Genomic DNA, 144,179 nt, shown 5'->3' with positions numbered 1-144,179 from the left:
GTGGCTATAAAGCCATCATTAAACACCTGCAAAAAAAAGACCACTACGATGAAAGCAACACCAAACGGAGGAACATAGAGCAACCAAAGACTACTAACAGAGAGCAATATACAAAAACAAAAGAAAACAACCAACAACAGAAATAAAGGAAAAGAAAGGAGAGAAGAACTTACCCTCGGAGAGCCCAAACGTCGCCGGGAACTGTCGGTAACCGAAGGTAATCTTCGGTTTATTCTATATCTAGAGCTATTAAGGAATTTCTAGGGGTAAATAAGGGTGGATTCAGTTTGAGGATCGAATAAGCTTCGATTTGGGGGATTTTGAAAATTTTCGACCACCGGTAGTGGCGATCAGAGCCAGAGCCGGAGCACGGTTGCCAGCCGGTAGCCGGATTCCTCCGGCGAGGGAATTTGTAGAGAGAAGGCAGAGCTTTTCTCTCTTTAGAGAGAGAAGCAAAATAGGGAAATGAGGGAGACCGACCATTTTAGGCCGGTTTTTGGGTTTAAATACCCCTCTCCGAACGACGTCATTTTGGGGGAGGGGTTTGTGTGTAATTTCCCTTTTGCAAAAAACATGTCCGCAAACCTTCAGGTTTTGTAATCTTTTATTTCAGTCACTGAAATCAATTGTTGAGTCTTTTAATTCGGTCATTCAAGTTTAGTTTATTATAATTTAGTCTTTGACATCATTATACATGTTTTAGGTAAAATAACAGATTTAGCCCTGTAATTTTATTAGTTTATATTTTAACCCCCGAAATAATTAATTAAGTCTAAATTCAAATTAGGGCCTTAAGTTTTAATATTTTACATTTTAATTCTATTACTTTAATAATTTTATTTGTTTTAGTCACTATTTAATTGTAATTTACTTTTATTTTTATCATTATCCTTTTAATTTTAATACGTTCAAATTATTAATTATTATTTTATTCATATATATATATATATATATAATAATATTTATTTATTTTAAAATATTAAGAAATGACGGTCTTAAAATAACTAGACATCCTATTCGGGTATTTTAAAAATAAATAAATATCCTACTTATAAATATATATATATACTTCATTTTTATTATTTTTAGGAAAATTTATCATATTTATTTATTTTTTAATATTAAGAACTGGCAATCTTAAAATAACTAGATGTTCTATTATGGTCTTTTAAAAATAAATAAATATCATGCTTATTTAATTATTTTAACTAATTTTATTAGGAAAAATTATCATATTTATTTATTTTTTAATATTAAAGAAAGTGGTTGTCTTAAAGTAACTAGATATCATTTTCTGATATTTTTAAATAAATAAATACCCTATTTATGAAACCCTAAGTATATATATTTATTTACTTATTTACTTTAGTTTTATAAAAATCACTTTAATATTTTTTTTCTTTAGAATTATTCGATTGAATTTGAAATAAGAGGATCATAAATTAAATTTATATTTGAATTCTTAAATTCACTATTAAAGACAATATATAATCGACAAGGACCAATTTTGGGCGTTGTGAGAGTGTTAATTCTTCCCCAAACGTAACCGACCATGAATCTCTTTCTATTATTAAAAAACAAATTTTTGGTTAAACGTAGACCAATTTATCTTTTAACTGATGTTTTCTTAAAAACTCTTTTAAAATATGATTTTTAGGTATTCGACCTACCTAATCCAAAAGGTCGATGGCGACTCTAAAACATTTCATTAAAACTATTCACATTACTTTTCTCGCCAAGTAAAAATTCGCACCCGGACGAAAACCGGTTACGACACTGAACATGAAACATAGCAATCCCCAAATTTAATTACAACCCACTTTCATGACTTTGTGAAAGCACCAATAAAAATGGAAACATAACCATGAATCAATCATAGTGATCATATCTAATTAGGGTATAAAAAATAACAATTTTAAGTTTTCTTACTTAAGATATCATCAAATCAAATATGTCAAAAAGGGTAAACAATGTATTTAGTCACTTAATTACCACTTTAATTCTATTTTGGTCACACAACTACTTTTTTTAGATTATTACTAACATTACGTTTTAAATTCCTTTTGATCACCATTTGTTAAAAGTTAGGATAAATTACACGTTTAATACATAAACTACTAGTTTTAGTTCATTTTAGTATATAAATTTTCAAAAATCATACATTTAGTTTTTATTTCATTTAAGTACCATGCCGTTAAAAACTTTAGCTTTTGTCTCATTTTAATACTCCCGTTCAAAATTTAACGTTAAGCTTTGAAAATAATTGAAAGTTTAGATACTAAAACGGAACAAAACTGATAGTTTAGGTACTAAACGAATTAAGTTTTTAACGACGGGGTACTAAAATGAAATGAAAACTAAATGTTAGGTATGATTTTTAAAAAATTAAAAGTTTAGGTACTAAAGTGGATCAAAACTAATAGTTTATGTACTAAATGCTAGTTTACCCTAAAAAATTAATGGTGATTTTAATGTATCACCGTAAGATAATGTCATGTCTTCATTGAAAAAAATAAAAATGCTACATCAATAGTTCTGTTAAATTTTTATCGGTTGGTGATTAAACTAAAACTAAAGCTATAATTGAGATTAAATACGTAGTTTATCCTATTAAAAAAATTGTACCAATGAGGTTGATTTAATTGGTAAACAATTTAATATTGTTTAAGTAAAATCTCGAGTTTGAATTATTGTGTATGCAAAAAATATTCACTGAGAAACATGCATACTAAAATCAAGTGTGACGTGAATTAATCCGAATTAGTGAGATAAAATCTTGAAACCGAGAGAGTAATAAAAAAGAAATAAAAAAATTGTGCAATAAAAATATAAACAAATACCCAAAAAGGAAAGTGCAAGTGTTGGCTATGCTACCTTCACTGTTAACACGTTCCTATCCCCTTTATTTTCAGTCTTCTCTTCCTTTCCTCTTCTTTGTCGCCAATCTCTTACTCTCTTGAAATCAAATTCTTCTTCTTCTTCTTCTGTTTTTTTTTCTCTCTTCACAGCCCTTTTTTTTTCTACTTCAAAGTTCAATTTTTAACACATCTTTCTCCAATGCATTCTTGTTGATGTTTTCTTTCATCATCAAAAAGAAAACCATCTTTTTAAAGCTCGTTTCCTTGAAGAAATTCTGTGAATTTTCTTTTAAAAGAAAGGTTTTTTGCTTTGGTTTTTGTTTGTTTCGAGGGAAAACATGTTGGATCTTAACCTTGATATGGTCTCGAGCGAGTCATCTTGCGATGAGAACATCAACGACGACAAGAACGACAAGATGACGTCAACTCAAGTGGAAGATTCGGGTTCTTCGAATTCTTCGATCATCAACGACGACGACGTTCCGTTATCGAATGCAAAAGACGAGAACTCTTCGAACGATGATGGCTCGCTGGCATTCGTTTTCGATATCTTAAAGAAGGAAGAAAAAGACGACGGCGACGATGATGCCATCATTGTTAAAACTGTCCAACACCCTTCGCCGGAATTCCTCACCCGACAGCTCTTTCCGGTTGCCGGAGAAAAAGTGGGTCTAGAGTTGGAGTTCGGAGCAAAAGCCTCGGCGAGTAGACCCCAATGGTTGAACTTATCTTGCTCCGAGTCCACCAGCAAGGCTGAGCTGACAACTGTACAGATAAAGCCTCAGCCGAGGAAGAGCCGCCGAGGCCCGAGGTCCCGGAGCTCTCAGTACCGCGGCGTCACGTTTTACCGGAGAACTGGCCGGTGGGAGTCACATATATGGTAATATTCATGTACATATATCTAATGTTTTAAACTATTTTTTTACCGGTCGGAGTATTATTTTTAGGATAAATTACTCATTTGACACCCAAATTATCAGTTTTGATCCATTTTAATACCTTAACTTTTAAGTTTTTCAAAATCATACTTCACGTTTAGTTTTCACTTCATTTTAGTACATTGTCATTCAAAACATATTGTGTTTAATACCTAAACTATCAATTCTTATCCATTTTAATATCTAAACTTTCAATTTTTTCTTCAAAATTTAACGTTAACTTTTGAATTAATACTATCTTGTAATCACTAAGATCATTACAAATAATTGGTAATAATCAAATGTAAAATTAATCTAATTTTTTGTTTTTGTTTTTTTTGTGGACAGGGATTGTGGGAAGCAAGTATATTTAGGTAATTTAAATGATTTATTTGAAGATTTTATTAATAATTTCATGGAATTTTGGATTCTTTTCTGATAAGGGTATTACTTCTTTTTGTGTTGTCAGGAGGATTTGACACTGCCCATGCTGCTGCCAGGTTAGAATTTATATCATATTTGGTCAAAAAATAATGAATTAAATCAATTTTTTTAATAAATTTTCGATCTTATTTAGAGCTTATGATCGAGCTGCAATCAAGTTCCGGGGAGTTGATGCTGATATCAACTTCAATTTGAGTGATTACGATGAAGACATGTCACAGGTAAAATGATACAGCACAATCATATGAATTCTCAGCTTTCTTTTTCTCGTTTGTTGCTTGATTCTGGTTCTTTTTGATCTGCAGATGATGCACACGAGCAAAGAAGAATTCGTGCACAGTCTCCGTCGGCAGAGCAACGGGTTCTCGAGGGGGAGCTCCAAGTATCGAGGGGTATCGTTGCATAAATGCGGTCGATGGGAAGCTCGGACGGGACAGTTCCTCGGAAAGAAGTGAGAATCCGGTTCACCATACCCTTCTTGCTTATGAGTTATGACCTTTTGATTGCAATTGTATTGTGTATTAATCGGTGACTGGGATTAGGCTTTTAGCGGTAAGGGGGGAAGAGATTGTATAGGGTGTGGAAAATTATGATCCTTGCTTGCACGTGTACTTATCTCGGATTGTTCGAGTCCGAAGCAGACGCTGCAAGGTCCTACATGATCGTAGTGTTATGTTTCGAGATATCGAGTATGGTTGTGATCCGGTTTTCGGTTTTTGGATGCAGGGCTTATGATATGGCTGCCATGAAATGTAATGGAAGTGAAGCTGTGACCATCTTTGAGCCAATTACTTATGGAGGGGAGGCTACAAATAGTGGAGGTATCTGCAGATTTCTTTGAGTTTTAAAACAAGTTTTTGATTGCTTTGATCTTGAATTTTCAGTTTTCTGATGCACTGAATGCAGGCAATTGTCATCACAATCTTGATTTGAGCCTCGGGATTTCGGCCCCTTCCGCTCCTCGAAACGGGAGCAACGGTGCAGCGGATTTCATTTCCGTAACGCGGCCGGCAGTTCCACACCTGTGGGAGTACAACCTCAACACGGTCCAACAATTCTAGCTAAGCTCCCTCCGATGTTGTCCAGTGTTTACCCGGTCACTCTTTTACCACACGACGAGGTACTTCCCTTCGTTTCATCGTCTCCTCACTCGTTGTTTTCGCGATCGTACAATTTAACAATCGAACGGTGTTTATGATATGACAGGGAAGGGCAATGCCGAAGAGAGCCGAAGCTGTTTCATCGACTGGATTCCCGAACTGGGGATGGACAATTCAAGGGGACGGTCAAATAGCCCCAACCCCGGTGTTTCCTATAGCAGCATCATCAGGATTCTCTTCGTCCAATGCCGTTGCTCCATCGACTACTCTCCCGTTCAGCGATCCCGGCCAGAACCTCTACCCCGTGACACCCGCTACGTTCGCCAACAACACTTCCCGTTACTACAATTACAGGAGCTGAAATCAGAAATGGCTTTTACAAACACAAGCGAAGCTGTAGCAATTGTGTATTGCAAAGTGTGTAATACAAGAATATCTTGTATTTGTTAATGTTTCAAAACTTTAAGTTCATGCTTTCGTAACATATTTACACGGCGGTCGTTACACGACGTTGCGATCGTTATTTTATCGTTCCGAGTTTCATTATCAGTGCCGAAAATCGAACAACTTCACGGGATTATTCGAGTCGAGTTAGTTCAGGGTGCAAGGTAAAGCGTCTTCATAACAACTGTCACGGATGTTGAAGTATTTATTCTAAAGATTCTAAACCAATTAACGATGGTACTTGGACTCGGAACATCTAAAGACGACAATCATCCATTTAACCATTGAATTAACTTGGTTCATGAAATATTTGTAAAATTCTTTAGTTTTTAACTTGACATATTAAGTCTATTATTAACCGTTACGAATTCTATTTGAGTTATTATCGAGTCGATGCGAGTTACATGATATCTGACTCGAAAAGTTTGTAACTCGAAAAAAATAATATATTAAAATTTTAGTTTTTCAAATTAAATTATTGATAATATTAACATTCATATGCTTTTTAAAATACGCAATATAAGGTTCATGTTTGATTCAAGTTCTAGCTATAACCAAACTTGAGTTCGAGCTTCAATTGAGTTAAGTCCGATAATATTTCGAGTTTAAGTTTTTTTGAGTTCGAGCAAAGCTTCATTTTTTTTTAATTCAAGTAGAGCCTGACAATTTTAAGTTCATGAACTTTCGATTTAAGTCGAGTTCAACTTTAAAATTTTCAAATCGAGTTGAACTCAATAATATTTAAACTCGACTAATCTTATTTACAACCATAATTAAAACAACTAACATTTTATAACTTATAAAGTCGGCACCTTTGGAAGAGATGGGGCTAGAAACATTATCTAAATCCTAATCTCTCACCAAACTTATAAAAAGTTGGTTTGTTGCAAGTTGCAAAAAGGTCCTCAATTTATTTATTGTATTTTAAAAGAGTCCCCTCTACTCCAAGCTTCCCCATTGGTTACTCTGCATTAAATTCAACCTACATGGCCCAACTTGCATCTTGGGTTGGGTTTTTGGTCCATCCGACCCGAGAACATAAGATCCTCCACTCGAGACCCGACCCAACTCGACCAAAATAAAATTTCACCTGACTCGAATCCGACCCGACATATAACTTAGAAATCCGACCCGAAATAATAATAAAATATTTATTTTTATTCAATAAAAACAGTTATTTAATTGAAAAAAATTATATATAGAGGGGTATTATTATAATTATTCCTAAATATATAAGATAAAATTATATATTTTTCGGGTCGGGCCGGATTATGTATGTTTCACCCTAAACTCGAACTCGACCCGACCTGAACATCACACTTAAAAAACGGACCCGACCAGATTTGTTTTTTAAAAAACCTAAATTTCGGAGTCAGTCGAGTCGAAATCCATCGGGTTTGGATCTAATGCTCATCCCTATCTCCAATATCTTATTGTTCAGTGAAGATTTGATGGGTATATGTAGGCTTAATAACATGCATTCCTAAACCCAATAAATACTAAGGGACTGTTTGTTTGGCTCTGAATGGAATTATTTAGCGCTGAATATTGAACCATTCAACATTCAGATTGTTTGTTTCTCACCTCTGAATGATTCAGTGTTGACTGATTCAACAAAATAGTGATGAATGATTCACTACAGAAGTACATTCTGAATGATTCAGAGCCATTATCAAACATTATGTCACATTCAGAGCCAATTCATACAGAGTCTCTAAATCATTCATCATTTGAATCATTTAACGCTTAATCATTCTGAAGTAAACAAACAACCCATAAATTTCTATTGCAGGCACAATGCGATCTGAATATTTAATTAAAACATTTATACTAATAATAAAAAATTGGGTAAAGTACATTAAATCGTACTCGACTATAAGACATTGCTTTGTTGAGTCACTCGACTATTAAAAGTTACAAAATAATTATCTGATTATTCTTATGTTTTAAACTTATCTTTTTTTTCTTTAAAAAATTGATCGACATCTGAGCCAGTGGCATAGCCACGGCTTGGTTCAGGGTGGATTCAAATTTTCTTTGATTAGTTACTTATTTTACTTAATGGTACCCACCCTGAAATTTTTCGTGTCCACCCTCATATTTGAGTTTCTTTGATTAATTATTTATTTTACGGATGGTGTCCACCATGAAATTTTATTTGTACCCGTCTCATTTAAAAATTTTATGAGTGCTCACCTTGAAAAATATTTATGGATCCGCTATTAGTCTGAGTTGTACGTTAACTTCCTATTTGTGATACTATAAAATATGATCCCAAAATTATTCGAAATGTATTTAGTGGATTAAGTCTTTGTTTACATTATATAAACCTACTAACTTGATTTGACTTGACAATATAATGTAAATAAAGACTCATTCCACAAAATACATCTCAATCAACTATGAGATCATGTTTTATCATATTCTAGTCAACAAGTTTACGTCCAACTCAGACAACCGTCAAATTTTTAATGAAAAATGATGAGTTTGGAATACATGAATAATCAAATAATTATTTTATAACTTTTAATAGTCATAAGACTCGACAAAACATCACCCTATAGTGGGGACACATTTATATATTTATTTGGAATTCATGTCAATAAATGTATAATTTGATTAGAGTAGCATCTATACTATTTAAGACATCTATAAATGTATTTAAATACCATCCCAATGCGTGAGGTAGCTCAAGTTAAAATTGTGGAGGGTATATATCCCAATGTATTTAACTCGAGCACTAAAGGTCAATATAAAAACCTTATGAAAGGTAGATAGGGGCTTTTTCATTTTCTTATTCTTTCTATCTCCCTATCAGGAGATTGTAAAAATCGTTTACCGTCTTTGACAGGCCATCGGTTATAAATCTATCAACCCCGATTTTTCATCCATACCAAAAGAAGTGAATCGTCAATAACTACGACCTAAATATTATCATCAACAAAAGCATTACCTACTAATTGCAAAGTTGCAAAGGATGCTAAAGATACTAATCAAGAATGTGTTTATGAGTTTATCAGTTTGTGAGTATATGCACTCTAAAGTTGCAAGGTTTACTTATTTTTCGTCAAGGATGGGTTGAGAGGGACGGATGAGGGTAGTCGCTCCCTGAAATTTAAAAAGTCTACATATTTTAGATTTTTATACGTATTTTTTTTTTGAAAATATGTTTTCGCCTTCCTAAATTTTATAAGTTCTCCCCCAACATAGAATCACGTGTCTGTCCCTGACTTCACAGTATCTTATTGTTCTTCTTGACTTTGTTTTTTTAACATTCAATAAAGACTCATACTGAATTATCATGATCTTCTGCATCTGTTGTGAACAAATCTTGCTGTTGCTTTGTTGGATTAAAATCCATAATTACGGACACATATTTTTAATATATATTGTTATCATCAAATATGATATAAATTAAGTGGTCAATTATGTTATAAAGTCATAATGTATTGAAATTATCATGGAAATAAAAGTGTAAATACTATTAAGATTGTATTTATAATTTGGTGAGGGGCAGAATTATAAGTAAAAACATAAATGATTCTTAAATCAGTTATATAAAGGGATTATGGTCCCCAAGAAATAATATTATATCGTATTTTTTCTTATCGTCGTTAGAGAGTTTATACTCAAGAGAACTTTATCTTCTTGAAAGATCACAACCAAATAAAGACTCGAGTATTTCAACCAAACAATTAATTCATGTACGCTTTCGCATCTAGTAATTTATTATTGACGATTTAGCATGATTAGATTCTGGTTAGTTTTGTTAGAACAAAACCATAATAATTATGAAGTCAAACCAGGATCTAATCATGTCAAACCATCATGAATAAAATAAATACTAGATTAGCGGAAGCGTACCTGAATTAGTTGATATGTTGAAATCCTTAAATATTTATTTGGTTATGATCTTCCAAGAAGATAGATTTCCCTTTAGTATAAACTCTCTGACGGGGATAAGAGTAAATACAAGAGTGTATATTTCTTGGGGACCATAACTCATTTATATGGCTGATTTAAGAATCAATTATTATTTGTACTTATAACTCCGCCCCTCATCAAATTATAAATATTATTTACACTTTTATTTTCATGACAATTTTAATATTTTATGACTTTATAACATAATTGATCACTTAATTATTTTATATTTTATGATAACAAAATAAATTATAAATATATGCCCGTAATTATGGATTTTAATCCAACAAGTTTTTCATATTTGTTATGGTTCTGTTCTAACATTCTTATCTTACAATTTCAAATTATCATATATTTAATCGTCTTTTATATTACTTCCCGGTATGACATATGGCAGTGTGTCTGTCCAAAAAGATTGAGATCTAAATGTACATGTTTTTATGTCCCAATTATTATAGACGGACAATTATATCGAGATGTGAATTTAAGAAATTATATAAAAAAAGTTAAAAATAAAAATTTAAAAAAACTTTTAAAATTATGAAATTATATCAATAAAAAAAATATTTAAACTATATAATAATTTAAAATTTTCTAAAAAAATACGATCGTATACGGGTTTACTTAAATCTTTTGCAGGCTCAAGGACATTGCGAAGCCCACACCTTTGGGCTACAACATAGAGCGTGTTCCACTCGAGTGGGCCAAATCAGCCTAATATGGTATGCGGGTTAATTATTTAGCCCAATAAGATATAAAATAATTTATTTAGAGATCTACGACATTTTCTACGGTGATTGAAACTCGTCACGTCGATATGATGAATTTAAATAAAAAATATTTTTTATTGAAACTCGTCACGTCGATATGATGAGTTTAAATAAAAAATATTTTTTATTTAAACTCGTCACGTCGAGGTAACGAGTTCCATAAACACTACAGAAAATGTCGTGGATCCCAAAATAAACTTCTACTTGTCTTTATTTTCCAAATAATTTACCCGTTCTGCCTATTGGGCCAAAAAAACCCTCACGTGAAGCCTCCACTTTCCTCAAATGTGCACAACTAGACTCCAAGACGAACGTAGGAATTTATATGAAGAGTGTAAACTTAAAAAAATTGTATTAAAAATTATAGGGGTGCGGAGTTATAAAATTTTAGGGGGGTGCGAAATTATATAATCAATAGACAATATAAAGAAAAAACCTAAATATAAGGGAATTTAAAATTTCTAGGACCCCAACATCCCCTCGACGCATCCCTACATAGATTGTTGCCATTGCCACCCAAATTTCAGTTGACTCGTTTACTGGCTATTTGAGAATATTTATGGAAGTGTTTTTGGTCCAAAATTATATTTAAAACCTAAAAGTATTCTCAAATAACTCATTTTCAGTTAAAAAATCATTTGACTCAAAATTATTCTCAAAAAATTCAATTGACTCATTTTTTGTTGACCGACCGCAACCTAAAATGTTAATATTCATATATATATATATATATCATATTTTCGGTTGCTTCTATTCTTTATCGTTCCTTAACCTTAAAATAGACTGTTGTTCCTTAGGCTCTCTCATCTCTCAATATTATTTGTAATTGTCGATTGAATTTTAATTCAATTAACATTATTGTTATTACTCGAGGCGAAATTAAAAATAGTATAATAATAAGTACTCTAGCATCCTAATTGTTTCTCCTAATGATATTTTAGTCTATGATAGTTTGAACATTCATCAAATTCAGTCTCAATCTCTTAACTCTTAGATATAATCATTAAATCTCTGTTACTTTTTAATGTTAAATAATTTAACATATGTTAATGTTCGATTCTAATTTCATCCCTGATTAGTGTAACAATTAGAATTTTGTGAATTCAAGTATGTTGAAGTGCAACTGTGAATCTAGTAATAAAGAGATTTTGATTGAGGATGAAAATGAAAAACTTGAAAATGGACGTCCCAAAGGATAAGGGTAGTTAAGGGCAATAAGGGTTGATGGAAAGGAAGATGTCATAATATTTATTGTTATGTCCTACAATGTAATCATGTTGGCTGAAGCCTGAGGGCAATGTTACCTTTGCCAACTCAAACCCTAAAAGGCACCAACTCACACCACTATGGCACTATCCACCCCTAATTGATCCCTCCCTCTCTCTCTCATGTTCTTTAAATATATGGCACTCATTACGTGGTCTGTCATTCATAATTGCATTTGAAATTTTACATGTATTTGTGTATAGTGATCTGTACGTGTGATACGTTCTTTAACAAACGAACACAAACAAGAAACTTAATTCTTTTATTTATTTGTGTTTGTTAATTTGTTCGGTTCAAGTTCAACGAATGAACATAACATACATTTGTCTGTTTGTTCGGTTCATTTACATGCCTAAACAAAATGAATCTACATGCTGGGCATGGGACGTTGTTGCAAAGTTGATAACTTTTTAGGTGAACTACGAGTTTGATCACTTTTAAGGTTAAATTAATATTTTTGAAAGTTTAACGATTAGTTTAGAAATTAATTATTTTTTAACGTGTCACGTCAATTGAGATAACAACCCAGTAATCAAAATACGATAAATCAATAATATAAGTGATTAAAATATTTTTTTAAATCAATAATAAAAGTATGAGTTAATTGCATCATATGTGTCCCCAACTATGGCCTTCATTTTAAATTAGTCCTTAAACTTTTAAACATTCCATTTTTGTCCCAAAACTATGACTCATTATAAATTAATCCTTAAACATTTGAACATTTCAATTTCATCCCCAAACTATGAATATCATTCTAAAATGGTCCCTAAACTTTTGCATTTCCATTTTTATCCCCAAATTCATCCACATATGCAACTCATTTCAACCACAATTTAACCTAATTTTTTTATCCAAACATATAACAATATAACTTGGTCTAACGATTTTATTAACAAGGGATGTGATTAGTATATACATATAATTTAGGATTAAATTGAAATACTCAAAATGTTTAGGGACCAATTTAGAATAAAGATCATAGTTTGGGGATGAAAATTAAATGTTAAAAGTTTGATGATTAATTTAGAATGATAGCCATAGTTTAGGGATAAAATTGAAATGTTTAAAAGTTTAAGGACCAATATGAAATGAGGATCCTAGATTAGAGACGTATAATACAATTCTATAAAAGTATACAAACTGAAACGAAAGTTATCATTCTTATGATATATATATATATATATATATATATATATAAATACCATTATTTTAATTTATCATATCTACTTACACTAAAACTCTTTAGTTTTACATGAATTTAGATCGTTGGATGAGTAAAAATAGATGATTGATATTAACTCTTTATTTTTTTCCTAGTGAATATTTTCTCATCTCTTATTGTTAAAACGATTCAATTTTCTTTTTTCTAAACTCGATTTTCGGATAATCCATTTTTCAATCACATGGATTTGTAGTTAAGAGAGAGTGTTGCAACCAATCACTTTTGGCAATTAAAGATTCCCCCAACCCTAATTTTTAAAAAATAAACCCACATTAAAAAGAAGCCCTAATCACAATGAAATTTGCAGTTGCTTATATTCCCAATAATTTTTGTCCTCGAACTGGAACCTTAAAGAATAACAACAATTTATTTACCACCAAAGTCGTTCGGATCGTGCAACATTATAATTAATTTTGTATACGTAAAGGACTAAAATCATAGCTAAGGTAATAGATTAATAAGGGGTTAAGGAGTGGTTAAGCATTTTATGAGTCTAAATTGGAAAGTGAGACTCGTACCAATACTACTAGGAAAGATGTGGGTCTCCATGTGACCATCTTCATCGACTTTGGAGGAGAATCTCATCCCTCTTTGACTTTGACCACTTCCTTCTGTTAACCAACACTGACCAAGTAAGTCGCTGCAAACTGCAAGCAGTCCATACAAGACCTTTCATCTCCATCCATATTCGTCTCTTTCAATCCATTTCTACCCAAATCGATTTTCTCTTTGTTCTGCACATTTGCAGGCGAAAACAATCCCATAAAAGCTTGATGGGAACCTTAATACACCACCTTTTCTTTCTTCTTCACAACCAACACAACACAACACATCCCATTACTAACTCCACTACTCTTCTTCACACAAAAGATTTGAGCCTTATCATTCCTGTCACTACCTCTCAATCGGGCAGTCAATTCAACATTATTTCCTTCGTCATGTGAAGCTCCCCACCTCAAAGATTCCTCACTCTCTAGAACAAATTACCCTTATCTCTCTCCTTCTCTATGGAAGTTCAACAGAAAACCATCTACAACCTATCAAAAAATAATAAAAATCAAAAGCCAATTTGAAGAACCCAATCTTCAGCTAATCCAAAGGGTGACACGAGCCAATTTTACTACTTAAAACAAATAGAAAATAGATCCCATTTCAATAAACAACCCAAAAATCCTCACTTGTAAGTAAACTCAAAACGTGCACTTCTCTTTAAGGTTCAACAAATTCTCCACACCAATTAAAAAGATTCCACCAAGATAGAAACACATCTACAAGTCTACAACACACAAAAGAAACATTACAAATCAAAATAAAACCCAGAGCAAATATGCACTGAATGAACTCAAAGGAGATTTTACTTGGGGGAGGAGGATCCGTTGGAGAAACTTATGCTGCTTCCTAAAGCGAATCAGCCTTATCTGTACAGACAAAAGAACCGAATGGGTATTAGTTTTTTTTCCCTTCTTTTTTCGGTATCTTAGGGCAAAACTATTACTATTTCATTACCCAACTAACAATAGAAAAATTTTGGCTTTAAAATGGATTCTTCTGAGTGCCTCTTGAAGTGGCAACATATATATATATGCAAGTGAATCGAATTTAAGGGGTCTTTTTTAAATAAGAGTGAAAATGAAGGGATTAAATCGCTATTTTCGTCCTAAAAAATTTGCTAAATTTAGGTGTGTATTTCGGATAGATTTTTCTCTTGAAGAGAGCGAAAGTTATGGTGGTGGTAGAAAGCAAATGAAGTTCGTATCAACTATGGTTTCTTGAAGAATTGGTCGAACAATTACTTGTTCGAAGGGCGTATATGTAGGAGTATTTTGTCTGTGGGGGTGTATTGTGGGAGTGTATATGAACAACGGCGGCGACGACAGCTAAAGATCGATGATGGTGACACGGTAATTGAAGATGATAAGGGAATTTAAGGTGCGTTTGGTTCACGGAAATGTAAGATTACCAGTGAAAATAAAAGATTACCAGCAGGAATAAAAGATTAACAGAGAATAGGGTTGCTGGAATATTACATTACTGTGTTTGGTTAGTTTGACAGGAATGTAAGATTACAGTGTTTGGTTGAAGGAATAAAAGATTACTGGAATGTATATTTTACCAAATTGTCCTTGTTATATAATTTTTAACAAGTGAAATTATAAATATTTAAATAAAAAATATTTATATAAAAAAATTATTTGTTGATAATATATTACTTGAGTATTTAAATATATCATGTATTATTTTTATTTTAATTAATATTAAATTTTACATAATTTATGTAAAAATATATTAAAATTTTACATCAACATTTAACTAAATGTTTACATTGTGAAAATTCTTCATAGATATTCATAATAATAAAAAGATATAAATGAAATTTTTAAGTCAAGTCAAGCTCCATTTCAGAATTTTTGAATCGAGACGAGCTCAACAATACTCGAGCTCGACTCAGTTCGTTTACACCCCTAATATTAGTTGATAATATGGAATGGGTTTTGATGAATTCGTTTAATTGGTCCATTAATTAAGTTCAACTTTTCCATGCTCGATTTTGCACCAGAGACCTTAATTTCTATAAATATTTTAACTTTGGACATCCTAAAAACTGAAATTGAGGTATATAAATAATGTATTAGTTGATAAGACGAAATGGTTTTTTATGGATTTGTTTAATCGATTCATTAAGTAAACAAACTCAACTTTCCCATGTTCAGTTTTGCGTTAGAGACCTTATTTTTTATAGAAAAATTAACTTTGGTAACAATGGATGATGATATGATGCTTCAACAATCATTGTAGGAAAGCAGTGCTCATGACATCACAATGATTAAAATTGAGATATGTTAGGATATGTTTTGCTTCAACATAAAAATTGTTTTGTTTTTATGATAGCACACAAGAATTTGGTGCTACGTTTTTTTCCCAGTATGCACTAATATATGCCCACTTCTGTTCCAAAATCTAATTTGTAATAATTCTTCATCGGCAGACTTGCATAACACATGTATGGTTTCAATGCATATACTACATAACAAAGACAAGGTTTTTACTATCAATAAGTTGCGACACACATGAAAGCGATAATTATTAACTATCAAAGACAAGGTTTTTACTACATAACAAAAACTATCAAAAGTAATTAACATATTCGAAAACTAGCACATTACTTGCAAGTCATATACTACATAACAAAAAGAAGTATAACATTAACCATCAAAAGTTTGTACAATGTTCAGACTTACAAAAGATAATAGCCATGACATTATAAACGTAATCATATATGTTGCTATATTATATACACAAAAAATTCTTCAAGTCAAAACATTGACATATACTTGGCTAAGCTACACAAAAAAGTTGAGACCATATTCTAAAGTCATAATAAAAAGAGATCGACATAATTGTAGAAGACGACAGTCAAAATAATGGTCTAAATTGACGGCATTCAACCAATTGCTTAATCACATAATCTTGTTTGAATTCTTTTGGCAAAGAAAAGAAGAAATCTACCTTGTGCGCATCTTTGCTAATATACTCTCATGCAGTAAGCATTTCATCAGTGGGCAGGCCTTCAATTTTCATGATTTCAGTGAAAATCGACATTCTTCGATCATTTCCTTTTGCATTCTTTTCAATAAAGCAGTAATATCCTTAATTTCTTTGGCAGTTTCTCGGTATGCAGCACCGAACTTACTTATCTCCTGTACAAGCTCGGTTAACCCATCATCACTTCAAGACCTTTTCTTGCTAGCTACTTTTTTCATTGTAGGGGTAGAGGCAGTAGCATCAGATGTTTGGCAAGTTGAAGCACCAACATCATCTCTTGATTCAGAATCTCTTACTCCCTCTTCTTCAAGTAATATATCTATAAATGCATTGTCTTCAACATCAATATGTTCCACTGCATCAGCTGCTGTCTCAGTTGCTGTTCCTGTAGTTCTTTCTTTTCTAAATATATGTACAAAGTCATCAAAGAATGGAAATGACTTGTTTCTCAATCCAGCAGCAGTTAGATGACTTTACAATATAATAAAATTGCATATTTAATAAATCTTAGAATTACCTATGTAGATAACAAATAGTACATAAATAAGATAAATTCAATTAAAATACTTACTCTAACCCAATCATCAAACACATCCTTTGGTGCAGTTAAACATTTTTCTTTTTCATTCCAACCGAATCCACTTCCAATATTCAATTTTAGATAAAGCATTGTATTGTCTTTTGAGTAGCTTAACTATAGATTCAATATGTGGATGGGCTCTAATTTGTGATGTCGGAAGCTTGATTTCTAACATCTTTTCAAGATTAGATAGATAACCTTATCTAAATGTTCCATTATCAGCTTTCCAATGTGGGTCTTCAGCCAAAATGTGTAAACATTCAACAAGTGCATCCTCCTCTTTAGTCCATGTCCTTTTAGTTACTAAAGACTTACCCTTTCTAGATGTCGGTTTTTCCCCCCTTTGAGATTCCATATTTGATGTTGACATATTGCTCTTCGAAACAATCTAAGAAGATGTATATAAAAAATGTATAACATAACATAAAACATGTTATGTTATACATATTAATCATAAATGAAATTTAAAATAGTAACATAATATAAATCAAATGTAGTGAATGACATAAGTAATGAATGTCCATAACAAATAAAATTCGAATTTTATAGAAGAGAAATACATAAAATTTAATAAAATTTATGCCATAAAATATGAAGATGTCAAATACATGAAAGTAATGACCACTAACATTAGATAAAATAGAAGGTGAAAGTCCATACATAACATAAAATAACATCTATCCTAAAGTACGTGACGCCAACCAACTAGTAAACATATCTTCTGCTAATTTGTCTCTCCACTCAGTCCAAGCACTGCTTGGCTCACAATGTCTGATCATTTCTACTTCATTAATCTCTTCAACATGCCTACTATCTTCAGTATAGTTAGATTCAATAGGATCGATTGACATCTCAGATCTTATGAAATTATGGAGAATACAACAAGCAGAAATGAGTCTACATTGTGTTTTCACTGGATAAAAGGATTTTTCCCATGAAATTGCCCATCTCGCTTTCAATATGCCAAAACATCTCTCAATGCAATTCCTAGCTTGAGAATGTTTCATGTTGAAATATTCTTGAGGGGTGGTATGTTGGTGTCTTTCTCTCCAATCATTCAAGTGGTATCTTTGACCTCTATATAGTGCAAGAAATCCCTCTACATTCTTATATATATATATATATATATATATATATATATATATAAATGACCTAATAATTTACCTTGTGGAACATTTAAACCATTTCTTCTACTAATGGCGTCTCTGAGTATTCTACCATCAGCTGCAAAACATTTCCTCCCAGGTAAAACATAAATGAATTGCATGTTTGGTGTGCAAACACCAAGTACATTTGTCGCAATTTCATTTTTTCTTGATATGTATCTAGGTTTATCGATTGCAGCTACATTGACCTTAATATATGTTCCATCTAGAGCACCCAAACATCCCTATATTCATCAAATAAAGTTAAATTACATTATTACTATCCATTTATGCATTAAGCATTACTAATTAACTTAAAAGAAAGTTCAGAATTATGATACAATACCTTAAACCATTTCCATCTATCGTCTGTTGAATTATCTTGTATCGGTTTTGGTTTTCTAAAAAGGATCGGATGCAGTTTCAAGACTGAAGCTAACACTGTATGGAGAACTCTACTAATTGTTTCACCAGATCTTACTGTTTGACGTTTTAAAACTCTAATCTTAATATGGTGGGATATAATATGAAGGAAAGTAATAACCATTTCTTCTATAGACATATATCGACTCTCTTTTAACCCACCTTGACTTTGTAATAGGTGACACAATTTGAGAAATGCTCTCATATCTATTCGGCAATTATCAACACTTTGTCGATCACTTTCAAATATAATATTATGTAAATTAAGTGATCTAATATTATGTCTATGAAGTCTTTCATGTGCATAAGTTATTTTAGGTCGATTTTTATATTTTCTAAGAATAACTGAAATAACCATAAGCATATGACACACAATCTCCATCATTTGCAGTTGTAAAATAAGAATTGTGGCGATATGCGCCTTCTTTCGCATTGGTAAACGAGCTATAACTGTTATTATGAACAAACATTTTAATATTAGAAAATAATAATATTTAACAAGAACAATTGTTTGCCATCACAATAAAAATAATTGAACACTAATTTTTTAAGCCATCTAAAGATGATCCATTGAATTCAACATAGTATTTTTTAATCAGAGAAATCATTAAATGACAATAGAATCAATAGAAAGACGATATTTCAAGACTTTTATTTAACCTCAATTGAACCTAAACAAAGAATTAAGAGGAAAAAAAGGAATTATTCTATGATAAAGGAGATCGAAAATTTGAAACAGTTACTGTAATTAAAAATATACTTTAACATGTTATATCAGTTTTTTACGATAATAATTGTAATAATAACGAATTAAAAGTTTAGTGACTTTATTGCAAATTTCAAATGTTCGTTAACGAAAATACAAATAACCTAAAAGTTTGAACTACCAATATATTTTAGCCTAATATAACAAAGAGGGTGGCAACAACAAACTGGGAAGTTGAGTGAGTGCGTTGGCGTGCATAACTGAGCTAGACGTTGAGCGTGTTAATGGCATCCCCAAACCTAAAGATACATACCAAGCAACAACAAACCTAAAGTTTTATTTATGCCTATGATGGAGACAAAATCAGTAGAGGACCAAGTCCAAGATGTTAACACTATTTCTAAGGTTTCCATGGTTCAACGGAGCAGGAAAACTGTAAAACAGTTGCAAATTAAGGGCAAAACTGTCGATGTTGATGATAAAATTGTCACCGCCGAGCAGAAGAAAACTACTTGTGCTTCAGGTACTGCAGAAAATTTATTTATATGTAGCAGTAATGCTTATACTGTTCTTATTTACAGAACTATTCTTTTCTCACTTTAATTTGAGTATAAGGATGGTTATTGTTTTTTGAACCTTGATTTTACTAGGTAGGAAGACTTCTCTAACAAAGAGCAAGAATAGACCTGTGAAAACTGCAACCCCTGCTTCAAAAAAGGCTAAATTTGTAGTTTCACCCCAGAAGTCAGTAGATGGTAAGAAGGGTGGCCATACAACAACACCGCATCCAGGGAAGCAAGCTAGGAAATATTCAACAAAGACTCCAAAGTCTGGCGGTCTAGGATCTCACAAGAAGGCAAAACATGGTGGCAAATGAGGTTGGGTTGACATGCTCTAATTTATATGTCTAATTTTGAGGGAGTGAGGCATCTCTTGTCTCGTGTTTTTTATAGAAGATGGTTAGTCAATGGGAGATTTAAGGTTTAAACAAACTTTTGCGGTTGTGTTTCCCTTTAATGATTTTAAGAACATTATGTTTTATGGTGTACTGTTTGCCTCAATTTTTGTCTGATTTTACATGGGAGTTCTTCGAGATTAAGGTTTATGTTATTCAAGGGGAATTTTGAACTTCGTTAAAGTTTAGCTTATTTGTGTGTACCCCTTCAAAATATTATTCAATGTAATTCAAACTATATAGATTGAACATGGTTTAATATTAGTTCTATAAAAAAAAGACATTGATAGCAAATATGTTAGTGCTGAAAATGGAGTTACTCCTGTGAATCAAAGTGAACCATGGACTATTTTGGCCCATAAGAAGCCGCAAAAAGGGTGAATAACATATAATCCTAGAACTATGAGATGAACACCTCCTAAGGAGAATACAGAGTTTGTTAAGATTCTGTCTTGAAATATCAATGGGCTTACAACATTGTTGAAACTAGAAGGATTTTTTGCATTTATGGTTTAAACTTCTGGGTAAACTCTGTTTTTTTTTCTATTTCAGTCTTTTATATGCTAAATAAGATAAGATACGTCAACCTATGCTTGTTACCCTCGTTGTTAAGGGAACTAACCCCAATCTTCTAAGAAAAATGAAACTTGACATTAATGAAAAGAGACAAGCAATGGACATGTTACAGTTTACAACCCCCTCTTTAAGACTATTCAAATATCCTTGCTTTTACTTTACAGTTTACAACCCCTCTTTAAGACTATTCAATCTTCCATTAAAGCTCAAATATTGCACATTAACCAAAGACTTGGTCCCAGTTCTACGGGGAAAAGCAAGGAGAAAATTAGATTTGGGGGGGGAATAGAGTTGATGAACCCGACAAAGCTTCCACTGGTTTCCTTCCTTCTATGCAACCTATGTATACAACATAATTATATATTGATCATTCAACAAACATTTGTAATGATATAATAATAATCATCATCTTTTTTTTTCACTCCTTCAATCTCTCTTTTGATATTTCTGCAGGCAAATGTTTCCAACTCAGACTAAAAACTCATCACTCTCTTGACTTATACAAGGTTACCTTTATCTAAGCCTTGTGTTCTACTGCAGCTTCCTGTAATTAAAGTTTGGCTTGAACTGTATAATGTTTTAGTGTTTTTATAAGCTATGTTATTGATATATTGTCGAATGATCTATATTTAACTATTTTTTTAAAAAAATTACTAGCTACTAGTGATTCTCTTCAGTCTCTTCAATTTCAAAATCTAAATGAGAATTGTTGCAACAAATTCTGACAGAATGGATCCAAGCAAAACATCAACTATAATTATATTTCCAATCAAAAATGGGTTCGAAAACATTACAAGATTATAAAAAAAATGGCAGAATGGATCCAAGCAAAACAACAACTATACTAGATTAAGATAAACCCTAACCCGAAAGCATTTTTTTTGAAAAAAATGGGTTTGACCAAACAATACTAGATTAAGATAAACCCTTACCCGAAACCATTTTTCTGGAAAATTTAAACAAGTCAAAAATTGTAAAGAAAGGGAGAGGAGAAGAAATCTTACCAGGAGAACCGATGAATTTTTCGCAGAGGCAAGGGGAGAAGAAGATACAAAGAGGCAAGGGGAGAAGAAGATACACAAAGGCAAAGGGAGAAGAAGATACGCAGAGACAAACGAGGAAAAGAGGGTATTTTAGCCCTTAACACACGGAATAAAAGAATATCTAACATCTACGTGGGAATAACATTCTCGGAAATACACACACAATATTTACTGTTGGGAAATAAATATTACCCTCACTTGGGAATCTTACCCAACCAAACATGAAGTTCCTCTACCAGGAAAAGAATATGCCTACCAGGAATTCTAAATTCCTTGATCCAAACGGATCCTTAGGGATTATGAATTTAAGAGGTCTAAGGTGTATTTAAAAATTAAAAATATTTTAGGGTTTTTTAATAATAATTTTAAGTTTGTTTAAAATTTGATAGAAATATGATAGTTTTATTAAAAATAGAAAAAATATAAATTTATAATGAAGATTTATAACCATAACCGTAAACCTAAAATATAATTATTACATTTTCCTATTACCATTGAGACAAAAATTAGCCACATAGATCACATAATGACCAAAAAAGGGAAAAAGTTAAAAAAAGTAACAAAAAAATCGAATAAAATAAAGATACTAACAAATATGATTGCATCGGTAAACGTACCACAAAAGAGAATGAAGCTACTGAAAGACCATCGACAAATCGCAAATCAGAGTTAAGTGACGTGAGAAAACTATCCACGAACGCAAAACGCTTATCCAAATCAATTTGAGGGTCCAAAGCAGAAAAAATCATCATGATTACAAATAAGCGACATCTTGATCAGTCGTGCGATGTCAAATCCAACCCTGAGAAAAAAATAAACAAAAATTGACAAAAAACCGTAAGGTACCAAAAGACAGAGAAAACCAACTCACAAATGTGGAGATAAATGTGCCATAAAGGCAGAGAACATGTCACAAAGACATAATTTTTCTTATTAAAAAAATAAAAAAAATAGAAAAAAAGCTAATCGACGGACGGCAACCAGCAATACAATTGGTGCCATCGTCGGTTAAACAAAATTAAATAAGAAAAAGTTTGATTGATCATTAAAACTGATACAAATTGTAAAGAAAAAAATAAAAGAGAGGAGGATGAAGAAGAAAGTGGCTAGGGTTTAAGAGTATAAGACAAAACAATTTTATTTATATTACTAGTAGTTTAAATAAAAAATTTAAAATTTTATAAAAATATCACATGTCATATTTTGAGTGTTTGACAATTTTTTTTAACGGTTCATGTCAAATCAGACACTTAAAATGCTAATATTAAAAACGTTATACATCTATATTAACAAAAAAAATATTAGACACCTAAAAGGAAAGAGGTATAGTTTGAGTACTTTTTATAATTAAGCCTTCATTTTATTAATTTATGAAAAACTACAAAATAAAAATTATATTTAGGGTAAACTACACGTATAACCACTTAATTATTGAGATTGTATTTTGATCGACGACCTTTAATTTTTTTAATTAGACCATTTAATTATTTTATTGTTATCAATCAAATCACATATCGTTAATATTTAGAGTGATAGTTACAAATTTATATATTTATACGTATATATTCAATCTATTTAATATTAATTTTAATTTAACAAATTTAATTTTCTAATTATATTATTGGAATGTTCGATGAAGCTAAATTGACAACCGAATATTGCCGAGAGGGGTTGAAGTAGATTTTAAAAAAATAGGGATTAAGGAGATTTAAAAGATGAGAAAATTGATGCACAAGGATTTATAGTAGTTCGACTTTTCAACCAAGTCTACGTTCACTATTTTAGCTCATCGCTAAGGATTTTCTAACAAATTCACTAGTTTGTTCTTTTTTTTCACAATATAAAGATATAACCTTTACAAATCCCTGTATTTTCAATGGATAAGATAGAATCACTCCCCTTTTACAAAGGTAAAAAGAATGTAAACAAAAAACCTCACAAGTTAGATGTTTACAAAATTAAGCTCACTAAAACACTAATACTTATAAGAGAAATGAAAATAGGAATGAAAAACTCTTCTCTTGTGTATGATTGCTTGGATAGGTGTTATAACCCTTTTTCAAGTGTCCTCAACTTGTTTTTATAGGTTGGAATGTGTTTGTGGTCGTTTCTAGCCATTGGGGATGATTTGGAGCCATTGGGGATAATTTTTCTGCAAAATAAAACTGTCCGAGATAGGGAGTATCGATACTCCTTTAATGAGTATCGGTACTTCCTTTATAAATTTTAAATCAACTAGTCATTACTAGCCGTTGGGCTTGACCAGTATCGATACTATTCTCATGGTATCGATACTACTGTGTAAAGTAGTATCGGTACTCATTTTGAGTATAGGTACCTATTTGGCATTCTGAAATTTGAGACAATTGATAGTATCGATACTGTAAGAACATTATCATTATTACGTACCCAGAAAAATATTTTGTGCTCAAATTCTAGTTTAATAGACTTTGAATTATTTTTTAAAACTTTTAATAAATTCAATCAAGTCCAAAAAAACATTTTGCCAAAATTTGTTATATCAAAATATTATAAAACATGGTTCAACATATATAATCACACATTTTACCTTATTATTAAAAGATAAGAAATTGAAGAAGAAATAGCTCCAAGGGGTATTAAACCTAAAGCTAGAATAGACATAACTATACCTTTAAGCCAAATTCCATATTCATTCCGTCTTGTGATTTGTGTCTGATATTAGTTATGCACATATTTTTAGGAGATATATTTGATCAAGGGTAATGAAAAAAAATATTCTTAAAAGATGGTTGATAAATTCGACATATTTGTTTTAATAGGTGTAAAAGAGTGAAGCATATGAAGGTAAAAAGGAAAATATAAGTGTCGTCATTTATTAATTTTTCTAATAAAACATTTTGAATTAGACAAATTTAAAAACTAAAAGAGACATGTTTAGTAGCATGAAACGAGTATATATTAGTGAATTAATACATTTGTTATATATCTTGTTAAAATCAAAAGATGGAAAAAAATGAAATTCTTTATGGTTTTCTATGTAAAAAAGACACTGCCTCGAAAAAGACTTCTCGAAATGATAATGTCACGGGGATGTATTTTTATCATACGTATAAGAAATAGATATCATTATGAGAAGGATTAATTAGAAAATAAGTGTTTAAATTATATCTTTTTTTTAATTAAATGTTTGAACTTTTTTCGATTCATTCAGGTGTTTAACATTCTAAACGTGTTATAACTTTAGATGCATCGGTCGTAACAGACGTTAAATTCTTTTGTTAAAAGACACGTCACATTCTAGTAGTTTAAAATTTTATTTAAGTTTAGAATTTTAAAATAATATTATATTTTAAAAAAAACCCAAAAATTCTAAAAAACTTGAGAAAAAAAAACCAAAACTTTAAAAACTCTAATTTAACCCCTAAATTTATGTCGACCGCCGCCGTCTGAACTTCCACCTGACCTCACCTTCATTCGACGACCTATAACCCCATGAAAAGCCACCCGAGCAGGAGCAAAATTGACAACCAATCAACGTGTGCACCCATATGAAGCTCTACGTTGCAAATCACTATCCCATGAGATCTCGACAAACAATCGATGACAAGGATGCTGATGTCAGACTATGAATATGTCAAGGATGACATCAACGATGGTGATTGTGGTAGACAAAGATGGTGTCAACGAGTTATGGTCACGTATTAGATTTTTTTAAATGATTTAAGAGAAATTAGGATTACTTTTTAAAATATAATAATTTTTTATTTTTTTCAAAAAAAATAAAATTATCTGAATTACCAAAACATGACATTTGACATTTAATGGAGTTTTTTAATAGATGTTACGGTTGAGAGACCTAAAATGATAACGTTTGTAATGTTAGGCACTTTAATGAATCGAAAAAAAGTTTATAGACACCTACTTGATAAAAACGGTATACTTTGGACACTTATTTTCTTATTAACCCTTAGAAGAATCAAAAGTTTTTAATAATATTTTAATAAAAAATAAAAAAAATTATTTTAAAAAAATATCCATGCACTAAAATTAATCTGATATTAAGTACAATACTTAAGTGCCTCGTAGCAAACGATCCTATTTTACATATATCTCAGGGTTTTGTTTTGCCGTTGGATTAAATTCTTCCATTCTTAAGTTAATTTAGACCGTCAGATTTCGATGCATGATGATGGAAAAGATAACTTCAAGTCGGTTGGGAACTTGGGTTTTATTCTTATGGGAGGCTGACGGCGTTGGTTGGTGTGATCTTTTGTTATTTTTATTTTGTTCACTATCAATCTTTTGATTTTAATCAATTAGAACTATTTTATTTTAATCAAACCATTATCCGTTAACTTTTAATGGAAGAAGTGACGTGGTAGTTAAAAAACTTGGTATGATTATATATTTGGTCCTTAATATTTATATATTTCCTATCAATTTGATCATAATTTAATTTGATTAAAATAAAATTTATTCTCCAATTAAGCGGTGACTTATATCATTACTTGATTGGAGAATATTTTTATAATTATTTAATCTTATTTATATATTTTTATGATTGTATATTTGATCATTAATATTTATATATCCTATCAATTTAATTTGATTAAAATAAAATTTAGTCTCTAATTTAATGGAGACATGTGTCACTACTTGATCGGAGAATTTTTTTATAATTATTTATTTATTTAATCCAATTTATATTTTCTCTATTGAGTGAGGAAATTAAAGGGTGAAATAATGCACGAGAAAGGTTTGAATTTAATTTGACAATTAACACTCAATCATCCTACTGCAGTTGTTGGTGCTCGAACCCGTTGTCACTAGGAATAATAACGATTCATTTAATAGTTATATATAATATTAAGAATAAGTTATATAAAATATGTTGTGTTTTTGAACTAAATAAGTTGGTTAGCTCAGTGGTTCATGCATGTGTGTCACCCTATTGACTCAAATTAAAATCATGTTGGGTGCATTATTTCATCCTTTCATTTTCACTTAATAAGGTAGTGACACGTCACCATCTTATCGGAGTAAATATAAATTTGATTAAATAAATTTATAATTATGAAAATATCCTTCAATTAGATAGTGACACGTGTCATTATCTGATTGAAGATTAAATTTTATTCTAATCAAATTAAATTAAGATTAAATTGATATAAAATATAAATATCGAGGAACAAATATGCAATTATAACAAGTTTTTAATTGCCACGTCCCTTCCTCCGATAAAGTAAGCGGACAATGGCTTGATTGAAACATTTAAATAGTTGGATGATTTGATTGATTAAATCAAAACATCGATGATTAAAATAAAATCTGGCAATAATTAGGTGGTCACCAGTGTAGTTTACTCCCTTAATATTTTGGTATAAAGGAATTTTAGTCACCAAATTTAACAATTTTACCAATTTAATCTTTAAATTTTGTTTTCATCCAGAGTAGTCCATGGATTTGTAAACAAATTTTTATTTTGATCCTTTTATGTTGTGGCGTTTTAAATTGTTATTTTTTATGGGTGTTTGTATCATTGGAATGAATAAAGATCAATAAAATATCTATGTTCAAGGATTAACACAAACAAAAGAAGTTAAACAATAAGTTGGAAAAATATCAAATTCAGGAACTAAAAGTTGATTTATCCCCAATATTTATAGGGTAAATTTATATTTAGTACTTTAACTACCACTTTTATTTCATTTTGGTCACCCAACTTTTTTTAAATTACACCTAACATCTAATTTTGATTTCATTTTAGTTATATGCCTTTAAAAACTTAACAGTGACGCTAGCATATCACCATAAGGTAATGTCACATTAGCAGTCCTCTTACTTTTTAAATGATAGATGACTAAAATAAAATCAAAATGTAACATTATGTATGATTTTAAAAAAACAGTTGGGTGACCAAAATGGAACAAAAGTGATAGTTAAGGTACTATACGTGTAGTTTACCCATATTTATAAACCCTACTTATTTCTCAAAATTATAAAAATATCCCCCAAGTAATTCAAATTTAAAATATTGGTCCTTTAATCTCTCTGTTTAACTTAAAAGCCCTAAAAGAACTTAACCATCCCTCCGCCCTCGCCCCCAAAACTCAAAAATCACAACAAAGCCGCCATTGTTGCAGGTCCGGAAAACCTCCCGTTTTTTTTCTTATTGAATTGATAAAATAGTAGAAAAACTAAATTGTATTGCCTTCTGTTCTTAGGTGTTTCTCGAAATATTAGGGAAAATGGGGAAGTTAGGGAAAAAAGCGAGGAAATTTGCGAAGAAGAATCTTCAATCTGTGTTGAAAAGAAAACGGCAGTTGAAATCTATGTTCAAAAGGAAGGCTTCTAAAAGTAATTTATGTTTATTTTAGTAAAATAAAATGCGTTTCTATTGCTTTGTCTATGATTTTTTTTTTAGTTCGAACTGTGGTTTGTTCATCTAGTATTGGGTGTAATAGTTAAATTTGTCAACGAGAACTCTTATTTCTGGTGAAAATTTTACAGGAGATAAGAAGGAGGAAGCAGAGAACCTTGAAGAAGATCAAATAGGGAAGTCGAATGAAAGGTAAAATTTGGTTATGATCATCTGTTTCATTTATATTCTCTCCTTTGCTTTTTAAATTCTGCTTCTAATTGTGCTTCAACGATGCTGATAAGTGATAGTTTGCATTTTCTTAAAACATTTAAAATACATTTTCAGAGGCTTCGAAAGCAAAAATATAGAGGATACTGAGCTTGATGCAGTATTTGGTGATGAGAGCGATGTGGTTGAAGATGATTCCGGCAGCGATGGATATTTATTTGAGGTTTTGAAATATAAAACTTCTTAAAATCTTCAGCTGGCTTTCTTTTGAGGGAAGAAAGGGTTTCCCATATTGATGTTTGAAATTTGAATATATTGATTAGGACTCGAGCTGTCCGTCTCTGGATGAAAATGGAACTCAGAGTGATCAAGATGGTGAGGCACTATGAACAGTTACTCCTCTGTGTTCCCCCCTACTGTTATTGCGAATATTTCCAATTCATTTTCCTGTGCTTTCATAGATATTGATGTAGACAACGGTGGTACTGGTGATTTGTTGGAGCAGAACAGGGCAATTCATTTAGAGCTTGCACAGAAGAAGAAAAAATTAGAGAGGTTGCAGAAAAAGGTATCAGGTCTTATTGACATCGAATTGCAAATTTTGTGAGATTATATAGTGTTTTGAGTCAAAGATTGGTTTGTTCTGATTCCAACTAGGAGTTAAAGACGAACTTCATGCTGATATACTCAAATGAATGCCTCATTAGAATTGTATACTGCAAACAATACTTGAATTAATTACTTAATATAAATGCTTAGTCAGATTTATTTGCTCTTTCGTTCTGACTGAGCTTTGGATTGTATAGGTTTGTTGTTACATAAAATTCACAAATTGTTGCTACTATAATTTTTTTTCATTGATCATTTCTACTATGTTAATGTCAGGATCCTGAATTTTCTAAGTTTCTGGAAAGCTATGAGAACGGCCTTGGGAAATTAAAGAATGAGGAATATGTAAGTTCTTTAATGTCGTTTTTTGCCAACTAGATTATGTGTTAATTGTTATTAGATCGGAAATTGCGTCAATCTTTTTAGTTTTTTGTTTTCTCGGTATCATTTGCTCTTGATTTGCGTTTGTTTGCACTTAGGTTACAATAGGAAAGAACCTACAAGCTTTTCTAACGTTGATCCTAATTTTCTGTGTCAGAAGATTATGAAATTGTAAGTCTTGGGGTGAAAGCAACACTTACAATTAATATTTAGTGTTGCATGGTGCAAATTAAAACCAAAAAAAAATTAGTACCACCAAGGTTAGATACTGAGATGTATGATATATCTTGTATGGAGTAAAGGGAATATATTGACGTATTGTGCTCCTTTCTTTGCCTGAGATATTATGATTGCATGCTAATATGGCATGTTATTGAAGAATTATGAACTCGTGATCATTTGCTAGTATTTCAGAAAATAGAAGGAAAAGTAGTGGAATTCTTTGATTCCTCCCTTCTGCCCTTATTTTGTCCATCTGATGGCAGTGCCTTTCTGAACTTTTTATTTTTTACCTTTTGTGACAGTATTCCGATGAGGACAATACTAGTGAAGATGGCACAGAAAGTCCTGAGAAAGGCACTGTAAATTTAAGAAAGGACAAGTTGTTGACTAGCTCTGCTCTTAATTTTTTGTGCCAATTACTCAGAGAGCATCATAGTATTTCTGCACTTACTAGTTTATTGAATGGGTATAGAACTGCATGCCATTATGATCTTCATGATGTTGCCTCGTGCTGTGGACATCCAGACAGCAAAGCCTTTTCCAAGATTTTAATCTTCATGCTTCAGGAGGCTGATAATATTTTTCGAGAAATGCTTGGAATATCATGTTCTAGTTGCAAAAAGGAGACCGTTTTAGAGTTGAAGAATAGTTCAAAATGGAAAACTATGAAGCCACTAATCAAGTCTTATTTGAGAAGTACACTGTTTCTTCTGAATCAGGTTACTGACTCGGAGATACTCGCCTTCTCCTTGGTTAAAATCAGAGCCTCGGTAATATTTTTTGCTGCTTTTTGTCCGTTGCTGCAAAGACTAATCAAGGTATTGCAATCCATGAGATATGACACTTGATATATATATTGTGATCAGTTTTGTAACTTTTGTTAGTACTAGTAGTTTTAGGATATAGAGGAATGATAATATTGTTTATACTATTCAGTTGGTATATATGTGGGAATTAGGAGAATGCAAGACATGAGGAATCTTGTAATAATTCTTTTAAACTTTCATTTTTTGTTCTTATATTTCCATCAATACCTTCTTGCTATTGAATAGCTATCTAATTATTACTTTTTTCATACTCAGCAATAACACTTTAAATTGATTACAGATTGCAGTTCACCTATGGGTAACAGGTGAAGGGACTCTTGCATCACATTCTTTCCTGGTCATAAAAGATGTGGCTTCTGTGTTTAGCTCAGATTGTTTCGACTCATGCTTGATTAAAACATATAAGGCCTTCATTGGTCACTGCAAATTTGTCGATCCAGTATCTTCCAAACACATTCAGTTTCTGCGCAATTCCTTTATTGAGCTTTGCTCTCAAGATGTGCAAAACTCATCCAAAAAGGCATTTGTCTGTGTGGAGCACCTTTCTAAGATATTGCAGACGGGTCTACAAACAAAGAAGAAGGTATGCATGCTCATGTCTTTCGTGTTATCATTTAATTTGATGAGACACGATTGGACATTGTTTCATTATACTTTTAATTTGATCCTATGGATATATGTAGTTCATTATTACTCTGATGTTATTAGGCAAGGCCAAGGTTTTGATGTTGCTTGTTTGTTATTGCTTGTAAGCAGGAGGCTGTAAAAAGGATATGCAGTTGGCAGTATACAATCTGCGTTGATCTCTGGGTTACATTTATATCAGCAAACATACACGATTATGATCTTCAGCCATTGTTATACGTTATCATTCAGATTATCAACGGAGTAGCTGTCTTGTTTCCTGGACCAAAATATTTGCCTCTAAGAATCAAATGCATTCAGTGGTTGAATAACCTTTCTAGTGCAACTGGGGTTTTCATTCCTGTTGCATCATTTGCTATGGATATTTTGGAATATAAAACTGGAAAGGTCAATGGAAAACCCGGAAAAGATTTCAACTTCTCTTCCACCATAAAGGTTAGGATTTATCATCATTGTTACTCTGAATTGAAATGTCCTTTGCGCGCAAGATCTATGTAGTCTTGCTATAATTAACCTGGATGTTTTGATGCAGTTGCCGAAACATTTGCTAAAATCTCGAAACTTTCAAGACAAGTGTGTTTCGTCCGTCATTGAATTACTTGCAATGCACTTTGCTCAATGGAGCTGTCACATAACTTTTCCTGAGCTGGCTACTATTCCTCTCATCTGCCTCAAGAAGTTTGTTGAGACTACAACCACTGAGAGTTACCGGCGTGTGGTGAAGCGATTTATCGATCAGGTAAGGACTTTTCGGAACTTGCAGTTGTATGTTGTTCGAACCAGCTCTGTCTTGTTAGTGTTGAGCTACATAGGAATAGAAGAAAGTAATCTCAAACCTCCTCCCTGAAAAGAAAATGCAATCTTTTACATCGTGCTATGAAAAAAGAAAAAATAAGTGAAAATAGGAAGAAGATGATAAAAGTTCAGTTCTTTCTGATGTTTTAGGTGGAGCAGAACATTGAATTTATACAGAGGAAGAGAGATGAGGTGGCATTTTCACCGAAAGATCATCAATCTGTCGAATCATTTCTTCAGGTTTACCTTCCTTTACTTCAAAATTATATGTAAATTGTCTATAATTGTAGCGAAGGGATTTCCTGAACTTCATAAATGGTTGGGATGCAGTATGAAAAGTCCAATGCCAAGGCTCCATTCACACAATATTACAAGAGTATAATCGAGAAAGCGGCTTCCTCAAAACTGGTTATGAATCAGAAGATAAGGTGCCCTTCTTTCTTTCTCTCTTTCTTGGCTCTGATCTTTACACTTCTTCGGGTTTTGGGGTGGGGAAAGAGGGGATGCTTTATGATTCTGGCGCCATTTCAAGTTATTGTTTAGCAACATCATGAATGCCGAAACACATTGATGTTCATTTAGAACTAACCCGTCATTGGTACTGCAGTTCCTTGCCTCAATCGAAAAGACAGCTGCCAAACGACACCGTCCCTGTGAATGCCATTGATGAAGTTTTGGAGGGAAATAAAGTGGAGATGTCGACTAACAATGGAAAAGTCCGAAAAACGAGCAAGAAAAGGAAAACATAAGATAGACACCCTGCCATTGCCTCCGTCTACTAATTCGTAAGAGTAGGCAAACTTATTCTTCATTTTATAGATCGATTATTCAATGATTTGTGTTTGTAAAGCAGAAATGCGAAGGAAAATTTTGTTAGCAAAAGGTGGGTTTGAACATCAAGGCAAACAAGTTTTGCATGCGACATTAGTTATAGGAGAATCAAATCTTGGATTATCTGTTGGTTTAGATTCTGTTGATGGTGTTCTTCGTTTATCGGCGATAACGATCTGAACGAATTTTGCCGTTATTAAGATGAAACCTTTACAATTGATTTATGGTTGGTAAGTGGTGAAAGTTGTGTTTAATTGGAGAGGGGAAGACCAGGGTTTCAAATCGTAATCGCATTTTTGGTCATTTCGTGTTTACCGTGATTTCGGCCGTCGCGGGCGCCATTACGGGTGTAGCGGCTAATTCGGAAGGTGAAGCTACCGCTATTTCGCGGGCACTATCACGTTTTCGGACCACATTTTGAAACCCTGTGGACGACCCGCTCTTGCTCTCCCCATGGACGAGACGACAATGGTTTTATTTGATATATTTATTGTACAAATTACACATATAATCACTCAGCTTTTTTTCACTCTTATGTTGGTAACTAAAGTTTAAAAATTTTCAATTTAAATTTTTTTTATAAATATGTATAAATAAAAGGCGGTATATATTCAATATTTTTTCAATCATTTAATAATGAATGATCATACATCTGGCATTTGTAGTACTCGAACTTGAGATCTCGAGAGATAATAAGTCTCTTAATAGAATGATGACATGGCATTTTAACTCCAACTTTTTTCATTTATTTAACTTTTCAACTTTCTAATTTTTTATATATTTCATTCTTTATTTTATTTATTAAGCTTTGTCATATTCTATCATGTTGAAAATCATTGTGATCATGAATTCATCCATATCAACCATTTCATTGCCATTGGTGTTCATAATATTTGAAAGATACAGATTCAAAAAATTGGAATTTTATATGTTCAAATTTTGATATCGAAAGGATAGAATACATTTTTTGTGATATTTAATTAAAAATGATGTTTATTTCTATAAATTATTTATATTATCTATTAATATCAATAATCATTTCTTTAACAATGCGGATTTGATGAGAAACGGGTAATATAAACGATTTAATTTTATATAAATTTATCTAAATAAATATTTTTAATTGAATTAAATTAATTCTCAATAAATCCTTGGCGAGGAAGATAAATATTATAGTTTATATAAATATAAAATATTTAAAATATAAAAATCAAATTAAAATTTAATAGTTACACAATATTAAAATATAATATAAAGTAAAAATAAAAATATATTATTATAACTATATTACTATAAAAATAAAATTATACATATTTGTTTATCTATATTTTATATTTTTCCAATTGAAGAAATTATTTAATTAATAATAATATATAAAGTGAATGAAAATTTAAATTTAGTATGAACAATAAAGTTATCCATTTTTAGTTGTATCAATATTTTTTTTATTTTTTCTCTCTCTAAATTTTATCACGTTGTCGTTAAATATCCTTTTTAATTTTAATTTTTTAAAGTACTACAGATCAAGATATAAAATCAGTACCTCATTAAAATTTTAAAAATTATTTATATTTATTTTTTAAATAATTTGAGATAATTTAAACAAAGTAATTCAAAATTTAAGTTAATTTGAATTTTTTTATCTAATAACAATTCAAGTAATGACATTTTCATCCTTAAACTTTTTTTAAAAAAATATTTTAATCTTTTTTTTTTGGCTTTTAATCTAGGGATGGGCATGAGACCCAGATCCGACGGATTTCGACCCGACCCGATCGGGTCGTTTTAAAAAAAATAGATTCGGGTCGGGTCGAGTCGAGTTTTTTTTTTATTGTGATGTTCGGGTATGACCAGATTTGAGTTTAGGGTGAAAAATATCCGACCTGACCCCAAAAAATATATAATTTTACCTTATATATTTAGGAATAATTACAATAATACCCCTCTATTTTTTTCCAATTAAGCCATTGTTTTTATTGAATAAAAATATTTTTTTATTATTTCGGGTCGGGTCTGGTTTTTAAGTTATATATCGAGTCAGGTTTGATTTTTAAGTTATATATCAATTCGGGTCGGTTGAAAACTTGTTTTGGTCAGGTCTCGGGTGAATGACTCCTTGTTCTCGGGTCGAGTGGACCAAATACCTTACCCATGTCATCCCTATTTTAACCCTTAAATCTTTTTTTCTAATAAAAAGAAATTTCTTATTGATTATATCATATAAAGAGAAACGTATTGTGTAACATATTCACTATAAATAATATAAAAGAATATTATTTTCATAGATAATCTTTAATAAATCTTATAATCATAAATAAAAAATATATATTTAAATAATAAAATAAAAAAGTAAAACAATTAAACCAAAATATAATTTCCCATTGTTCTCGAAATCTTCCTTTTCTTTGTCCCCAAGTATTTTCCTATGCGCCATATAATTTTTCTATTTACCACGTCATCCGGGTCATCTTATCTGGAAACGACCCGGATCCGATACCAAAATAAAATCAATGCCACGCTCATCTTAAGCGCGTAACAACATATCACCAATAACAACCGTCCGTTCAAAGCACGTCAATCGTAAAACACGTGGACATGAAAGCCATCCGCCACTAGGAAACCGGAGAACTTACCTATCAAAAACGAATACGAAAAAGGGCATTTTAGGAAACGTAAAATAGGGAAACCAGACTATAAATAGATACGAGAGGCACACTCGAATTCCCTACTAGAGTCGCTCTCGTTCTCTCCTCCCTCCACTGTTTCGGCATTTGATCTATCCTTTGAAAGGTTCGATTCTCAGATCCTCAATTTCATGCTCGTTTTCGATTTTGTTTTGGAAGATCGATTTGTTGTTCTGTATTTCTCGATCCCGATTCTCATGTATCGGTTTCTGTTTATGATCTTATTTCCGTATTTGTTATGATTTTGAAGATCTGATGGCTCTGATTATTTATTGGGAATGCTTTTGTTTTTCTTCAATTCCCTTGCGTTTCGATTCGGATATTCTCTTCTTAGATTTGATGATAGAAACGATATTTTTATGTGAATTATTTTGATTATTTATCTTTAGATATATTTATAGCGTGAATAAATCATGAATAATTATAAATTAGATTACAGTATAATATCTCGATTTTTGTTTTAAATTAAAAATTATCCAGGATTTTTTTGTTATTAAGTCATTTCTATGAGAAACTCTGTTTTATTTTTTTATTTAAATCTGCGACTTTTATGTGGATCATTTGTTTTTGTTTTTATGTGAATTATTTTGTTCTTTTATCTTTAGATATATTTATAGCATGAATAAATCATTACTAGTTATAATTGTATTATATAGAATTAGAATCACTGTATGTTAGAATTAAAATTTACAGTAAAATATCTCGATTTGTGTTTTATAGAGAATTATCCAGGATTTTGTTGTGATTAAGTCATTTCTGTGAGAAACTCTGTTTTATTTTTGTTTTTAATCCGCGAATTTTATGTGAATCATTTATTTTTATTTCTGTGTGTAATTATTTTGATTTTTTATATCACGAATAAATCATAAGCGAGTATAGATTAAATTATATTAGAATATCATGAATTGTGTTTTAAGTTTAAAATTATCCTGGATTTTGATGTGATCAAGTCATCTCTGTGCGAAAATCTATTTTGTTTTTTAAATAAAAAGTTATCCAGGATTTTGATGTGATCAAGTCATCTCTGTGAGAATCTTTTTTGTTTTTATTTTAAACCTGTGACTTTTCTGTGGATAATTTGTTTGTTGTTTTCATTTGATTGTATGAGTTTAGGGGGTGTTTGGTTTAAGGAATGTGAGATTTTCATAGGAATGAAATTCATATTTCCATGTTTGGTTGGTCGGGAATCTCATTCTCGGTAATGTTTTATTACCAATAGTAGAATTTTTGAGATATATTACCGGGAATGTCATTATTTCCCTTTTCTTCGTACGTTTTGGACTAAATGCCCTTAAATTTTTTTTCTCAAAAATATTCTTCTTCTGTCATTGAATAATAAAAATTTTACGAAGGTTAAATTATAAATTTATCCTTAAATTATTTTTAGATTTACAAAAAAATATATATATAATTCAAATTTTATATGAAGTTCAGGGGTTAAAATAAAATTTTACCATTTCATTAAATCATTTTATATTTTTAATTTTGTAAAAAATATATATATATTTTATTAATTTAAATTTTTTAAATAAAATGTATAAATATTTTTCAACTTGTTAAAAAATCAAATAAATAATAAGGACAATTTGGTCAAATATATATTCTAATAATTTTTTATTCCTCTAACCAAACACGATAATCTTACATTCCTGCTAAATCAACCAAACATAAATACAACATTCCCAGTAATCCTATTAACTGATAATCTTATATTCCGTGAATCAAACGCATCCTTAATGTATTGTATTATTCTGGTTTGATTTTTTCCGGGTGACATAATTTGTAATTGTTTTATATAGAATTAAAATCATTGTATGTTCAATGTTTAAAACAGTTATTTAAAGAAACAATGAAAAAGGAACTGTCCGATTAATTTATTCGCTACTAATATTTTATTTTGAAATCAATTAGAAGAAATAATAGACAAATCTATGACTTTATCTGCTGATTGTTTGTACGGGATTTTTGTTTAGCCTTTTTTTTATTTTTGTGTACGCAGTTCCTAGTTAATACTCCGTGATGGGCAAGGAGAAGTCTCACATTAACATTGTGGTTATTGGCCATGTCGACTCTGGAAAATCGACCACCACTGGGCACTTGATCTACAAGCTTGGAGGAATTGACAAGCGTGTCATTGAGAGGTTTGAGAAGGAAGCTGCTGAGATGAACAAGAGATCATTCAAGTATGCCTGGGTGCTTGACAAGTTGAAGGCTGAGCGTGAGCGTGGTATCACCATTGATATTGCCTTGTGGAAGTTTGAGACAACCAAGTACTACTGTACTGTTATCGATGCCCCTGGTCATCGCGACTTCATCAAGAACATGATTACGGGTACCTCTCAGGCTGACTGTGCTGTCCTTATTATTGACTCCACCACCGGAGGTTTTGAAGCCGGTATTTCCAAGGATGGGCAGACCCGGGAGCATGCTCTCCTTGCCTTCACTCTTGGTGTCAAGCAAATGATTTGCTGCTGCAACAAGGTTAAATTTTGCTTAAATATAATGTTCTATGGCTTGAGTTTCAGCTTAGTTATTATTTAATTGGTTTTGTTCTAATATTTCTGTTAATTTCTGCACAGATGGATGCCACAACCCCCAAATACTCCAAGGCAAGGTATGATGAAATTGTTAAGGAAGTTTCTTCCTACCTGAAGAAGGTTGGATACAACCCCGAGAAGATCCCATTTGTCCCCATCTCCGGTTTCGAGGGTGACAACATGATTGAGAGATCCGCCAACCTGGACTGGTACAAGGGTCCAACCCTCCTTGAGGCTCTTGACCAGATCAATGAGCCCAAGAGACCCTCTGACAAGCCCCTCCGTCTCCCACTTCAGGATGTCTACAAGATTGGTGGCATTGGAACTGTCCCAGTGGGTCGTGTCGAAACTGGTGTTCTCAAGCCTGGAATGGTTGTTACATTCGGACCTACTGGATTGACCACTGAAGTTAAGTCCGTTGAGATGCATCATGAAGCACTTCAAGAGGCTCTCCCCGGTGACAATGTTGGGTTCAATGTGAAGAATGTTGCCGTCAAGGATCTCAAGCGAGGGTACGTTGCCTCAAACTCCAAGGATGATCCTGCCAAGGAGGCAGCCAACTTCACCTCCCAAGTCATCATCATGAACCACCCAGGTCAGATCGGAAACGGTTATGCACCCGTCCTCGATTGCCACACCTCCCACATTGCTGTCAAGTTTGCCGAACTCGTGACCAAAATTGACAGGCGGTCCGGTAAGGAGCTCGAGAAGGAGCCTAAGTTCTTGAAGAACGGTGATGCCGGTATGATCAAGATGGTTCCCACCAAGCCCATGGTTGTCGAAACCTTCGCCACATACCCTCCGCTCGGACGTTTTGCTGTTAGGGACATGAGACAGACCGTTGCAGTTGGTGTCATAAAGAACGTGGAGAAGAAAGACCCAACTGGAGCCAAGGTGACCAAATCTGCCGTCAAGAAAAAATGAACCTCGAGGGTTTTGGTTGATTCAACCGAAGTTCATCACGGTTACTACAATAAAGCATTGGTTGAAGCTGGTAGGTGCATCATGGGATTCTTAGTTACATGTTTTGATGGTTTAGTTGGGTGTTTCGATTTTTCGCCGTCGTGTCGAGGGTACTGTTCGCAGAACTGGGTTCTTGATCGGCGGTGGAGAGGTTTCATCTTTCAGAGTCAGTAGTGTGTCGTCGTCTTCAAACGTTTTTTTTTAGTTATATATAAAACTACAATGCTGTCCAGCCCAGGTCTGTTCCTGGGCTTTTTTCTCGAATCAATGGTATTTAAGCGTTTTATATTATCCCAGCCTTTATATCTTGTGTTATGATCTTTTCTGGTTATACCAATGATTTAATCAAAGTAATATAAAATTAAATTTATTTATTTAAAATTTAAATCAAATTAATAAAATATATAAATACTAAGAATTTAATGTATTTTTTTGGTTATAGGAACACAAGAAACTAGTCCCTAGACAAGGGAAAGACAAAAAAAACCGTCGATAAAATATAGATATATACAGATATAATTGCATCGATAAATGAATTACAATAAGAGATCAAATTATTGAAAGATCACCGAAAATCACAAATTATAGTCTAAAGTTGTGAGAAAGTAATCTCTAAATAAATTACTTTCAAGGTTGATAAATGAATTACAACAGATGGATTAAACTACTTAAAGACCATCGAAAATCGTAAATTATGTCTAACGTCATGAGAAATAAAAAAATATATAAAGTGATATATAAAAAAATAGATGAAAATCATGAAATGTCAACGAACCAACAAAGCAAACCTAGAGATCAATATATTTTTTCATCCTTCTATCATTTCCGTTTATAATGTGATGGCGAGTGATCAAATAACAATGTATAGTAGTAATAACTAAATTGAGAAGTATTTAAAATTGAATGATTAAAATAGATATTAATCAAAAGTTTGGTGACTATTCAGAGAATTTTCTCTAAACTAAAAGAGACAAACGAATCATTTTTCAGCTTTTACTTTCACTTCCAACACTTAAAAAAAAAAGTGAACGAACAAAGGCGAAGATCATCCGAACCAGCAAAGCTTGAAGGATTTTTCATTCCTTTCTTCATCATCATATCCGGTAATCCGTCTCTAATCTCATCTCTTTGGAGTTCATGGATTATGCTTTCCCCCCCTATTATTTGTTTAAAAAAGTGGAATCTTGAATATTGGCCATCTAGACATTGAGCTTTTACCTTCTTATGATGAAAACCCAGGAGTTATTTGATATGGGCTTTCTTCATTTTTGTTTAATAAGTGTTAAAATGACATTTGTTTCCCCTTTTTTTGGGTAGAAAATGGAAAACCCAGAGGCAAATCAACTTCCTGAAGTGGATTCGTTGCCTGATGGTTTTGTTGAGAGTCCTTCAGATCCTTTGGCTCCTAAAACTCCAGTTTTGGAACAGGAAAAACCTTCGGAACCTGATTATAAAGAAGATGGCTTAGTTGCCAATGAATTTGGAGCAAGAAAGGGCCTGAAGCAAAGAACTTTTCCTGTTCCATTGTCTGAAGTTGATACTTTTGATAGTTATTTGGATTCTGTTGACGGTAAATTAGTCGGTCACGTGGCGCCCAGCCGTTCCATTCCTGAGGCTGCAAAGGTTGAGGCGACAGAATTCAGTGAGATGAAAGGAGAACTTAAAGGGGAGTCCCAAACTACAGTAAGATGTAATTTCTCTAACTTTCAGATGAATAAGTGCATTTTTAGGCATTAGAACCCAGGACTTAAATTGCGATTAAGGTCGCATTTTCGGTTGCTTTGCGTTTATCGCGATTGTGGCAATAGCCGGTCCTATTGCGTGTGTTGAGGGTATCACTGTCGTATAATAACGGCTTCAGGCAACACCTTTACCGCTATACAACGGCCACTATTCCGATAGCGGGCCGCTATTTAAATCCATTGTTAGAACTCTTATATTGCATGAAAATTGAGAAGCTGAAAACAAATCTATTAAGAACATTTTGTATGTGTGCTTTTGTGTGTATGTCTATCCAGTGTGTGTGTGTGTGTGTCCAGTTGATCTACAGACTATAAGCAAATTTTCTTCTTCTATGGAAGGGTTTTTTCTTATAGTTTGATGTCTTTGGTTACCACTCAAAAAGTATTGAGAAGCAAAGAATTCGATTTTAACATACTATTACAAGTAACGGTATACCCGATGAAAGAAAAAAAATAAAAGAAATTGAAAATAACTTCTATGAGGTCTTTTTCTTTTCATATATGTCTTGTATAAAAAGCCTGCTTAAGTACATCAGACATGCTCCTGGTCAAATCTGCCTCATCCAAAATGATATGAGGTGATTTTTTTATCTAGTGCTAAAGCCCAATGCCTAGGCACATGCCTTAGTACTACTTTTTCAATTTTAAACTTGGATGGTTTTTAGGTTTTCTAGTGCTCATTAGTGTTTTGTTTTTCGCTGCAGGTGAAGGAGGATCAGAAACTAAATCTACTAACTTGAAGGAAACATATTCATCGGAGAGTGTGGATTCTGCGAAGAACAAAAAAACAGTTAGTAGATCATAGCACATGACTAAGTTCTTTCGAATTGTTATGTTTGTGGAACCGTCCATTCTCTAATTTTTTATCCCGAGGCTGTTGGTAACTTTGGCTGGTCGCGTATTTTTCTTTTCTTTTCTAGAGGGTACTCTTTATCGCAATTCTAGATGATTAAATAATGTTCGTTTCAAGGAGAATAGGAAAACCATTTGATCATGCATATTAGAAGAGGTCTTCAGTTGCAATGGTGATAGTTCATAAATATGTTAATGTTGCATTTTTCCAAGAGTATGACAGTCAGTTCATTGAGGTTCAGTTAATTCTGAGTTCACTTCTATATGCTTATTTTATATCATTTTCATCTATATAAGTGAACTCACCGGTTTATTTATTAGGAAACCATCGAAACCAAACGCAAGAATGCAAAACGTACATTAAAATCTGAAAAGGAATTTCTCGAGTTCTCTTTCACATATCAACAAGTTCTCGCAGAAAGAGATTCAGGTAAGTTGAAATAACATTTTATGATGCCCAAAAAGACACTATTCTCTGTATCAAATGATGTGATGAATATGTAGGTCTAGTTTACCTAAGACCAAAATTTATCGATCCTTCATGATAGTACGAGTTGTTTTGATGTGAATATACCTTTTGTTGCCAACAATGATACTTGTCCATTAAGTTTGAAAACTGGTTTTTATATATGCTATATGTTGGGTGTATACAATTTCTGCGTGTTCAGTTTGCAAATATAAATATAAATTTATTAATTAAATTTGAGTGTTCAAGTATGATAACTATTGCCACGATCTCTAATAGGCACGTATGGCACACTGGTGAATATTATAATCTCTCTCAATATCTTTGACATCACGGAACTGATTTTTGTTTCTGTGCGTACTCGTGTAGCTATTGCTGTCCGAGATAAACTTGAATCACTTTGTAGGGAGTTACAACGGCAAAACAAAATGTTAATGGTATGTTCTCTTTGGATGCTTTTGTCACTTTTTGATTTATTGCATCCTACTGAGTATTTGTTCTTGGTACACTTTGCACCGAGTATGTTGACCTTACAATTATGTTACAAACCAACCATAAAATGATATAAGTAACGGTTCTGATCTCAACTGTACTTCCTCTATAAAGTTGCACTTACAAACATTTTTTGAACCCCTGGTTTCTTCCGTAAGCGCTTGGCGTACTTTTAATCAAGTGACGGTAAATCTGCAGAACAAATTTAATTGAGGAAAGCAACACTCCTTTAGTTTTACCATTAATTTTGATATATTTGAGATCGTTAATGGCGAATTTTTTATAGCTGTCTTTTAAAAACCTTCAATTTCCACGTCAAATATATTATTATATATACTTGTCCTTTTTGAGCTATTTGTCTTTCTTTTAAGAAGCTGCTGATGAGTTTGTTCATGATTTCACAGGATGAATGCAAACGGGTATCAACAGAAGGGCAAGATATAAGATTAGATTTATCAGCGAGGTTCCATAATGCGATCAAGGTTTGATGCCCCCGTTTTGATTTTGAAAGCGATCTTGGTGGATATACTGACCTACATGCTGACTGGTCCATCTCTCTGTAGTTATATTACTTCCTAATATCATTTTCTTAACTGCCAAACATGATTGATACCATGAAAAGAGTTTGCATAGCATATATGTAGCATAGGTCAACAGAGATGATATGTTAAAAGCAAGATAAATGGTAAAGAGAACTGTGTTGTAACTCATCAAGATAGTACTGCAAGTCTATTAGTTGAATCGAGAGTTGAAAACTGCATCTCATGTTGGATGATTCTATGTTAATAGGACTCGAGCTTAAGTGCCGGGTACTGAAAGAGATTCACCCTAAACATATTTTACTGGTAGTTTCTTAATCTTCTTTTTTCCCCTTCATATAGGATGTGACCAATAAGATGGAAGAGCAGAAGAATGAGTGTCTATCTCAATTGAAGGAGAATGAGATGTAAGAAACAGGAATTGCATGTCTAATTATAACAAATATTGTCCTTCAAGATTGGTAACATCTATACTCTGAAAGTTATCCAAAACACCAAATTATACATGTTCTGTATTCTGGTTCTTTTGTTTTTTTTCCCTTTTCCCAATGATCATTTGATTCGGACATCTGATCTTACTTTAGGGGTTTTCAAATATATCGGCTTTTCCAAGTAAATTTCTACAGAGTTCCTGCTATCTGGGAAAGCATCGTCACACTTATATCATTTATTTTGATTTAACCTATTGTTTTACTTCCAGTTTGTCACCACTCAGAACTTTGGAATTCTTCATGTATAGGTTAAGAGAGAAGTTGAAGCAGTTTGCCGATCAATATGCTCTCTCTGAACAACATTTTGAACAAAAGGTACGGGTTAAATTTACCGGTATAATGAAGGTTTTCCATCTCAAAATAGAATCAAATTGTGTTGTCTAGAACCGTGAGATTAACCTATGTTTTGGACATTCAACACAGCTAAAGCAGAAAACACTAGAACTAGAGCTTGCTGATCTAAAAATTAAACAACATGAAGAGAAATTGGTTCAAGAAAAAACGCAGATGAAAGTATATGCAGAGCAAGTGTCACAGTTATTGGCAACTGAAAAGAACTTGCGCACTCAGTTGACAGCCGATGGAGAAAAATTCCAACAGTTTCAGGTCAGATTCTTTCCATGTCATTTACCATTTCGGTTTCAGTGGCAGTTTTTTCCTTTTTTTTCCTCTTTAAACTGATGAATACAGATATTAGGTATTGAGTGCTTATATCATTTGTCTTGGATGGCTGACACCGGATTTCAGTTAAGAGGTCTAAATGGAAGGTTTGTTGTCACATGCGCAATATCATGATTCAGTAGGAAACTACAATCCAAGTGATTTTGCTAACTGAAAACTAGTGAAGTATCTATGTCTAATACCTGTTTCCGATGCATATCCGAATGTAGATATGGGGATACGGCTCTTAAAAGATCCTACAAATACATTAAAAAGCTTTAAGAAATTGTGCTTTCGTTGTAGGAATAATAGTGGAAAGCTTTTTTAATACCTTTGTAGGCAACTAAGAAGTCATTCATTGTATGCACTTCACTGGTCCGACATCCTCTGCATATCGAATGCCAAGATGCAGCAATACTGAAATCTGATTAGTGTCTACATGCCCTTTTGTCTTACCGTTGGTATTTGAACCTATCTCATCTTCGTTATGTTTGAACTCTGCTTAATTTTGCAGGATGCCTTGATAAAGAGCAATGAGGTATTTGAAACATTTAAGCAAGAGATTGAAAAGGTACATTATTTGCCTTCTACCTTTAAGAGTCAACATATTCCTTAGAGCACAAGTTTTCTCAGTTTTTTGCATGGTTTGACTCATGCTATGTCAGTCCGGCTCTTCATATTTCTTGAAGTTCCCATGTCCAAACTTACGTACGGAGATATGATGCCCTAGTGACTCTTGAAATACATGGAAATATCGTGTAAAACGAACATATCAATGTCTGATACATAATCACGTTACACATTCGTACCCGAATCCAAGTCCCCATGTTGTGTTATGATTTCTGTTCAAGTCACCAACTATTTCCCCCCCTTTTGTATACAAATTAGATGGGAAAATCAATCAAGGAACTGAAGAAGGAAAATGTATTCTTGAAGAGCAAATGCGACAAATCCGATGTTACTCTCATAGAACTTGTGGAGGAGGTACACAGTTTAAGATCAGTTTTAAGCTTTCATTCTTTAGGAATCATAATCTGTTTCAACAAGAGTTTACCTGCTACTAATTGTTATTCATCTTTGCTCGAGCAGCGCGAGCTATTGAAGAAACAATTGGATAAGACAAGGAACCAGAAAGAAAAGCTCGAATCATTGTGCCGATCCCTTCAAGCAGAGAGGAAGTAAAGCTCCTCCGGAGGCAACAGCCTTGATTCCATGACAATTTGAATGCAAACATGTTATTTAACCGAATATGAATGCATGTCTTATTATTATTATTATGGTTTAAATTGTCATCTTTCCTGTTCATCAAGAAAAGGAAATCGATATCGTTCTCTTACGAGTTTTTCAAGTACCCTATTTCATGCATTTTGGCTATGAACTTGTGTGTTATTTTGGATTATGTTATCATGCTCTAGTGAATATCTTCTTATTTATATACGAGCGTTCCTAGTTGATTTGCTGATGAGTGTTGGAAGATTTTATTCATTGTTGAAGCTTTAGAGAGAGACTTGGTGGTGATAGCTGCTTCATGGTCATGTAATTGGAGGTTGAAATTGTTTGACGTACGATGTTAACCTCTTTTAATTTAGACAGAAGAATCACAATTTATAACAATGAGATAAAAATTATGGGTCTGAGCTCTTTATACATTCGGTCTCTTTGAGTCATGTAACATCGGGTAAAATTGGCCTAATAAACCAAAAAAAATAACTCATTAAGCCATCTCCAAAATTAATTTGGGATACAGTGAAAGGTAAACTCGTTACGCTCATATGATAAATTTGTCCAAATAATATTTTTTTAATCGTGCTCACCATGTCAAAGTGAGAAGTTCCCAAAATTCTAGACATAACGAGTTTCAAGTCGCCTAGACATGACAAGTTTTAAGTCACTGTAACGAATGTTGTAGTTCCCAAAATTAAAATTCTTATGCCGTAATAGACTAAACAATTAACCGCATATAGTATTAGGTCAAAATTGCCTGTAACATCGCCGTATGGACTGAAGGTTTACCAGTACGTACGGATAGGCACGGGCGAGCGGAGCTTTAGGCTGCCTCGGCCCCGACCTAAAATTATATTATTTAAACTCGACCCTATCCCATCCAATTTTTAAATTAAAAAAAATTCTAACCTAACCCAACCCAATATATTAATATTTTAAAATAATATATTTTAAATTATTATTATATTTTAAATTATTAAAATATATATAATAATTTTATATTTTTAATAATCAAAGAATATATTTTCATAATATAAAATTAAAAACCCCTTCCTAATTTAAATATATTACATAAAAAATTAATAATTTAAACCGAATCGGACCGATTGATTTTTTTCACCTTAAAACCAATCTTATTTTTAAAAAAAAAAAACCACCCTATAGGGTCGGGCCAAGACCTGTCGGACTCTTGACTTTTTGACCATCCCTTCTAATAGGTCGCTTGAGATTGTCTTCTCAGGACTATTCTGGATGTACAAGAAACAGCAAAATAACAGTATTGCCCCCTAAACTTTTGACAGATTATGTGTATTTTTCCATCAAATACAACTGCTGCAAATATTACAAAGGCCACCTGATATGTTTTCTTTCTTAGCCCCCCCCCCCCCCCAAAAAAAAAAAAAACTTTCAGGACTTGAGACTGCTTGCCCTTATCATCATGACTTTCATTAGAAAAAAAACCCTATTATACAGTGCAGCAAAGAGTCATTGCTGCTGAGGAATTTGGTTTCTACTACCTGCGTATGTTCATGTCCCCCTTACCTCTCCACGTCGACTCCTCTTCCCTCGTCCTGCTCCCACTCTGCCCACCATATGGTTCCGTTTTAGCAAACTGCATCCTAAGCACCGCTACGGGATCCGAAAGTTTTGAGCACGAGCCCCCTACGACTCCTCCTCCTCCTCCGGTCCCCATTACATTCATTCCAACCATTCCCCTTCCCCGCTGCTGTAAATTCGAGACTGCATCAAAACCATTATTTTGTCTTTGCTTCTCGGAGAACATTCCTTGTTGCTGCTTTACATCTGCGGTAAATGGTGCTACCTTGGTACAATCATGGCCCCTGTACGCTTGATAATCCGTCACAGTGCCATTGCTGTTTATTTCCCTAGGAGTAAAAACTGAAACACCATTCAAGTTTCTGTCGGTATTCCGAAAGGTCTGTGATGCCTGCTGCTCCATTTGAGATGATGATGAAGATGAATAATTAACAAATGCACCAGGATACTTTGCCACTAAAATAGCAGAGTCTGGCAAAGATGACAACCCAGTTTGTATCCTGTTGCCATCCCATAAACCATAACTTCTCCTGGGAACATTTTCCGGTGCAAAACTGATGTTCTCGTCGAACTTTGATAAAGATCCATTTCCACCAACATTTTTACATGATGTCAAGTTCAAATCTGAATACTTCGCACTTTTCGAGAAATGGACCACCTTTTCATCGTCTTGGGAGCTCGAATTGAGTATCTGGCCAAATAGCTTGACATTCCCATTCCTGCAAGGTTTTTCTGTATCCGACAGACTCCAAAAGTGGGATTTCTGCCTGCTGTTTGCTTGCTCTGATTTTTGTACCAGTCGTGGAAGCTCAGCAGCTGGCTTTGGACTATTGCATTTATGAAGATAATCATGAGCCAAAAATGAACCAGCCACACCCCTTTCCGATGGTGAACGCCTTTTAAGCTCAGCTAGCTGACTACACCCTACATCATCATTTATTTCTTTCAAATTTGAGATTTGCAGTTCAGCAAGATCCACCAAGGGCTCTCCAGAAAATTGCGCTGACACATGCCCACTAGCATCTTGTGAGAGTGTTTGTCTTTCTTCTCCGGATAAGCAAGGGTTGATGACAACTTATCTTGGTTGCATATGTTCTCACATTGAGAGGTATCAGAATCATGTAATACAGAAATTTTAGCGAAAGAGCTTTCATCAGGGAATAATAAGATAGAAGGCTTTCCGGCAGAACCCAAGTCAAGAGGGACTTGATGCAGAACTTTAGCGTCAAAATTTTTATCAATGGACTCATCACCAGTTCTATTTGAAACCGGCCTACATATAATTTGACTGCCAGTCTCCGCACTGCATTTTGCATCACATTCATTCGTACCATTTTTGGACAAAAATGTTTCTGTGCCTCCAAATTATTTTGAAACCCCTCAGTAGACAAAGCAGCATCAGATTTGGGCTCAACCGATGCATCTAAACTAGAAAGACAAGGACCAACTGACTCCCCATGAGATGCGGCTACAGCGAGAGGAACACCCCGTTCGACAACGTGCTTTCTTAGAGAGCTTAAATTGGCCAAGGCAACACTTATCTGAACCTGTAGTGATTCAGCCGCTTTGTTCTCAAATCCATAGCATCAGCACCATCTTCAGAAATTGACCCAGTCAGGTCTACATCAGAAAAAATATCTTCCACTGCCTCAGTGTTTTGGTGATCTACTAGCCTCCCGTCATTTCCCTCTGACATGATCAGATCAGTTTGCAAACTCACTTCCTGGTAGGATCCGATTCATCCAAATTCATGCTCATAATACTGGGAGGTAAGTCGTCTTCCACATTAGATCCCAACTTATCACCACAAATAACTGAGCTCTCTTGGACACAAGCATCTTCAGTATCAGTACCACCAGCATTCGCATCATCACTCAGGGGAGTACAAGTGTTCCTTGTTGTTGGGTGTATCAAGTCAAGCCCAAGGCATTTACGAGCCTTACTGAAGAAAACCTTGCACTGATCCCTGGATCTTGTACAACATATTGTGAAATCATATCAAAATCCTTACCATAGGCTGAGACAGCCTGTATAAAGAGGATTTTCCTCATCAGTCCAATGAGCAGAAACCATTTCCCCACAAGTTTCATCTGAAAAAGCATCCTCGTCGGCATTCTGCAAGACATCAGATGTTGAGGGCTTTTTAACCACAGAATCAACTTTGTGGCACTTCCGGTCATGATGGTAACCCTCTCCAGGGCCAGCACTAGTGATACAGGAACTCATTGCCTCTGAAGAGAGAGAACCGCATATACCAGCTAAAACATCAGCAGCAACGGTATCTTGATCACTTCCAGCAATATCAAAATTAGATGACCTTATAACAATGCTATCATCAACTCCAGATGTTTTAGAAACAAACCTCCCTCCTAAAACGATCCTACCAGAAGATTATGCCTGTTTTGAATGCTACTTTCGGCATGAGCGGCTATAACTGGAATTGCACCAAGAATACCATGCGATGCTGTATTTTCACGACTCCGTTTTTTCCCCGATGTCAACAAGTAGGTATTCACAGCAGACTTCCCTGCTTACTGGGATCATTCTTGTTCTTTGTTTTCTCAAAACATTCAGACTTGTGATCTTGTAATAGAACTCAACCAGTCTGCAGTAGTCTTGTGATCAAGAAAGGAGGCAATCTTTCTGAAGTCCTTCCCAAAGGCAGCCAACTTATCTATGAAAATTTCCTTCTCCTCTGATGTCCAAGGATTGATCAAAGCTCTTTCCTTCTCAATAGTTAATGGATCTTCAACCAATCCGTTACTAGAGATAAACCTCGAAACTTCTTCTCTTTATCATCCAAAATTAATGCGGGCATTTTCAAGCATTCCTGTGAGTTCTGCCATGGGAATCTAGAAGTAGTTTCTAGTAAAATTGATCATCTCTGCACTAGGTTCCAGGACCAGGTTTCCAGCTACAAAAACAACCCCAAATATTATTTATAATATCATCACCAATAACTTCATCTTTAAGAAACAATTTTCAAGAACAGAAACCGGAAAAAAGAAGACAAATTTAAAAGAATATCAAAGTCAAAAGCCACATGCTTACTATATTTACTAGGAATAAAAAAAATTGTGAACAGTTACAATCATTAGGAATACTGATTTCTTAGGTGAAAGCATTTCAGTTTAAAAAAAAATATAGGAAGGTAATACATACATGTGCTTTTATCAATTCCACCAGGAAAATTGAAGCAATCAAGCAAATGCTAGCCATGATTAAAACATCCAATTTCAAATAAGATAGATCTTGAAGACCATGATTCTTTAAAAAAAAATGTTCAAAATACATCACAGATATGAATTGACTATCAATCATTTGCAGAGGTAATAAAATTCAACCAAATCAAATATGTTGATCACATATTCTTGAAGGCAAGCAATCTGTGCTAACAGCGCATCACTGACATGCAGTGACACCAAATTAACAAATTCCAACTTCCAAGTATTCATAATAAGTGGAATGAGTTTCACCAGACAGGTCAAAGTACGGTTACCTTCTACTTACCCGAGTTATTAAAAAATCTCCACTAAAACCCCAAATCTCTAACACCATTAATGATTGGCCATTAGGTAAATGCTATAAAAGCAATTTGTAACAAAGAGAAAATAGAAATGATTAAAAAAAATTAAGAGATAACTAGAAACTTAGTAACATTCGCATAATAAATCTCTCACATGATTGTTGTTCATGATATAGAACAATGAGCAGTCTTCCAGTGTAGCGTTGTGCAATTCTTTATCCGAAAGGGTTGTCATGGAAGTTTTTGTATGCCTCGATAGTGTTGATTACTATTTGATTTAATAAACTGAACACAGTTTCTTGAATTGCCTTGATCTACCATATCGACATCTATTCTTGGGATGACAGATCTAAACCTAGATATCCACTTGTCTTCACAAAAGAAATCTACCTAATAGTCTCCTTTTCCATTCAAGATTTCCCTTTATTTCAAATACTGATTTCTAGTAATACTTCTATAATAAGTTCATTTCAATAAAAATTGCAAAAGGCATATCACAGTTTAAACTTATGATAAATAATCCTCAAGACTTACCTTACATGCATTCAAGGAGACAAATGATCAAAGATAAAAGGTAATTGGAAAGAGATAACAGATGAGAGAAGAGGAAACAAAATGAAGTGTTACGTGATCTGAAATTATGCCATTCAAAACCACATGCAAATCACAACAAACTGGAATAAAAAATAAACCTTCTAAACAGGAGGCTCAAACAATTACCAGGAGAAGTAACTCGAGAATGAATGGAGGATCGTGCTTGGTAGCCACCATGAATTGAATGTAAACTTAATTCATTCTTCTTCTGAGACTTCGCACGACATTTTCATTGAAAGTGAATCAATATTCTTCCTTCCATGCATTTTGAAATGTTTTGAATTAAGTGCCAAAACTCTCTCCTTAAATCTTAAGCACTGCTTCCTCATTGCAATTTTTTTCCTGATTCTGGTATCAGGCTGCATACATGCTACATTAGCAATTTCAGAAATCGCAACTCCATAAAAATCTTTTGGCAATAGTTTATTAAATACTCAGAAGCTACATTAGCCAATTCCTTATTAGCAGCCATATTATTTCGTACATAACATTCTCTCCACCAGCATCAGATCTCGAATATTCAGAACAGGTGCATCATTATCATCTTTGAAGCACACTGCCTTCCAACAGAATGGTCACCGCAGTCCCTTCATACCTGAACCGGTAAGAACAGAACCCAAATCACCAGAGCACTCGGGAACTTAACAATATTAGATGGAGAAAAATGCTTTTTCCAAAGATGATGGTTCCACAAAACTAGAAGTTGCCAGGAATATCAATATCCTCATCTTTAACATAATTAACTTCTACCAGTACAGTATTACAAAGGGGCCCGTTTCCACAAGAGCATCAGCACAAGTATCAATCTTCAGAGGGGCAGGTAGAGGGAACATACTGGATGGAGCCTCTTGTTCCCCACATGCTCTCCATGTTTCTCAGCAGGAAGAGAACTATATGTTGCTGGGCAAGGACATTACATCTAGAATCACCTTTCAACGATTTGAATTCATTTTTCAAGTGAACTCATTTCAGATTCAGTCATCTCCAAAACCTTTAAAAAACATCACCTTTCACTAGTAGCAACTTATTTATTGCTGTAGAGCTAACAAAACTAGAATCTACTGTACAAGGATCATCATGTTGAAGCAAATTAATAAGTGAAGAGCCCATATTAATAATTGAATTGATATCCAATTTCTCTAAATTAAAAGATGGTCCTTCTAGATAACTTTGAGACCCAATGCTTAGAGAACCACGTAAATACTAATATCGTTATCAATATTTGCAGCTTGCCAAATGATTTTTCTTCCCACCTGCAAAAACGGGACCATTGTGGGAATAAATAGAAAGCATCGTCATCACAATCAATACAGGGAGAAAGAGATAATTTAACATTCAGCAATTTCACATTCTCCAATTAATTTAAAAATAAAAAAAAAACTAATTCAGACATGGTTTGTAAACTATAGGGGCAAACATCCAATATAAAACCAACTGTCAATGAGTGGAAGGACCCAAGTTAAGTATAAGACCACAAGAAACCCAATTCTGAATAGATGTGAGATAAAAACAACATAGCATCCGAGATGTAGCTCCACAAAGGCTCCCATGTAAACGCACAGCGGTCTGGAGTCATCAACCATAGAGAGAAAAGAAACAAGGATTTTTAATACCAAGTCAAACACCCAACATATAGAACTGAGGCTTTGTTTCACATTCTTGAACGCCCAACCAATTATTAATAAGAGGGTAACACCATTTAAGAATGTAAAACTTAAATAAGAAAACAACTAAAGAAAAAGCGGTCTGGAGTCATCAACCATAGAGAGAAAAGAAACAAGGATTTTTAATACCAAGTCAACACCCAACATATAGAACTGAGGCTTTGTTTCACATTCTTGAACGCCCAACCAATTATTAATAAGAGGGATAACACCATTTAAGAATGTAAAACTTAAATAAGAAACAACTAAAGAAAAGTTGGTCATTAGCATGAACGCACAGAAACAGAAGTTTCTTCTAACACATGGTTACATGGGTCCAGTTCTCAGATGGAACAACCAATCTAGCAAGATATGTGACTTTTCCATCCTTAATAACAGGCCCTATAATTGATATAGATAGGCTACATGGATGATTACTGAAACCTAGGAACTGATAAAAGGAAAATTGCTATCACCTCATAAAATCAAGAGTACACAGATAGAGTTTGCTCTGAGTGGGAAGAAGAAAGTCAAGAATGCACAGTGCTCAAATAGTGATACTAAGCATGGAAACCACGAATTATCATGCCAATGAAAAAATCTGTTGAACTTTTCCAAGGCATTAAAAAGGTGTATTAGATCGTATAGTGACAACAACAGTGTTCTATGCATAATTTAATTGGCATGCAGGCCTGCTAAAACGCTTGTGAATACTTTGGACATCGTCCAACCCTATAATACTCGTGTTAAAAAGGTCAGGCGGCATAATGATGAATCAGGAACATCTTATCAAACAAACAGTCATGCTGAGTTATTGCTTCTATATAATCGAATAAGAACCGTCAGTTATTGCTGCCATATAAGAGAATAGTCATAAAAGCACATTTTTTAGGTAATGCTTAAACAGAATAAATATACAAGTGAATCTAATATTACCAGGCGATGAACTGCAAGCAACAGATGGAGTTGCAGGAGAACACACAGTCGGAACTTATATGCCAAGTTAGAACTCAGAGAATTGTTAGACTCCGTATTACAGACAGAAATCATAGCCCCACCTCTGTCTGTGGTTGTATCAGACCCTTCAACTTTCTTTTTCTCATACTTGGCCAGACCCCCACCCCTGCAAGGCGTGGCTTCTTTCTTGACATTGTCTCATCAGAAGGTGCAGATGAGAACACAGGCTGCTGCATACCCAGAAGGATACGGACGGGGTCAATTTTTCTGTTGCAACTCAGTTTCCCTTCATCAGAATCTACACCTCCTAAGCTCTTGAACTACTTGAATGGCAAAAGCCTGAACCCCGTGAAGACGAGCTTCCATAGCGACTCCACTTCAGAGGCTTCCAATCAACCGAGCCTATAAATTCTCTTTCTGACATTTTTGACCCGTGTCCCCATTTACAGCACTTGTCTTATGATCATGCTGACCTTTTGAAGTTGATCCCATGTTCACAAAGCAAATGAATATGAGAATGGTAGATGACATATCATCCATGGACCTCCGCTCATTATTGACATGATGAGGCCTCCAGAGTGCTTGGGGACCCTTGCAGCTTTCCCAGGATTGACCTCTCCAATCTCTCGGCTATAAAACCCTCTGTTGTTTTCCCTAATGTTTCGGCCATATTTCCCATCTACACAAGAATCTGACAGTCGAAATTCTCATCATCCAGATCTTGTTACCTGATCGTGATGGAACATATCCATGACCCCATTTTCCTCAAACAGATGCCAACTGCCCTGCCTACCATGACCTTCATAAAATTAAAGAAACAAAGAAAAGGTAACTAATATTAACACGTGCAATGTATATCTATCTTTCAAATCCGGGGAGAAAGGGGAGATCCTATAAATCTTAAATCTCACAACCAAAAGAGAGTAGAAAATGAATACCTCCATTTAATAGATCAATGGAATCCAAGAGAAGAAAAACAATATTTTCTACCTCCAAAATCCAAAAACTAGTAGTACCCTAAAACCCAAGAAACGAAGTAGAATACTGTAAAAAAAATAATCCCAATTTATCAAAATCAAAGTATATTCTTCTCTAACCCAAAACGGAAAAACAAAATTCCCATCCTGATGAAGGAAACACTGCCCAGAAAATCAAGAACGTCTACAATCTAAAAAGAACAGAACATTAGGGGGAAAAATCAAATATTCCAAAAAGAACCAAAACCTTAACCCACGGATCTGATCAGTACTTAATTCCTATACTAAAATAAATAAAATAAACACGTCCCGCAAAATTCTTGCTGGTAAAACACTTTCCATCAATAATGAGGAATACATTTTAAAACAAAGACTTGGGTGAAAGAAATGGGATAAAAATGATAGAAGTGGCATACCGGAGAGGACGGAAGTCACGGATCCCCACGAGTAATCTCTAAAAGACCCATGCTGATAAGGCGACATCGAAAAGTCTCTCCATCGAGCCGCAGTGGCCGCTGAGGCAGCGACTGCGTCCTCTCGTGCTTCCTCTCCTTGTAAAATCCTTCCGATCCCAAGGCAACGGTTCAGACGGCATCAAATCGCATGAGCAGCACCACCCCAACAAAACGCCGCCGTTTTTCTCGTTTCTACCCGAATTACCAACCCTAATAACCTACCCGCTTCTTCCAATAACCTAAGAACAAAGACAATAACATGCTCTCACTATGGTTTCTCACTTCCACAAAAAATCTGAATAAACCTATGGCGCTTTTTCTAAGACAAACTTACCAATCCAGATTTCGCGGTCTCGGTGAACGGATCCGACTCCGTTGAGACGGTGGTGATTTCCAGCTTCAATGGGGAGACCGAAGACTTGAAATTTCCTAGGATTTTCTTGGCGTTTCTCAGTCCAGGGCTTGTTTGGAAAGAAAATCTAAGGCGAGAAAGTGAGAACATGAAGGAAGGTAGAGCCGACGTGAGAAAGAAAGCCCTAGAGAGAGAGATAAGCATCGCAACCGTAACTCAACGCTAGTATTAAACCAAATTTGAACCAATTTTCACGTCCAATAAATTAAAATATTAATATAAAATGTTAAAAACTTTATTTAAAAAAAAAATAAAATATATACACATTTTAACTTTTTAAAACAGATTTTTTCCCCTTACCGAATACTAATTGATTTTTAGAGATAAGAAATTAAATAAGAATATAAATTTAAATGTTAAATATTAAGTTAAAAAGATTGTCTTTTAATAAATTTTGATAATATTTAATTATAAAATAAAATTTAAAAAAATAATTCAAATCATATTTCAATTAACTAATAAATATATATATACTTTAACTTTTTAAATCGTCATTTTTATCAATTATTAATAAATTTTGTGATATAAACCTTAGATCCTTAAATAAAGTTATAGATTTAAATATTTATATCGTGAATAAAAAATTATATTAAAAATCATTTAAAAGACAAATTTAACCATACGAAGTAAATGATATTAATCATTAAATAAATCTTGTTATTTTTTTCTGAAATAGATTTTATAAAATTAAATTTTTAAAGAAAATGTATTTAAATAATATTTCAATTAATAAACAAATTAAATTAATAATTATTTTTAAAAAAATGGAAATGGACCTACCCTCATTTGTTGCTCCAAATCACCCCTGGATTTGAATGAAATTTACGACGACAAAAAAGCTGAGTTTCTCAGTCACTTCCTTTTTCCCAATTGACTGATTTACCCTTGCTAGGTTTCCACAATGGCAACACTTGCGTTTTCTTTTTGTTCGTTGTTTATCAATGGATAAATCACAGTTTGTCCCCTAGACTTGGCCGTTTTTCTCTATTTGGTCCCTGAATGTTTTTGTTATCTGTATTATTCTCAAAACTTGATCACTTTCTCACCTTGGTCTTTGAACATGAATATTTTTCCTTATGAATCATTGCCTTAAAAATATATATTTTTTGGTTTCCTTTCAGGTTCCCAAGACTTCGCCTTGACTAATCCGGACCGACCCCGGACCGACCCCGGTCGTACTGGTTTTGGTGGGTGAGTCTCCCAACAGAGATTTTCTGCATACACTAGGACTCGAACTCGATGCATGTTTAAGTGATATCAAGTTGCTTATCACTTGAACCAACCCCGTTGATCCTTAAAAATATTTTTTAAATTTTTCTAAAAGAATATATGTTATTAACTAAAATACATGTTATTAAAATGATTAAAATTTTAGATCAATAATTAATTTTAAAATTATAAATTATTATATAAAAAATAGGAAAATGAAAATAATTGACTTCATAGGCAAAAGTAACTGGATCGATAGATGTTGAGAGTTCATGTTCTTTAAAATTTTAAATTCTCATATAAATATTTTTTATATTTTATATTGATGATTTAATTTTATACATTGAATTTTTATAATTTCACGCTCTTTAAATTTCTAATATATCTTCTTAAAAGTTACACTCCGACATAAAATTTTACGTCTATCTATGATTATAAAATTAAAAAATTAACTGACTCTATTCCCATATGTAATGGGATAAGGGGAGGTAGGGTAGTAGGTTGCCCCCAACGCCAAGTTGAGAGCAGCTTTCGTGAAAAACCTCCGTTATGAATTGTCCTCAGTAGGACTCAATCCCACGACCACAAGGTTAAGAGCTTTGTGCTCTACCAACTGAGCTAGACGGGCAAGACGATGATTATAAAAATAAGATACATTAAAAACATTGTAAACGTTTGCATGATTTATTTTATATGATATCATTTTATAATTTGATAATATACTTATCTTATTTTAATATATTATTAAATTTATTAACCAAGTTTTAGTTTGATTGATATTGATGTAATTTTTTATAATTAATAAAAAGTAAATTATGTGTTTAGTATCTAACTACTAACTTTGGTCTGTTTAGTACCTAAACTTTCAATTTTCTTAAAATTATACTTAAAGTTTAATTTTTGTTTCATTTTTATATCCCGTTCAAATTTAAACGATGAGTTTTGGGGGAAATGAAGTTTAAGTACTAAATCGGACCAAAATTAATAGCTTAGGTACTAAACACGTGAAGTTTTTAATGGTGAAGTACTAAAATGAATAAAAACTTAATGTTAGGTATGATTTAAAAAAAATATAAATACTAAAACAGATCAAAAACTGATAATTTAAATATTAAATGTATAATCTACCCTTTAATAAAAATGGCAGAGAAAATAAATTGGGAATGGCCCACGGAAGCATGATTTATGTCATTTTCGTCCCTTGATCAAAGGAGCAATATCGGCCATCTGATCTGACAAACGAATGGCCTCGCATGAAGTAGGAACCATTTGTTCTTCAAAATCACTCCCTTTTCATTAATAAACACAAAGAGTCTAAGGTGATGTTTGTTTTTGCAGAGGTAAAAAATTTGTAGTATGCGGATCATATCTGTAGCAGAAGAGGTAGATCAAAAGTCTGCAGTCTGTAAAAAGAAGACTGTTTGTTTTTTAACGTCGGCATACTGCTAAAATAAACTGAAATATAAATAAATTGATCTTTTAATAAATTTAATAAGTATTTTATAATTTTTTAAATTTTATTGACGAAAATAATCATTTGTATATAACTCAACGATATATAATATACTTTATTTGAAAAAATATATTAAATAAATATTATACGAATTTTATTATTATAAATTATTACATCTACGGACTATTAGATTTTGGTTTTAATATTATATATCATTTTAAAAATTATTATTAAATCAATCGATAATGAAATAAATTTGATTTTAATTCAATTTGTTTGTTTTGGTCTAAGTAATTGTTAAAAAATTATATTTTAATTCTCAATTATTATCTATTCACAAATATATAAATATTCGATTTTATAATAACATTTAAATCATCTTAATTTATTCGAGTGGTACAATCCGATTCTAGTAACATCAAAAAATATATATAATATATACTCCATATAATATACATCAATTAATATTTTTCTATTTAGAAAAATATATTATTGTTTTTATTTATTTATTCTGCATAAAGGGACTTTCGTACTTTACCATAATTAAATGATAAGAATCAGATTTTTCAATAGTGTGAATATTTTTTTATTAAAATATTTATTTTGTCTTTTAATGCTAATAATTGTATGTCCCGTGATTTTCTAAGTTTTTATGTAAAAAAAAGTTTACTAAGTTTAATTGTATAATATTTTTTACTAAGTTTAATATATTTTCTCAAATAAAGTATATTAGATATCGTTGAGTTATATACAAATGATCATTTTCGTCAATAAAGTTTAAAATTTTATAAAATACTTATTAAATTTATTAAAATATTATAAAATTATTAATAAATTTATCTAAATACTATAAAATAATTATTATATTATCGAACTTTTATAATTTATTACAACATTATAGTAACTATTTTGTAATAATTCATTAAATTTAATGACATTTTATAATTTTTATAAAATTAATAATAAAAATGGTTATTTGAAGAGGTTGGAAGACGTCTGCAGACATAAGGTCACATCTGTGCCGCGCAGACCACACGTAGACGTTAGAAGAGCTTCTGTCTTCTACAAAACAAACGGTCTGCGAAGCCCAATGTCTGCGTGTGGTCTGCGCGGCGCAGACATCAAAGCTTTGAAGACCTTAAACAGTGAAAACAAACACCACCTAAGAATTTTACATTCAAAACTATTCATCTTATTATTAATCGAATCTATGATGTATTGATCAAAAGATATTATTTAAATTGACAATAAATCAAGGGTTTAGTACACAAATGGTCTCTGATTATAGGATATTACTTTATTAAGTCATTGGCTATTAGAAGTTACAAAATGATCATTTTATTTAGAGTGTTGCTTCGTTGGGTCCCTAAACTATTAAAAGTTACAAAATAATCATCTGACTATTCATTATGTTACAAACTCGTTGATGGACTATTTTGTAATTTTTAATTGTAGATTAACTTAATAAAACAATATCTTATAGTCAGTGGACCATTTGTGTATTTTACCCTTAGGGGTCGTTTGGTTCATGGAATGTAAGATTATCTTTGGTAATGAGATTACTAGAATGTTACATTACTTAACATATTACTGGGAATGTTGTATTACTTTGTTTGATTAGTTTAACATGAATGTAAGATTACAATGTTTGGTTTGAGGCCTTGAGATATATTTTCTTTTTTAATAAATAGAATCCTTAATATTAAAGTCAACATATTTATATGAAAGTTCATAGAAAATATAATTTTTTATTATTTTTAATTTTAATATTTTTAATAAAATTTATGTACAAATAACTTAATATATATTTTTTCTTTTTATTATTAAAACATATTTACACCAATATAATTCAGTATTTATTTTTAGGTACTAAAATATTGAGAGATGTACATACTTACATCGGTGTAAGTATGCATTTATTTTTAGGTTGGGAAATGCATATACTTACGCTGATATAAGTATGTGATAATTGCTACATTTTTTTATTTATGCCACATGTATGAGTTGTACAAAAAATATCAAATCATTTGACAAAATTAATAGAAAATATAAAAAATGTAATATGAAAACCTTTTATAAAAATTAATCCTAAATAATATATGTAATAAAACATATACAAAATATAAAATTTGAATTGAACTCATATGTAATAATAATCAAATTAAAATAAAAAAAATTGATATATTTTATTTTATATGCATCATATTATTTTATAATTAGTATTAAAAATAAATAAAATAGATGTAGACTCATGTAATTATATATAAAAGAAATGATCATTTTAAAATAATTATATTTTTAGGGGTATTATTATCCAAAGTGGAGGGAATTCTTTAATACCTATGAATGAGATTCATGATAGTACAAGGTAAAAAGGGAAACTTCTGCTGTGCGGCGCCTAAAAAACGGCGTAACATGTTAAACAAGTGATCGGTTAAAATTTAGACCGGTTATGTTATATAATTTAACCGGAAATATTATCAAGTACAGTAATATTAGGTAGCGCTTATATAATGTAATAGGTAGCGCTTATATTGACTTATTTCTAACTAAACATGTATATTTAAACCGATAACATTGCAAATTTACCTATTACATTATAATTATCGGTTTTGATGTTTTTGGGATTAATACAATTTTAAATGTATCGACACTTTATGCGTGCACCTCGTTGTGTTTTCATTTTGGGAAAAAAGTATCGACATATATTTAAAGAGTGTCGATACATAATGTAAACCTATTTGCTAATTAACCAGTATATTTTTACCGGTTATATTGTAAATTTACATATTACATAATAATTATCGATTTCGATGTTTTTTGGATCGATACTTTTCATAAATGCATCGACACTTATGCGTGCACCAGTTTGAGTTCTTCAATCAACAGTTTCAATGACACAAAATCCTAACCAAAAAAATAAAACTAAAACTGACCTAACTTTATCATATGGAGATAATAAGAGTATATCATAAGTTTACGTTGAGATATGTCTGTTTCTGGGTTTTTGTTCTTTAAGAAACTGGTAACATGGTGAGTTTCCCAATGTTATTCTTTTGTTACAGCAAAGTTTTTGTTCTTTTCTTACTGAGTTTTACTTAAAATATCCAATTTTTTGTATTAAAAATTAAAAATTCTGAAATAAAAATGACCACACAAGCACACTTTTTTACTACTGGTTGTCATTTCGAAACCGATTTTATCATATTTTTACATGTTATATTGTTATGGATCGATACATTTTTATAAAGTATCAACACTTTATTGGCGCTATAACTTATTTTCTTTTAAATTCCAAAAGTGTCGATAATTATAATAAAGTATCGACACTTTCAACATATCCGGTAGCTCTTTTCCGGTTTTGTCATTTCGAGACCGATTTTGTCATATTTTTACCTGTTATATTGTAATGGATCGACACATTTTTATAAAGTATTGACAATTTATTTGCGCTATAACTTATTCTCTTTTAAATTTCAAAACATATCTGGTAGCCCTTTACCTATTTTGTCATTTATAGACCGGTTTTGTCATTTTTTACATGTTATATTGTTATGGATCAATATATTTTTATAAAGTATTGACACAAACCGACAAGTTAAGTTTGTCGGTTGCCAAATTTTTTAATATTTCTTCATGATTTCCACCTATTACATTATTATTACTCGATATTTCCGGTAGCGCTAAACCAAATTTGTCAAATATCTTTTAATGTATCCGGTAACGCCGTATATTAACTGTATATTAGTCCGCTTTTCCTGAGACAATCCCGTAAAAAAGGTATTGTAGGTAATGTTTCATTACCTCCTGGTGGGAATACTTTTGAACCAAACGTGAGTATATGATTCCGAAAAAGATTATTCTCATTGGTAATGATTTTTCCTTGATTCAAACGCCCCCTTAAATTAATTCACCTTAGTTTATCTAGTTTCTCTTATTTGTGGTGTGTCATTCATACTTTTTTTTCATCTTTGTTGATCGATGTCGGCACCAACTTTGATATTGGTCGACCGTCGATATTTTTATGTTCCTTTTATTTTTTATATTGAATCTTTGTTTTTTTTTTAAATTTGTAATAAATATGTCTTTATGACACGTTTTTCTCTATCTTTTGACACATTTTAATTAGTTTAACCATTGTTTTTTATTTATCTTTTTTAAGGGTTGATTTGTCATCACCACGACTAACCAAGATGACACTTATTTGTTATTTTGTTGATATTTCTTGTTGGACATTTGAGTTGAATTTGGATACTCGATTTATGTTCGTGGATAGTTTTTTCACGATGCACAACTTTGATTTGTGTTTTTATCGGCGGTCTTTCAATAGCTTTATTCTGTTTTGTGGGTCGTTTACCGATGCGATCAAATATGTTTGTATCTATCATTGTTCGAGTTTTGGTTAGACTTTTTAATATTTCCTTATATGTTTCTTATGTGATCTTAAGTTGTTAGTTTTTGTCGATAATTTTAGGAAAATATCCTAATTATATTCTTAATTTACGATTATGATGGTAAAACTTCATTGTAATTTGGGATATTTGCCGCTTGTTCTTTTTTTAATAATACTAGTGACTTTTAGAAAAGAAATGACATTAAATTTTAAATTTAAATATTAATATAAACAATAAAAAGGTTCCACTTAAAAAGGGTAAATTATATTGGAGGTCTTTGTACTATGTAAAATGATCTTTTTTTACCAGTGATCTTCCCATTGTTATAATATGGTCATTAGACTTTTTAAATGGTGACAATGTTAAAATATCAATAAGCTTTGATAAGTTTAAGGATCATGTTGTATTTTGATAAATTTAATGATTATTTTATAATAATCTGATAAATTTAATGATCATTTATATTCATTTAGAAAGTTTAAGGATTATTTTGTAATAGTAGAAAGGTTACTAGTTAAAAGGATTATTTTTACATAATACAATGACTTTTAATGTACTTTATTTATAAAAAATTCAATTAAAAAAAAAGAATTTTGAGATAATATTGTGTTATATAATATACAATATATATTATTATAATATCTCAATTTGATTAATTGTTTAAGAGTTTGGGCTCACGTGCCGGGAGTTTAAATCTTAACATTGTTAATAAAATAAATTGAATTATGATGATTGTTTCGTAATGAACTTTTACGATATTTTAGTCGGATCAATAAATTAATAAATCAAATATTGATGATTAAAACAAAAAAAAGTTCTCAAGTTTTTCACACTAATTTCTAATGTTTGTATGATTTGAGCAGCCATGCTCGTAGGACAATCACTTCATACTATTAAAAAAAATAAATGATTTACATAATGTCTTTAATTAATGTAAGGGTAAACAGTCTACTTAGTCACCCAATTTTTATTGCAATTATATTTGTCACTGAATTTCTATTTTTGACATTTTAGTCACCAATTTATGTTTTCATTTTATTTTAGCAACTTATTTTTAAAAACTCAATGGAGATGATTATATGATTTGATATAATAATAATAATTTTAGTTCCAAAAATTTGTATAGTTTTAGATTGAACTAGAAATCAAGACCTAGATCGAGGTCTGAATAAAGTGAAAACATTTTTTGAAAGAAACCTACGACCTAATTAAAAACCCCTTCTAAGTTCTAACAAGAGGAAAAGAGTACCCAAAATATATTAAAATTAATTAGAGTTACATCATCATAGGCAACCATAGCAATAAGATCGGGACAAACCGACTCGAAGAAAAGAGCACCACAAGTTATTGTAGACCAACTGGCTAGAGTATGAGCAACAATATTACAATCTCAACTAACATAAGAGATATGGAAACCAAGGTGAGCTTGAAAGAAATGTTGCACATCCTGAAGATTAAGTTTTCCATTCATAATTAACCTTGTGGTCGTGGGATCGAGTCCTACGGTGGGCAATTCATAATTCTGACTGCCGGAAGTCTTCCACGGAAGCTGCTCTCAACCTGGCGTTGGGGGCAGCCTACTACCCTACCTCCCCCTTATCTCATTACATATGGGAATAGAGTCAACTAATTTTTTTTAATTCTCAAATTAATTTTCAAACATTCTAAAATTCTAGTTTCTCAAATTATTTTACTCTAACGTTCTAAATTATTTTTCAGTTGATCTCTTTTAATCGTAAAATGTTCTAAAATTAGTCGTATCTCTTTAATATAATTTTTTGTTTTTGAAGTTTTATCTTTGGATTATGTAATTTGGATTTCTAAATTCTATGTTTAAATTATGTACTAACTTTTCAGTTTTATATTTTTTTCCTATGTGATTATTTCAAAAATAATATAGTTTGAAAAAAAATAATAACATAAATATGAACCGGATATCCGTGACTTGAGAATACAAATATTCAGATTTTACATGTACTAGTTTCATCAATTAAAATATGAGCCGATTATTTTGGTACCAAAAAATCGAATATCCAATAATGAACACCCTTTATGTATAATGACAGATCTAGAAATATTTTTCAGGGTAGACACATATGTATTAATAATAAAAAAAAATTATATGGGACAGACACGAATAAAATTTCAGGGTGGACACCTTAGTAAAATGAATAACTAATATAAAGAAATTCGAATTCCAGGATGGACACAACAAAATTTTAGGGTGAGCATCTTCAATAAAATGAATAATTAGTATAAAGAAATTCAGATTCCATGGTGGGCACATGTTGACCCTGAGATGTACATTCATCCCCCAGTTCTTATATATATATATATATATATATATATATATATATATATATGATGCAATTCACCAGGGTAGTGGTAGGGTTTTCGGGGGTCCTGTACAAATTCTTATAAAAGGGCCCATATTTTCTAGATATATTCGATTTCGGGGCAATAATAGTGGCATTTTTTTGACAAACGCCGCGATAGATCTATCTATATGGCGTTTTATCAATAAAGCCGCAATAATAATAGCGTTTTTTTGAAAAATGTCACAATAGATCCATCGTTAATGGCGTTTATTAGAAAAAACGCCACTATATATATACTTTTTTAGGCCCCATTTTTTGGAGCCCTGTGCGGTCGCGCAGTTCACGCCGCCCAGCCACTGCCCTGCAACTCACTTATGATCTCCAATTCTTAATACTTTACTTTTGTATTTTTTATTAAACATTGGTGTATGATTATTATTTATTGATTAACAAATTCAAATTGTATACGATAAATATTTATTATAGGGTGATATTTATATCTCAATTTATGTCAATCACAACATCAAAAATAAAATCCTTAGTTTTATTTAAGAAATTTATTGTATCGTTTCACTAAATTAACTAATAATAATTTTATCATTAAATTAAGAGAAGAAAAACTTATTTATATATAATGTGATTTTTTTTCAAGAAAAAAAGAAAAAAAATAATCTAAGAGGTTATATATATATTTATTCGATTTTAAAAATTCTTATATAATAAACTAAATATATAAAGATTTTGATGGCTTAGGTAAACTACGTATTTAGTACCTAAATTATCAGTTTTAGTCTGTTTTAGTACTTAAACTTTCGATTTTTTCAAAACCATACCTGATGTTTAGATTTCATTTCATTTTAGTACCCCACCATTAAAAACTTAACGCGTTTAGTACCTAAACTATTAGTTTTGGTCCGTTTTAGTACCTAAACTTTCAACCGTTTCAAAACTTAACGTTAAAATTTGAATGGGGTACTAAAATGAAACAAAAACTAAAGTTTTTAACGGCGATGTATTAAAAATAAAACAAAAACTAAATTTTAGGTATGATTTTGAAAAAATTTAAAGTTTAAGTACTAAAACGAATCAGAACTGATAGTTTAAGTGTTAAACGCGTAATTTACCCTAATAATAATAATAATAATCAAATTCTACTAAGAAGCGGATAATTTAGTAGGATGAGACGTTAAACGTATTGAGCAAAATTAAATGTTTAAAATTCGACATTATAAATGAAATAAATTGAGTTGTAAGGACTTTACCTTACACTCTCGACTAGATAAGTTGAATCGTATAAAATCTTTAACTCGAAATAGTTGACCGTGGCCATACTGTCTTGAACTATACTGAAGGATTCAGTGATTCCACACGCTGAAATAAAAAACCAGACAAAAGCCATGAAAACACGTGTTTTTAAATCGATAGGAACTCATCAAGTGGCGTTAGTGGTAAAAGAGAATGTTAACCTCTTCAGAGCTAGAGGTTGTGTTCAAGTAGTTGCGTTTGCAAGATTGTGCGCGCGTTATCATCAGCTCTATGTAATAACTGCAAGTCCATTTCTTTGATTCCACATCAATTCATAAATGACTTGCTGTTAGTTGAATGAATCTAATACGGTTTGCATTCCTAATTTCTTACATGAACTAATTGCATTCATTCATTTTGTGTATTTTTCTTTATGGATTTATTTATTTGGTTCTTCCAAGTCCATTGTTTTGAACTAAGGACTAAATTTCCGTAAGGTAACAGATTCGACCAACTTGAAGTCATTTATGATCTGATGAGGGAGTAAAGAAACTGCATTAATGGTACATGGCAGGTTCAAACTACCTACAGGTGAACCAGAGGACAAGAGTTCTCTTCACTGAACCTTCATTTTGTCCTTCCCATTTCTCCATAAACATCATTACTGCTAGAAGAAACCTCCCATATAAAGCATGCATAACTGGTTTGGGGTTCACTGCAATTCACTTTATTTCGAATACCATTCATGGCAACCGCCACCGATGCCACCGTGAGCTTGAAGCTTCTGATAGATTCAAAAGGGCAAAGGGTTCTTTTTGCTGAAGCTGGCAAAGATTTTGTTGATTTTCTATTCAACATATTGTTATTGCCTGTTGGAAATGTTATAAGGCTGCTAAGAAAACAAGGCATGGTGGGATGCCTTGGGAACCTTTACCAGAGCGTTGAGAATCTGGGTGATGCATACATTCAGCCCACAACAAACAGGGACACCTTGCTGAAACCTTCATATTCTTCGAGCTTGTCAACCAATGTTCCTCTCTTTTGCCTAACATTCAATCATCAACCACAAGGAGTATATCGATGTTTGTATAACTGTCACAGCAATGTCAAGTATTACAATCATAACTATACTCAACAAGTTCAACGTCAAACAAGTTGATGCTTTGGAAGAGAAAATTGTTGATGTAAGCATGGATGAGGTGAGCTTTGATTTACTCGGACTCATATGTAAAGCTGCTGTAGGAAGCACACGTTTAATTGCATTTGTCTGGTTTTTGTTTCAGGGTGTGGAGCTATTGAAGGCATCGATGCAGTCCAAGACGGTGCTCACTGATGTATCCCTTTCCCAAAAGGCCATGAAAGAGTGTTCTAAGTGATTCAAATGCCGAAAACTTGTGCTGTTGGTTATGTGTTGCTGGTTTGTTCACAAATTTACAAAGTGTCTGCAGTTGGCTGATCCACAGGATCTTGTATTTATCTTTTATTGCTTTAAATGTTGTATCTGAATTAAAACTATTATGAATTCTGGAGGTTATCATATATGTTGATGGTTCAATACAGTTTCAGGCTAATGCTTGAAATTAATTGATGGCTTAGACTCATCAGAACTTTTACCAATTGAAATTCTGAATCAGTATAATATAATGGATAAAAGCAGTAGTCATCATTTGCCTGTTTGTCCAAGCAACATATATATTCACCACTGCAACTGAAAAGCAGCATATATATTCACCATTTAACTTCAAAACTGTTTATAATCAGAAGAATGATCTGAAACAAAAGCTTGTGTTAAATGGGGTTCTTCTTCATCTTCACATGAAGTTTAATAATAAGGCTTGGTTTAGGACACTCATTAGCTTCTAATTATAAATGTAATAATTGGTAATTTTTTTCTGTTATTTTAATGTGTTACACAAATAATTCATTTATAACAAAAACCCCTTTTAGGTATGGTAGGAGACAAAGATGAGCTCTCTTGGATATGCAGAATATAGAGTCCCCACTTGCTTTCCCACTGCTTTTTTTTTTTTTTTGCTTTACACAAACTATGACCAAGTTTGGTCAAAACTATTCAACCAATCATTATATTTAATGACTAATTCTACTTTAGATTTAATCTAATTCCTTAAAAAACTTGATGATCATGATCATCATCTTGTGTATTTTAACTTGTTCCCTTCCTTTCCCCTGTTTCTTCATCTTCTTGCTAAAAGTTTTCAAATGGGTTGTTTCCCTTGTGGTGGAAAATCAAACCAAAATGGAAAGAAGCAGCTTCCCATCAATAATAACACCTTTGATCATCAGATCCCTTCTACTTCAGGTTCTTATTACTCTTATGTTCCCCTGAAAACATAGATAAAGATTTGATCTTTGAATAGAATAGAATGTTAAATGAATAATTGGTCTGAGTTTGATTCATTTGTTTAATTGTTTCAACTTTTTTGTTAAATTTCTGGGTTTTCAATGTTTAGGGTGATCTGATATAGGATTTCAAAGGTATTGACATGGATCTTCTGTATTTTACTGTGACAGGAGAGAAGCTGAAGGTGAATTCTGCACCAAATGCAAAGAAGGATGGTGAGTCCGATCACATTGCAGCACGTACTTTTACTTTCCGTGAATTGGCTGCTGCAACTAAGAATTTCAGAGCAGATTGCCATGTTGGTGAAGGAGGTTTCGGCCGAGTTTATAAAGGGCAATTGGAGAGCACTAATCAAGTATGTGTGTTGTTATGGATTTAAGTTAATATCGTTGATCGGAGAAATGGGGTTGCGGCGACTTTCATAGGCCGTCGCAACCCGATTTCATCATGTACAACGGCACGAGTTGATGAGGACTAAGCGTGACTTTGTCCCTTGTTTTTCATAGGTTGTGGCGATCAAGCAGCTTGATCGTAACGGACTGCAAGGGAACAGGGAATTCCTGGTTGAAGTGTTGATGTTGAGCATGCTTCACCACCCGAATCTCGTCAACTTGATCGGATATTGCGCTGATGGAGATCAGAGACTTTTGGTTTACGAATACATGCCATTAGGATCTTTAGAAGATCATCTACATGGTATGAACATGTACTCCTGACTAGGATTTCTGTTGCATAATCGAATGTCATGCTTAGTCTTCGTTGCTTCTATATCAGATTTGCCTCTCGACAGAAGGCAGCTCGATTGGAATACAAGGATGAAAATAGCTGCCGGTGCTGCAAAAGGTTTGGAGTATCTGCACGACAAAGCTAACCCGCCGGTCATATATCGAGATTTAAAATGCTCAAACATTTTGCTCGGGGAAGGCTATCGTCCGAAGCTATCTGATTTTGGGTTGGCCAAATTGGGTCCTGTTGGAGATAATACTCATGTATCCACTAGAGTGATGGGGACCTATGGATATTGTGCTCCGGAATATGCAATGACCGGTCAGCTTACGTTGAAATCAGATGTTTATAGTTTCGGGGTTGTTCTGCTCGAAATCATTACCGGAAGGAAAGCTATTGACAACTCGAGAACTGGCGGTGAGCAAAATCTGGTTGCCTGGGTAAGATACCTATCACTTGCTCATTCACAAAGTGTTTAGAAGTCAATATTCGATATGAGAACGAGAATTATTTGATCATTTAGTCTTAATAACATCCATGTTTGAGCTTCAATGAGTACCAAGAAAGTAAAACGAGAAAGAAGCATAACGATCCTTGCGAGTCGTTTTTCATTTCCTTTCTTATTCTGTAACTGAATGAATCTCTTATGAGATTTGGATTTTGTTTTATAGGCTCGTCCCTTGTTTAATGATAGAAGAAATTTTGCACAAATGGCTGACCCTTTACTTCAAGGCCAATATCCAGTGAGGGGCTTGTACCAAGCTCTAGCTGTGGCTGCAATGTGTGTTCAGGAACAGCCGAATATGCGGCCGCTTATAGCGGATCTAGTGACTGCACTCACTTATCTTGCTTCTCAAAAGTATGATCCCGAAACTCAGTCGGTTCAAGGTCCCCGCGCCGGCTCTTCCCCTCCAAGAATGAGAAGGGAATAATACCAGCAAAAGGGAACTAAGCACTGTCATACGGTAGAATCTAATCCATTGCCAGCTGATGATGACATCAAGAAACAAGAAGTTCATATGTTTGAGATATTACGGCCAAGCCACCGTCGATAGCGGAATTTAGCAAGTCGAGATGGCAATCACGACGTTCATCCTCACTGTGTCTGATGCACCCGGTATTTTGCCCCGACACCCTTTTGTCATGTCCCCTTCTCTTTATTTTTGTTGAAATTCTTTTAATGTAAATGCATCTACTTGTCAATATGTGACATTGCTAGCAATGCTAGATTATATAGTATGATTCATCTACCAGCTAGCTTATGCTTACAGAGAACTACAATGAGGTATTTACAAGTTTTTTCCCCCAGAAAACTATATATATATATGAATGTTATAAAATAATATCTTCATTGCCATAACAATGGAGCCATCTAAGTCAGGGATTGGCAGATTCCTTGTGCTTCACCTATACATTACATGCATCTAGGCTTCTTCATCACTCCAAATATGCATACATACATTCATATATGGTATACATATAACTATTCAAGTAGTGTTAATAAGTATAGATCAGAGCTATGACTGTTGAAATGGAAAATGGTGTGATGGCGTTGTCTCCTTATGTTATGCGACCTGATTTCTTCAGCAACACTTGATTGACACACCTCCACCGACATTACCCCATTTTCTTTTTGTGGCCGCAAATGTTTCTGCTAAGCAAGAGAAACAGAAAACGAATCAAACTCGAGAAAAACCACTCGGACTCAGCTGTTAATGCCAGATAAGTGTGTGTATGTGTTCGACGTGAGTTTCGTTTGAAGTTTTATAATGACAGTCATTTTTGAGGTCTGGTCTGGTACCATATTGAATGGTGGTTGAACTTTCAAGATTCTTCTGAATCTTAATCTTTGTCTGCAACAGTTTCAACCTTTGCAGAAACCTTTTTTTCTCCCAAAGGTGCCATAACTCGATCATGACACCGCCGAAGATTACAACACTCGCAGCTCACCACCATGCATACGATGAAAAGAAGACCAAGGTACCATCAGGTAGTTTTGCCGTAAGGCTTTATGTAAAAAATCCGCAACAAAGCCATTAAAACAATAAATCCGACAGTCAATATAATAACGTTTAGGCCTGACCATACGTTGTTTCCGGTGCCAATCAATGACGACATACTATGGCCGGAGAAAGGGCACGAAGAATTAGATGCCACATGAACCTGTGGCAGAAAATCTCGCCATACTGTTTATTCATAATCATTTCCTTAGCATGCACCGTTTCGATTTTAATCTGGTGTTAAATAGTTTAAATTTCGTTTCGATCAAAATTCCGATGAGTTCGGATCACAACATGAACATAAGATGAGAAATACTATTATAAAAGAATGTTCACAACGAGGGCAAAGGACAATGAAAACGGTCCAAAAGTGAATTATACAAGCAATCAACATATAAGAACCAATGCATTTGAAAATAATGAATTTTGCATATATTATAGTGTTACGGGTAACAAGATGCTCTAGGATTTTGTCATTTCTAATCTTATAAAACGGGGCAAGGGCACATAATTGCTCATAACCTTTGTAGTTAATGAACGGGAATTTCCGAGCAATCAAACACGGTCACTTGCATCTATGTGAGCCTCTTCTGAATTACGTCCGGTAACCAATTTCTCAGCTGCTAATCTCTCCTCCAGTGCTCTAGCCCCTCTTTCCCTGCAAGGTCAGAGGTTAGAAACTGATCTTTTTCTTTTCTCTCGTAAGAATGCCAGTGTTTCATTGACGATAAAAGAAAATAATTATTATCTTCACCAATACACATCTTACGCGACATACTCCGGGGAAGCACCCCAGAAAGTTAAATACTTCATTTTTGTACCCTAGAGTAGAGATAGAGGATACATCAAATTATCCGACCCGGGTGAGGTTTAAGTATTTGGACTCTAGATTTGTTGCAAAGCTAGAACAAGTTAAGCATGTATACTGGAATTCGCTTTTCCCTATTCTAATTCCTAAATTATACAAGGCCAGGGTTATACTACAAATTTCATCGGAATATGATGTCACTGAACTTTCTAAATGCACTGAAGCAACTGCTGACTCCATTTCGGCATTTGTCTAATATTTAAGGTCTCGGTTAACAACATTATATGTTTCCTAATTCTATGATGAATTAAGTTACGAAAACCATGTTACTTGAACATCTATGGAAGAATTAAACATAAAGAGGTACCTTCTCCTAGATGCCTCGATAGGATCAGAACCAAGTAATGGTGCACCGCCCAATGTATAACCCTGAGAATCTGAGGAAATTTCAGACTTTCCACAAAGCATCCGGTGAAATATTGATGCAATGGGATCAACAATCGGCCTGTCGCAAATCACATAGAAACACTTGAGAGAAAGAAGAGGGAAATGAACTCATTTCATAAGCTAAAAGGAAAACCAGACAATACCTGAGAAATTCAGGGAAGAACGTAGAGAATGCAAATTCTTCACTCGGATCACCCCTAAGCTTCGATTCTGGTTTTCTCTGCAGGTACCTGAGGTAAATCCAGCCAATATATGTCCCAAATATCAAAGTTGGAAGATATGTTGCAGACTCGTGGGTGAAGAAACTTATGGCAATTGAAAGCAATAGCACAAGCGATGGCAACCACTGCATGGCATAGGAAGCATCATCAAAGGGTGCAAAGTGGGAATTTCCAGCCAGAAAAATGTTTTATGCCAAATTGAATTAAATGGCCTAGCAAAATAAATCTTTACCTTTACTTTTATTTTTAGGAGATGTAGCTCTTGGTCAGGTAAGATTTGCTTGATGCCAACCAAGAAGCCCGTCAGCACCCCATGGAAGCCAGAAATAGGCATGTAGCTAACAATTATCAAAATGAACAGTGAAAATATATTAGAATAAATTTTGCATAATATAGGTCCAAAATAAATACACCATTTCCTACCATTCAGTCAGAGAAAAAGCAGAGAAAAGAGTACTTCAATCTTATAACTCTTTTACTTCAAGAAAAAATAGTTGAGAATACTCGAGGGGGGAAAACAGAACAGGGGAAGAAATAAACAAAAATAAATGCTTCTTAAACACGTAGGAATATCGAAGTACTCACAGGTACTTTTCCTCCATTGTCACATAGTACAAGGCAATAGCAGTAACGAAGACACAAACAGATGTCAGAAAGTTAATTATGAAGATGAACTTCAAGAATTCCTTAGAACCCCATACAGGCTCAAGCAACTTCCCCATGAAAAGAAGACCAAGCGTACTAATAACCACCTGCAGAAATCAGTAACCATCAAGACGATTATAACAAGGAAAAAGATGAATAAAAAATAGGTAAAATAAAGAGTCAGATGAATGTTAATACCCCATGTACTGATTGCTCAATGTAACCAGCTGTTATGAGGTTCCAACCGAAAGGAATAGTTCTGCAAAATAAGTTTCAGATGGGATGAAATATATATATATATATATATAAGTCCTTGAAACAAAATTTACAACTGAAGGCAGTACTCTTTGGCATCTCAAGGGAAAAGAAAGTCCTAATATATATTAGTCCAACACGAGCAACACTAAAGAATTGAAGTTACAGGAGCCAGCTTAATCGTGTGCCAAAAAGAAAACATATCACAATAAGCAATTTGCATGGATTACGACCAAATTAATCAATTGTGATATCTCAGCAGGCCATTTATTAATATCAAATGGAATGACTCATACCAGATTTCCGACCTCAAAATCTAAAACTCATTCTTTTACAGGATCTTATACTGAATTCCCCAATTCATTCAAAATCATTGTTAGAGCTTTAATCCCAGAAAAAAAGAAAGAAAGAAAGAAAAAAGCGGGATACTGCTTTGTAAACTGAGATCCATCTAGATCTAAATTCTAGATAATAAATCCTACTAACAACTCCATTTAGCCAAGCATGAAAAAAACGACCAACCCATCACTGTAAGCAGCCATGAAAATGAAGATGCTAAAAATATGGTTCCTAAAGCTTTTCTGAAGCACCAAAATCTAGATCTATGCACTAGAATATCAAAATCGTAAGTCATTACTTTCGCTCAAGTTTAAAAGCAATAAATATTCTGCTTAACTAAAAATGGGTCCCCTAAAAAGAGCAAGCAAATTCTAAAAGAATAATAAAATCACTACACAAAGATTGCTAATAGTTTATTTCAAGTACCTAAATCCAGATCTAAGCATTCAAATGAACAAAGAAGTAAGTCACTCCCTTTGAACAATTACAAAACATATGCCTTTCACTTAACTATGAAAATTGAAGGGGAAAAAAACATCAAAAGGAAATGCTAACACTATTCCAAAAGGCCAGATCTAAACATCCAAACAACAAGATCTTAAATCAGTCCAACGAGCGCGCCGAAACAAATTGAAATCGAAAAATCCAAATCCAAGAAAAGAGGGAAAGAAAGACAAATCTAATTATAAGATTACTTAAAACTTGTGCAATCAGCAATGAAATTTGACAAAAAATCTCACGTGGATATTTCACCAAAAGTGCAAATAAAACTAACATTTAATCATGACCCAGAATCTCTAGCATCATATTGCATAAAATCAACACACAAAATGAGATCAACAAATCAAAAAGGGGGAAAAGAGAGAGAACCTGGCGGGAATGAGAGCAAGGTAAGTAACAGAAACAGGAAGAAGCTGAACCACAATGTGTCCACCGACTAATATCACAGCTAATCCCTTGCATAGCTTTGTAAATCCATTAAATATCCCACTTCCCTATAAATTCGAATTTAACAACATTTGAAAAAATGAGAAAATCAATTCAAAATTTGCATATATTTCATTCTCGTTTTTTGGAATACAAAATTGGAGAAACAGATCAGATTACCGGAGAGCTCATGGCGGATAATATGAATCTCAGTAGTTTGATCTTTGGAGTGATCTATAGAAGTAGGCGATTTTTCAATTTATTTTTCTAGGTTTCTTTGTATTGTTAGATTTGATTTTCGGATTGTTTAATGTTATTCATCGGAGGAGTTTAACCCCTACCGAAGGAAAAAGAGAAAAGAAAAAAGAAGAGAGGGTAAACTACGCACGTAGTCATCCAACTATCACGTTAGTTCTATTTTGGTCATTAAATTATTTTTTTCAAAATCATATCTAACGTTACATTTAAGTCACCCACCATTAAAAAATAAATAAAACTATTGATGTGGTATTTTTAAATGATGATGTGACATTACATCATGATAGCATATCAGCATCATCGTTAAATTTTTAACGACGTGTAACCAAAACATAATTTAAGGTGTGTTTTTAAAAAATAGGCTCAATGGTCACCTTTGCCCCTGTAGTATACTAAATTTACCATTTTTGCCCCTACTGTATTTTCACATCAATTTAACTTTCAAAATTATTTAATTGCATCATGTCATACCATTCCCCTAACTTACAACCTTAAATTATAAGCCCTAAGTCAGTGCTTGGTGTTTAGAGTTTAGAGGTAATGTGATTATGGTTTAGGGTCTATAATTTAGGATTTTAAGTTGGGGGCTAAATTGAGTAATTTTGAGGGTTAAATTGATACGAAAATACGATAAGGGCGAAAGTGATAAATTGAGTCTACTATAGGGGCTGAAACTACCTTTTTGCCAATTGTTGGGTGATCAAAACGAAACCAAAGTGATAATTGGTGACTAAATACATAGTTTTACCTATAAATTATAGCGTAAATTATGCTACAACTCACTTAATTATTAGTAAGATTATAAATAGATCACTAAATTTCAAAACGTTACAAACAAATAATTCAATTAATCTTTTGTTTCAAATGTATCACTCTATCGTTAAGTGCGTAACGAACGTTATTTTTTAATTAAAATTGAATGACATAATTCAGTGATCTGTTTAATTTTCTTTTTTGAAATTTAATGATTCATTTGTAATTTGCTAATAATTGAGTGACTTGTTGCAGTATATTTTGCCGGAAATTATTCATCGAAGTTGGAATTATATAAAATGTTTTTAAATAACTTGATTTAATCATCCATTTTAATTTTTTTCTTCAAATTCTAGCTTAAGTTATTTTACTTGAAATTAGGTTGGGCATGAGTTGGGTCGGGTTTTTGATCCACCTGACCTGACTCGAGAATTATACATCTTTCACTTGACCTGAAAATATATATATTCCACCCAAGCTGAACCTGACCCATCTTTTTGAGATAAAATATTTCGACAGACCCGATCTGACTTGAAATAATATATTCATTAAGAATATTATTTTTATTCAATAAAAATAGAGATTTAATTAAAAATAAAATATAGAAGGGTATTATTGTAATTATCCCTAAATATATAAGGTAAAATTATAATTTTTCGGATTAGGTCGGGTATTTTTTCACCTAAATCCGAAAACGACCCGACCGGGTCGGAACAAAACCCGTCTGGTTCGGGTCCAATGCCCATCCTAATTGACGCCCTTTAAATTTATTTGATTTTTAAAAAATATATATATGTATTAATAATATAAACACTTTTATAGTACTTATTTTTATTAAATTGATATCAATTAACTTGTAACATCAATTTAATTATAACTTTTGTAAAATAAACTAAGATATGAAACTAAAATTTTAATGATAATTTAAACATGTTATCCTATATATATATTGGGTTAGGATCCACTTACACCTAATGTAAAACTTTTAGTTTTACGTCCTTTTATGATCGTCAGACGAGAGAAAATTAAAGGTTGAGATTAACTCATTTTTTTCAATTGAATATCTTCTCATTTCCTACCATTAATCTCACTCGTTTATTTCCCTTTATATAAAGGCTAAGATTAACCCTACATATTTATAACCCATAAATAAATATTTTAAATTCACAATAGAATAATATATATTTTTAGGATTAGGGTTAAATTATACGTATTTTAGAGTAAATGTATCTAATCGATTGGTCAAGTTGATCAAGCTATTCATCTTTATTCACTCATATTTCTTTAGGTCACGTGTTCTAGATCCATTAAGAGCACCCTTCATTTCTCTAGAATTTCTCATTTCTCTGTCTTCTAGGTAGGATTGATATAAAAATTAGGATTTGTCGAAAAATTTATGAGTATTCTAATTTCATTATCAGTATTTTAATTTTATCAATTATACCATTCAACTATGTAAATGATGTCAATCAAATCACATGCCATTAATATTTGATGAATTAATTGATATGACAGTTGATAAAATTAGTATAAATTTACTTTTAGTAATCATTATTTACAAATTATATCAATTTGATAATTAATTTAATTTAAAAATTAATTACTCATGATGTGTCATATTCTAGTTGGATAATTTTTTTAGTTTCAACGTCATCATACGATTAGAAGGAAAATAAATTAAAAAGTATAAGGTTTGAGAGAAATCAAACTTGGGAGCTTGGGAATAAGGTGGGATGCCCTTGTTAGTTAATATAATAATCCAAGACGAAAAAATAAAATAAAATAATTTATTAAATAATCGAAAAGAACAATTAAGAAATATAAAAACTCGATTTAGACAGAACAATCGATTGAAAACGAGTTGAGGCTTAAAGCTACACAGTTTTCTTAATATAGATTTTCAGTCACTCCTATGATGCTTGATATCGTTGGTTGTTTGTCTCACATGATACAACAACGAGATGATCAGCTACAGTTGCACTGTTGCAAAGATCACAAACTATTGCATTTGTTTTGTTTCGTTTCGGTACTTAAATTTCCCAAAACATTGCCTAACGTTTAGTTTAGGTTTCATTTTGGTAATTCACCGTTAAAAACTTTACGATGATGTCGATGTGTTATCATAAGATAATGACATATCATCATTGGAAAAGAATAAAAAAAATATCACGTTAGTAATTTTGTTAATTTTGTAACATCGAGTTCTAAATTGAAACATAAACTAAATGTTAGGTATAGTTAAAAAAATAGAGTTTGGGTATCAAAATGGAACAAAATTAATAATTGAAGTACCAAATGTTTAGTTTACCCTAAAATAAATTAATTAGAATAAAGAGAATTTTCAATGAAATTTTTATGCAATTAAATATTAAATATAAACAAAAACAAAAACATAAAAATAAAAATAAAAAATTAAAGAAGTGGTTGGGGGTTAGGATAATATAAAATTGGTGCCTTCTCCAACCTTATATTATAAATTAAATTTTAAATTAAATAATTTTATAATATTTGTGTGTGGTATATTTTTTAGAAAAAATATAAAATTGGTATCAAATCAACAATTCTATCAAGCACATAACTCTTTCCATCATTTTCCCGCTCTTTTCTCGACTAATCGATTCTTGAACTCGAAGAAACATACAAAACACATATTATAGAGTGCGTTTAATTCACAGAATGTAAGATTAGCAGTGAGAATAAAAGATTGTGAAGGGATAAGATTACTGGTAATGTTGTATTTTGTATTTGGTTGGTTTAGTAGGAATGTAAGATTACCGTGTTTAGTTAAAAAAATAAAAGATTATTTGAATTTATATTTTACCAAATTGTCCTTATTATATATTTATTTTTTAACAAATTGAATTCTACTATAATATTACTATAATTAATTTATATATTTTCTTTAAAAATTTTAAATTAATAAAATTTATATAATTTTTTTACAAAATTAAAATGATAAATAAGTTTAATGAAATAATAAAATTTTATTTTAACCCCTAAATTTCATATAAAATTCTAATTATTAATTTTTTTTGTAAATCTAAAATAGTTTAAGAATAAATTTATAATTTAACTTCGTAGAATTTTTATCATTTAACAACAATTTTTTTGATAATTTTGAAGAAAAAAATTAAAGGCATTTTAATTTAAAAAGCAGATAATCTAATAATACTTAAGGAAAGAGAATAATCACATTTTTTATAATATATCCTAAAAATCTAATGTTGATAATAAAATATTATCGGGTATAATATTAACAGTCAACCAAACGGGATTCTCCGATAATATCTTATGTCGTGAATCAAACGGCCCAGTTTTGTAACCCTAATTTTCATAAAGCATGCTTCAGTCACCGTCTCTAATCGGTGGTCCCATCATCTCCATGATGGCCTTTGAATAGCCCAGCAGTGGTCCCAGCAGAGTTTCGTGCAAGCCTCCACGCCTGCCAGCACGCAAGCAGAGCCCTAACACTGGTCCCTCATCTCACCCGAATGCCACCATGGCATCCCTAAGTCCCTACAAAACATCGACCTTGCACGGTTTTGGATGTGCATGCTTGATTTCGAAATAAAATAGAAGAGGGGGTTAGGTTTTACCTTAGAGTCTCGTTGGTTTCCCCAGGGTAGTCGTCTGCCGTCGTCGGAATCTCTGTCGCGTCGTCGGAGTTTAGAAGAACCCAAGAGTCGGGTTTGGTTTTAGGGGGTTTACAGACTTAGTTTGGTTGTTTTGGTCTCGGGTTCATGTCCTAGGTTGTAGATCGGGAAGTTTGGGGGCGTTTTGGCTAGCTTGGGAATATCCGACCACCGTCTGCAGTAGCCGTAGGACGGCGACGACGGGGCTTTTGGCCATGAGAGAAAATAGAGAGTGGGGAGTTTTTTATAGGCTTAGGTTTAAAATGAGTTTAAACAAAAAATGCCTCTTAGGTTTAGCGTATTTTTACGTTTTGGTCACCAGGTTCTCTTGTTTTTATTTTATTTCCATTCTGATGCCTTGATTTTTCTTATTTCCAATTTGGTCACTGTTGTATGGTTTCTTCTTATTTATTTATTTTAAATTGAATTTGTTGCTTCATATTTGTTTTAATTTGGTAATTGTTCTTTTTTAATATTATCTATTTCGAGTTTATTTATTTTATTTTAATCACTAACTTTCTAACTGTCAACCGTTAACCCACTAATTTTTAACATACTAACTGCTAATTCGCTAACTTATTATTTTTTTTCATTCGAATCATTCTACGACCTTGTTTTGAGTTGCTCTGGGCTAAAATCTACATTATTTATGGTCCGGATAAAATTTTAAAATAACTACTAACTTACTGACCACTAACTTTTATTTTTATTCGATTTTACATTTCTGTTATTTATTTCTATGCACTTTATTTTTCTGTTATTTACATATATCCCCTTTATTTTTTTGATATTTATATTTCAACCCTTTTATTTTATGTTTTACATTTCTGACTTTATTTTTCTGTTATTTATATTTCGGTCCTTTAATTTTATGTACATTAATTCATGCCCTTTAAATTTCTGGTATTTATATTTCAGTCCTTTACATTTATTGTGTTTATTTCCTGGTCCATATTTACTGTTGAATGCTATATAAATTTAATGTTTTTGAATGATTGGTATTATTGTATTTTGGGTCCTTCTGGTTTATTTATGTATGCGTACTAATCCTGATTCGAACGATTATTTCTTGTAAATGGTCTCTGTACTTTTTGTTTCATTGTTTTAGTCCCTATTCGATTGGTTATTTCTTATAGGTAGTCCTTGTATTTTCTGTTTTATGCATTTAACCCCTATGTCTTGGATGATTTTCGTTTTCGTTATTTAAAAAAAAAAAACTCGTGTATATTACAAAATAAGCTTTAAAGGTTTTTATAAACAAGGTAATGTCTTTGTATGGGGGAATCCTTGGAAAAGTCTCTCAGGATGTGTTTGGTTGGGGGAATGAGAATCTCACATTCCCCCGTTTGGTTGGCCGGGAATGTCATTCCCGGTAATCTTACATTACCAATAGTGAATTTTTTGGGGTATATTACCGGGAATGTCATTACCACCCTTTCCTTAAGTATTGTTGGATTACCGGCGTTTTGGACTAAAATGCCCTTGAATTTTTTTTCTTTCAAAAATATCTTTATTCTGTCATTGAATAATAAAAATTATACGAATGTTAAATTACAAATTTATCCTTAAACTATTTTAGATTTACAAAAAAATCTATAATTAAAATTTTATATGAAGTTCAGGGGTTAAAAAAAATTACCCTTTCATTAAACCTTTTTTATATTTTCAATTTTGTAAAAAAAATTATATAAATTTTATGAATTTAAATTTTTTAAAGAAAATATATAAATATTTTCCAACTTGTTAAAAAACAAATATATAATAAGGACAATTTGGTCAAATATACATTCCAATAATCTTTTATTCCTTTAACCAAACACGATAATCTTACATACCTGCTAAACCAACCAAACACAAAATACAACATTCTCAGTAATCCTATTCCCTAGTAATATTTTATTACCACTTGTAATCTTACATTTCGTGGACCAAACGCACTCTCAGATACAAGGGAAATGATTTCCGAAGGATTGTTCATACATTTTATTAGGTCGATCCAATTTTAATATTAATAATTATTGAGTATGATCTTAAATCGCCTTAGTTAAAAATTGAGTCACTGCTATTTTGTGTAGGTAGTCTATGGAAAAGTCTCTCAGATACAAGAGAAGTGCATTTCCGAGGATTATTCATACATAAAGGTCATAATTTAAATACTACTTAAAATTTACATTTCTCTAGCAAAAAAATGACATATAATCAATTGAGTACCAATTCTGGGCGATGTGGGGGTGTTCACCCTTCCCCACGCATAATTGACTCCCAAACCCCGTTATAAAATGAATTTCTAATTCAACGATGTCTGGTTTATTTTTATCTTTTAATTTAATTTTTCTAAAATTATTTTTAAAAGGTAAAATTTTAGGTATTCGACGTACCTAACACAAAGGTCGATAAAGATTTCAAATTTATTTTTTTAAACCCTAAAATTTTAAATTATAGTTGGTTTGATCCCATTTCAACTTGTCAAAAGTTTAAGGACCGTTCCCTCAACTTGACGATTCTGTTGGGGATCATTAGAGAGTCAGGCCGTGATTGATTATACGTCGTGATTGATTATACGTCGTCTTTATAGTTGAGAATTGTAAATTTAAATTGATATTTAAGTTATGATCTTTCATGTTTTTATTTTTATGTTTATTTTCCATTGCATCATGTTGTATATCATAGGTCGAGATTCGGTAACCGTCTTAGTGCCAGAGGAGACAATGGCAGGCTCATATGCCTCTGCCATTTTTGTTACAATCATTGCTGTGGGGAACAGATCTGGGGCGCGTGGAGAGCGGGAACGTCACGGTCGACGTTTGGAAAGTTTTGGAATTGGCGCGTGCGCCCGATGAGCGGTGGGTCAACCTTTGGATATCCAAATGTCATTCGAACCTTTAGATCAGAATAGATCCAATAGTTATGCATCTCTGGCGGTGACTGCACAAGGGTAAAACCCTAATTTGGATGAATTCGGGCCGTTTGCGCGAGAATTAGATATGGGGTTATGAAAACCCTAAGGAGTGTTTGGTTCAATGAATGTGAGATTCCCATAGGAATGAAATCTATATTTTCATGTTTGGTTGGTCGGGAATCTCATTCCCGGTAATGTTTTATTACCAATAGTAGATTTTTTAGGGTATATTACTGGAAATGTCATTATTTCCCTTTCCTTAGGTATTGTTGAATTACCTGCTACACTCATTTTTCGTCATGTCTTTTAATATTTTATTATTATTATTATTAATTATTATTATTAATTTACATGCAGGCCAAATACAAAAATAAATTCCAGAGCCCATTACAAAGCTCAACATCAACCCAATTACATGACCCAACTTGAAGCCCAAGTACCACACCCTTGCATCACCATCACGTGAAGCACCCAAATATTCAGAGAACGTCATTGCATACGCCCAAATATTCACCTGCTCCAACCAAATCTCACCAAAAACACAGAAAATTAACATACAACGACAAATGATTCGATGGAGACTGAAAGCTAAAAAGGAGGGAATCATTCGAGCAGAAAGAGGAGGAAATTAACAACTGAGGGGCAGTTAACGAATAGAGAGGGGTGTAACGATTCGAGAGAAAAATCACCAACACAAGGGAGAGAAGTTTCTGTTACCCGATTAAAAAACAGTGTAATAGAGGAGTCTTCTCCCATTTTCTTTAAAAAAAAAGCAGTGTAATCCAAGGGTATTTTTCCCTTCATTCTTGAATGAACAAAGAGAAAAACGATAGAAACATTTTTTATCTTTAAAAAAAAATTCAAATCGAAACAGAGTAAGAGTTGAGTTTACCTGGTCGTTGAGTTGTTTCGAGGCAGAGGGCTTCACGGCTTCCATCCTTGCCGTTGAAGGTCTCGTTGTTAAGGGCAGGGGAATCCTTGATAGAGGCACACGAGCAAAGCGGGGACCAGATACGAACGCATGAGAACCTAAAATGTCATCATCAGTGCGTATGGAGCTCTGAAATTAAAATCGTATTTTGCAGGCGCCCTAGATGGATGGTCGAAATTACTAACGGTGGTCGGGGCTAGGATTTGGGTCTCGGTCGAGAGTAGAAAGAAAGAGTGGAGAAGAGGAGTTAGTTTGGTATTGTTTAGGGGACGGTTTTGTTCCCCATTTGATTTGCTGGTGGCCAGTGTGATGGGCATTGGAGCTCTCGGCAAGGTGAAACGTGAGAAGAAGAGAATTAACGTGCATACTCTCTCTCTCTCTCTTTCTCAGGTTTATTACGTGAAATTAACGTAAGATTTTATATTAGAGGATAGTGGTGGAACTTTACGATAGAATTCGGGGAGAACAACTTAAAACTTAAAAAATATAAGAGGTTTAAATTAAAGGTTTTAAATTTTTTGAAGGTTTAATTTACATTTTTTTTCAAAAAATTAAGGTCTAACTAAATTTTTTAAAATTTTGAGAGACTTAATGAGATTTTTTTAACTTATGGCAGGAGGTTTAATTAAGAATATTAAAAAAATTAAAGTTTAATATGAATTTCTAAAAAAATTTGGAGGGTCAAATTAAATTTTTTGAAAATTTTAAAAGTCTAAATTATAATTTTTTAAATTTGGGTGGCCACGACCCCCACTAGTCCCTCTGTGTTCCGTCGCTGTCAGGGGAGAATTTCTAAAATTTTAAAAGGAGATGAATTTATAAAATTTAAGGGATGAAAAAAATATTTTCAATAGAAAATATAAAGAAGAAAAGGTTCGTTGGTAACAATTTTCCCATAAAACGGATTTTTGATCAAATATAAGCATACATAAATACAAAAGTAGTAGAAGTTCGAAGAAAAAATATTTTCAGTCGTTGCTCGAATAACGATTTACTAACATATCAGATATTGTTACATTATTATTAGCACGTCGAATGCAACTCGATGATACACTACAAACAAGACTAAAATCTCAAATTATTGTATATTTTAGATATTTTCTTTATATTTTTTCATTAATAATCTGTTCCGTCCTCTAAAATTGTATAAGTTCATGGTTCTTTAATAATGCTAATATTTGAGTTATTAGACTTATAATGGGGTTCAAAGAATGAAGCCTAACGCTGATTTAAAACGGACTAAAATTGATAATTTAAGTATTAAACGCATAATTTACCTTCGATATTATTGGAGTTCGTCCATAGTTCAAAATCATGATTTTTCGTATAGTTTTTTAATGTGTTTTAATGTTTAGGTCATATCTCAAGCAATAAAATTCTATTTTAGGTCCATAATGAATCTGTTCGAAGAGAATTTCGTGTTCTAAATTTAGCACGAGAATTGAGGTTGAAATCGTTCACAAATAATTACGTAAAGTATTTTTTTAGTCAAAATAAGAATTTGTATTTATATTTTTTTTATCAAAATAGGTATCTATAAATTTTTCTAGTCAAAATAGGTACATAAAGTTTTTAAATTTGTTCATATAATACCTAAAATATTCTTTAATTAATATCACATGTCAACGTTTTTAGAATTGTATGGAAAAAATAAATACTTTAAATATCTATTTTGACCGAAAATACTTTAGAGAATTATTTTTGACCATAAAGATAAGTTTAGATGCTTCTTTTGACCAAAAAATACTTTAGGTACTTAGATGAAAAATAGAGTATATTTTTTGTACTTATTTATAACCATAATGCCAAAAATAACCCCAACATTTACTAAAATGGTCATTTTAGCCCTTATTCATTTTTGGAGCATTTTGACCCCAATGTTTCATTTTGGGACAAAAAACTCACTCTACAGATGAAAACAATTAGTTAACACATGATTAACTCTTTAAAATAGGAGCCTTTTTTAACCTAAAATGAAATGCTAAGGACTACAATGCCCCAAAAAAGAATAAGGGACAAAATGATCATCTTGTCAAATGTTAGTGGAAAGAGCGAAACTAGGAATTTATTATAGCGGGGCTAAATTTTTTTTTTTCATAAATAAAATTTCTTTTAATCGAGGGGTATGATATATTTTTATTTATTTATTTTTAAAAATATATATTTTTATATATTAATAATTAAAAATATAATTGGCGTACCTTATATTCTCTTAAAATATACTTTGAGCTATAAAAATGAAATACGAAAGTTCTGAAAAAGTGTCTGATTACAAAAGAATATGTACTGATTATTCTATCTGATCTTATTTATTATGATTTTGTGAAAATCATCAGATGATTCTTTTCAGGGTTCTGATAAAGTTCAACATGAGATATTTGTTTTGAAATTCTGAAAGTTTGTTTATTTTATTTTAAAATAAATTTATATGTATTTTGATACTTTATTTATTTGTTCTCATCTTTAGTATTATTGTCTCACTAAGTTATACTTAGCGTGTGATGATTTTCATGCGTAGGGTCTGATTGAGATACAAACGTTTTATGAGGAGCCTTCCAAGCATCATGTACATATCATCTATAATATCAGTATCAGTAAGACATCGTTAAATTTTCTTTTGACCAGTAGTGGCATGCATATTTATATTATCAGTATGCTTTATTAGTTTTGACTAAATGGTTGGTAATAGTAAATTAGGACTGTTTAATTTGACTAGATTAGCTTATCAGTATTTTAATATGCCTAAAATTATATAGTAAATAAAATAGTATGTTTTTAAATGGTATGGAAATTCAAGTAGATAAAAATAGTTGATAAAAAGTTGAAACTAGGAATGTTTTAAAAAAATTAAATAACTGTGAATAGTAATCGTTAGTCAGTTTGATGTGACATCTATGACTCATATTCTTAGATGTTTACGGGCTATGGGTGTTACACAACGTTTCATTTTGGGACAAAAACTCACTCTACAGATGAAAACAGTTAGTTAACACATGATTAACTCTCTAAATATGAGTCTTTTTAACCTAAAATGAAACGCTAATGGCTACAATGCCCCGAAAAAAAGAATAAGAGACAAAATGATTATCCTGTCAAATGTTAGGGGAAAGAGCGGAACTATGAATTTATTATAGCGGGGGCTAATTTTAATTTTTCATAAATACAATTTCTTTTAATTGAGGGGGTCTGATAAATTTTTCTTTATTTATTTTTCTATATTAATTAATAATTAAAAATATAATTGGTGGGGCCAAGGCTCCTCTTGCCCCCTGGTTAAGGGTCTTTTCCCCTAAAATAAAATATTGGGGGGTTAAAATGCTCCAAAAATAGAATATGGACAAAATAACAATTTTGATATACATTGGAGGCAAATTTTTCTGATTAAGGGTCTTGTGATATATGTTCCATCAATAATTTTTTTTTCTGTAACAAATTTATTATGTTATGAAATCTAAATTTTTTTATTTTAGTAGTCGAATAGTTTCGTGGTGAAATCGCACTTTAATAGGTCAATTTTGATAGGATCATTTTTTTTTAAAAAATTGAATTATGGTCAGGTCGTGTCATATTTTTTAAAGGAGTGAGGTCGGGTCATGTGGGATTCGGGTGGATGGTGCAAAACCATTGACCCGACTCGAGGATAATAGTGTAATTTCTTTAAATAAATTTATGAATATTTTTTATAATACTCCCTCTATCTATTTTTAATTAAGTCTTTATTTTATATCGGGTCGTGTCGAGTCAGATCAAATGTATACTCTAAAAATTTAGATCCGGTCGAAGTCAGGTGGAGCATATATATTCTCGGATCGAGTTGGATTGACTAAAAACTCGACCCAACCCAACATGTTGCCATCCCTAATTGGAACAACAACACCAAGGTCACTAAACATATAATTAAGACATATTTATATAATTATTGACAAAAAAATAGTTATTTGATATTAAACAAGGATTGTAAAGATTCATCAGTTAAAAAGTTAAACAAAAGATAAATACAAACAGATCTAATTGCATCAATAAATGAATCATAACATAAGATCAGTTTATTGAAAGACCATCAAAAACCACAAATCAGTGTCGAATGTTGTAAGAAAAATATCTTCAAACGAAATATCCAAATCTAATTCGAATATCCAAGCAATGAAAATCAATATACTAACAAATAAGCATCATCTTAATAAGTTGAAGCGTCGTCAAATTCAACCTTAAGAAAATTAAATGAAAATAGCAGAAAAAATACTGATAAAATTAATTAGGTTTTAATATTCTTTTGTGATCACTTTGTTATTTTAAGGTATAATGAAAATTTAGACATCAAACTTTAAGTAATTAAGAATTTTTAAATTCACTTGAATATTAAAATATTTTTTATTAATATACGGTAAATATAAGATAATATTTATTTAAATATAACTCTCAACAATTTGATATTGAACACTCACACTTCTAACGGAACTATGCTCGAATATTAGACTATTAAATTCTATTTCTCCCCAAAAACACAAATGAATATCTTTTTATACCATCTTTCGGTTTCTCCGTCAATGCCCCGCTAGTAATAACACGTGAGATGAAAAGCATAATTAAGATTAGAAACTCTTTGAATAACCACTTAACTATGAGATGGGTGTTAATATGACCACTATAGTTTTAATCTTAGCAATATGATCACATAAATAGTCAAGTGATTTCAATCAAACCACATGCGGTTAAAATTTAACACAATTAATAAACAACGTATAATTACATATTTAATCCTCATAATTTATACAAATGTCAGGATCGATGATATACAAATATCTTTTAGTTTAACCATTGGTATCAACAAACTGATCAACTAGTCTAGATTAAATACTACAAAAGCTTATTATAGGAATGATTCTCTTAATCCAGTTTACGACATTCACAATGCCAGAATTCAAACCCTTAACTGTACTATCTAGTATCTCAATATTAAAGAAAGGTGGTAGAGATAGAGAGGAGGGAATCCAAGTAATTTCCAAGCACTTGAAGACAAAAGAAGAGAATCAGAATAAAAAAGCAAGGTTTGCTTTTAAGACCCCAGAATAAGAGATTTGAAAACACCACACGGTTTGGCTTAGGGAATTGCGTGGTCACATCCCCAACCCCTCCCCCTTTCCATTTAAGGACATTTTCACCATTATTTTTAACCCTGTTTTTAAAGTAAAAAGCTGTTTCACCACATTCCTCATCACTTTTGCCCTAAGTTTTCCCTATATCTACCCTCTCCTCCCCTTGTTTTTATCCCAACCCAAAGAAAGAAGAAGAAGATTTACATGTTCATCCATGGAACATGCATTTAGCATACTCTATGACAAGAAACCATGCATCCATGTTGGTATGTATGTGTCCAGCTCTCTTGTTTCAACTCGAAACCTCCATTTGAGGCCAAAGAAGAAGAAGAAGAAGAAGACACCCTTTAGCCGGCTCTTCCTATATGTTCCTCCATGAAACATGCATTTAGCATACTATATGACATGCAACCATGCATCCATATAGGTGTGTATGTCTATATGTATGTATCATGTATGTGCCTGGCTCCCTGTATGCCATTTGCAGAACCTATTGAATCACCGATGGCCTCCGCGAATGGCGTATGAGGAGCCAAGCATATATTACTCTCTACACGTATATGTACATATCTTTCTCTCTTCAAGGTACTTCATCTTCCTCCTCCTCTTGTTCTATTTAGGGTTTCTTCTTCTTCATATGATTGTTGTTCTCTTTTTTCCCCTGCAGAGAGACACATACACCATGACTCTTTGAGCTTCTTGAAGAGATTTTGATATGGTTTTTGTAATTTTACCAAATGGGATGTAAAATTATTGCAGTGAAACAATCAACTGTTGACCGACAATGGTGAAAGTGTTGTACAGAACTTTACCTAAGTTGTATGTAAATTATTGTTGTTTAGTACACAACTCTTGTCTGACGGATCTTTCATGTGATCACTGCTATGCTTAATCATATCCCTTTTGTTTTATGGTTCTTCTTTTTTCTTTTGTAAAATCATGCTCATCAGCTACCATTAATCATAAAAGTTAAACCTAAATTCTGGGTCACTTCCAGTTGCTTACAAGATCTGAAATACTGAATATTTCATACATACAGACATACATATATGTATATATATATGTATATGTATATGTATATGTACATATATATGTATATATCAGGTGTAAGATGGAAAGTGTCTTCAGAACACATGAAGTTTCATGCATCCTAGTAAATCGATCATTACAGTATGCAAAGGAACCAATAATTGAAATAAATTTAAACTAAAAATATAAAAACAATATTTACGTATTGATTAATATGTGTTTAAATATATTGTAAAGTATTTCAATAAAAAAAAAGTGTAAAGTATTGATAACCTGGAAAATCTCACATTGATCAAGTATTAGTTATTTAGGAGTATTTGAATGTAATATTCGTACGAGAATTGTTCCCCTCAAAGATTTTAGGTTCGAATAACTGCGTCTGTTGGAAGCACGTGTTGTCAGTGATTAATAAAAATTACGAACATATATTATATTATAATTACTTTAGACTATATAAAAATAACGATCTCAACGATAATATATATTCGGATACTATACATATATATATATATATATATATATATATATATATATTACACGAAGGACTATGATTACGGGGCAGTAGGGAATCTGATAATGAAAAAGAGAGGAAGAAAATTGGACCACTTAAACTTTAATTATTGGTTGTTCAAAAATATTGTTTTCTGATTGGGCAGCAGGAAGACTGCAATACAGTCAAAGCAGGTCAAAAAGGACAACTGAATCAGACATTGACAAAAGGACTATTTGTTTCAAAGGCACTTTATTTCTTCAATTTCTTTCATTTATTAATATCTTAAATAAAATATTTGGATAAATTACACCCGTCGTCACTTAATTTCATCGTCCGATTAGAAAGTTAGAAATTAAGATCAAATTGATAGAATATGTAAGTAACAAAAACCAAATACTATCACCTCACATTCTTTATCAAATGTTAACGACTGCTGCTTTGATTGGTATTATTTAAATAATTAAGTGGTCCGATTGGTAAAACGGAAAGATCGATGGCAAATTTAGAATCCTCATAGTTAAGTGGTAATGAATGTAGTTTACTCTAAAATTTTCGATGTATTAATAATTTATTTAATATATTTTTTATAATATTTCATTCGATTATAGAGTAATATATGTTTCATGTTTTAAATTTGAATAACTTTATATACACCAACGAACAAAACTGCACAAACTTTATATTATTGCATGTATTATAAATTATTGTATAATTATTTTTTAGAGAGGAAAAAAAACTTCGTTGACAAATATAAATAACTAGGGATGGGCATGGGATCCGAACTTGACGCGTTCCGACCCGACTCGACAAAAATATTTAATTTTACCTTATATATTTAGGAATAATTATAATAATATCCCTCTATATATAGTTTTTTTCTTCAATTAAGTCACTATTTTTACTTAATAAAAATATTTTTTTTATTATTTCGGGTTGGGTCGGTTCGGGTCAGGTTTCTAAGTTATATATCGGGTCGGGTGAACTCTTGTTTTGGTCGGGTCGGGTCTTGGGTGGAGGCTCCTTTATTCTTGGGTCGGTGGACCAAAAATCTGACCCATGTGCATCCGTAAATATAACTAATTAGCTTTTAGTCCTTGAAATGTTTGATACATTTGTTTAGCATAATTTGATTTAATTTTATATTAAATTTGCTAATTTATTTGTTCTATTGATTTTAATATTTTGAAAAATTATAAGTATAATCAATATATTTGTTTAACTTTATATTTATTTGTTTAGTTTTAGTATCAGTCCCTCCAGGGACGGACGCATGATTTTAAGTTAAGAGGACGAACTTGAACTTATAAAATTTCATGGGGGCAAACTTGAACTTATAAAATTTTAGGGAGCAAAAATAGGTTTTCAATATAAAATATATAAAAAATCTAAAATATATGATAATTTTAGATTTTTAGGAGGGTGATCGTCCCCATCCACTCACCCTAGGTCCATCCCTGAGTCCCTCTATTAACTGAAATTTAATATTTAATCCTATGTAGTTTAACATAATTTGATAGGATCATCCGGCCTCCACAAAAATTAAAATTAGTATTTATTTTGGTTTGGTCCTAATAGATTGTATTTATTTTAGTTGAGGTTCACGGATTTTGGGACATTTTTTGGGTGAAACAACCATAAGATTTAGACTCAAGGGGTCGAGATGAACCGATCCATTAATTTTGGGACCAAACGGCCACCATCAACGACGGCTGACGGTGGTCAGAATGAAAAATGATGTGGTGGTCGACGACAATAATAGGGGGAAAGAAGAGGATTCAAAATGATGTCGTTTTGGTGTATATTTGAGTTATTCAAAACGACGCCGTTTTGATACTTATGCTTGTTAGAACCAAACCATAAATAAATATGAAAATTAACAAAGATCTAATCATGCCAAATCATCAAGAATAAAATACTAGATGCGGAAGCGTACCTGAATTAATTGATAGATTGAAATCCTTGAATCTTTATTTGGTTGTGATCTTCCAATAAGATAGAGCTCCCTTGAGATTAAACTCTCTTACAGGGATAAGAGTAAATATGAGATGTGTCTATATCTTGAGGACCATAACCCCTTTATATAGCTGATTTAAGAATCAATTATTGTCTATAATTATAACTATGCCCCTCATCAAGTTATAAATACAACTTTTAATAGTATCTACACTTTTATTTCCATAATACTTTTAATACCTTATGACTTTATAAAATAATTGGTCACTTAATTCATATTATATTTTTATAATAACAATATACGTTATAAATATATGCCCATAATTATGGATTTTAATCAAAAAGTGTCATGTCATAACATCGTTAAAAAGTTAACAGCAGAGTGAGCAAAATAATTCAGTCTGTAAATTCAATAAGCAAAATAGAAAATTTGAAAGTACGGTGAGTAAAATAGGAGAGACAATAAAGTTTAGTGAGAAACGGTGTAATTTATCCTATTTTATATTATAATCGTATTCAAAAGATTTTATAATTCGTTTTCTAGTGGATCTATAATTAGGATGGGCATGGGTCGGGTTTTTTGTCCACCCAACTCGACCCGAGATCAAGGAATCCTCCACCCGAGACCCCGACCCGACCAAAACAAGATTTCACTCGACCTGAAATAATAATAAAAATATTATTTTTATTCAATAAAAATAATGACTTAATTGAAAAAAAGTAATATATAGAGGGGTATTATTGTAATTATTCTTAAATATATAAGGAAAATTATAAATTGTTTCTGGTCAGGTCGGGTCGAGTATTTTTCATTGTAAACCCGAACCGGACCCGAACTAGATTTTTTTTTAAAAACCAACCCAATTGGGTCGGATCGAGTCGAAATCCGTTAGATTTGGGTCCCATTCTCATCCCTATTTATCAGGAATGGCAACGGGTCAGGTTTTGCTCGCCCCGTCCCTGAACCCAAAATGAATCCCCATCCTCGACCCGATCCCCGACGGATTTTTTATCGGGGCGCCCCATCGAGGATTTTTTTGTCCCGTCCCCAAACCCGACCCGAAATATTATACCCAAACCCGAACCCGAAAATATTTTATATATAATTAATATAAAATATATAAAATATTATATATATATATATATAATCGGGGCGGGGCGGGGATACCTTGCCCTGAATTCGAACCCGAACCAAAAAAATCTCTGAAAAAAAATCCCCAAAACCCGAACCCGACATGATATCATTCAAACTGACCCGACCCGAACTTGACCATATTTCAGGTTTTTCCGTCAGGTTCAGGTCATACTACCATCCCTACTATCTATAATGTCAAATCATATTTGTGCATGTAGAATATGAATTGTCAAAAGTTACTTTATTGAGAAAGAAAATGCATTCAACAATTACAAAATTTGACTCCAAAGTTGGACGGTGGGCAGGTAAAGGTCGGTTCATTATATTAATGAGAACTTATGTTGGCATCTTCTAAACAAAACATGATTGTGGAATTTTCGAGAAATTTAAGGTAAATAAAAATGTAATGAAATGAAAACTTTATTTACTTTTTTTTATATTTGACAAAAGAAGTTAAAGGAACATCTAAACTTTTTTATTTTTGGCACTTCACTTTTTTAGTAGTCGGTAGTCTTTCGTGATAAGATTAGTATTAAAACTTTCTTCATTTAAGATTGGTTTTCTACGAAATCTACTCAAATCGACTTCATTTGGGACTAAATTGAAAGTCGATAAGTGAAATTGAAACTATAAGGACCAAATTGTAAAGATAGAAAATGTTGGATATTTGCATGTAGATTTTTCCTAATCCAAGGTTAGTGGGAAATGTAGAGAAATGTTAGATTATATGAAGATATGTCCAAAAAGATGTGGTGGTCCTGTGTTATTTTAAAAAATGAGACATCTAAAATATTTTATAATAAAATAAAATTATAAAATGAGGTCTCTAAATCCCCCGGTCTGAAATCATGATTTTAGTGGGGTTTTTAGGAAGAAATTATCACAATTCATGTATTGTGGCGTTTTTTTAGAAAGAAATTATTACAATTTATTTATTGAGATAATAAAGGAGAAAATTAAAAAAATTGAAATCTTATCATGAACATTAATAAAGGAATGATAGCAATTTTTTGATAAAATACTTTTTTATTAGCGGATTTTTTTAAAGTATTGAGCCCCTAAAATTTTAGAGTCGTGTGACATCTCACATCCTACACATGTAAAAGGTCGGGCCTCATTATATGTCATACACCTGGTATATATAAAATGAAAAATAATGATTCATAATTTAAATAAAAAATAAAATCTTTATAATATATTTTTTTAATATATGTCATACACTTAGTATAATATATAATTTTTTTAATAATACGAGATAATTATAAGATAATATATTTCTTCATTATAAACTCGAATGTAATGATTGTATGAAATTTAAAGTAGAAGCAAAGATTTGGATGGTCATCACTCACCAACCCATTTCCATTAAAATAAAACCCCACCATCTCATCAACAAACAACAATTAGGAATTTGGTTAAAGAAACAACTAATGCTTGAAAGACTGTGAAGAGAGCAAAATACTTAAATAAAAATCATTTTTTAATCCTTATATTCATTCTAAAATACACTTTATAGATTTTTTTTATAACTATCGATATTCAGTCTATTAATTAATTAATCCGAATCGGATATTGCAGATGTAAGGACGACCCTCCCAACCCAGTTTACTCTTTTCGTAATTGACAGGATTCGAACTCTCGACCTTGCTTAAGGGATTCAATGTCTCATCCCACTTTATAGAAATTTAAATTATAAATTTTGTTATTATATTAAAATTAAATAATAACTAAATAAATCGTATATTATCTGGGGTGATTACGATATATCATCATTTAATTTTATTTTTTTAAAAGCTAAATAAATCGATGTTGTTCAAACTCGAGTCTTATAAGAAAATTAACATTCCTTTTATTAACGATGTCACTGAATAAGTTCAAAATAAGATAATAATATTATCGATAAATAATATATATAATTAATTTAATAAAAATAATTAAATACACAAATTATTTCCTTGAATTCCATTTATCTCATAATAGAACTAATAGTATTACGCGTCCCTAAAATATAATTTTTTTCGAAATTGATCCTCGAATTTTTAATATTCTAATTTTGTCATTAAATTACGACTTTCATTATAAATTAGGACTCAAGCTTTTGAAAATTCTAAATTTATCCCCAAAATGTGAATCTTATTCTAAATTGATCCTCAAACTTTTGAGAATTCTAATTTCATCCCCCAAACTATGACCCCTTTCTAAATTGATCTCCAAACTTTTAAGTATTTCAATTTCATCCCCAATCTATTGTATATGCTAATCATGTCTCCGGTTAATAGTTAATAAATCTATTTTAATCATTAATCGTCATGCAACAATTGATGTATATAATGTAATAATATGATGTGGTACAAAAGATAACTAATTTTGTATACCATCTCTTTAAATCATTATTTAGAATGAAATTGAAAGGCTATTTTGTATATAATGACAGTTTGAGCAAGAAACTGAAATATTTAAAAATTTAAATATCAATTTAGAATGAGAATCATGATTTAAGATTAAATTAAAACATCTAAAAAATTAAAGATTAATTTAAAATAAAAATTATAATTTAAATTTATAATAGAATCATAATTTAGGACGCGTGATGTAATTAACTCTAGATATAATTTTTTTGATTAAGTGAAAGATATTACATCTTCAAGATAAATGTTCATTTGAGGATATGTATACAAACAAGTTTTTCCAACGTAAAAGCACCGTCTTTTTAGCTTATTGATTTTTTTTTACTGAAAATGAGTTGTTTGAGAATGTTTTTGCGTTTCAAACGAAATTTTAGGTCTAAAATAGGGATAGACATGAGACCCGAACCCAACGGATTTCTAATCGGGCCGGGTTAGTACTTTTTTAAAAAAAAGTTCAGGTTGGGTCGGGTCGTGTTGTTTAGAGGTTGTGTTCGGATAGAGTTGGGTTCGGTTAGGGTGAAAAATACCCGATCCGACCCAAAAAAATATATTTACCTTATATATTTAAGGATAATTATAATAATACCCCTATATATATATTATTTTTTCCAATTAAATATATATTTTTATTGAATAAAAATAATATAATTTTAATAAATATATTATTTCGGGTATGGTCGGGTTTGGATTTTGTCTCAAAAATTTGGATAGGGATCAGGTCGAGTTCAAGTCGAGTGGATGACGTCAAATTTTCGGGTCGATTTAGGTTGACTGAAACTCGATCCAAACCCGACCCATGTCTATCCCTAGCCTAAACCCCTTCCATAAACATTCCCAAACGACCACTGAACTTACATAAAATGAGATAATATGAGCATTTTTAACCACTCGATTAATTAATAAATCTCGTCTCGGGATATAATTTTGATTATTGACATCCACATATTGTCTCAAAATCAGGGTTTCAAATCGCGGTCGCGTTCAAGTTTTCGGTCTACCGCGATTGCTGACATAGAGGGCGCTATTGCAGGTATATCGGAAGGCAGCGCTACCTCTATTTCGCGGGCGCTATCGCGGTCGTGGACCGCTATTTGAAACCCGGGTCTAGAATGGTTTTCGAATATTTATCAATGTATTAAGTCACAATATTATCTGAACTCTCAATTTCTTTTATGTTACTGCTTCATTCAGGTAAATCATTCCAGTTCCACCCATGTCTCTAAACTTTTATATTTTTGTTTTCTACGCTCTACATGATGGACTCAATTCTTGTTACTGATGAACTAAAGATTAGCTTGATTGAAGCTGTTCCTTTATGGTGTTATTTTGTCAGTGCCACCGGTGGTTGTTCAAAACGATGAACTGACATGGGAAGGCATCCGCTCTTTCTTGTATGAGGAGGGTGCATTCGATAATAGTGTTATATCACCTGGACCTGGTTCTCCAGCATGCCCCGCAGATATAGGTGAGACTGTTAGAAGTAGAATTCAATTTTTATATATGGGCTTTTTGGCATACATAGGAGATCGAACGGATAGAGAATCATGGCTTCGAGTTATTATGATTGATAGTTAGTCAAATAGTTTTTTACTTATATGAACGTAGTTGATAACTTGATATTATCTGAGCCAATCCATGGACGCCTGAGGTATTATGGTTTATGATACAAATTTATCTTGTTTGCTTTATAACGAGATTTGACAGTTTTCACTTCAATTAATTGTTCATTACATCCTTGTGACCTTAATATTGTTTTTCAGTGAAATTGAGCATGATGGCTGCAAGCTACTTGCTAATATACCGTCTGACAGAAATTCAAGGTTTAAGGTCAGCCTTCTCTTATTTTGAGCTTAATGTGAAAACAATGGTTTCTCCGTTTCCGTTAAAACTCCTTTGCATGTTGCTCTGTAGTTACGTGATAGCATTGGTTATTTTGGCATCTCGTTTTGGACGACTATAGTGATTGTCATTTTAAGGTGGTTCCTTTTTACAGGTTGTTCGATATCATTCGCTTGTTATAGATGGAGAATCTCTCCCGGAAGAGCTCATACCAATAGCATGGACCTCTTCTGATGACACACTTTCTTTCCTTGAGACCCAGAAGTTTGATGCTGCCATCCCTAATACTTTTGAGAGTGAGAGACCGCAAGCAAACTTTGATTCTTTTTCAGCACGAAATGGGAGTTATTGGGCATCCAGCCATGTTAATGGAACAAAAAGTAGAAAACTCATCATGGGAATTAGGCATGCTTCCTGGCCTCATTATGGCGTGCAGGTAAGCTCCGAGATTATCTTGTTTTAAGATGTACTTCTCTCATTCTATCTGTACTTCTTGCCATTCTCTTGACATCAGTCATTTTACTTCAGTTTCATCCCGAAAGTATTGCAACAACTTACCGGAGACAGATATTCAAGAACTTCAAAGAAATAACTCGGGATTATTGGCTATGAAGTTCATCATTCAGCAGTGAAAGAAATATCCATTACACTGGTAAAATGAGACTCCTTTTAGAAATATAATTTTGTTATTCTCGTGTTGTGTGCTTATTTCCAATCCTTTCCTCCTCTTGAGTGCTCATACTCTTTGGAGACGGTCATTTCATTGAAGTATTAACTTTGAATATAATGTTCTTGATATTAAACACGATTTTCTTACGGGGTAAATGGTGGTTCAACATACTGAAAAAGTCTTGACCTGCTTCGTATCGTTTGACCTGCTTCATTTTTTTTATCTTCTGCATCTTTCGAGATACATGTGCTTCTCTGAGCAGTAAACTTGTTTTAGCGTCCATGCAGCTACCCCCATGTTAATAGACTGTTTGGAGCCATTCATATCGGGAGGCAATTTATGCAAGGTGCAGACCGGAGAAGTCTAGGACATTTTGATATGGTAAATGTTTCGCTCCGAGCATGCACACTAAATTTCCAAGGTTGAAATGGAGGAAGCTTGATCACTTGGCTAGCAAAGTTGGTGGTTCAAGGAACATATTTTCCGAACTTTTCGGAAAAAATAAGGCTAAAAACACTTTTTGGTTGGACAGTTCATCAACAGAGAAGGTAGGTTTATCACTTCGCAAAATCCCTTGCAAATGGAACATTGCAATCTTCAATCAGTTAATCAAAATTTTAGTAAGAATTCATTATTATTACTTTTCGGATATATGTTTCAATTATCCGATTTGCAGAAGCAAAAGACTTAGTAGTATGTTTAGAAGCAAATCGCCTGAAGCAAATCTGACTGACTGACTTCCATAATTTGTTTGTTCATGGATTTGTTTTATGATTGATCATCTTCTTTTCTTGAACTTATTTTTTTTCCTCTTACAATCAGGGAAGAGCACGGTTTTCATTCATGGGGGGCAAAGGTGGAGATCTTTGGCAGCAATTAACTTTCAGATTGTCTGAAGAAAGGTTTGAATGAAATCTATTTCCGGTCATCTGTCAATCAATATAGTCAAAGTTTCTTTTTGTCTTCATAAATATTTTGAGGTTCCAATTTATCGATGGTCGATCTTCACTTGTCGTTTTGAATAACGTATGATAGTCAAGCAGCACTTCATTTCTTTTGTAGCAATGCAGCTGGTAGGCATGGAGGTCATTTATTGATTGAAGATGCCAAAGGCTCTTCTAACAGAACGTTTTTGGAAGAAGGTTTTTTCGAATATTTGAACAAGGTATTTACGGATTTTGATGGATGTATTACTCTTGCTAGTCAGTACATCAGATAGCTTCGATCGAAGTTATCAAACGGAATTCATGTTAGTTTCAGGGCTGTATGTTCCAAGGGTATATCATCTCTGTGGATGACTGCATAAACTTGATGAAGTGAAAAACATTCAATCCAATCCTATAAGAGTAATATGTCGGTTATGCACCTTTGAATCATACTGAAAATTATGTTAGTTTACATTAACTCGCGTTTCTACTCGTGTAACAGGAACTTCTATGGTGGATTCATTGGTTATATAGGGTATGTTCCCCTACCGAAACAAAAACAGTGTTACTTGAGCTTGATAGGTTGCTCCTATTGCAGGTATAATCTTAAAGTAGAACGCGGCGCGGAATCTAATGCTCACAAATCCACAACTCCGGATACTTGCCTTTTCTTTGCCGATAACCTTGTAGTCATCGATCATCATTCCGATGATGTTTATGTCATGTTGTTTCACGAAGGAAATACAAGCAAGACACAATGGTTGGATGATACTGAAAAGAAGCTCGTCAGCTTGAAAGGTTCTGCCACAAGAAAGTTAGGTGAGCGGATTTTGAAAGCGGCGGTGAACTCTCTGCATGAAGAAGGTTTTCATTCCGAGAAATCCCGGGAGCAGTACATTAGTGACGTCGAGAAATGCCTGAAGTACATTAAAGATGGAGAAGCTATGAGCTATGAAGCCGATTAAGGGGACCATTGCTCGTGGTGCAACATTGGAGGAAGATGAACGGCTCAAGCTGCAGTTACATACAGGTAATTCAATCTATTCTAGTTACATTTGAAGTTGTGTTCATGTCATTTCTTGAAGTTCAAGTAATTATCTCGCTCTCTCTTGACGCAGCGAAAAGGATCAGGCTGAAAATTTAATGATTGTCGATCTTCTGAGGAATGACCTGGGTCGTGTTTGTGAACCGGGCACCGTTTGTGTGCCTCATCTCAAGGAAGTGGAGTCCTATGCAACGGTTCATACTATGGTGAGTGCAATCAGTCAAATGTCAGCGCTGTTGATTGCATAAAGGCAGCGTTTCCTGGCGGCTCGATGACAGGGGCTCCCAAGTTAAGATCAATGGAGCATTTAGATTCCGTCGAGGGCTGCTCCCGAGGTATATACTCGGGCTCCATCGGATTTTTCTCCTATAATCAGACTTTTGACCTTAATATCGTGATAAGAAACTTCGTCATACATGGAGATGAAGCATCTATAGGTGCAGGAGGGGCAATCGTCGCCCTATCCGATCCGGAAAAGGAGTACGAGGAAATGGTATTGAAAACGCGCGCTCCAGCCACTGCCGTGATGGAATTTTGATCGCGGTTAGCGTTAACGGAATCGAACACGAACGTTCTTTGACGTTGATTTTCACCGTCTCGAATTGTTGTTTCGGGAATATAGGTCGGAATCTGCAGAAAGTGCAGCAATGCAATGTTGGCATAGGTTTTACCATGTTGTTAACACCAGATTTATTTCTGCTGAAGTTGAACAAAAGCTATTTGTTTCAAACAAAGATGTTCTCAACTTTGTAATAGTAATTGATGGCAATAGAAATTTACACCATAATATTATAAAATATGATTCATTAACTCGAAATTTTTTTATTCGACTCTATCAAATTCTTACCCGAATACATTTTTCAAGATAATATATTTTAAATTTAAAAACAATTTGAATCTCTAACCTTACTTAAGGGCAATGATAGATCGAGGGATGGCAGAGAGCAGTCACTCTTGATCATATATTTTAAATATTTTTATATATTTTATATCGATAATTTATTTTTGTTTCTTAAAATTGTATAAACTCGCCCCCTAACATAATCATCGCTACTTAAGACATCTAATGTTTCTTCTAGATTAATTGATAATAATAATAATAATAACAAAAATAATTAATAAAGTTGTACACACCAAAACAAGATAATAATATATATAAAATATTACATTAAGAGTTAAGAATTCACAATAATGCATTATATATATATATATATATTTCAATATACAATTAAAAAAAAGTGATACCGGTTTGGTTATTATTTAAATAATAAAATTGATAAAAAATACCTAAAACATTATTTTTTTTCTACTTAAAACATTAATGTTTTTTAATATTTTCGATAAAGTGTCAAACAATAACAAAACTGGTAAAAAAAATAATAAAACCGATAAAACGTCCAATAATAACAAAACCGGTATAAATAATAATTTTTTCGACAATTTTTTACTTATTATTTAAATAATAACAAAATCGATATCACTTTTTTTAATCGTATATTAAATTTATCGCACATAATCATTTCTCATATGACCTAATTACTAATAAACAAAAGTACAAACGCACTTTATCCTCTTAATTATTGTGAAAGGATAATAAGGACGTTGGAAAAAAATCGAAGATTTGATAATTATATATTTTAATAAGGACTTTGCAACAAATAAGAATATTAATAATTGCTTTAATTTCTTTAGGTTTGGCTCACTTTATTATCCAACCTCTAAGTATTGTTTCTTAATAGTGGTGGCTAGTGTACTCTCCTTAAATTGAGTTCGAACGACCATATTTGTAGAGTACGTGTATTTTTAATGATTAAAATAGATTTTGAACATATGTTAACTTACAGTCATTTTAAACTATTCAAAAAATAATGACGACGAGAGACCCAAACGTCGTGATTATTTTTGAATAATCGAGAGAAACTTTCGAGAAATAAGAAGAAAAAATAGATTTCGAGAAGGAAAAATGTCATAAAAATAAACAATTACACTGTTAAAATCCAAACGATGTGATGACATGAATAAAACAATATTGTTTTGGTACGAATTTTGATGGCTAAAACGGTGCTTCGATTTTGATACTAAACTTTTAAACATGACTTTTTGAGATTCCACTTTATCAGTCATCACTGGTAATCAATCGTCGTCTATCATCATTCTTCTTTTGCGGTAGAATTATATAAATAGGGATGAGCACAGGGCGAGGTGGGTCGTTTTTTGGCCCCTCCAACCCCGACCCTGTTATATATTGTCTATACTCGATCCCAACCCTCCCCGATAATTTTTAGCTTTATTCTCACCTTGAACCTGTCCTGATTTTTAGACTAAAATCCCAATATCGATCTGACCCGACCCGAATATATCAATATAAAATAATATATTTTATAATAATATATTTATTATTTATTTTTAAATTATTAAATATATTTTTATAATATTAAAATCTTATATATATATATATAAATGGTCGAGTTTGGTCGGTGATTTTCACCTTAAACCAGGCTCCGCCCTATCCCGAGCCTACCTACTATATAACCCGCCTCACCCTAAACTCCAAAATTTCAAAAAAAATAGCCCTTATAGGGCCGGGTCAGAACCCGTCATATTCAAATATTTTGTCCAACCCTATATATAAAAAAAATTAAAAACAAAAATATCTTACGATAATATTAATTATTAGTATAATTTTTTTTTTCATTCATTTGCTTACCAAATTGGTATTGAGTTGATAAATAATTAGCAGAATAAATCAATAAAATTCAACCGAAAAATATATTTTGACATGGTATAATATATATTAAAATTTAGATAACATGAATTATTAGTGTGTAAAAAATTATATATGTATGAAATAAATTCAACATCACGATATGAAAACATTAATGGCATCAACTTTTGACCTATCCACCAAATCCTCATTATCTATGGGGGCATGGTTGGTTGCTTCTCAAAAGATATTCCACAACATCCTTCTCCACCATTACAATTTCTATCTATATATGTTTAAATACTTTGAATTATTTGACAATAAATGTTTATATTTTTGCATATGTGATATTCGAACTCGTGATTTCAATGAATAACAACAATATTTTAACCACTGAGTTTGGTTCGTGCTCTATACAATAAAATTAAAATGAGAAGAGTGGTGAAAAAAAACAAGGTATAATGTCACAATTATGTTGGACTAATTATGGGCACGTGTTTATAATGTATATTATTATCATAAAATATGAATAAATTAAGTGACCAATTATGTAATAAAGTTATAAGGTACTAGAATTATCATGAAAATAAAAGTGTATATACTATTAAAGTTGTATTTATAATTTGACGAGGGGCAGAGTTATAAGTATAGATAATAATTGATTCTTAAATCAGCTATATAAAGGGGTTATGATCCTCAAGAAATAAATTATATCATATTTTCTCTTATTCCGTTAGAGATTTTATACTCAAGAGAAGTCTATCTTCTTGGAAGAACAAAACTAAAGACATACTCAATTATTTTAACCTATCGATTAATTCAGGTACGTCTACGCATCTAGTATTCAATTCTTGATGATTTGTCACGATTAGATCCTGGTTAATGTTCATATTTATTATAGTTTGGTTCTAACAAATTAGCCCCATTATTTAACCTCTATTTATTTTCTAAAATATGTTTGCCCTCAACCTTTCATTTTAGGGCAAAAAGGCGTCTTATATTTGACTGGATAGTCACTATAACCCTTAGGGTGCGTTTGGTTCACGGAATGTAAGATTACCAGTCGGAATAAAAGATTATCAGGGAATATGATTACTGGGAATGTTGTATTTTGTGTTTGGTTGGTTTAGCAGGAATGTAAGTTTACCGTGTTTGGTTAAAGGAATAAAAGATTATTGGAATGTATATTTGACCAAATTGTCCTTATATATATTTGTTTTTTTAACAAGTTAGAAAATATTTATATATTTTCTTTAAAAAATTTAAATTCATAAAATTTATATATATTTTTTACAAAATTGAAAATATAAAAAGATTTAATGAAAGGGTAAAATTTTATTTTAATCCCTGAACTTCATATAAAATTTTAATTATAGACTTTTGTTTTGTAAATCTAAAATAGTTTAAGGATAAATTTGTAATTTAACATTCGTATAATTTTTATTATTCAATGACAGAATAAGAATATTTTTAAAAAAATTAAGGGCATTTTAGTCCAAAACGTCGGTAATCCAACAATACCTAAGGAAAGGGAGGTAATGACATTTTCGGTAATATACCCTAAAAACTCCACTATTGGTAATACAAAATTACCAGGATTGACATTCCCGACCAACCAAACGGGAGAATGTAGATTCCATTCCCATGGGAATCTTACATTCCTCCAACCAAACACCCTTATTTTTTTAAGCACTTTGACTGGATAAGAAGATGGAGTAGACAAATCATGCTTGTCCTCTTGTTTACAGTAGTTGACATCTGCACTTGTAAAAAAGTAAAGAGAAAATAACCTCAGGGACAAAAAATGCCTTATAATATACGATTTTAACCAACTTTTTTTGAATTTGCCAAAATGACCAACTAAATCGCAATGCGATCGATAATTCGCAATGCGATCTCCGGTATCGCAAATCAGTTTCCAGATTCGCAACGCGATTCTGACTATCGCATTGCGATTTCCCAAATTCGCGTTGCGATTTTCCTAATTCGCAATGCGAATACGTAAATCGCAACGCGAATTTTGAAAATCGCAATGCGATTACTTAAATCGCAATACGAATACATAAATCGCAATGCGATTACGTAAATCGCAATGCGAATACGTAAATCGCAATGCGAATACGTAAATCGCAATGCGATTACGTAAATCGCATTGCAAATACGTAAATCGCAATGCGAATCTGTAAATCGCAATGAGATTCTGACTATCGCAATACTGAATTTCAAATTCGCAACTCGATTTCTGAATTCGCAATAGGTTTTAGTTTCGCAACACAAATGTTTTGGGTATATAACTACGCAGCATCATCAACTCATAACCTAAATCCCTAAATCACAACTCATTCCATCTCCATCTATCACTCTCTCCGGCGACATCCGTTCCTATATCCAACGACATCCTTCCCCATCCAGCAACAAGTTTTAGTTTCGCAGCTCGTTTGTTTAGTAAATTAATTTACAATAATGAAATCATCTAATGTTGATCATGTTTGGATAGATTTGTGTTTTGGAGGGTCATGGGAGAATGTTCATGGTGTTTTACAATATATGCCTTTACCCATGAATCTTCAACTAAAACTATCATTAAAAAAGTTAACTTATGAAACTCTAATGTTACGTGTTGCAAATAAATTGAATTTAGAGCCCCTAAGTGGATTTAGGCTATCTTATCAGAGAATGGTAAAGTTTATTTGTTAACCGACAATTAAGATGTTGAATGATTCATTGCTTACATTAGTGTTTCAAGTGATGATGTTACATTGTATATTGTTGAACCTAGAAGTAGTGAAGTTGGGTCAGTAGCGGATAGTAATCAACTAAGTTTTTCAACACCAGTTTATGGTGCTCAAAATTTAATGGTTCCACCACAATTTCATCACCAAGCAAATATTGTTTCACCACATTTCCAATACCAAACACAATCTCAAAACCCACAACCTTTCCCTAATCCAAATCCCAATCAACTTTCAGCACCAAATTCCGGTTTTCGTATTGACCAGTTAGACGATGATGAGCCAACAAAAAAAATTGTGAGTACTAGTCAGTATTAGAAATTTGATCTTGGTCAATACCCGGACTTTGATCTTGGTCAATACTCGGATTTTGATGATTTTTCAGAAGAAGAAACATACCTTACGTGTAATGATTTTGATATTGGTCAATACCTGAATTTTGATGATGAAACAGCCGTTGCCGAGGAAGATGTTGTTGATGATAATGAGGAGGAAGTTACGACTGTAAATGAACATGTTGAACATCCATTATGTAATTCATATAACACTGAAGAAGAAAAAGAAGAAGAAAAAATCCCCAAAGAAAAGTCCCCGAAGAAAATGCCACGGGAGTATAACTGGAATATGCCAGAATTACTTCAGATACCAGAAGAAGAGTTGGTAAAGATAGTAGTTGATTGTTACACAAAAATTATTCGTATCAAGAAAGATGATTGTTTTGATACAAAGGAAGACTTGAAGATAGCTTTGTATACGAAATGTGTGGAAGATGGCTATCAACTAAAAGTTAACAAATCAAGCAAAGATCGTTTCGAAACAAGGTGTATGATTGACAAAAACTGTACGTGCCGTATGATTGCAAAGAGGATAAAAGATTGCGAAATGTTTCAAGTTAGGACTTTTATTGATAAACATACATGTTCAAGAACCCAAGTTTTTCCTCACCATAGACAGGCAAACAAAAAGGTGTTGGGTGGTTTTCTGGCTGAGTTAATGTTTTTTGAATGGCAGGGTATATCGGGGACATGAATGCTTGGTTCAAGATTAGTATCTCATATTCTCAAGCTTGGAGAGCCAAATGTTATGCCTTGGAATTGTTGAGGGGTTCGTCAGAAGCATCGTTTGCCCAACTGCCGGTTTATTATCACAATTTAAAGCTGAAAAATCCTGGGTCGGTAACTCATATCAAAACAGATAGAGATGGACGCTTTGAGTTGCTGTTTATCACCATTGGTGCTGCGGTTAGTAAATCAATATAATTTTGTTGACTCATTTTTGTTAGTTACATGCATTTCACATTTAAATGATTATATTTTCTTGTGTATATGATTTTGTAGATTCGTTCGTTTATTAATTGCATGCGCCCAGTTATTATAGTTGACGGAGCACATTTAAAAGGTCGATACCTTGGAGTAAACTTATTAGCAGTAGCCATGGATGCTAACAATGTGATACTACCAATAGCTTACGGGGTTGGCAAATCTGAAACCTCTGATTCATGGACATGGTTTATGGGGCATCTTAGGGATTGCATAGGTCCTATTAGCAATCTGACAATCATATCCGATAGGGCAAACTCAATTGACAACGCTGTTAGATGGTGTTTCCCAGATGCTTTTCATGGACTTTGTGGTGTTCATTTGTATAGAAATCTAAAATCAAGGTCTGCTGGTATAAAAAATCACAAATGGACATACTGGAATGCTGTAAAAGCTTATCGGGAAGTGGATTTTAATAAGCATATAAACTGTTTAAGACGTGTTTTGCCTTAGTGTGCTCAAACACTAGAAGATGTCGGGTTTGAAAGATGGTCAAGAGTACATCAACTTGGAGCAAGATATGGTTTCATGACGTCTAATAGTGCAGAATCAATCAACGCTCTAAGTCGTCATTCCCGGAAATTACCCATTACTATGTTAATGGAGTTTTTTCGAGCCTCTATTCAACAGTGGTACTACAAGAAAAGAAACCATGCAGGTATTATTTCTTTAAATTCGTAACTTATCATATATTTACTAAGTATTATTATTTAAATTTACAGGAACATTGGAACATCGTGTTACACCATGGACAGAAAAAAAGATAACGAAACGTGTTGTGAAGTCAATGTCATGGAGAGTTGAACCATGTTCAAACACTTTGTTTGAAGTACTGGATAATAACTTAAATGGGCTTGTCGATCTAAATGCAAAGACGTGTAGTTGTATGAAATGAAAAACATCTGGTTATCCGTGTGGCCATGTTATAAAAGTTTCTCTTCATCTAAACCAAGATGATTCAAGCGCATACGCTATGGATTGCTACACTACAGAAGTATATCGACATACTTATGGCGAGATTGTCTACCCTATTCCACATCCTTCTGAGTGGGACATACCAGATGACTTACAAACAGTTTTGCCACTAGTCATGGACAGAAGGCTACCTGGCCGACCAAAAAGTCACGATCGTATACCGTCTAAGGGTGAAGAGAAGAAGAGATCGACATGTAGTCGGTGCAAGGAAAGTGGTCATACAAGGTTGACATGTGGATCACCAGTGCCATCACAATCATCTTTTCCTCTACCAAAATATGGATCCTCATCAAAATCCCAATCACAACCGGCTTCACCTTTTGGGACTGTTAACTTAGGTGATTTTTAAATGCAAACGTTGTATTATGTGTATATTATGTGTGAACTTTTAACATTTTCAGTTAGGCATGTATTAGTAACTTGAGTTTGAACATTGCTATGATATGTTCAGTTGTTATCACTTATTAGACATTCATTTGACTATTGCAACACGGAAATTGCAACGCGAATATGACTATCGCAACACGGAAATGACTATCGCAACGCGGAATTGACTATCGCAACGCGAAAATGACTATCGTAACGAGAGAATCGCAATGCGAAATGAAAATCGCAATGCGAAATGAAAATCGCAATGCGAAATGAAAATCGCAATGCGAAATGAAAATCGCAACGAGTGAATCGCAATGCGAAAATGAAAATCGCAACGCGAAACTAATTTCGCGTTGCGATTTTCATTTTCGCATTGCGATTCACTCGTTGCGATTTTCATTTCGCATTGTGATTCTCTCGTTGCAATAGCCTGTTTTGCATTCAACATAATGCAGATTGAAATCAACAAATCAACTATTACATTTCAATCAATTAAAAAAGCATAAATATTATGTACACATCAATTAAACAAATCAACATTTACAAATCATCTTTTACAAATCAATTAAACAATTAAAAAATAATAATGAAATCAAATTTTGCACCCATACATCCATTTTACTCAGCTCACTTCAAGATTAACCTACAGAAACCAAACATTGAATCAACAACACTTTCTACACATCTAAAACCTACAAACAGTAAATTATTGAATTCTAGCTACTTAACCAAACATTTTCAAACCAAAAAGAGTATATATGTTTAACAACACTTGCATTTGACTTACAAATTGTTTATGGACACTTTCATAATGTGGATGCAGGTAGGCAGTGTCTCGCATATATCGCTCTAGCCATAAAATGCCGAAATCACAAGCCTACTGCACCTCTATCTCTATCGGTGGGAGGTATAAAATGTGTACTTCCTGTCGTCAAACGCTCCAAGCACATGCATACGAGAGGACCACAATCCCCTCTGGCTTCCTTCATTTATTGTGGCGCGGTCTCGTCTCTGATAACTGTAACATTGAACTTCTTTGGCTTCTTGTTTCCAGACTTAGTCCAATAATTAATTGTATCCAAGAATTTAGCCAAATGAGAGCTTCATCCCTTAATAATATCTCTCAAATTAGATAATGATATGTAATTTATCATGCTGTCATATACTATTGTCTTTAGGGATGGGAGCTGAAGCTCGACGAGAAGCCAATGAGTACGGTCCAAAACAGGGATAAACACCTGCATCGAAATGTAATAATTCAAATTGCGCACTTATTTATGAACACCTTTAAAATATTTAAACAAATATACTAACCTTATCGACCTCCCACCATGCAGGATAAAGTTTAGCTTGTCCATTAGCCAACACATATGATTCCTGTCATTGATTCTTTAAGTGAACTACGTGAAAAGACGTCGGCATAATTGTATATCGCGTTTTTTTATATTTTTCTTCAATTTCCTTACAATTAGAAGACGTGTCACCCATGCATCAATATGCTGTTTTACAAAAAAAGACATATATTAGTGAATTACATAAATTTTTAAAAAAATTAATCAAACTGAAATATAAGAAGAAATATAAGACTTACCCCCCATCGAAATAGCCGTTGTCTTCAACCCCTAATAATACACCCCACCAAGACTGTTCAATCAACAAATGTATATCATCGTTGAGTTTGTATATGTCAGCGTAACACCCTTGGCTCCGCTCATGTAGATAAAAATCAACTGCGGTCTTAGCCCAAAGGGTATTATCCAGAATTGTTTCCGGTAGTTGTTTCCCCTCCACTTCATCTGCCAGAATGGTACTGGCCGGTAACTTATACGAAAGCTCAATAATTCGATATATTACGCCGTGTGAATCGGGCTCTAGAATGTTGGGAGAGACCTCTTCAACGATGACAGTGGCCTCTTGAACGGTGGGAGGGGACTCTTGAGGGATGATAGGGGCCTCTTGAACGATAGGGGAGGCCTCTTGAACGATGACAGGTGAGTCAGGCTTTTTCTTACAGATTCTTCGCACTATTGGGGTGAACGGAGACGTAATGGCACGTGCACGCCGTCTGATGCGTGAACTCCGTCTTACAAGAAAAACCCGACGTAGAGCATCCACCTTAGCGGGCCGCTAAAAATAAATTAATACATAAATCAGTAAATAAACAGACATGATATTAAACAGTGAAAACAAAGACAAATATTTTTCAAACTTGCACGCTATTCACCCAAGTCATTATTATATCATTGTTCACAAAATGCATCAGATAACATTCCAGAAGTAAGCACTTATATAAACATTTAAAAGGACAACATATAGGTTTAGTGTAGGTTCAATGACAACATAAAGAGTAGTAGTTTATTCTTGAAACTTAAATTTTCAACACTGTGAAGTTAGTATTTGTCTTTTGGTTGAAGTAATACAATTCATTCAAGTTTCAATTTGCAGATGCGTGAACTCCGTATTGCAAGAAAAACCCGACGTAGAGCATCCACCTTAGCGGGCCGCTAAAAATAAATTAATACATAAATCAGTAAATAAACAGACATGATATCAAACAGTGAAAACAAAGACAAATATTTTTCAAACTTGCACGGTATTCACCCAAGTCATTATTATATCATTGTTCACAAAATGCATCAGATAATTCCAGAAGTAAGCATATAAACATTTAAAAGGACAACATATAGGTTTAGTACAGGTTCAATGACAACATAAAGAGTAGTAGTTTATTCTTGAAACTTAAATTTTCAACACTGTGAAGTTAGTATTTGTCTTTTGGTTGAAGTAATGCAATTCATTCAAGTTTCAATTTGCAGAAGAAGAATAGAATCTGAAACTTAAAATCGCAACGCGAAAATGACTATCGTAATGCGAATTTGACTATCGCAACGAGAGAATCGCAATGCGATTTTCATTTCGCATTGCGATTCTTTCGTTACGATAGTCAAATTCACATCGCGATAGTCATTTTCGCATTGGGATAGTCATTTTCGCATTGCGATAGTAAATTATTCTTCTTCTGCAAATTGAAACTTGAATGGATTGCATTACTTCAACCAAATGACAACAAAAAACAAATATTAACTTCACAGGGTTAAAGAATAAACAGTTAAACAGTATTGGCAGCAACCGAATGAATTTACTAAGCAATCTATGTGAAATTACGAGTAAATTTATCATCAAGTTAAATATGAAAAATGTTAAACTTACCTCATTGCGTAGAGTATGAACCTCGTTCTGCAATGATACTACAATCTCACGTAGAGCTGCTACCTCACCACGTAAAGTAGACACCTCAACACGCCATGCACCATTGTCATTGCGTAAAGTACCGACCTCCTCACGCAAGGCACTGAACTCATTACGTAACTCTCCTAACTCATCCCGTGGAGGTGGAGAACAGGGAGATAAACGTCGTGGCATCTTTGCCGGTCGCCTATCATGAGGTGATGGTGGAGAAGAGGCTCGATGATATGACAGAATATGTGATGACTCTCATTGTGGAGGTGTATATTTGGGTCGATCAGGTGATGGCTCTCGAAGTGGTGGCTGCTCATCATCCGTGCTATCAAAAAACGCTTACTAGCTTGCCACCAATCAGTGGCAAGCTCAGCTTCCGTGGGTGTCAGCCTCTGTAATGAAGTGTTGGCCTCCTAACAATATAAAGCTCAAAAAAGTTAAACGTGTACTAGTAATAACTTGTTTATAAACATATGGTAGTATTTGTGTTAACTTACATTATTTATTGTAGTATACGGTAGTAAATCTTCCCATTGCTGTAAGGACCGTTTCCTCTTCCAGGAAATAGCCCTAGGAATATCATTAGAAGTTTTTAATGCATATGTCTGCATGGCGGGAAAGACCTCAAATATCCAAATCTACAAACAATATAATAACAAACATTAGTAATTGTTAAAGAATTAATTATAATTTTGGAAACATTATATAAAAATTATTACCTTAAAGGCCCAAATAAAGCATGACAAAGTGTGAAGATACTAATTTTTTTACTCATATTATTATTATTATTTATTATATTATTATTATTATTATTATTATTATAATATATATTTAAAATTACAAGCCCAAATGGAAACCCAATACAAACTTGATGGCCCAAACCAACGAGCCCATAACAAACCAACAGATTAGGGTTTTCTAATTCCTCAGCCGCCATCTTCAATTCAGCCGTTGGATCTGGTTGATCCAACGGTCCACAGTTTGCCAGAGGAAACCCTAGGGTATCAATACCCTAGGGACACGTCCCACCGCCGCCGCTGCTGCTTCCAGAAGACTTCACCGCCACACCAACGTTCCAGCCTCCACGTCTACCTGCTGCTTCCAGAGAACTTCACGCCACACCAACGTTCCACCTCCACCACGTCTACCAAAGAGTCCAGAAGGCCGGCCGTAGCCGCACACGTCTCCCCCAAATGGTGAGTCACCACTGGAGTCCGGGACTCACCAAAGGGCATTCTTTCGTACCGGTCTGAGACGAACACCGGTGATGGCTATAAAGCCATCACCCCATCTGCAAGCAAGAGAAAAGAAGGGAGACAGAGAGAGAGAGAGACAAAGAACAGAAAAAAAAAAAGAAAAAAGAAAGAAGAAACTTACTGTCATCGGAGAACTCCAACCGCCACCGGATCTCGCCAGAACTTCGAAACGCCGAAGGTATTTTTGTAGATTCGCTCCGATTCAGAGCTTTTTAAGGGAAGAGAACACCGGGACCGTCCTTAGGACGGTCCGATCTATCCAATGTATAAAATAAAATTTTCCGGCCACCGGATGCGGTGGCCGGTAGTGACGGTCACGGCGGCAGAGGTTGCCGTCGTGACCGGCTTCCCTCCGGTGAGGAAGCTAGAGAGAGGGAGAGCTTTGTTCATTCTCTCTCAGTTAGAGAGAGAATGAAATTGAAAAATGAAAGAGATGGCCCGAAGGGCCGGCTGTCTTGGGCATTAAATAGCCCTTCCCAAACGACGTCGTTTTGGGGAGGGCTATTCGTGTAATTAAAGAATAGTTAAATCATTTCCGCAGCCATCTAAACTTGTAAACTTTACATTTTAGTCACTAATCGAATTTATAATACTTTTAATTTGATCTTGAATTTTATTTATTTTTTAGTCCTTTTTATTAAAATAATATATTTAGGATAAATAACAGATTTATCCCTCAATTTTAATAAATAATATTTAATCCTTAGTTTATATTTTTAATTTATTTTATTATAATATCCGAATTTTAGAATTTTATTTTAATCACTAAATTATTAAATAAGAAAATAGCATGTTTAATCCCTGTAATTCTGATTAATTATGAATTAGGTTTTTCAATTTTAATTTCGCTATATTTTAGTCATTATTTTAAGTATTTTTTATGCTTTTAAATATATAGTTAGAATTGTATTTTTACTTGTTTATATATTTAAATGTTGTATATAAAATAAATATTTATTTAAATAAATTATTTTAATATTATTTTAATATCGAAGAAAATTTTAATAATAGAGACAATTTATAATTAAAAAGTACCAATTTTGGGCGTTGTAGGGGTGCTAATCCTTCCCTAAACGTAATCGACACGAATCCTTTTATTTTAAAAAACGAATTTTTGGTTATAAACGGAGATCAGTTCATTTTTAATTATGTTTCTTAAACTCTTTTAAAAAAATAATAATAATTTTAGGTATTCGACCTACCGACCCAAAAGGCCGATGGCGACTCCCAAAATTATTTTCAAAACCATTTATTCACATCAATAATATTTCGTGCCCGAAAAACGGTTACGACAGCTTGGCGACTCCACTGGGGAACGGTCAAATTTAAAAATCAATTATAAATTGTCTCTATTAATTAAAAATTAAAGTTATATATTTAATTTTTAATTTCTTTTCAAATTTTTATATTTACTTATTATTTTCATAATATTTATATGTTTTATTTATTTGTAAGTATTTTATTTCATTATTTTTTTGTCAGAGGTTGAACATTCTCCTCACACACAACATTGCATTGCATAACATAAACTATATAATGAGTTGTCCCTTTAAGTGGGAGTGAAAGCGACGTCTTCGTGAGAATTTATTCTCCGTGTCAGACCTAGCAAGTAACTTTCGGGGTTCATATGCTCTATGTCTTCGTGAGAATTTATTCTCCGTGTCAGATATAGAGAAATGTATCCCCTCGAATTGAACTCGATCCACTTTAGTCTGTGATGGACTAGGATTGAGGGTTAGCAACCCAAGGGGGCACTAACAAGGACAATTCGGGTACCTTGATTCTTAGATCTGAAACTCTGCATATAAAGAACATTAGAAACTCTTCCGATCAGAAGTCATGCCGAAATTTTGTCCAAAATAGGTGTACACACAGGAGAAATGAATTCTGACTTTCCTGTTAATTTATTGTTTAAATTACATGTTTGGTACCTTGATTCTTAGATCTGAAACTCTGCATATAAAGAAATTAGAAACTCTTCCGATCAGAAGTCATGCCGAAATTTTGTCCAAAATAGGTGTACACACAGGAGAAATGAATTCTGACTTTCCTGTTAATTTATTGTTTAAATTACATGTTTATTTAAATATTTAAATTTAGAAAGGCATGTTTAAAAAAGAATATTATGTAAAGGTTATTATTAAATTTCTTTATTATGTAAACTAATTTATTTTCTTTTTGGTGTTCTTTATTTTTCTGTTTGCATTGCATCATACAGGATAAAAGACATTGATCCTTGTGTTAATTGTCTCATTGGAAGCCTTCATCTATGGATAAAAAGTGTTCAAATCAAGTAATTCTAAACTCAGAAGTAAGACAGTGGGCTGAGGACTTACAAAGACAAGAAGGAGACAGTTGCAGGATGATTATGTATCTGACTTGGCCGTTATGCTCCAGTTTCACTAAAAAGAAATGATATGCAGATTTGCGAAGCATTTGGGAAAGTTGGGATTCAAACAAAAAATTGCAGTTTTATCAGACTTACGGAGACATCCCATATTGCTCTATCTATGAAGTTGATGATGAATTACTCAGAGCCCTAATTCAATTCTGGAATCCAGGGTACAATTGCTTCACTCTCAATAAGAGACTTGGTCCCTACTATTGAAGAATACACAACTTTGTTACATCGAAGGGGCTTTGGAGAATTGAATCTATTCAAAGTCAATTAAAACTCAACCCTTTCGAGTTAAATTAGCAAGATTGCCGGGGTACGAGAAGAATGGGTACATCCCGTACAAAACAAAAAGGAGAAAGCTAAGGCCATTGCTTGGACCAACATTAGAGAACTTATTCAGAGCCATCCAGATATTAAAGTACGATTTGATTTATTGCTCTGGGTATATGGTATGGTCATCTTCCCAAAAGTATTGGGATATGTTGAAGTTCAGTGGTAGATTTGTTTGAGCAGCTACCGAAAAGATTAATCCTGCTTTCTGCAATCCTAGCAGAGACTTCAGATCGTTAAATGCTTGTAGAAGGCTAGGAGGTGGACGATTCTCAGGATGTACCCAGTTGTTATATGTTTGGATCCGTAGTCATTTCTGGAAGACAGAAAAGGTTTCATACCGACGCTTTATACGGATTACACCAAAAGAATTTCTAGAGCAGGAATGGCCGAAAGAAAGAAAGATATGTGGATTAATGCCTTCGAAATCTGCAAAGCAATGATGTTGTTTGGCGAGCCCCGTGGCAAATACAAAGGGAATTCTTTACAGGTGTGGTGATTACAACTGGATAATGCTGCTCGGATTATGGGGAGGGATTGGATATGCACCACTTCTGGTTATAAGACAGTATGAAGGTCGTCAATTTGTACCTGTCACTGCTGGATTACAGTCATCTGAGTTCGCATTCCACAGCAAAAATTATAAAAGAAATATCATGGAAGCCGTTACAGCTTGGAAAACAACTTTTGTATCCGAGCTAAAGCAGCAAAAGAAATGTAACTCCTGATTATGAAGATTGGAGATCTGTCAGAAAAAACGAAAATATTCCTCTACCAGATCAAAATGAGGATATTTCTATGGAAGATCGCATTAAGGTGGTTCCATCAGAGATTGAATATTGAGAGCTGAGTTTGAAGCAGAAAGAGAAGGCTGGTCGAAGAGTTAGAGCAAATGAGACAAGATAAAGCTATGTTGGGGGTTGACATTGACTTTCATTCATCACAATGTGCAATGTTGAGAAAAGATAAAGAAAAGGTGAGGATGAGTACAGAGCCTTACAGAAAAATTACCAGAGTTATATAAATCCCGAAAGCATCAGGATCAAGCCAAGCAACAATACAGAGGAATAAAGAGTTGAACATCGAGAAAAGACGAGTTGAAGATCTGAAAGGAAGAATAGCCGTCTACTCAAAAGCCTTGAGAAATGAAAGCAGAAAATGGAAGATTTTGAGGTCGACAGAAGAGAGCGAATTATAAAACACAAGGCTGAGCATCGCGAGATCATGAATGAAATGCAAAGAGAAAGAGATCGAGCCAAAGATTTAGAAGAAATGAAGAATGACATTTTGAATAAATTTGAAGGTGAGAAAAATATCATGTTCAATGGATTTGAATCTGAAATGAACCAGTTGATTGCTGAACTTGAAGTCAGAGGCCAAAAGATGGAAGAATCCAATGTTGAAAAGAAAATGGAGCTGGAAAGAAAAAATTTCAACACCAGACTTGAGGTAGAACAGGAAGTGGCTAGAAATTGGATGCAAAGATGCAGAAATAAGGATGTTCAAATCCAGAAGCTTAATCAAAGAACGCAAGAAGCACGAACAAAACTTGAAGAAGATCTGGATCAGTCTAGAAATAAAAACTCAGAGTTTAATGATTACATTTTGCAACTTGAGGAATCGTTGTTCAAGAAAAGGTTCGTCTAGGGCCTAATGATCTCAAAGAAAATAATGAGGAAAATGCTTCACTGCGAAGACGCATTAGAGATCTTGAAAAAATTCTGCACAATTGTCAAGTCAGAATCACTGAGTTAGAACAAACTCTTGAAGGAACAAATGAACAATGGCAAAAGTCAACTGAGTTCTATGTTGAAAGAAGTGAAGAAAGAAGTAATATGGTATTTGAGGCCATGGTTCAAATGAGCGAAGTTGCTAGATATGTTGGGGAACTAGCTGTTGAAGCCAAAATAATTGAGCATCACGTTGATCCAGTTTCTAAGTGCGGAAAGAAGGTGTCATGGTTAATGAAAGAAATTATAGAGCTTAATAGGAAAGCTACGCCTTATCTGTAGTTCTGAACTATTAAAGAAACTTTTGTATGCCGATGAAAGTTGTTCTATGACAGTTGACTTTTTGGGATCAATACCTTTTTGCATACATACATTTTGCATACATTCATCATTCATTTCATAATTTTCTTTATGAATAATTTTATTATTTTATTTTATTAAGATAAAATTCATTAATTAAAATTTGGAAAAAATAATATTAAAAGATTTTTCAATCGCAGTTATTCTGGCCAAAAGAGAAATACAACATCACTACGGTACTAGACAAGCTACTAAGAGAAGTATGGAGGATAAAATACAGCGTATTGAGGAACAGCATCATAAAGAACAAGAAGAAATGAGAATGAAGCTAGAAAAAATTGAAGCCAGTATTGCAAATTCACAAGACAGTATGATGAAGAAAATAGAGGACATGTTTAAAAGGCAGGCTATCAGTGGAAAAATGCATGAAAATCTTGTATCTTTCGACCAAGAATCTATGTATCCTTTAGGTTTTCCACCAGAACCAATTTATCATTCTGGTACTACACCTATACAAATCAATGCTCGTACATCTGCATTACAAGAAGCCAAACCACATGAAGATCAACAAGTGAATCCTGCATCTTCAAGTAAAAATCCGCTTATATCATATGTGAAAATAGGGGATCTTAATACTGATCATTTGATCCCAGATTTGAATGAGCTGAATGAGAAAAAAAAGTAAATGAGAACTGACCAGACAGATCAAGAACTTAGAAGAACGAATGAAATCTGTGGAAATAACTGAATCATTCTATGGGTTTGATGCTAGTGAATTAAGTTTAGTTCCCGACTTAATCCTCCCCATCAAGTTCAAAGCTCCTGAATTTGATAAATATGATGGTACTACATGCCCTTCATCCCACATTACTATGTTTTGTCGAAGAATGGCAGGATATGTGAAGGACAAGAAATTGTTAATTCACTGCTTTCAGGATAGTTTGACAGGACCGGCTTTAAAATGGTATACTCAATTGACCAAAGCCAACATTAGATCTTGGAAAGATTTGGCTAAAGCATTTTTAGAGCAATACCGCCATGTGACAGACATGGTCCCTGATAGATGGACTCTCCAAAACTTGGAGAAAAAGAATAATGAAACATTCAGACAGTATGCCCAGAGATGGCGTGACACTGCGGCCCAAGTTCAACCACCTTTGTCAGAAAAAGAGGCCACAGTAATGTTTGTCCATACATTAAAGGCTCCTTATCTAAACCATCTAATGGGGAATGCAACCAGATATTTTACAGATTTGGTCATTTCTGGAGAATTAATTGAAAATGTCTTGAAAAGCGGCAAGATTGAATCAAATGATGGGCCTAGTTCCAAAAGACCTACGTACCGGAAAAAGGAGAAATGAAGTCAACAATGCAAATTCTTACAGCAAGGATTCATCGAAAAGTGTTACAATAACCCAGCCAAGGGTTAAGAAAGAAGAAACAAACACTAATCGAGCAGATTCCAGAGGATCTCGAAAGGAAAATGAAAGGTTGTCTTTTACACCTTTACCAGTACCATATGCTGAGATCTATGACTCACTGTTAAAAGCAGATGTCATACGGCCTTATCCTTTGGTTCCCATGCAACCACCATTCCCTCCTTGGTATGATACAAAGGCACACTGTGTTTACCATGAAGGAATTACGGGTCATTCCATTGAAAACTGTTTAGCATTCAAAAGGGTGGTTCAAAATTTGATCAACACTGGGAAGTTGGAATTCAATACACCATCTGCATCAAATCATCCATTGCCAAATCATGGAGATAAAAATGTGAATGCAATTCAAGAAAAGAACAGAAAGAAAGCAAAAACTGACATTTCTGAAATTAAATCTCCGTTTGTTTGGGTATTCCAACAACTCTCTTTAGCCGGTATAATTCCACAACAATTCAGGCCAAAGGAAAATGAAGGCAGGAATTATTGTGAATATCATCAGGAGAAAGGGCAAAAATTCAACTATGTCCTGAATTTAGGGATTTGGTGCAAAAATTGATGAACAACAGAGAAATAGAATTCTTTGAAGAAGAACCAAGAAAAAAAGAAGATGATGTTTGCTCATCAGAGGATTCTAAGCCGATTCAAAGAATAAATGATCCTGTGATCATTAATGTGAAATCATCTACGGTGATTCCTGCACCAATAAAGCCGAAAGTAGTTATCACCACTCCTCTACCATTTCCATACAAAAGATACCCGCAGGGTACCTTGGAATTATACTACCAATGTTTCAATGGTAGGAGGATCTGTTTCTCTAGAAAAAACAGAAGAGAAAAAACAGAGTTTGGGTACAACATCGAAGTCTGAAGCAGTGAGCGAAGTCGGTTTCTTTACGAGAAGTGGGAGATGTTACTCTCCCGAAACATCCAATGCTTTAGAACAAGTGAAAACAAAAGGAAAAGCCATGGCAATACCTTAGAAGGTATTTGATGATGAATCCCTTCCAGCATTTAATGAGCCTGTGACAGAAAAACAAGCCCAAGAATTTTTGAAATTCCTGAAACATAGTGAGTATAGTGTGGTTGAACAACTACACAAACAACAAGCGAGAATTTCTATTCTTGATCTATTGATGAATTCAGAAGCACATAGAAATGCTTTGATGAAAATCCTCAATCAAACATTTATCCCTGAAGATATATCCCTCAATAAACTTGACAGAATTGTGGGACATATAGCCGCTGACAATTATATAACATTCACAGATGATGAAATACCGGAAGGCGGAATGGGGTCAGTAAAAGCTTTGAACATCACGACACACTGTCATGGTCATGTGTTGCCAGGAGTATTGATTGACAATGGATCCGCTCTCAATTTGATGCCTCTAGTCACACTTCAAAGAATGCCTCTGGATCAATCACACATGAAGAGTTATCAGAATGTAGTACGAGTATTTGATGGTACTCAAAAAGAAGTGCTTGGGAAAATGGAAATACCGTTGTTAATTGGCCCAGTGTACATATTGACTTTGTGGTGATGGACATCCACCCCACATAATTGTCTATTAGGGAGGCCATGGATTCATTCAGCAGGAGCCGTTCCTTCTTCATTACATCAGAAATTGAAATTTGTTGTTGATGGACAACTAATATGCGTTAGTGCTGAAGAAGAAATCATTGCGTCTGTAACAAGCGATGTTCCATATATCGACACCAATGATGAGGCTCTTGAATGCTCTTTTCGAGCTCTTGAATTTGTAAATGCAACCTTTATTGCAGAAGGAAGCAAAATTCCATATCCCAGATTGTCTGATTGCACCAAGATGACAATACAACAAACTTTAGGCATCGGAGCTAAAGCTGGGAAAGGTCTAGGAAAGAATCTTCAAGGGATTTCAGTTCCTATCAGTATAAAGATGAAAAAAAGACCGTTTTGGGCTAGGGTTTAAGCCCAATCTTCAGCAAAAGAACAAAGAGATGAAAAGAAGATGTGAAGACAGAAAGGCAAAATTGAAAGGGGGAGAAATCCTTTGGAAATACATGTCTTTCCCACAGTTGAGGACAACATTCAGATCAGGGGGAACAATTAATGTAGAACAGCAGCTTGTTGAAGCCTTTAAAGAAGAGAAGTTGACGAAAGATCAAGACATAGTTGAAGAAGCTATGAATGGATTATTTATCAACATGATCATGAATGACAACAAAACTGGCAAATACTTGGATAGGATTCGACCATGTCTTCCTGGAGAAACACTCACCAATTGGACCACTGAAGATCTTCCTATAGTTTTTAATATTAATGCAGAGTAATATTCAGAACTAATCTTTATGTGTAGCTCAAAAATATGAAAACTTTTGTTATCTTGTAAAAGAATTATGTTAAATATAAGAAATTTTTTTAAAATTTTCATATGGCAATCATCTTTACATTTCTTACATTTTTACATTTATTTTCATAAATTTACTATATTCTTTCGGAAATATGTCCGACTTAAATTTGCAGGTGTCACCGTGTTAATAGCATGTTTATTCCTAAATTTAATCCAGTGATAAATTTAGAGCAGCCTATATGTCTGGAAGAAATCAATGGGTGTGAGGATGAACTGGAATGTGATGTTCCTACTGAACTATTAAGATTGGTAGAAAAAGAAGACAAACAAATTATACCCCACAAAGAAGAGGTTGAGACTGTGAATTTGGGAACAGATGAAGAAATGAAAGAGGTGAAAATTGGTACTACTCTGATCATCCAGATAAAACAAGAATTGATAAATCTCCTTCAAGAGTTCAAAGATATCTTTGCCTGGTCTTATCATGATATGCCTGGTTTAAGCACGGATATAGTGATACACAAGCTTCCAATCAATCCAGAATATAAACCGGTCCAACAAAAGCTCAGACGAATGAGGCCAGAAATGTTGTTGCAAATCAAAGAAGAAGTGATGAAACATATCAATGCAGGTTTCTTACAGGCATCTAAATATCCAGAATGGGTAGCCAACATTGTGCCCGTACCAAAGAAGAATGGGAAGGTTCGAATGTGTGTGGATTACAGAGATCTCAACAAAGCTAGTCCGAAAGATAGCTTTCCATTACCCCACATAGACACATTAGTGGATAATACTGCAGGGCACGCATGGTTTTCATTTATGGATGGATTTTCATGATATAATCAGATAAAAATGAATCCTGAAGACATGGAAAAAACAACATTTATAACCATGTGGGGCACATTCTGTTATAAAGTGATGCCATTTGGATTGAAAAATGCAGGGGCAACGTATCAAAGAGCCATGGTAACTTGTTTCATGACATGATGCCAAAGAGATTGAAGTATATGAAAGGAATTGAGATTGATCCAGATAAAATCAAAGCAATTCAAGATCTTCCACCACCCAATACAAAAAAAGAAGTTCGAGGCTTTTTGGGAAGATTAAATTATATATCTCGGTTCATTTCTCAATTAACTGACAAATGTGATCCAGTGTTCAAATTACTTCGAAAGAATAATCCTGAAGTCTGGAATAAAGAATGTCAAGAAACTTTGGATATTATTAAGAAATATTTATCCAATGCCCCCATTTTAGTATCACCAATACCTGATAGACCATTAATTCTCTACTTGACGGTCTTCGAAAATTCGATGGGATGTGTACTAGGACAGCATGATGAATCAGGAAGGAAAGAAAAAGCTATTTATTATCTGAGCAAGAAATTTACTGATTGTGAAGTTCGATATCCACCAATACAAAAATTATGTTGTGCTTTGGTGTGGACTACTCGAAGACTCAGACAATATATGTTATACCATACTACTTGGTTGATATCAAAATTTGATCCTTTGAAGTTCTTAATGGAATCACCAGCTTTGACAGGCAGAATGGCTAGATGGCAGATGTTATTATCTGAGTTTGATATTGTATATGTCAACCAAAAAGCAATAAAAGGAAGTGTCATAGATTTTTTGGCCAGTCGTGTATCAAATGATTAGCCTTTGAACTTCAATTTTCCCGATGAAGATTTGTTGTGCATATCCATGAATGAAGAAGTCAGAACAAATGATGAATTTGCAACTTGGAAGCTTTACTTTGACGGAGCATCTAATGCTTTGGGACGAGGAATTGGAGCAGTGTTAATTTCTCCAGAAAATATTTATTATCCCTTTACGAGTAGACTGGAGTTCTTTTGCACCAATAACATGGCAGAATATGAAGCTTGTGTCATGGGATTGAAAGCAGCTATAGAAAGAAAAATCAAATTTCTCAAGATATATGGAGATTCATCTTTAGTGGTGTATCAATTGCGAGGAGAATGGGAAACAAAAGATCCCAAATTGTTGGAATACCGAAATTTTACACTCGAATTAGTGAAAGAATTTGAGAAAGTTACCTTCAATTATCTCCCTCGAGAAGAAAATCAAATGGCAGATGCTTTGGCTACATTAGCTGCTATGTTTCAGGCAACTAAGAAAGTTGATATGATGCCAATCAAAATGCAAGTGTATGAAATTCCTGCACATTGTTATAATGTGGAAGAAGAGGTAGATGGTAAACCATGGTATCATGATATCCTACAATATATCAAAAATCAAAGTTATCCACCAAATGCATCGGAAATTGATAAAGAACCTTGAGAAGAATGGCTGCTGGATATTTTCTTGATGGAGAGATTATGTATAGAAGAAGCAATGATCAAATGCTATTGAGATGTTTAAATACCAGCGAAGCTCGAAACGTCATTGAAGAAGTACATAGTGGAATATGTGGAACACATGCAAATGGTCTTTCCATGGCCAGAAAAATAATGAGATATGGATACTATTGGGCTACCATGTACACAGATTGCATTGATTATGCTAGGAAATGTCATAAATGCCAGATATATGCAGACAAGATTCATGTACCCCCATCTCCTTTACATGTAATGACAGCACCCTGGCCATTTTCTATGTGGGGAATAGATGTCATTGGGGCAATCACACCAAAAGCATCGAATGGACATTGTTTCATCCTTGTGGCAATTGATTATTTTACCAAATGGGTTGAAGCTTCTTCATATACCAATATTAAGAGGTCCACAGTCTGCAAGTTCATAAAGAAAGAGATAGTTTGCCGATATGGCCTACCAGAGAGGATCATTACAGACAATGCTCTGAACCTGAACAACAAAATGATGACCGAACTTTGTGCACAGTTTAAGATCAAACATGCAAATTCAGTGGCATATCGTCCAAAGATGAATGGGGCAGTTGAAGCAGCAAATAAGAACATCAAGAGAATCATTACAAAGACTACTGAAACTTACAAAGATTGGCACGAGAAGTTATCTTTTGCTTTATATGCATACTGAACTACTGTTCGAACATCTACTGGGGCAACACCGTTTTCTTTAGTCTATGGGATGAAAGCAGTCTTACCAATTGAAGTTGAGATTCCATCGCTTCGAATATTGAGAGAAACAAAATTGGATGAATCTGAATGGATCCAAGCTAGAGTTGATCAATTGAACCTTATTGAGGAAAAAAGATTGAAAGCTATTTGCCATGGACAGATGTATCAAAAACGGATGATGAAGTCTCATGACAAAAAAGTACATCCAAGAGAATTCCAAGAGGGTGATCTAGTACTAAAAAAGATCCTGCCTATACATAAAAGATTTCCGTGGGAAATGGATGCCTAATTGGGAAGGGCCATACGTTGTGAAAAAGGCCTTTTCCGGAGGAGCATTGATCTTGGCAGAAATGGATGGAAAAATTTTGAGAAATCCAATAAACTCGGATTCTGTCAAGAAATATTATGCTTGAAGAAAAGAAAGAAAATAGAAAAAAGAAAGAATAGAAAAAAAATAGAAAAAAGAAAAAAGAGGAAAAAAAAGAAGAAAAAAGAAAGGGGGTCAAGGTGAAAACCCGCAAAGGGCATCTTGTAACCAAAGGAAGGATTTGAGTTGAAAACCTGAAAAGGCGGCTCAAATGCAGGTTGATATTAGGCATCTGACAATTGAACTCTCTTAAGATTTTGACAGTTTGGAAGAAACTTCACATCTACAAGCATTTCAACAACGTTTGAGATCTTCCAGACAAAAGCTTACATCATCTCTAAATTGTGTCAACTTGATTAATTTAGAAATACTTATGCTTATAATTTGTTGAGACATTTGAATTTTTATCATTCTTATGTTTTCCATAACTTTGAAATACATTCTATCTATTTCAATTTCAATTTATTGAGATTCAATTTTTTAAATTCAATTTCTTCTATGATTTATGAATAACTTTTAATACATGGAATACAAATAGCAAATCATCACCATCTTAAAGCCATGAACATCAAGATTGTTACACGGGATGTTACCGACAACAAGGTCGAATCCGCCAAATCTACTCATCAGTTGCTCCAACCAATCACCATTCAATTCTTGCACATCTGTTTTCAAAGATATACTAAGACAGTAGAAGGCGATCTTTGCAGCACTGATTCTAGCAAAATGAAACAAGATATTGATATCACTGGGAAACATGTCTCTAAACAGATCCTTATGTATGGTTTTTAAAGAAACCTAGAAGCATTTCCACCTCATCAGGTTCAAGTGAAGCAACTTTATTCCTTCCAACCCATACTAGATTCCATTTTCAGCATTCATCAAGAACATACTTTTGGATACTCGAAGGTGGCTCATTGACATAAGCTTCAAGAACCTTACAGATCCTTAAAGAAGATGAATGTGCTCATAGCATCTTCTGGAAGTGTTCTTTGAGTTATCTGATCTGGTTGGACAGAACCAATCATTGAGTTTAGAAGATGAATTTGCCAATAGCATCTTCTGGAAGTGTTCTTTGAGTTATCTGATTTGGTTGGACAGAACCAATCATTGAGTTTATAAGATGAATTGTCATAGCATCTTCTGGAAGTGTTCTTTGAGTTATCTGATCTGGTTGGACAGAACAATCATTGAGTTTAGAAGATGAATTTGCCAATAGCATCTTCTGGAAGTGTTCTTTGAGTTATCTGATTTGGTTGGACAGAACCAATCATTGAGTTTAGAAGATGAATTTGCCAATAGCATCTTCTGGAAGTGTTCTTTGAGTTATCTGATCTGGTTGGACAGAACCAATCATTGAGTTTAGAAGATGAATTTGCCAATAGCATCTTCTGGAAGTGTTCTTTGAGTTATCTGATCTGGTTTGGTAGGAACTACAGAACCAATTATTGGAATTAAAAAATGAACTGCATGATCGTCTTCATTAAGAAGTTTCTTTTCAAGATTCTTTTGCTTATCCCTTTCCCAAAAATCATAGCATAAGTTTCGTCTTTGCTTGTAACCGGGATTATCACATAATGGCTTCCCATCTTTTACCGGAAGAAGTGCGTCAGCATTTTTAGTCATTTGAACAGCACATATAAAATTTGCCAATTCTGCAATTGATGAATTTGGACCACACATCTCTACATGGCTATTGAAGCTTCAGCCTTTGAGAATCCCATTTTTGTCAAATATAACAGTTTATTCTCCTCATCAGAATCAGAATTCAAGATTTCTCGGTATTAGAAGAACTATCGATATCTGTGAAATCATCTTGAAAGGTCACTTCATAATCAGATGAGTTGTTATCAGAATCAACATGTTGCCTGAATGCAAGCTTTTCAAGAGCCTATACTATTGAGTTTTATTCTCAAGAGATTTTTGTGACATTATATCTACATTGGTCAAAGATGATAGATTCTTTCATTTGAAGAAGAAAAATCTATTGGGTTTTTACAATTGAAGAAATACTCAATTCACCAATCTGAAATCAAACAACTTAACATTCATGCATCATATTTAGGCATTTGCAAAAATAGATGCATTTTCATTCATTTTTATTCTTGTTGAATTTTTAACAGGAATTTCAAAGATTTTAGCAAAGATTCAAATCTATCATTTGATGGATTGACATTTCAAGAGAAAGTTCATAATGAGAAGAACTCATCTGAAGAAGGAAGAAGAAATTCATAATGAGAAGAATTTGTTCAACCTGTTACCTGAATTCATCACTTGATGGATCAGCTTTTCCAGAGAAGGTTCATAATGAGAAGAACTCATCTGAAGAAGGAAGAAGAAATTCATAATGAGAAGAATTTGTTCAACCTGTTACCTGAATTCATCACTTGATGGATTATCTTTTCCAGAGAAGGTTCATAATGAGAAGAACTCATCTGAAGAAGGAAGAAGAAATTCATAATGAGAAGAATTTGTTCAACCTGTTACCTGAATTCATCACTTGATGGATTATCTTTTCCAGAGAAGGTTCATAATGAGAAGAACTCATCTGAAGAAGGAAGAAGAAATTCATAATGAGAAGATTTGTTCAACCTGTTACCTGAATTCATCACTTGATGGATTATCTTTTCCAGAGAAGGTTCATAATGAGAAGAACTCATCTGAAGAAGGAAGAAGAAGTTCATAATGAGAAGAACTTGTTCAATCTTTTGCTTGAATTCATCATTTGATGGATCAACATTTCCAGGTAGAGTTCATAATGAGAAGAACTCGTCATCTGAAGAAGGAAGAAGAAGTTCATAATGAGAAGAACTTGTTCAATCTTTTGCTCAAACCCATCACTTGATGAATCAGTTTTTCCAGTTCGAGTTCATAATGAGAAGAACTCATCTGAAGAAAGAAGAAGAAGTTCATAATGAGAAGAACTTGTTCAACTTTTTGTTTGAATTCATCATTTGATGAATCAACATTGCCAGGGAAAGTTCATAATGAGAAGAACTCGTCATCTGAAGAAGGAAGAAGAAATTCACAATGAGAAGAATTTGTTCAATCTTTTGCTCAAATCCATCACTTAATGAAGCAGCTTTTTCAGAGAAATTCATAATGAGAAGAACTCATCTGAAGAAAGAAGAGAAAGTTCATAATGAGAAGAACTCATCAAAAGCTTATTCAACCTTTTGAATGACTCTATCACAGAAAAAAAAGGAGGTCATCATCATCCCCAGCAGAAAGTTCATAATGAGAAGAACTCATCTGGAGAGAGAGAAGAATTTATTCAATATCTTCATTATGATCAAGTGAAGCCAAATAAAAAAATTTTATTATCTTTTCATCTTTGCCCTATTCTTGTTAACACAAGAATGAGCAAAGAGGGGCAGCTGAAGATACTAATTTTTTTACTCATATTATTATTATTATTATTATTATTATTATTATTATTATTATTATTAATATATTATTTAAAATTACAAGCCCAAATGGAAACCCAATTACAAACTTGATGGCCCAAACCAACGAGCCCATAACAAACCCTAACAGATTAGGGTTTTCTAATTCCTCAGCCGCCATCTTCAATTCCAGCCGTTGGATCTGGTTTGATCCAACGGTCCACAGTTTGCCAGAGGAAACCCTAGGGTATCAATACCCTAGGGACACGTCCCACCGCCGCCGCTGCTGCTTCCAGAAGACTTCACCGCCACACCAACGTTCCAGCCTCCACCACGTCTACCAAAGAGTCCAGAAGGCCGGCCGTAGCCGCACACGTCTCCCCCAAATGGTGAGTCACCACTGGGAGTCCGGTGACTCACCAAAGGGCATTCTTCGTACCGGTCTGAGACGAACACCGGTGATGGCTATAAAGCCATCACCCCATCTGCAAGCAAGAGAAAAGAAGGGAAGACAGAGAGAGAGAGAGACAAAGAAACAGAAAAGAAAGAAAAGAAAAAGAAAGAAGAGAAACTTACTGTCATCGGAGAACCCCAACCGCCACCGGATCTCGCCAGAACCTTCGAAACGCCGAAGGTATTTTTGTAGATTCGCTCCGATTCAGAGCTTTTTAAGGGAAGAGAACACCGGGACCGTCCTTAGGACGGTCCGATATATCCAATGGTATAAAAATAAAATTTTCCGGCCACCGGATGCGGTGGCCGGCAGTGACGGTCACGGCGGCAGACGGTTGCCGTCCGGTGACCGGCTTCCCTCCGGTGAGGGAAGCTAGAGAGATGGGAGAGCTTTGTTTATTCTCTCTCAGTTAGAGAGAGAATGAAAATTGAAAAATGAAAGAGATGGCCCGAAGGGCCGGCTGTCTTGGGCATTAAATAGCCCTTCCCAAACGACGTCGTTTTGGGGAGGGCTATTCGTGTAATTAAAGAATAGTTAAATCATTTCCGCAGCCATCTAAACTTGTAAACTTTACATTTTAGTCACTAAATCGAATTTATAATACTTTTAATTTGATCTTGAAATTTTAATTTTATTTATTTTAGTCCTTTTTATTAAAATAATATATTTAGGATAAATAACAGATTTAATCCCTCAATTTTAATAAATAATATTTTAATCCTTAGTTTATATTTTTAATTTATTTTATTATAATATCCGAATTTTAGATAATTTTATTTTAATCACTAAATTATTAAATAAGAAAATAGCATGTTTAATCCCTGTAATTCTGATTAATTATGAATTAGGTTTTTCAATTTTAATTTCGCTATATTTTAGTCATTTATTTTAAGTATTTTTTATTGCTTTTAAATATATAGTTAGAATTGTATTTTTACTTGTTTATATATTTAAATGTTGTTATATAATAAATAAATATTTATTTTAAATAAATTATTTTAATATTTATTTTTAATATCGAAGAAAAGGACAGTCTTAATACAACTGGATGTCCTATTCTGATATTTTAAAATTAAAAATTAAACAATATTATTTAAATTAATATTTATCAATATCAAAGAAAAGAGCTGTCTTAAGGCACCTAGAAGTTCTTTTCTGATATTTTTAAATAAATAAATTTTTTATATAATTTTGAAATAATAAGATTATAAATTAAATATATTTTTGAATTTTTAAATTTTAATAATAAGAGACAATTTATAATTAAAAAGTACCAATTTTGGGCGTTGTAGGGGTGCTAATCCTTCCCTAAACGTAATCGACCACGAATCCTTTTTATTTTTAAAAAAAACGAATTTTTGGTTATAAACGCAGATCAGTTCATTTTTTAATTAATGTTTTCTTAAAACTCTTTTTAAAAAAAATAATAATTTTTAGGTATTCGACCTACCTGACCCAAAAGGCCGATGGCGACTCCCAAATTATTTTTCAAAACCATTTATTCACATCAATTTTTCCCGCCAAATTTAATATTTCGTGCCCGGACGAAAACCGGTTACGACAAAGTGTATTTGGAACCATCGCCACACAAACTTTTTCGATCATCAAAGGCAGACGATAACTTATTCCATGTAGCTCTCCATAGATACGAACCCCACAGAAACAGGTTCCATGCATTTAGGTCATCTACCAATTTAATTAGATCATTAGGAATAGGTTGTCGGGCCTCTCTGCCTAAAAAGTTGGCTTGCAAAAGTATTAGAAGGCATACTCGGACAACATCGACGTCATCCATCAGAGTAAAACCATCTTTCTTATTCAATAATCTCGTCAAGTCTTCCACGTGTAAATTCGCATTCTCCGTTGACAGCTCAGGAAAAACCCGAGAAAACCATGATAGGCAGGTAATATGTCTAGTGTACCGATCTACATCATCGTGTCCGAAGCGTAGACCGGTGATTAAGCAAAACTCCTCCCGCCCAAAACACGTATACGCCGTGGAAAATCAAAACCATATCTCTTCATCATGACGTTATATAGTCTCTGGTAGATCGCTAGTCATGGTTTGAAGAAACAGATGGGTCAACATAGCATCTCCACCCGGATGTTGTACTTTCAGCCATGGCCCGAAGCAAGTATCCTTAAATATTTTTCTTTGTGCAGGTGAAAGCTTCGACACAATTGTTTTGGCCATGCTTACTTTATTTCTTAAGGTCAATTGAGCTGAATAAAAGTTCTGCAAAAACAATAAACATGCCAATTTAGATATACCAAAAACTACACTGTGAAGATATAACATTGCGAATATGAAAATCGCATTGCGATTTACGTATTCGCATTGCGATTTACGTAATCACATTGCGATTTTCCAAATTCGTGTTGCGATTTACGTATTAGCATTGTGAATTAGGAAAATCGCAACGCGAATTTGGGAAATCGCAATGCGATAGTCAGAATCGCGTTGCGAATCTAGAAACTAATTTGCGATACCGGAGATCGCGTTGCGAATTATCGATCGCATTGTGATTTAGTTGGTCATTTTGACAAATCCAAAAAAAGTTGGTTAAAATCGTATATTATAAGGCATTTTTGATCACTGAGGTTATTTTCTCAAAAGTAAAAGGTACCATACACGTTACTTTCTAAAATTTTCATCCTCGCTTCCAATAACACAAAACTTTTATATTAATTTAAAATAAAAATATTTATTTTTATATTGAAAATAAAATAAATTAATTTCGATTTAAAATGTGGGGAACAAAACCTATGTTTTTATGATGAAAAACATACTTTTTGAATAATTTGTTTTCTAATTAAAATAATTTAAAAATAATTATATTATAAAAGATTTAATTAAAAAATCAACATAAATGAAATAGTACAAGAGTTGAATATTAATTTGTTGATCTTGTTTTCGATCTTCAAGCGACGATTTTTTAGCTGGTTGAATTAAAAACAAGACATAATATTAAGATAGCCTTCAATATTTATTTAAATGATCATTTTGATTTTTATTCCTTTTTTGTAATATATTAGTTCTTAATATGTTATTTTATAATAGAAAGCCTTGAATGTTTGATCGAAAAATCACTTTGGTTATTTTTGTTTTGAAATATTTTAATCCCAAACGTTTAATTTTAGGGGAAAATTCATTATTTTATAACATTAGCCATTTATTAACTAGCAATTTTTATTTATAGCGGACCTTTTTACGTCAAAATAAAAACATTGGGAGCCGAAATACTCTAAAAAAAAGGGTTAGATGGCCATTTTAATAAATATTTAGGACCAGTTTTAACATTATACCTAAAAACAAAAGGCAAAAGAATGTCAAGCTTTTGAAGCATAAGATGATCATCACAAATACTCAAATGGGCAAATCCCTTTTTCCGGACTACGGAATCGGACAAACTTTTATTTCATTGGAATGGGACATTTGTCCAATGAAATGACGAAAATACCCTTTAATCCTTTCAAATTTCGAAGCACGAGTGTCGGTCGACAGACAACATCGGGATCTGTCTTCCCCGCAGCACTATTCCCCTCTTTGTTCTCAAGCCTATACTCCAACATTGATACATATTCCGAGGTAAATAGATAATAATACCTAATTTTTAGTATTTCGTCGTTAAAAATTTAACGAATAAGTTCGTCGGTTGTATATCGCATCCATCGAGCGATGAAGTCCAAACTCTTCAGCTCGCACTTTTTCGATCCTTTAAATGTGATTTGAGCCTCTGTTTCACTAGAAAATGTTTCAATTTCTTCGAATTGACGATAAACTCTTCGATTTCTTCATCCTCTAATCTCCACCGTTGATCGTTCGATGGACATGAAACTGGACTATGTTGGTCGACTCGTCATTCTCTTGTAGTTTTCCATTCGAATAGGTCGTCCGTCCACCGGAGCTATGTCTCATTAGTCCGTACGTTAAGTTTTTAATGATGATATACTAAAATGAAACAAAAACTAAATATTAGGTATGATTTAAAAAAAACTGAGAGTTTAAGTACTAAAATATACCAAAACTAATAATTTAAGTATTAAATGTGTAGTTTACACATATATCTAGCATTATGATTTTATTTTGTTTTACTCGCCTGTTGTAAAAAATAAACAAAAATGTTAATGAGATATTTTTATTTATTTTTAATGATGTGACATTATTTTAGAATGATACGGCAACATCGTCGTTAATTTTTTCCACAACGAATGACTTAAACATAAAGTTAAAAATGATTTTAGAAAAAAGTAATTGAAAATCAAAATAGAACTATGAGAATAAATAGGTGACTAAATACGTAGTTTACCTCGTTTTTAAGGTATAATACAACAAAATAACCCTAATGTTTGACAGTATTGTCAAACTTACTCATATTGATTTTTTTACACATTTAATGTCGTCATCGTGCAATGGACATGAAACTGGATTATGTTGGTCGACTCATCATTCTCTTATAGTTTACCGTTCGAATAGGTCGTTTGTCCACCAGAACTATGCCCCATTAGTCTGTCCGTTAAGTTTTTAACGATTGTATACTAAAATGAAACAAAAACTAACTATTAGGTATGATTTTGAAAAAAATAAAAGTTTAGGTACTAATATAGACCAAAACTAATAGCTTAAATATTAAATTTGTAGTTTACACATATATCTAGCATTATGTTTTTATTTTGTTTTACTCGCATGCCGTAAAAAAATAAACAAAATTGTTAATGTATTATTTTTATTTATTTTTAATGATGTGACATTATTTTAGAATGACACATCAACATCATCGTTAATTTTTTCCACAACGAATGATTTAAACATAACATTAAAAATGATATTAGAAAAAAATAATTGAAAATCAAAACATAACTATGAGAATAAATAGGTGACTAAATACGTAGTTTGCCTCGTTTTTAAGGTATAATACAACAAAATAACCCTAATGTTTGACAGTATTGTCAAACTTATTCGTATTGATTTTTTTACACATTTAATCACTCAACGTTTTATTTTTTGGTCAAAAAACACCATAAGTAGATGAAAATCGTTAATCAACTGAAGGTCAACAATTGATGTTGACCAAACACATACACGTGGACAGAAATGATGATGTGGCTTGTCGAGCTCATGGTACAGATGACTTGACTTGTCAAGTTCATGGTACATGATGATGTGGTAGATCCACGTGGACTAAATGCTAATGTGGCATGCCCATGATGCTATGTCAGCAATTTATTTTGTAAATTAATTAATAATATTATTTTTTACTAAATTAATAACAACTAATCTGATATTACACGAGACACATATGATTTTTTTATTAAATTAGGAAAGGGGATTAAACCTCCAAAATATGCAACACATTAGATTTGAACTTGGGTATTGTGGATGAAAGGCTCAATGCTTAACCACCAGACCAACTCACTCGAATTTAATTATTATGCTAATAATAATATTTAAAGTGTATTGTAGCCATCAAGACCCAACACAAACACTTTATAAACTTTTATTTTAAATTTTTTTATTGAATTTAAATTATGTACACTCTAATTAAATTCATATTTTAAATAAAAAATAAAACAATTTAATCTTTTCTTTTTCTTTTTTATTAAAATTTAAATTTATAAACTTTTTTTTATTTAATCTAATGTCCAAAATAATTAATACTAAGAAAAATTAATAAATAATTTTAGTCACAAGACCAAATTAAAAGATTAAATTATAAAAAAATTAAAAGATTAAATTATAAAAAAATATTTGTAATTAGAGAGTATGTAAATTAATAAAAAAAAATTAAAATAAAAGATTAAATCATTTTATTTTCTTTTAAAGTTTATAAATTTTTAATTATTATTTTTATTTAAAATATGAATTTAATTAGAGAGTATGTAATTTAAATTTAATAAAAAATAAAATAAAAGTTTATAAAGTGTTTGTGTTGTGATTTTGATGGCTACAATACACTTTAAATATTGTTATTAGCATGACAATAACATTCATGTAAGTTGGTTTGGTGGTTAGGCATTATTCTTTCATCCATTAGACCCAAGTTTAAATCCCATTAGTCGCATATTTTGGGGGGTTTAATCCCCCTTTCCTAATTTAATAAAAAAATCCTATGTATCGCATGACAATATTTGATTGGTTTTATTAAAAAATAATTATTAATTAATTTACAAAATAAATTATTGAAGTGGCATCACACGTGGACATGTCACGTCAACATTTAGTCCACGTGGATCTCCCATTTCATTATGTACCATGAACTGGACAAGCCACGTCAATATCTCCATCCATGTGTACGTGCTTGGTCAGCATCAGACGTTGACTATCAGTTGACTAATGGTTTCATCCACCGAGGGTGTTTTTTGACCCAAAATGAAACGTTGAGTGGTTAAATGTGTTAAAAAAATAATACGGGTAAATTTGAAAATACTATCAAACATTAGAGTTATTTTATTGTATTATGCCTATTTTTAAATGGTTACAAAATAATCTCTCGCAGTATTAAAATAGTAATATATTTAATAAGTCTAAAGATCATCTTGTGATAATTTGATAAATTCAAAAATTATTTTATAACAATTTCATAATAATGATCATTTTATAACTTTTGTTAAATTTAATAATTATTTTGTAATATTTGAAAAATCATTTACTAAAAAGATATTTTTTACACAATTTAATGACTTAAATAACACTACATTTTAAAAACTAATATGTGTAATACAAAAAGTAGTGTCCAAACTATGTCTCCAAACACGTTTTAGTGCCTAACGAATTTTTCGATAAAAATAGGTGCATAATATTTTCTCAGATATACTATTAGGTGCATGTCGTCTATTTTTTATTTTTAATAATAAAAATATTAAAAACTATTTTTACTGAAATTATAAAAAAAAACCCTAAAAACTAAAACCTCTCATTTTAACCCAATTACTAACCGTCACCGGCCATCTCCGACCACCATCGTCATCGTCGAACAATTACCCACCCTTTGTCACCCACCCATTGATTAATCGTTATCCTTACTGTGACAAAAAATCCCTAAATCTAAAACCCCAAAAATCTAAATCCATAATTCCCAATTTCAATTTCCTAACCCTAACTATTGTTGGCCATGTCTGAATGTCATCATCGTCACCGAACGATTGGATTTTGATCAGAATAGCACGGTGGTTCGAATGGTGGCGGCGGTATGGCTTATGGACGTCGAAATCCACCATAATCAAGAAACAATGATAACAGTGGCTTAAAAGTTGACGAACCTTTAAATCCTTATTTAGGGTAAACGGTGACATGTTACGACGAAAGGTCAATAGAGGTTTAATCAGAGGTTGAGGCTGATGCCAATGATGATGGCGGTGATGGTCACCGCCAGCCGATCGGCGACCTATTGAAGGGGGTAGGGGAAGGGGAAAGGGGGAGAGTGAGCACGCAGAGGGTGGTTGAGGTATTATTTTTTTTAAAAAAGAAGTATTTTTTATTTTTAATTTTTTTTAAAAAAATCAAAATTACCAAAATGTGACACATGTCACTTAATGGAAATATTTAACGGCGGTTAAAGTCCGGGCACCTAAAAATATAACATTTGAAACATTATATACTTATTTTTAGCGAAAATTCGTTAGACACTAAAACGATTTTCGAGACATAATTTGGGCACTTACTTTTTGGACGTTATTATATTAAAAACCCCATTGATTTTTTTTGAACAGGAACCCCCTTAGCATATTAGTTAGAAAATATCCCCAAACTGCACACTTAGAACTACCTTGCGTCCTATCCAGTGCGAGAACGTGTCTTGCATTTTATAGGGTGCGAGGTACTGTGCACATTTCAGATTACCCAATTTATTATGATATTTAGTACCTCGCTTTTTCCATAACGCGAGGTCTCCGAGATATTGGAAAATTATCATTCACAGAAGTTTCAAGATTTAAAATTTGAAAATATTCTCCGTATCTCGCGCTTCATATAACGTGAGGTACCTTTTGCCCCTCACTTCGGGGGGAGTGCAAGGACCACTATAAATAGGTCATTATCCACCCAAATTCCTCACAACTTCATTAAAAAAAACTCTCTAATATTATTATGGTTGGACCACTGAGGGATGATCTTCCGCATGTATGCACCTATTGGTGGGAAAATCTTGAGATAATTTTTTTATTTGTTTGTTTATTTATTTTATTTATTTATCTATTTCGAATTTATGTATTCATTTATTTCTAATTTATTTATTTGTTTATTTATTTTAGATTTAATTATTTATTCCACTCAAATTTATTTATTTATTTTGAATTTATTTATTTATTTATTTAGGTATTTCAAATTTATTTGTTTGTTTCGAATTTATTTATTTGAAGGGGCATGAACGTTCGTTGATGAGTTTTATCAATCGTTTCATGTCCCCTGAGGACGATATTATTCTATACTTGCACGAAGCCGGTTTTGGTTACATTGACACCGTAACTGGTGGTACGAATTTGCACCCTCCATTGATAAACACGTTGATTGAATGGTGGAGATCGGAGATGCACACATTTCATTTTCCTTATGGAGAGGTGACTATTACCCTTGAAGATGTCGCATACCATCTTGGGCTTCTTGTTGATGGAAATCCTATTATCGGTATGACTCATGGGAACTGGGGAACCTTATGTGAGGAATGCTTAGAGTTACTCCAATGGAGGAGGATTTGGATGGATAGAAGATTTACATTAAATTTTTGGACGACAATTTTACGTAGCTCCCTGCCATTGCTGTTCAAGAAATTAAACATGTAATATTTAAATCTATGTTTACTTATTGTAATTTATTTATTTATTTATAATATTTAAAAATTGTTTTAGTTTATGTTATTGTAATTTTTTACGATAAATTTTTAATGTATTCACACCATTTTTATTTTACAACAATTTGTTCGTGCTCATATTTTACAAGTTATTGGGAGTCTTGATACATGATAAATCCCGAAATAAAGTGCATCTGACATGGTTGTATCATTTACACGATTTACAGGCCTCTAAAAATAAGAGTTGAGGATCGATAGTGTTGGCCATTTTATTCCGGGAGCTATGTAAAGGTGTTAATCCAAACAAACAAGCACTTGGAGGCTGTTTGATGTTGTTACAATCGTGGGTTTGGTTTCAGATGCCCTTTTTAGCACCGAATCCTTTACAACGACCTCATTACAATTTCCTCCACTTTAGAGGTAATTACAAATAACCTATTTTGTATATTTATTACCATATTTTATTTTTAATTTTACAAATAATTATATTTTATTATATGAATGATAGGTGGACCGTCACACTTACTCACACCCACCTACCGAAAACTCTGTGAGATTTTAGATTGTCGATTGATAAGTTAACAGACGAGGTAATCGATTTTATAATTTTGATTTGTAAATTAAATATTAATTTTTTATTCGAGTTTTTCTAACATAGTTTAAAAAATATTTGTGTAGTTCGTGTGGACGTTGTACAGTGATAATGTTATTACAGCGTGTACTCCATATGAGATAATTCACAATTAGCACGTTTGGATGTCGGTGGTTTAGTTGATAGTCTATGAGATCGTCGAATGACATCCTGATGATCGTGTGTTACGGTAATTTGGTCGTGTCCAAACGATTCCACCACCAACAACGACCTTGGATAGGGCCTTGCATCGCCTAACACAAAAAGGGAATACATATGTTAATTGGGAGGTGTATCATATGGATTGGGTGATGCAGTGGATAGAGAGATTCATTAGGCATCCCATTTCTGAACCCATCTTGGCCTATGGTGTTTCATATTATTATATATCGTGGTATGAGCAAAATGGGATGTTGTATACACTGACTGAGGAGAAACGAGCGTGAGACGTTTATAGGCCCAAAACCATCCCGCGATGTAACGTCCCGTGACGTAACGTGGAGCAAGTCAGAGTAGACAAAAACATGCTCAACTTTCATCATCGGGAATGACACAAGAGTCACCTATAGAGCACTAGACACCGCTGATGGAACCTACATTGACCCACTCAACTGAGTCAGTATTTCATCATATGTAGACCGTCATTATTTCAGCATATGGTGCCATCGAAGGAAGGTTTTTTTTGTCGACATATTTCGTTCCTATCCTACAGTTATTATCCATTATCATTTCCCTTCTACACCAGCTGAACCATATACATATCATCTCCGTTTGTATCTATTCGAACATTAGCAATAGAATTCAGACCCGACAGTGTTAAGCAGAAGCTGTCGCAAAGCATGTTCTACACCAGTCTTGATCCCAGTGGAAGTGGTAGTATTGGCCATGTAGATGAGGGTGTTCATGATGGTGATGGTGGTGGTAGTGGTAGTGATGATCAGAGTGATGATGATGCCCCCGAATAGAGATTAATTCATAGAAATCCTCATCGAACTCGTCGTCAACCACGTGAGATACAGGTGGACATAAGAATCATTAGTTGTTTAAATTTGTAATTTTTTTAGTTATTGGAATTGCATTTTCTTTTTTTAGTTAATCGAACTCCGTTTTCCTTTTAGTTTAAAAAAATAGTATTCAAATATAATGTTCTAGGTTTTTAAAATTTGTTTAAATTATTAATTTCTTTAAGTTATCCTTTAATAATATGATAATCAGTGTTCGGTTTGATGCATAAACAACTTGGGAATACTCATTTTCTCACACAAAATTTATTTTAATACTGATTTAAAAAGATTATAAAAAATAAACTACACAAATTTTTTATCGCTCTCTATCTTGACGTTCACAGACAATAAGTAGCAGAAATGGCTCTTCGTCTTCATAGTCATATGATAATCGAGTTACTCTTTCATTGTTTGTTGAATATGGTTCTTCCTCAAACGTTACAGTTAACTCAATGTTTATACCACCAACATGTGTGTAAGTCTTAAACATCTTTCGAAGGTTGCTTGTATTTGATAAGGTCAACATGTAATGTGCTTCAGTACCGGTATTTCCTACGGGAACTTTAGCTTGCAACGAAGACATCTGTCATGTTCTAGATTTTTTAAGCTCTATTGAAATCAAATCGTATAACTCATATTTCTTAATATTGGCATTGAAGGAAGTGTAGAAATAAGTTCTGGAATAGAACATAGTTTTAGAAAATCTCGCCATTAGTATTTTTTTACAAATATATTTTATCCAAAATGGACACGATCTTGTTTTTATAGAGATATTTTCTCGCACCTTTTAATGTGAGACTTGTCATGCCAAATAAAATGTTATTCCACGTCAGGAATCTCTGTCACGTCAGGAATCCCTCAGTAACTCGCGTTTTGCAGAGAGCGAGTTTCCTTTGCAAAACTTGTATTTTGCACAGCGCAAGATTAACCCCCTATAAATAAATATCCCCATTCCACTGATATTGTGAATTTTAACACGGTTTATGCTTATAAAATGTTTTTTCTTCTGGTGGCACAACTTGCTACTAAACTTATGTCAATATTAGTGTTATAAGTTATGTCACCTAAAGAGAATGCCTTTTATAAGAAGATATGGTCTTTTCGACAAAATGTTTGTTTCATAAATTTCGCCTTCTTGTCAATCCAACAATGTTTATAAAAGGCATTTTCTTTGGGTGGATTTCTCTGCAACTTGTCTTTTATACAATATATTGTAAATTCGATTAAACATGAGTAATTCGACATTCTTGGGAAACTCTACGAAGTCATCATCTTCTCCTTGCTCGTGACGCTGATTTGACAAATGTCACACCACCACTCGTCTTATCGCTCGAGAAACTAATCATTTCTATGAATGCATTTTCTTCAGGTGGCTTCATTGACTTATCGCTCGTGATGTGGATCTGACAGTGGTGGCCATGGCTTCCGAGTTTCAAATTCTATTTTATGCCCGATCCACCTCCATCAAACCCACGATGTTTCTAAGAATGCATTCTCTTCAAGTGGCTCATCGACTTATCACTCGTGATATGAATTTGACAATTATGGTTTGCTAGAAAAAATAAATACCTCACTTTTTGGAAAACGCAAGTTATGTTGAATACTTCTCGATATAAATTTCTTGAAACGATTCAATAACTCGTAGGCCTCGTGTTATGGGAAACACGAGGTACTAAATAATCATATTAAATTGGGTAATCTGGAAAGTGCAAAGTTCTCACATCGTATAAAATGTGAGATACGTTCTCGCCCTGTATAAGACGCAAGATGATCCTACATGTGCAGTTTAAAATGTATTTTTTAACAAATATGCTAAGGGGATTACTGTTTAAAAAAATAATTGATGGGGTTTTTTAAATAAAATAATGTCTATTTTTGTATTAAGCCAAACTAATATGTAACGATGATCATTAAACTAAAAAATTAAATGATCAAAATAAAAACACAATAAAAATTGGACAACCATATGAATAATTTATTCAAGAAATTATTACACTTAGAAGAAAATCATTTTTTAATAGTGAATGTTATTATACACAGTTTTAAGAGAATTATTTCAACCATAAGAATTTAAAAAAAATTATGGTAATATTTATTTTTTTCCATTAAAATAACTCAATAAATTCACATTTTAGGGAAACAATTAAAACCAATAATTATTTTTCACAAATTTATAACATTAAAATGATGTCAGCATCTTGTAATAAAACAGATGTCCCCATTTGATCATCTCCATTAATGGAAGGGTCCACTATAAGATGCCTTCTTTGAACAAACATTAAAAATATTATATATTATTTAAATGCATGGAATCTGAAAAAGACTGTACAATAATTATAATAAAATTATATTTGGTACAATTTTTTTTAATTCTTTCTTAGGGAGAGGGTTTAGGGTTAGGATGCTTGAAAGCCACGGTGGGAGCGATCCTGCAACTCCGCCTCTGATGCTCGAGCACGAGTTGAGCGGCGAAACCGTCGAGTTTCTCGGAATTTGTCTCGTCGGCCAGCTTTTTGCTGCCGAACAACACCGACTCGATGTTCTTTTGCTTCAGCATTTCATCGGCAATGGCCGCCAGCAGCTTTACGTTGCCGGGGCTAGGGTCGGTATCTATGTTCGGTCCGCATCGCCCTAAACTGCTCCCGTTTGCCTGTCTCACCAAAATTTTCATTGCAACCAAGAAAACATTATAGGTAGATAAAGGATGCTAGTGTCGAATACGAATATATTAAGAAAAATCAAATTAATATGATTAAAAATATCATAAATCGTGACTATTATCTATGTTATTCGAATTCGGATTCGGGTTTCGAAGTGAGCTGATTATAAAAGATATGGTTATCACTGTACTAGATATAGTGAAATAAATCATAATGGTACACTTTCTGCTTTACTCAAATGGTACGTTCCCACACCTAACAAAGCTTCTACTTCTAGTAAACAATATAGCGACATATTTGACTCGAACCTGAATGATTTAGACTCGATCTAATTTTATAATATCATTTTTTTAAGAAATCGAGTTCGGGTCTACTTGAAAGATAAAGCCGTGTCGAATTTAAGATAAAATATTTGACCTGACCCGATCTAGAAATACTAATGATGGGGTGTTATACTCGAGCCGAGTTCAGATGAGTTAATATTTAACCTAGTCCAATCCAATTCATGATAATTCTAGACATATTGTATCTACTAATGTATTAACCTGAATTCTTATGTAATTACTGTCCGAAGGCCATGGCAACGGCTTGGTCCACCGAGTCGGCTGAACCGTCTCCGGAGATTCGAGCCATCGGTTTGGCCCAATCCTTGACCCTCCAATTCTTGACTTTTTCATATTCGTAGCTTATTTCGAGTAACGAACCGGTCCCCAACGACAGCACCAACAAATCTTCGACCCCTTGGACGAACGGGAACTCCTGTTTATTATGCAACACGTGCGTGATCGCAACCACCGTCGGGTTGCTCATTGCCAACCCGCCGTCGACGGCCACGCAATTGGTTTGACCATCCACGGACCGCATCATGACCGGTTCGAATAAACCCGGTTCAGCAGACGTGGCCCGACAGACATCCGATAACGGGAAATCAAAACTGTCAGTCTCGAGGGCGTCCGCCCTCGAGAACAGAAACGGTGCCGTACTCGAAAGATCGTAACATGGGATCAAAACCGGTTTCAGCGTATCCTTCAACGTCAAACTCCTTTGGCCCGGACCGTCAGCCTTGAACGCCTCCTTAACCACTTTTTCCAAACCGATTGAACCGGACCCGGTCGAACCGTTTTTCAAAATCTTCTTCAAAATACCGCCGATTTTACCCTTCCCGGATCGGTACATCCGTTTCCCATTCTCGGCAAGGAACCGCCACGTCTCCTCGGCGGTAAAAACCGGGCGGCTGCCATCTCTAGTGGCGAAAAGCATGGCGGTGAAGATTCCACCGACGCCGGAACCGGCGGCGACGTCGAAAAAATCGGCGATTCGAGCATTCGGATTACCGGATTTCGATTTCAACGCGTGTTCCAGATAGGCCAAAGCTTTCCCGCTAAGAATCCCCCTCATGCCGCCGCTATCGATGCTCAGAATACAGATTTTACCTCTCTGGTTCTTGATCGCCGAAGAGGGGTTTTCGTCGCCCGGTTGAATCAAAGGCGGCGGTTCATACGTCGGCGAAATCGGTTTCGGAATCCACAGCTTCCGATCATCGTCGTACCCAAACAAAAACTTGCTTTCGAGAATCGAAAAGATTTCGTAGCTCAACTTATCGGTGTCGATGCTCGGTTCTTGCATCTCCGATGAAGCAGTCGAGGACATTATCGAAAACCCAGAATCAAAAACCCTACGAAATCACACTCAGCTTCGTCTTCAACCTTGAGATTAAAGCCAGTTTCATCTGCACAGTTAAAAAAAATGGTGATTTTAGCTTCAAAAACAACAAAAATCAATTAATCAACAAGAATAACATAAAATCAAATTAACACCTTATTTGAAAAGAAGGTTCAGCCAAATCTTTATCTTCAAAACCATTAAAAAAAGGTTAAAAATTATATCTATCTATTCTAATATTTGATGATTTTCAAAGCTAAAAAACCCCAGAACGAGAAGACAAAGAACAGAACCCAGAAACGAGAAAGGGAAGAACATAAACAGCAGTTTACTTCCAGAGGATGTCTGCTTTATTTTAGTTTTATGAATACATGCTAATAAAATATAAATAAGTACTCGATTCACCATTTCAAGAACACCAAGGATTAACTGACGGATGTGATCGTTTGATGTTTCTGATCCAACGGTCGACGTTTTTCAATGTCATTGGTCCGTAATAAACAGTCGGAATTCGTAAATAAACACTTTGGTTGAATTTGGTTTTGGTCCCTTCACTAGACTCAAACTTTGGATTTGGTCTCTACATAATAATCTAACATAATCAAATCTCTTTATTTTTTATAATATTATTAAATAATTTAAGTAATCAACATCAATACATCATTAGTTATTATGGATAAAATGTTTGTATATTTATGTGGACGGTAATGGGTCAAAAGATCCTAATTCCTTAAACTAAACGCACCTTAAAAGGTCAAAATTTGTCCTATTTCTTGGTAATCTTTTATTCCCACTAGTAATCTTACATTCTGTGAACCAAACGTACCCTAAAAGGTCAAAATTTGTCCCTTCATTTTTTAAAGACCAATTTGAATTTTTTTTAAATTTGAAAATCATCTTTAATTTTTAAAAATGTTTTCAACTAAAATATTTCATCCAATCTTAAAATTTTTAAAAAATAATTTTGACTTATTAAATTTTTTTTTATAAACCCTCCGAATTATTTTTTTAAAATAATAAGATAATTTATATTTTAATAGTAACAAGTGTCATTT

The 144,179-nt window shown here is 33.0% G+C and overlaps 6 protein-coding genes and 3 pseudogenes across 8 annotated transcripts; 6 read left to right on the top strand and 3 right to left on the bottom strand.

Moving 5' to 3' along the window:
- The first annotated feature begins 3,103 nt into the window (after positions 1–3,103).
- LOC120176477 lies at positions 3,104–5,698 on the top strand (annotated as a pseudogene).
- A 22,257-nt stretch (positions 5,699–27,955) lies between these two features.
- Positions 27,956–33,012, top strand: LOC120176474 (nucleolar complex protein 2 homolog). Its single transcript, XM_039182902.1, has 14 exons — positions 27,956–28,044; positions 28,126–28,258; positions 28,412–28,472; positions 28,608–28,713; positions 28,814–28,865; positions 28,952–29,058; positions 29,376–29,444; positions 30,005–30,520; positions 30,810–31,112; positions 31,286–31,609; positions 31,707–31,913; positions 32,120–32,209; positions 32,300–32,397; positions 32,577–33,012. The coding sequence occupies exons 2-14, from the start codon at positions 28,150–28,152 to the stop codon at positions 32,716–32,718; spliced, it is 2,184 nt and encodes a 727-aa protein (XP_039038833.1). The 5' UTR covers positions 27,956–28,044; positions 28,126–28,149; the 3' UTR covers positions 32,719–33,012.
- Positions 33,013–35,511: 2,499 nt separating this feature from the next.
- Positions 35,512–39,235, top strand: LOC120176475 (elongation factor 1-alpha-like). Its single transcript, XM_039182903.1, has 3 exons — positions 35,512–35,590; positions 37,484–37,965; positions 38,064–39,235. Exons 2-3 carry the CDS (start codon positions 37,504–37,506, stop codon positions 38,943–38,945), a joined length of 1,344 nt encoding a protein of 447 aa, XP_039038834.1. The 5' UTR covers positions 35,512–35,590; positions 37,484–37,503; the 3' UTR covers positions 38,946–39,235.
- Positions 39,236–39,995: 760 nt separating this feature from the next.
- On the top strand, positions 39,996–45,563 carry LOC120176476 (alpha-taxilin-like). 2 transcript variants are annotated; one of them, XM_039182904.1, is made up of 12 exons: positions 39,996–40,087; positions 40,302–40,674; positions 41,431–41,516; positions 41,900–42,008; positions 42,414–42,481; positions 42,941–43,018; positions 43,418–43,482; positions 43,815–43,881; positions 43,990–44,172; positions 44,741–44,797; positions 45,115–45,210; positions 45,316–45,563. In XM_039182904.1, the coding sequence occupies exons 2-12, from the start codon at positions 40,305–40,307 to the stop codon at positions 45,406–45,408; spliced, it is 1,272 nt and encodes a 423-aa protein (XP_039038835.1). In that variant the 5' UTR covers positions 39,996–40,087; positions 40,302–40,304; the 3' UTR covers positions 45,409–45,563. The 2 variants fall into 2 exon arrangements, with proteins under 2 accessions (XP_039038835.1, XP_039038836.1); XM_039182905.1 differs by lacking the exons at positions 44,741–44,797; positions 45,115–45,210; positions 45,316–45,563 and adding an exon at positions 44,264–44,381.
- Positions 45,564–46,572: 1,009 nt separating this feature from the next.
- LOC120176564 lies at positions 46,573–48,703 on the bottom strand. Its single transcript, XM_039182974.1, has 4 exons — positions 48,555–48,703; positions 48,198–48,310; positions 47,214–48,081; positions 46,573–47,048 (listed from the first exon to the last, which is right to left on the bottom strand). The coding sequence occupies exons 1-4, from the start codon at positions 48,701–48,703 to the stop codon at positions 46,964–46,966; spliced, it is 1,215 nt and encodes a 404-aa protein (XP_039038905.1). The 3' UTR covers positions 46,573–46,963.
- Positions 48,704–68,360: 19,657 nt separating this feature from the next.
- LOC120176687 (probable serine/threonine-protein kinase PBL7) lies at positions 68,361–70,580 on the top strand. Of its 2 annotated transcripts, none has more exons than XM_039183067.1 (5): positions 68,361–68,510; positions 68,726–68,907; positions 69,059–69,248; positions 69,327–69,718; positions 69,950–70,580. In XM_039183067.1, the coding sequence occupies exons 1-5, from the start codon at positions 68,411–68,413 to the stop codon at positions 70,208–70,210; spliced, it is 1,125 nt and encodes a 374-aa protein (XP_039038998.1). In that variant the 5' UTR covers positions 68,361–68,410; the 3' UTR covers positions 70,211–70,580. The 2 variants fall into 2 exon arrangements, with proteins under 2 accessions (XP_039038998.1, XP_039038997.1); XM_039183066.1 differs by having other exon boundaries at positions 68,723–68,907.
- Positions 70,581–71,665: 1,085 nt separating this feature from the next.
- On the bottom strand, positions 71,666–75,215 carry LOC120176689 (rhomboid-like protein 19). The gene is made up of 8 exons (XM_039183068.1): positions 75,101–75,215; positions 74,864–74,988; positions 73,598–73,658; positions 73,340–73,506; positions 72,987–73,092; positions 72,677–72,879; positions 72,454–72,591; positions 71,666–71,936 (listed from the first exon to the last, which is right to left on the bottom strand). Exons 1-8 carry the CDS (start codon positions 75,110–75,112, stop codon positions 71,834–71,836), a joined length of 915 nt encoding a protein of 304 aa, XP_039038999.1. The 5' UTR covers positions 75,113–75,215; the 3' UTR covers positions 71,666–71,833.
- Positions 75,216–82,271: 7,056 nt separating this feature from the next.
- LOC120176563 lies at positions 82,272–100,525 on the top strand (annotated as a pseudogene).
- Positions 100,526–141,148: 40,623 nt separating this feature from the next.
- On the bottom strand, positions 141,149–143,358 carry LOC120176466 (annotated as a pseudogene).
- Between the last annotated feature and the right edge of the window lie 821 nt (positions 143,359–144,179).

Source organism: Hibiscus syriacus, unplaced genomic scaffold, assembly GCF_006381635.1.
Source record: "Hibiscus syriacus cultivar Baekdansim isolate YM2019G1 unplaced genomic scaffold, ASM638163v2 tig00112249_pilon, whole genome shotgun sequence".
Classification (NCBI taxonomy): domain Eukaryota; kingdom Viridiplantae; phylum Streptophyta; class Magnoliopsida; order Malvales; family Malvaceae; genus Hibiscus; species Hibiscus syriacus.
This window is presented reverse-complemented; position numbering and strand designations above follow the sequence as displayed.

Coding starts and splice junctions, on each gene's coding strand:
- LOC120176474 (XM_039182902.1), top strand. CDS start 28,150: ATGGGGAAGTTAGGGAAAAAAGCGAGGAAATTTGCGAAGAAGAATCTT. Junction 28,714..28,813: donor GCGATGGATATTTATTTGAG/GTTTTGAAATAT, acceptor TATATTGATTAG/GACTCGAGCTGTCCGTCTCT. Junction 31,610..31,706: donor ACTTCTCTTCCACCATAAAG/GTTAGGATTTAT, acceptor GTTTTGATGCAG/TTGCCGAAACATTTGCTAAA.
- LOC120176475 (XM_039182903.1), top strand. CDS start 37,504: ATGGGCAAGGAGAAGTCTCACATTAACATTGTGGTTATTGGCCATGTC. Junction 37,966..38,063: donor TGATTTGCTGCTGCAACAAG/GTTAAATTTTGC, acceptor ATTTCTGCACAG/ATGGATGCCACAACCCCCAA.
- LOC120176476 (XM_039182904.1), top strand. CDS start 40,305: ATGGAAAACCCAGAGGCAAATCAACTTCCTGAAGTGGATTCGTTGCCT. Junction 43,483..43,814: donor CAATTGAAGGAGAATGAGAT/GTAAGAAACAGG, acceptor CTTCATGTATAG/GTTAAGAGAGAAGTTGAAGC. Junction 45,211..45,315: donor TCATAGAACTTGTGGAGGAG/GTACACAGTTTA, acceptor TTGCTCGAGCAG/CGCGAGCTATTGAAGAAACA.
- LOC120176564 (XM_039182974.1), bottom strand. CDS start 48,703: ATGTCAGAGGGAAATGACGGGAGGCTAGTAGATCACCAAAACACTGAG. Junction 48,311..48,554: donor AAGCGGCTGAATCACTACAG/GTTCAGATAAGT, acceptor TGCAAAATGCAG/TGCGGAGACTGGCAGTCAAA. Junction 48,082..48,197: donor TCAAGTCCCTCTTGACTTGG/GTTCTGCCGGAA, acceptor AACCAAGATAAG/TTGTCATCAACCCTTGCTTA.
- LOC120176687 (XM_039183066.1), top strand. CDS start 68,411: ATGGGTTGTTTCCCTTGTGGTGGAAAATCAAACCAAAATGGAAAGAAG. Junction 68,511..68,722: donor TCAGATCCCTTCTACTTCAG/GTTCTTATTACT, acceptor TTACTGTGACAG/GAGAGAAGCTGAAGGTGAAT. Junction 68,908..69,058: donor AATTGGAGAGCACTAATCAA/GTATGTGTGTTG, acceptor TGTTTTTCATAG/GTTGTGGCGATCAAGCAGCT.
- LOC120176689 (XM_039183068.1), bottom strand. Junction 73,093..73,339: donor ACAATGGAGGAAAAGTACCT/GTGAGTACTTCG, acceptor GATAATTGTTAG/CTACATGCCTATTTCTGGCT. Junction 72,880..72,986: donor TCCTAAAAATAAAAGTAAAG/GTAAAGATTTAT, acceptor TATGCCATGCAG/TGGTTGCCATCGCTTGTGCT.